This window comes from Antennarius striatus, chromosome 21 (assembly GCF_040054535.1).
Source record: "Antennarius striatus isolate MH-2024 chromosome 21, ASM4005453v1, whole genome shotgun sequence".
Lineage (NCBI taxonomy): Eukaryota > Metazoa > Chordata > Actinopteri > Lophiiformes > Antennariidae > Antennarius > Antennarius striatus.
In genome coordinates this window covers 16,343,766-16,472,500 of record NC_090796.1, presented here as the reverse complement: position 1 = coordinate 16,472,500, position 128,735 = coordinate 16,343,766, and the positions used below count along the sequence as shown (strand labels likewise).

Below are 128,735 nucleotides of genomic sequence, written 5' to 3'. Positions count from 1 at the left end.
CTCTCTGCCTCCGGTTCTTGAACCAGTTCCCAACCTGCGTCGGTGTGAGTCCGGTGGCGTGCGCCAGCTCCCGCTTCTTCCCGGGATTCGGGTAGGGGTCCTGCAGGTACCACTCTCTGAGCAGCCCCCGGGTGCGCTCTTTGAAGCAGTGCGTCTTCTGCTCTCCATCCCAGATGGTCCTCGGTAACGGGAACTTCTTCCTCACCCGGTACTTGTCCACCGGTCCGAGGGGCCGTCCCCGGAGCTTCTCCGCCTCCCGGTAGTGGGCCTCCAGCCACATCGCTTGTAGTTTCCCGTGGGAGGCGCGCGTAAATCGGTGCGTCTCCAGGATGTGATAGAGCTCGCTGAACCCCCCCGTGTGGAATGCCACCACTGCGCGTGCCCGCCACACGGATTCGTGCTCGGTGACGGAGTCACGGCTGTTCGCGGCCACCGGGAGGGACCAGAGGAACCGCGCCAGCCGTTCCACGTCTCCGGTCTCCTCCAGAGTCTCGCACACGCTGGCGATCTGCGCCGCGGAGAAACACAACCCAGGGAGAGACAGCAGGTGGGGGGGACACGCAGACTGAAGATCCTCCGGGGACCTGGAGCGGGTGAGGATGGCGGCTCCATCCGCGAAGTGGGGCAGGAGGATTCGGGAGGCGGACAGGAAGTCGAGCGGCGGCCTGAACACCATCTGGATGTCGGACACGGAGCGGGACTCGGGGTGAGTCTGACAGAAAACGGCTGAAGTGGGACTCTTTAGCTCACCTGGGAGTCAGGGAGGGACCCAGAACTGGCTCCTGATTGGACACCTAAGGAGCTGATGCGGGGTTGTCATGGCAGCCCTGTCAATCAAACGCAGAGGATTAATCTGTCAGAGACCCAGTCCGACTTGAACTTCCTTTCTAGGAGACCAAAAAGGGACTCAGTGGTTCTGCAGGTTTGGAGCGATGATAGGAAATTATGGATCAGACTAATAATAGATTATTATTTAATCCAAAATAATATAACAATAACAAATAATGAAAAAAGTCTGATTCTGTGTCAATCAGGAGCAAACAGTTTATTCCTATTATATATTATCCATCAGACTCATCTCCTTCCTCCGAGCTGATCATCATGTGACTGAACGCCACCCCCCCCAGACCTGAAAGCGTATGTTTCTCTAAGTGGTCTCCATCACTCTAATCACTTTCCTATTCTGTAATATCCATAAGTTGACAGATAAGCCTGGCTTCAGCTCCATTCTATTTATTCCCTTGGATTAGCATTAGCCTGGCTGCTAACATTAGTCTAATAGCAGCGTATTCAATCAGCATTAACACGTTCTGGGACATATGTTAGTGGTCAGAGCCCCGTCAGGTCACACACACACACACACACACACACACACACACACACACACACACACACACACACACACACACACACACACACACACACACACACACCCCTCTGGAACCTCAGGCCCCCATGATGCAGATGTGTTGGCCGTGAAAAAGGGGGTCACCCGGCTTAAACGGGGTTAATGCCAATTAACCACCCCCCCCCCCAGCAGACAGATGTCCCTGCAGGCCGGTGCGATGCTCTGGGTTCAAGCCCTCATGGTCAGCTGGCATTTCTTTATAAAACACAACAACAACAACAACAACAACAACGTTGCCAAGACAACGACGTATCCTCGGATGAAAAGGGACGGATGCACAAAACACACTCCAGGAGGAACACACTGTGTGTGGTAATGATGGGGGGGGGTTAATTAAGTTAATTCAGTTATACCTCCATTCAGCGACAGGAGAAGTGGGGTGGTGGTGGTTGGGGGGGGGCAGCTAAAAGCAGGTGGATGACACCTCCAGGGTGGAGGACAGGGAGCCGCCGCCTCAGCGTCTCCTGATCCCCCCCGTAAACAAAAGGCCCAGCTCCTAATTAACCTCTCCACTGACCTCCACAACTTAACACTGACCTCCTAAGCCCTGAAATTTTAACCCCACTCACCCCCGTCTCATTGGAAGCCCCCCCCCCCAAAAAAAGCCCACATAAAGCCTCCTCTTCGTTAAGCCACTAATCACTTCCTGAGTCTTTGTTGTGCTTTTGTGCTCCTGCAGGGCTGCAGGAGAGTTAGTGCACAATGGTGCCAAGAAACAGGAAAGAGATGGAGGTGGGGGGGGGTGTGAAAGACTGAGAATGATGGAAATTAATAGTGCATTCATGCGGTGTCGGAGTAATTGGACAAAATACACCGACGTCGCCTCCAGACGGAACAACTCGGACACAGATTCGGTGTCCTGACGTCAAGAAAGTAAAAGTGTTTATCAGGGAAGTTTATCCAGTCAGATCGATGGAGGGACGTCTCCATCAGGGGCAGTTAGATGTTTGACGTGAGGGGGTGTCAGGATTTTAGGAGAAAAAGTGAAAGATAGGAAGGAAAAAGTTGACTTTTTCCTGTTAAGTTCACGACTGAGAACTTTAATATTCTGAAGAGACGTCAAACGAATCAGGAATCAGGTTATTATTGGAGAAATCATCTAGAAGCACGGTTGGTGTGAGTGTGTGTGTATGTGTGTGTGTGTGTGTGTGGTCACCGTGTGACCACATCTTGACCTCCTAACTGAAACCTGAGCAGGGCAGGTAGACCGACGCTGTCCCCTGATTGGTTTGTAACCCGACCCCTGGAGAGGTGAAGGAGAAATCATGTTAACACACACACGCTCACAAAGAGTGGAGAGGAATACACACACACACACACACACACACACACGCCGATGTGAGGATGTGCGTCGGGTCCCAACTCTCCAAATGATGTCATCAAAATCTGTTCATGACTTTATGAGAAATCCTGCAAAAAAGACAAAAAGCTAACCTGCTAATGTTAGCCTGGTGACGGTGGTGGATGGAAAGCCAAGAAGTGAAATGAAGCTGTAGTTTGAGTGAAAAGGGAAGAAGCGCGGAAGGGGGAGGGGTAGTGGGGTCGGATCAGAGGTTGGGGGGGGTCTTGTCTGGTGTGGTTGGGGGTAATCTGGTCTAATCTGCTGCATGTTAACCTATCTGAGCAGCTAGAGCCGGATTATCCCTCTAACAATGGCCACACGCTCATCTGCTAAATTACTCCACTCAAAATCATATGCTGAGACACGGAAACACGCAGACACACACATCCCGGGCCCGCCATCGGTAGATTATATTCCAGTGTGTGTGTGTGTGTGTGTGTGTGTGTGTGTGTGTGTGTTCCTTCTTCACATTCACATTCCTTCCTGCCAGTTTTGGAGTCACCGGGGTCGTTACTTTCCCTCCCCAAGGTCACAGCTGGAAGCAGGGAAAATCCTTTTATTTTTATTTTATTTTATTTATTCTTAAAAACAAGAGTGGGTGGAAGGAGAAGAATAAAAGCAGATTTTTATTTATTTTTTTTAAATTGAGAAAAACATTTGAAGCGAGGAGAAACGATGCGTCCTCCTGCCTGCTTACAGATTCTGTTGCTTTTTCTTTTGGGTGCGTTTTTTTTTTTTTTTTTTCCACGCATCGGGGTCACCCGGGTCACCTGACCTTGTGATGGAGAGCACACAACAACGATGAAAACCTTCGCTGCCCTTCCAGGAGAGTGAGGAATCAACACAATTCCACGCGCAGAGGCGATAAATACGAACCCGTTATAGAAGCGTGGAAACGCGGGGCGGGTTCAATGTCATTACGTGGCCTGTAAATTGAGGTGTTTTTTTTTTTTTTTTTTAAGCAGTCGCTGCTTTTGAAGCGCCTCAAGGTTAGAAAATGTTGACTGAGAAGCTTACGAGAGTTTGCACTTTACTCAAGAAAGAGAATAAAATGTGGTGAGAGGAAAGAATTCTCAGCCAAAGCAACATTCACGTATTCAGAATAAAGATTTCACGTGTTTTTGTGGTTGGGGAACGCATCTTCTGTGTGACGTGAGGCGCCCGGGCTCGAAAACTCTCAAAACTCCCCTAGGGGTCATTAAAAGATGACCTGACACCCAGAAACTTTATGTATTTGTGTTATTGTTCCTCCAATTTTAATTTCAACAATTGTCCCCAAACGCATCACCGCTGCTTCACTCCGACCCGGAATAAAACCCAAACCGGGCGTGTTTCTTGGCCTAATCTTGTTTTGTTTTATGTCTGCAAAAACAAATTTTAGTGAGAGAGATTAGGGATTGTAGGGGGGTGAGTGGTGGAGTGGAGTTGGGGGGGGGGGGCATTCTACCAGGTCAGTGTCTATTGTTTTCTAGTATCAGGCTTAAAGTGGATTCGGTGGGTGAATCGGTGAGGATGTGCTCCATCATCATCATCATCATCATCATCATCATCATCATCATCATCATCAAATTAAATTCTCCCCTTTACCCCAACACACACGCGCGTGGCCACACACGGTTCATTCACAGACACATGCTCTGCAATCCCATAATCCCACTCCAGATTGAGAACACCTTTAAAATACGATGTGATTATTATTAGGGATTATGATCAAATTATGACAGAGTGACAGATTAGACGTGTGTCTGTGTGTGTGCGTGTGTGTGTGTGTGTGTGTGTGTGTGTGTGTGTGTGTGTGTGTGTCAGGGCGACACATTCAATCATTTATCAGAATGGTTTTTTTTTCAGTGTAAGGCTCTTAGATTTTGTCTGACATTCATACTGAAGCAGGATTGAGAAAAAAGAACAAAGAGACGTTTTTATTCTTCTATATACAGTATACTTAATTAATTCAATATAATGTTATAATTCATTTTATTAATATTCTCTTCATAAAGACGACGTCTCCTAATCCATTCAACCGTTGGACACTTTTTCCTGGAGGTGAGGACGATCCGTACCCAGAGGGTGAGCCCTACAGACCTGTGATGCTCTTGAACGCACCACCAAGAATGGCAGGAACAGATTCTCTCCAACCCAATGAGACGCACAGATGGAATGTCTTCTTGAGGGGACCTCTCACAACTCCGTTTGTCCTTGTCGAGGACAAAAAAAGCAAAGAAAAAAAACTCTACTTGTACATTTATGTGGTTAAATAGATTACATTCCGACACTGAAATTCCTGCAGGCGGGGGTTTCTGAGCAGAAACGGGTCTCAGTTTGCAGATTGGACGAGTTCAGTCAGAACTAAATGGTCGAGAAGGATCAAGTGGTGCCAAAAGCGCAGGACGCATGGTTTAAGAGAGGGTTTTTATAAAAGATGCACGCATGGAGGGTCTAAAATAAAATTAAAAAAATAAAAAAATACCAAAATCTAAAATACTAAATAAACTAAACTGAACTAAATAATAGTTTCCGCTAAACTGCAGCGTTTTGAAACCAAAATCTTGTGCCAACACGATTAGCGCAGGTATGATAGGTCCTGTCTTTACAGGTAAGGAAACAATAGGCACGGCCACGCCCCCTCCGGCACGGCCACGCCCCCACCGGCCTGAGAAAACATCTCATTAACCAACGGCCTCACCTCCGTGGGGGCAAACCGGTTCACGTTCACATTCCATTTACCTGGAGGAGTGGGCCGTCATCAGGTGTGATGACGTCATCCAGAAGGCGTGGCTACCCGTTGATGGAGGTGGTTTTTTTAATGGGACAGAACCAGAGGAAGACTTTCAGATCCCTCAAACGTGTAACTCATTTCTACCAGCAGGTGGCGCCTGATGACAAAAATGATTAATTAGCATGCAGATGTCTTCAGGACAGGAAACGGAAGTAAAACTACTTCCTGTTTTAAAACATCAGCATTTTCTGAAAGGCAATGATTCCTTTTTCTTTCTTAAATGCCTTTTCAAACAAAACACTTCAACACAGAGGATAAAAATTCAAAATTTAGGGGGCTCTATTGAGTCAAACAACACACTCCTGGAACCAGCTGACATAGCGATACTGTTCCGTTTTCTTACATTAAAATATATTTTCTCTGTTAAACGTTATAAATAAAACAAGCCCCGCCTCCACCCCTGACCACAGATTGTGATTCTGACATTGGTCCGGATCGATTGGTTTCCCCCCTCCGTTGTGAGAGCGTCTGAGATGCTTGAAGCACACAGTAACCAGCGGGTCCTTGGCAGGTATTTTATTTCATATATAGACGCTTTCTGTAATCAAATGTGAGTGCAATCAAACAACAGCAATACAAACATGACCGATGCAGTCTGAGAACCAGGAACAGGGTTAAAACGGGGCGTTCACTCACTCTACACAGCGAGCAGCTAGAGGAACCTCATGGACAACATTAAAAAAAAAAATCCACTGTCAGGACAGTTCCTTTGGGGTGGGGGCGGCGGCGTTGGGTGGAGAGGGGGCGTCCTGTCCCAACCCTCCTTCTTAGAGGAGATCCAGCCAGTGATGCAACACCCCTAATCCCCCCAACCAATCCCTCGTCCCTCCGCCAACCTCCCAATCGTCTCGTCGTCTCCATGAGTCCCAACTTGCTCTTGGCTCTTCAGTGAACTGGATAACCTCCCACCCCCCACCCCCACCCCAGCACGATTATCATCCTCATCATCCTAATAGTATCAAAAAAAAAAAAAAAAAATTCTCCACTTCTCACGCCGCAGGAGCCAATCAGAGGTTGCCTCGGTGTCGAGTCGGTCTCAGTCCATCCGGGTCGACTTAGAAAAACCACGTCTGTACAACCAAAAGTCCTCATGCGGTGCCCTGCGAGGATGGCATTAACACACACGTGCAAAGGTGGAAGTGGAGGTTGGTAGGAAGAGAGGGGGGTGTTTGTGTCTGAGTGTGTGTGTGTGTGTGTGTGTTAGAGAATGTGTGTGTGTGTGTGTGTCTTTTAAGAGGGGAGAAGCAAAATGTGTTAGGCAACCATCAGAACCAGGAGCACAAAAATAAAAGTCCAAGAGAAGAAGTACACAGAGTCTTTAACCGCCGTCCGTCTTCTCTGGGCGCTCCACACACACACACACACACACACACACACAAACACACACTCACACACACACCCACACACAGATTGTAGGTCCTCATGTCATGGTGAAGTCAGATGTTCAATGTCAACATTCAACAAAAGAAACAACAACAAAAAAAACACCTCAATGGTAAAAATCTTCTCTACCATCACAATTCAGTTCGTAAAATCTGGACATTTGTGAAAAGAAATTCTGTTTTTCCTCCAGGTTTAAAGCGGTACACGTGTGTGTGTGTGTGTGTGTGTGTGTGTGATGTCGTCCCGTTGCCGCAAACGTACACACGCACAACCGACAGATACACACTCACACACTCCAACACACACCACATGTCCTCTTTGAGTGGAGAGAAAAAGACACGGCGCAAATGGAGACGCTCCTCCTCCTTCGGGGCCTGGGGGGGTGGGGTGGCACCGATCGCCGGGAGAGGAGATGAGGGGGTGGGAGGGGGCGGCGGTGGTGTGGGGGGGGGAGGTCATCGCCACGGCTACCAGGGGTCCTCCAGCTCACCGGCGATCTGAGGGAGGAAACAGGAGAGGAGATGGAGGGAGATGTGCGTTAGCGTTCTGTGGCGGTTCATCAACACGTGTGACTTTTTGGGGTCTTTCAGCTTTTTGTTTTGACGCCATGAATGAATTTGACTCGTTCTGGTTTCAAAGAGACACACACACACACACTTTTACAACTCAAATGGTTTTTATTTGTTCATTGGTCATTTTTAACTGCGCGGGTCCCATCAAACCCGACGGAATCGCACACAAACACAACTCACACACACACACACACACACACACACACACAACTCGCATCCAGACGGCGTTCAGCATCACCCCCACCCCCCCTGGTTAAGTGCCTCCTAGTGCGGCGTATCCATTACCGGAGTCTAAGTTAGTGGGCGTGAACTGGACTCACAATCACCTGCGTCTGTAGAACTCTGGGTTCAGTCTGTTCGGATCAAACTTTCACAATAAGAGACTTTAACCTCTGAGGAATTAAATATTCTACAAACCATCTTTTATCGAGCTGAAACCCCCCCCCTCCTCCCCCCGCTTCATCAGCAGGTCAACTTTTCTACATCTACTACTCCTAACCTCACCTTGACGCAGCAAAAACATTCAGGATTCAACCGTTTTTACAAGCGGGGTGTTTTATTGTGAAAGGTGACCTGTGTCTCTTCACCTGTGTCTCAGTCTGACTGAGATCAGGTCTGGTCTGCGCTACTTTAGTAGCTTTGTGATGCTAACAGCTCGTAACATTCATAATCCAAATGAGGGTTGTGCAAACAGAGGCTAACAGCAGCTAGTGGCTAACGCCTGGAATGTCGCCCGGAAAGAAAAACGCCCCCCGGCACCCCGTTTCATTTTTGGACCCTTTTCATCAAAACCATGATTTTTTTTGTTCTCTGGGTTGTCATTTTATTTTATTTTATTTTTTAAAAAGTGTTTTCTATCCCCCCTGTGGGGTCACATGGTAACGCTACGTTTACTGACACGTTTACATCCACCGGAAAAGCAACGACCAAAAAACGAGGCAGCACGTGAACGTGAGTAACGACAAGACTTTAATGACACCCGCCGACACCCGGAACCCGTCTGGACATCACCCAGCATCAAAAACACACATTCAGTAGCAGTCTCAGACACACACACACACACACACACACACACACACACACACACACACACACACACACGTATGCGCAAACGTGTGTGTTCTGAGTGTTTTGGAGGCGTCGGCTTGGAGGCGGCTGCGGGTCTGAGGGTCTCCTCTCCTCTTCTCGGTCAGTTAATCCACTGTAAGCAGGAGATGGAGTGAAGCTGGGGGGGTGAAGCTGAGGGAGGTGAAGCAGGGGGGGGTGCAGCTTGGTGAAGGGAGGGAGGGGGGGTATCAGCTTGAAGCCCACAGTGGTAAATGTCTCCAGCCACGTTTATGAGTCAGGCATAATGAGTCATTAGTGGAGCACCAGTCTGATCAGGGTGGAAAAGTAGATGGGGATCCAAGCTGGAGGTCAGAGGTCAAACACACAGGAGTCTCAGAGCGAGGGGGGGGGCGGCAGGGAAACAGAACTTGAACAGAAGAAGCAGCCGTGATTCCATCACTGATGATGACGAGGCCGAGGCGTCCGTTCAAATCGGGCGATGAAGGGAAGAGGAGGAGGTCGCAGCACGTCTGGGTTCAGATGGATGGGGGGGGGTCAGCTTTAGTCGGAGGGGGGTTCGGACTCGGGGGCATCTTTTCTGGCCTCCGGCTCGGCGGTGGCGGGTGAGGGCGGGGGCGACGGGGGAGAGGGAGGGGAGGCGGGCTGCTCCTGGCTGCCGTCGTCGTGGCTCCACTGGCCCGCCCCCTCCGCGGCGCCCTCCCCCTGCAGGTGGTAGGCGGCCAGGGACTCCTCCAGCACCGTGCGGTACTGCCCCCGGTGGTGAAGGCGGAACTGCCGCAGCGCCTCCAGCAGGTGAGCCGCCGTGGTGCCACCTCCCTCCTCACTCTCCTCCTCTCCCCCCGCGCAGGCCTGAGGTGACACGCCAGGGGTCAGACTCCGCAGGCACGCTCCACGGTCACACACACACACAGATATAAACCACACACACACACACAGATATAAACCACACACACACACAGATATAAACCACACACACACACACACACAAACACAAGTGTGACCATGGCAGAGACATTCTGGCACCACCGATAGACCCATGCAAACGCAACCCCCCCCGACCCCCGTGACCAACAACTCTTTGTGATATTCGCTGTGTGGTGTAACAGTGAGGGAGGGGGGGAGAGGGTAAGGGAAGGGGGGGGGGCATCAGCACCTATACAGCCCAGATTAAAACTGGCGACACACACAAACAAACACACACACACACACACACACACACACACACACACGCACACACACACACACACACACACACACACGCACACACACACACACACACACAGACACACACACTTTTGTTTCAACTAAATCCAATAGAAAAAATATGAAATTTATTTCCTGTTTTTTAATTTTATTTCAAGAGGTCGCATCAAGTTTTTACTCCCACCGTCTCTACAGGAAACCATTCGACCTATGACCTGCGCTGCATCCACCCAGCAGGGGGCGCTCTCCACATTTTGGCTTCACTTCAGAGATGCTCATCTTCCTCATTTATTTAAATATTCTCTTTGGAGTGAATCTTCATGAATTTTACTCCTACTATAAATGTAAATAATTATAATTTGAGTATTTTTTCTCATTTCACTGACTAAAATAGTGTTTTATGGACGTTAAGTCGGCGATAAACACAAAATTAAAACGACATTTGACGCTTTCAACAGGGGAAGGCCTCTCTGTGGTCTATCCTCCACACACTCACCCATTTCTCACCCTCATTCTCACCCACGTACAAAAAGAGTGTCCTGGTCTGGGCCGGGGTGTGTTCATGAGGTCATGTTGAGGGGAAAGGGAGGGATGTGGAGGGGTGGGGAACGCTGGAAAGGTGAGGTGGGGTGGGGGTTTAGAGAGTGTCCGACTCACCCCTTCTTCTTCTCTGTGAGGGTTCAGCCTGTTGTACACCGCCTCGATCACGCTCCGTCTGCAAGAACACAACCGGCGCTTAGAGGAGAACAACCCCCCCCTGGCTTAATTCACCGCGTTCTCCGATCGTTCTGCACAAAATGCGTATTGATTAACATTTTAATGGAGCTATAAAAGTAGCCCGATCGATATTAGAGCATCCGCTATCCGTGCATAAAGAGGCTGCGGAATCTTTTGGGGGGGGGGGGCGCGTACGTTAATGTGTTTTAAGGAGTGTTATACACTCGACTTTGTAAGCGTGCCGAGTGCGGCAGCCGTCGTCGTGGCGACGTGCCCTGCTCGGCGATTAGCTTTGGAGAAACGCCAATTAGAGAACGTCTCTACAGAAGGAACATCTGCATCATCATCATCATCATCATTATCATCATCATCATCATCATACGGATCATTTAAGGTTTGGGGGTTTTTTTAAAGCAAAGCAGAACGAGTCGGGTAAGAGATCGATCATTCAGGATCCTGGCGGCCCGACGCTTCGTGTTAGCGTTTCCGTTAGTGTGTGTGGCGTGCGGTCGAGCCGGGATGTGGATTTACTTGCTGGCCAGGCCTCCTCCGGGTGGAAGGATGGGGATGTTCTCTGTGGCGATGCTCCTCAGGACAGACACCAGGTCGGGGACGCCGGCCTCCCCAGAGTTCCCCAGGAGCTCTGCACGCCAACACAAAGAGGATGTCATGTTTGTGAAAGTGGGGGTGGTGGTGGTGGGGGGGTTATAATGCATCGCAGCCACATGTCAGCATTAAATCACCACCGTCTCCTGCAGAGGCTCAGAAATCAGACACGATTGCGTAGCCTCCGCAGACAGATTTCAAATATTTGTTCTACCTAAAGAATGTCTATTCTGCCCTTGTGTCCACAGACATTGAACGCACCACGAGACCATGTGGTGCCTGACAGTTCTGCTAAAGGCCTGCAGGAATTTAGAGGAATATTCTCCTCCAGCCGCTGACTATTCAAGTACCCGCTACGCAAATTTATTTAACTCATAAAAAAAAAGAATAAAGAAGTGTAGAAACGGTGCGTTCACTGACCCTCGACACGGGTCTCCAGGTATTTATCCAATTCCTCCTCTTTCTTCACGGCCTCCTCGGAGATCTTGGGCGCGCCGGGGAAACACACCATCACCACGCTCATGTTGTCTCTGCTCCCCTGCAGGTAGGGGGACAGGAAATGAGGGAGCAAATAGAGAGGGACACACCTGAGCTATCTGGTGTGTGTGTGTGTGTGTGTGTGTGTGTGTGTGTGTGTGCGTGCGTGTGTGTGCGCGTCTTCAGATGTGCGCCTCTGAGCTCGGGGATCCACAGCGAGGACTTTTGATGTGGAACACTAAACAGAACAGAACGTTTGTTTACAAGGTCACCTTTACGGTAACCGGCTGTTGCTTGTGCCGTTGCTATAGCGACAAAACGAGACCAGACGAGCAAACGGAAAGTAAAACGCCCTCTTTCTGCCTCTTCTTCTGTCGGTATTCTCTGAAACCTCGACGCGAGTCTTTAACCTGTCATCACGTCAGTCAGCGACGAGCAAAAGCCACCGATCACCGAAAGAAACAGTAAATCTGTCAATTGATCGGATTTCAGTGGTGAAATCGTTCCTGACAAACCTCTTTAACTTTTATGGACTTCCTTCGTTCGCCACAGCCTGAACGGCGTGTTAAACGGTATTTATGGTGCACACCGCCTCAGAAACGATAAGAGTCAGCCTTTAAACCGGTGGATCGTCACCTTGTCATTACCTTGTAAAAGTCGTTGCGGTCGGACCGACTCGCCGTCGGTGTCGTTACGTTACCAAGAGCAGCAGCAGGAGAGGACATTTATGTTGGCTGTTATTTGAGATTACCCGACCAGTAAAGTAATAATAACCGGGCTGCTGTGCACTTAGTGGATCTTGGAGTGCAAAGAATAAGAATACAGGCTGGCGTGGACGTACAACCAGGGGTTAAACCATACAGCTAGCAGCAGTTAGCATCTCAAAGAAGAGCAGCACCAGGAAAGTAGAGGGCAAAGGACGGTCCCTCCATGCAGATCATACTTATAGCACGTGTCATGTTTAGGTCACATGGTACGCCTATTCTCTGCTAGCTTGCTACACAAAGTCACTCAAATTGGGGGTTGGGGGGGCAAAAACACAGATGTGTTGCAGCATTTACGCTCGCGACTTCACCTCATCGCGGATTTTTAGTAGGTAGTCACGTGATACCGTACATGCATCCTATTGGCTGACGGCATCCAGAAGTGCGCTACGTTCCGAGAGTCTCAGACTTCCGTGAGACGCAAAAGTGTTTTAAACAGTCTATCAGTGTTTTAAAGGTAATACAGATAGAAGGTGGTCTAATATCAGTATGGGGGGGGGGGTTCATAAACGTTTAAATTACCGTAAATAATAAGATAGTTTGTCGCTCTATCGCGGAATTCGTCAATCGCGTGTGGTTCCTGGAACGCATTAACCGCGAGGAACGAGGGGTCACTGTAATGATTACTGTGGATGAAAACTTAGCTGTTTTTCACCTAAAGATTGTAAGTGTGTGTGTGTGTGTGTGTGTGTGTGTGTGTGTGTGGCTCACCTTATGCAGACAGGTGTCCACCACTGAGTTGCAGACCTTCTCCAGGTCGTCACACACCAGCAGCCGGGAGTGGACAAAGTCACACAGCTCCTCGTTGGACATGACGTCCCAGATCCCGTCGCACGCCAGCACCACAAACTCGTCTCCCTCGGGGGAGCGCTCCAACACGCACACCTCGGGCTCGGGGCTCACCAGCTGCTCAGTGGGGCCCTTACCGTCCACGCATTTGTAGTCGTAGTCCCCCAGGGCCCGGGACACGGCCAGGGAGCCATTGACCCTCTGGATCATGACCGAGCCGCCCGCGTTCTGGATGCGCTCCTTCTCGCGGGGGTTGCAGGGCTTGTGGTCTTGGGTGGAGAAGCCCACTTTGGTGTCTCGACTCAGCACGGCCCGCGAGTCGCCGCAGTTGATGAAGTAGAGGTGGGTGGGGCTGATCAGCACGCACACGGCCGTGGAGCCGCTGCGGTCCAGGCCCTGCCGCAGGTCGGAGAAGCTGCGCATGTACTCGTCAATGTTCAGGAAGCCCGAGCGGATGCCGTCTTTCACGCCCTCCACGGAGCCGGGCCCCGTGGTGAAGTCGGCCCCCCCGGATAGGATGTGCTCCAGCAGGTGGCCGGAGCAGTAGTTGGCCACGCGGGAGCCGGCGTGGCCGTCGTAGACAGCAAAGAAGGACCAGTCGGCCAGTCCGTGGGGGAGGCCGACCACAGCGGTGTGGGCGTCCTCCATCTCCACCCTCCAGCCCTGCATGGAGCTCAGGCCGTAGCGCAGCCCGTTGCCCTCGCCGTGGGCACTATGCTTCTCAGTCTTCGGCTTGTCCAGGAATGCACCCATTGCTGCCTACAGCTGGGGGAGGAGAGGGAGTCGGAGAGGAATAAATAATAAATATATACAGACGTACAGACCAGCAGGTTCGTTTGTCTCCGTAAAAGACACATAAAGTCCATCCTGGCTGTCATTTTCCCAAACGCATCCTTGGCTTTGTGAGGATCACCAGTTTTTGGTGTCAGTAGTTCAGTAGGGGGGGGGGGGTTAATGACTCAATGGACGCCAACAACAAAGACAGTGAAGGAAGCACCACAGTTCAGGATTACGCTGCGGCTGCAGAGCTGTGAGCACACAAAGCCTCTTTCACCGCAAACACACAGCAACTAATACTGTTAGTTATGATGATGACCGCTGTGACATCACCGATCAGCTGGGGTCCCCCCCCAAATGCTCAACTACCCACATCTGAAAGCAGATAAAACATCTTTGAGGGTTTGGGGGGGTTTTTTGGGCCTTGATTGAGACGTCCATTAATGTCCGATCTCACCATCACACACTTTCTCTGCTCAGGAACCACAACTAAAAAGTTGATACAGACGCTCAATCAGCACATAAGCAGCGTCTTTACTGCGTTAGTGAGGAATATGAAGGGAAGCAGCTTGAGTGTGACGTTGGCTCAGGTTCTACAAACCAGTAGAAACTCGATCTGTGAGTGTGACGGCCTATGACATGTCAAAAACTGCATCAGCATCTAACGATGAGGGACCTGTCTGATGACGATGGTCAAAGTTAGTCTGAGCTACAGACGCCGCTAACCTGTGATCACATGCTACAAGCTAATGCTGCTAATGTTCATCTAATCATTCATGACGCTCTGAGATCATTTGAGATTATTCAGAAATTATAATCTAAAGAAATGGGAAAAAAACGCTTCTTTAATATAAATTGTCACCTCAGCCTGAGGGGTGGGGCCTCTGCACTTCATCCAATAAGGAATGAGAATGCTGTCTAATAACCTTTGACCTGCATTCAATTCCAATTTGAACTTTAATGACTATAAACTACACCTGGAGACGGGGGCAACACCTCTAGCCAACTTCAAACGCTCGACCTCCTGACGCCTCGTCTCAGGAACGTCTGACCTGCTCTCTACTTTCCCATCATGCCGATCAACTCTGACCTGGATGTCAACAACCTCCAGTGGCGTGGAGCGACCTACAGAACGTACCGTTTGGCTGCTGCGGTCCCGGTGAGATTCTGAAACCGATCGATGCGGACGATCGGTCGACATATCGATCCCTTGGGTCGGCTTTCCTACCCACGTGAGCGCCCCCCCCCCCCCAAAAATGGTCGATGCGTGCAAAAGAGCGACCACAGCTGGTTTCAGAGGAACATACGTGTGTGTGTGTGTGTTTGGATGCGTTCTGCGCATGCGCGCGGCGTTGTAGTCTATGCGCGTAAAGAAAGAATCTCTATAAATACATCGAGCCGGTTTGGATTTCATGTCCAGGGTGGGGCAGCGGCCGCACCATTCACACTTCTGCTTCGCCGCTACACGATTGTATCGCAACAATTCTTCCTGTCTGGATCTGACGGACGGGATTTTTGTTTTTTTTTGTCACAAACAGGTCGCATGTATGTTCGTGTATGGTAAAGAGAGCCGCTTGAAATACGTGTGTGTGTGTGTGAGAAAAAGAGAAATCTGTTATGCTCACCAGCCGTGATTCTCTCTAAAAATAAAACAAACACTGCCATCGCCTAGCAACCACCCACCCTGCAGGGCAAACATCCAGGCTAAGCTTCATTCAGTGACATCCCTCTCTCTCTCTCTCTCACTTGCGCTAAAAGACACACACACACACACACACACACACACACACACAGACACTCAGAGAGACGAAGGGGGAGTTACATCATCCGTCCATTAAAGCAGTCGCAGAACCCTGAGAAGAGACGCGCCGACTGCAGGAACGGTGAGAATTCTACAAAACAAAACAAAAAACCCGCTAGAAGACGTCTCCATTGAGACATCAGACCGAAACCAGAAGTCTCAACCACTTAACCCTCTCAAAACTGCTCGTCACCCGTGCAGCAACCACAGGTCGAAACCGACACCCCCCCCTTCATGCTAAGACACACGTGTCTGCTAAAAAATCTGCTGGCAGCGGAGAGGGAAGTGGAAGGTTTGGTGGATTACATAACGCTGCAGAGAAGCGTCGATAGCGGCCGACGTTGTCCTGGAAGTGGGGTGAGAGGACGCCGCTACCGGCGCCCGGTTGTGTGTGACCCTCTATGTGTTACAGGCCAAAACCCCCCACCCACCCACCCACCTGCCTGGCTCTAAGGATGATGTCATAACTGGGGCAGCCAACGTCTGACGTGTTATTTCACTGCAAACATCCAGACGATTCCCTCCTTTCTCCAAAAAAACCCAACAACTTCCGAACTGTTTCCCGCCCACGTCCTGATGTTCCTCCGGCGTTACCAATCGGTTTGGTGTTTCCTTTGTCAACGTCTGAAGCAGCGCTTCAGAACCCTGTGCCATTAAGAACCATTATATGGGGGGGGTTACAACAACCGTCAGCGTGACGGCTGATCGTTAGCAGCATTAGCATTAGCTGATCTACTTATCTTTCATCCTGAGAATGTCAGGACGCTGAGAACAAACCGATCAGTGTCTACGATTAAAGAACGGAACAAAAAAACCTTCAGACATCAGGCAGCAAAACCGACCTGCTGCCCCCCCCCCCCGGCTCTTTATCGATTCTTTAATCACTAATCCGTCTTGATGGAACACGAGACAACTTGTGCAACCCCTCCCCAGGATGCTGGAGCGCTATCTGGGTGTAGTTCTCTATATATCTCCTCCGTAGGTTCCCCTACTGGTGCACGGGCCTGGGGGTGTCGTCCAGAAGATGACTTCAACCACCGACGGATTGTGCACGAAAATTTCGTTCATGTTCTTCACTTTAACAGACTATTCCTTTAGAGACCCCCACCTTCACCCCCAAAGACGGGGGCGCCTGTAGACGGAGATGAAGTCAAACATCTCAGTGTTCAATAAATCTGTCCGGTTCCCCTGAAGCCAGGGGGGCCCGTGAGAGCAGAAACACACAAATCAGCTGCCAGATTCCTCCACGGGGCCCAAGTAGCTGGACGGATCCATTGTGATTGGCTGGAAGGACGTCGAGCCTTCCGCGTGGAAAAAAAGGCTAACAAGACCACAGTGTCGGTGGGAATGATGGAGCGCTGATGAAATGGTCAGTGTGGTGACTGGTGCTGGTTACGAAGGGTAATTAAGCTTCGTGGGCGTTGTGACTGATCCCACAATCAGAACTCTGGAAACGAACCTGAGGCTGCGGTTCGTGATCAATACGTGATCAATACACTTTCTCTGAGAAAAGAGCAATCCAATGAATGAAACCTATAGGCAGGTCCGGTCAGCCTGATGGGTCCTTGTAAACACATCACCTGACAATCAGCCACCAATGCCCCGGGTTGACCTTTAAACCCCTGTGCTTATTAACCATGTTAAAACCATGTTATAAATGTACATAAAGCCTTTCTACTGCTGACTGGATGCTTAAACGTAAACCAGGAGGGTGAAAGGTCACAACAAAATGAGGTATCAGCTGATTCTGTACATCAGCTTCACACAATGAACTAGATACAGTGAATGAGACGTCGAATCAAACGTGTTTCAGCTCCGTTTGGTCTAATTTCACAGTTTTTGAAATATTTAACTAGTTTAAATGCACAGACATACTGTTAACTTCATTTTATTAAGGGGGTGCACCGTTCAAATCACTCAGTTAAAAAAAAAAAAAACTAAAACAGAAGTAAAACACCCTGACGAATCCGCTGATGTAACTAGAGTGACGACACAAAAACCAACGAGGAACGGACGTGACGGCGAGGGATCAGCTGACCGCACGAACGAAACCAGCTGACGTACACGACACTAGCGTGTGACGTCGTCTTTCTGGTCATGTGATCCACCTGCAGGACCCGTAAACCAACCAGAAGCAGGCTTGACAACCACAACAGAAACCAGAGCAGGAAACCCCGAATCAGGACGATGGCTTCTGTCAGGTTTCCCCGAGCAACAGGAACGATCTCTGAGCTGTGACGTCCATTCACAGAACTGTTCCTGGTGTGTGTGTTTTATGTTAACGGTTAGAGCATCCTCCCTCTCTCGGTGCGCCGTGCTTTACTCTAAGAACAAAAGCAGCACAGATCCAGCATACACTACTTGAAACACACTTTATTGACCCCCCCCCATTTCTTCTTCCTTTTATGCACTAATCTGCTGCAGAGTGCTTCCAAGGTCGGCCGTACAACCCCCAAATCAAACCAGTCAATGGAAATCGCTGCAGTTCCACTCGCTCTAATGCTTTTCTTTTTTGCTCTGACTGTCAATAAGATTTTTTCTTTATGAAGATGAATAATCTAAATGTTAAAGCTCACGGATGAAACGCGACTCTTGACAGATTTGACTGATTTCAAAGCGTAGCTAATGGGAGCGCTGGTAACTCTGTGCTGGAGAGCACAAAGCGGAGGCCAAACCTCCACGCCAGGGATGGGCATGTTTACTCCAGCAATTGATTATCATTTAATGAGTACTCAAATATGTAAAAGACTTAAAATAGCCACGTCCAGCTCTTACAAGCATAACCTAGTACAAAGTCATAGGCAGTACGTTGTGAAGGCATTGGTAAAAAAACTATCGTACAAATGATTCTTCATTTGGTCGATGATGCTGTGTAAAATAATCCAATTGCAATGTCTGAGAGCTAAACCTGGACCGTAGAATCAGTTTCATTTTAAAATCAGGTCACATGCTTGATGTTTTAATGATCGAACATTTTGTCCAGACAATTAAAAAAAATAAATCTGGGTAAAAATGTTTCTCAAAGGCCAAAATAAATCCTCGAAATTTCATCTAAGAATGTCCAACTAAAAGACATTCAAAACTTTCAAATGGAATTTTTTTTCTTGAAACAAGTAAATTTCTTTTCGATCGATCGATTCTATAAATCATGGATTGAGGCTCTGCATGATAAAGAAACCCAATCAAGTTCATTGATAATCATTAATTTACACACAACCACTCAAATATCGATGTTCTTCTGTGTTCAGAGGTAGAAAGATTGTTCATAACAGATCCAAAAAACAATATCAACCTTAAACTTTACAATTTTGTAATGTTTTTACAAAGACAGACACTTTTCATTAACAAATGAGTGATTTTCGTACTCCAGACAATAGCGAATGTCGCTTGAACGTCCACCAGGTCAGCACTGCACCAGAAAAATGAGAGCAGTACTGATTGGACGCTAACGTGACGCCAGTGACCCACAGCGCCAACAAAACCCTCGTCACAGTCACGACACGAGAAACCACTGATCGCACTGGTGACGCGCCGCAGCTCCAGTCACGCGTCTGTGTGTGATCGGAATCTCGAACGCTAACGGCGTTCGTTTCTGAACCGGCACAAATCCCATCCCATTACAGAGGACCAATATGCGCGTTTGCATTGTCACATGAGCTCCTTCAGTTCATTCACAGCACAGCAAAGGCCTTGGAGATGTGTCCGTACGCTAAATTAAGCTTGTTGACTGTCTTAATCTCCCACTGACACTGCGTTTCATCTCCTCCCCTGCCCTCACACGATGACTGCTGACTCAGATGAGATTTGCCAGCCATTGAACTCTTCCTGTATCTGGCTGAGAGCCAGACTACAAATGATGTCATATACTGGTCGGCTGTACACCTTATCTCGATCTGATATAGTGGGGAAGGCAAGACGGGTGGCTGCTGGACTGAATTTCAACTCTGCACGAGACAGAAGAGACGATAAAATGTGAATTTATCATAAACCATCAGACAAACTGCAAACATTTCTTTAAAATATACGAAGAGGATAGGATGACACGCGAACACGCGGAGTCAGCGTTTCACAACTGATCGCTTACACAACTTTAAAACATTGACTCACAGAAGCACAGATTCAAAGCTGGCTTTTGTTTCTATATCGCTGATATTTTTATGGAACGGTCGTCAAGCGACAGCTGAGGGTTCCTATGACATATCTAAAGCAAAGGTAGGCGTTACTAACCAAACCCATGTTTACGGTCAAAGAAAACCCTGTTCATGTTAAACATCCATTATAAACAGCCTATGGAGCTGCCCCTCCCTAAAAAAAGGTGCTGAGTTTGCGCTAGCCATTCACCACTTCGCCATAGGCTACAAGGTTCTTAGCCTTCTTATTTTTAGGGGAAAAAAGGCTAAAACCTACAACTTTTTTGGACTCAAGAAAATCCCCTAGTGATAAGATAACAAACTTTTTCTCTCGCTAGGCGGCGCTCATCTTCTTCGTCTTCTTATTCTTCGTCTTCTTATTCTTCGTCTTCTTATTCTTCTTCGTCGGCGCGCATGCCAGCGGAAATAGCCGAAGTGACCTGAACGCTCCCGATCATTAAATATGCACTCGAGTCATGACCTCCTCTCATCCAATGAAAAAACAAGGATTCTATTTTTACAAGCTAAACCCGTGAATTGGTGTACGACAAGGCGAGGACGATCGAAAGAAAATGAGAATAGTGTTTTACAGTAGATTTTGCGTTAAAACTCTAATTGAACGACAAATGGTGAATGCTGAGAGAGGGTAGGAGTGGTGACAGACCGATCAGAAGGTAAATGAAAGATACTATCAATACTTTTTTGTAGTCTTAGACTTTTGATCCCTATGACCGGAAGGAATAACCAGCGATGCATGTAAATGTGTATTCACCTCGCTTGCTATAATAGCAAGTAAAACTTACAAGTAAACATAGAATCAATACCAAGAATCAAATTTATTAAAATCAATGTGTCTAAGTCAAAGTTAAAATGTATTCTAGTCCAAGTAAAACTTACAAGTAAACATTGAGTAATATTTTGTATGACTGTATCTTCACAAAGTGAATGGAAGTTTTCAATTGTTGAATCTCACATTCATACCTGCATAAAGTAGGATAGAAATGAAGATGGTTCAGCTTGAACTGTTGACTTTAGTGTATTTTTGTAGGTGAACTGAACAGAAGATTTTGCCCTCAGAATGCAGGAAAACAACCCCATTTTCTAAAGAATTTGTGTGGTTTTGTGTGGTTTTACACCCCCCAACAATTGAAAACTTGCATTCACTATGTGAAGATACAGTCATACAAAATATTACCCAATGTTTACTTGTAAGTTTTACTTGCTATTATAGCAAGCCGCTGTCTTGGACACAGAATGTGGCTTTTTGTGGCTTACTCAATTCGTTTACACTGAGCCACAGTGGCTTAGTCATACTAGCTCCTGGTGCAAGCCCAGGTCAGCAATGTAATGTATAGGAAACAGGACACAAACGCATCGCTGCACAAAAGCTGGCTTTATCGTCTCACTAATCAACGAAGGCTGAAGTACAAACTTCAACAAATCAAACGATTTACATGTATAGAATTTATAATCTCGGGACATTTTGACCATCTATGGATGAATCTACAACAATGATCATAAATGAACTTCTAAACAGAACATTTATAAAAATTCCTAACATTTATAAAATTGAGCTGGTAATAATTTATTACAGTAGGAATACTGTATATGTTGAGTTGCAGTATTTTACTCACAACTCAACATTTACGAGCAATTTCCTACGACTGGATTATTTGAGCTGATGGTGCAGAGAGGAGATGTGAACATGCATGTCCTCTGGAAACCAGGAAAAATAATGCAAGCAACCAAGAAGTGACACAAACTGAGGAGATTCTGATCAATCTATCAAAGAAGAACAACACACACCAGGAACGGGACGTTTTCGGCCTCTCTGTGACCCGCAGTCCCTTGTCATCCACACGCGGCTTCTTTAACACAGCTAAATGTTATCCTTGAAGGCTAAAAGTGAACCAACATTATCATCTAAAGATGTACAAATTGATGAAAGAAAGGTAACACACCATCATCTATATGGAAGTGGATTAGATATCACAAATGTGGAAAAAATGTACATTACAGGGATCTGATGTAGCTGATGTCATCAGTCGGTAAAGAGCAGATGGAAACACATAAAAACTTTTTCCATTACCTGAGATGACTGATGTCATTCAAAATATTCTTTTATTAAGACAATACTCGATAATAAATCATGTTAAATATTTGTGAATGCATTTCTAAACCCTATTTTTGAGTGGAACTAATCTTCAGACGACTGATATGGTTTATTTTGTGATCAATCATGGTGTTTATTAATATGGAGCATTTTTGATTCTATTCCTGCTCCTATTATTCATTATTTGAACAGTTTTGAAGCTCCATAATACATTCTGAACACTGCATTAAAAGACAATCCTACATCTTAAAACTAGTTCTACCAGTTAATATCACATATTGTCGACAAATAATCATCTGAGAACAATGGCTGAGCTGTTTAAATACTGTTGTTGCTGTAGTGACACAGGACTAGTTATAAACGCCTTACCAGCTGCTAGTATTAAATGTAATGCCTCCTGATTCATTACAGGGACTCGAACCTAGACATTAGACGTCAAACCTGCGGGTTGGAGTTCTTTTTTACCCCAAGGTCACTGTGGACTCCAACAATTAGCCGATCAGATGCATTTTGGTTCAAACACGTCAACTGTGAACATATTTATCGCCACATAACTGCTTATTAATAAGAGCTAAAACAGTTTGTGGCTGTGCTACATAACGTTAACACGTTATAAACACCGACAGAGGTGAGCTAACGTCATAACGCTAACTATTATCACCCCACGTAGTCCACAAAGTCCGCGAAACTGTCATTAGCAAGTTGTGGCTAGATTAGCTCACTTGGGACCCGGCTATGCCATGGAGGCCAATGGGTCGTTTGAATGCTAAAATTAGGTTTACTATCTATTTGCTTCATTCAAAAACCGGCCTGGCTATGCTCGCTGGTGGACAAACGACTCCCAAACAAATGTCAAACGTTGGATCGGGTTATAATCTGGCGCCGATCCGCTTTTTGTACGCCGATGCGATTGCATAACACAATTTACGTTACACGAAGCAACTGCCTGCTTTTTTGGAGAGGCGTTCGGTGTTAAATACCGATCCAATGACCACATGCTCCATTCCACTTAACAGCAGTACCCCCCCCCACCACCCCCTTACGGAAAGGCCTTGTTTGCTGGTGTGTTGATGTGTGCTAACGCTAGCTGGGCTAGCTAACGTTCCCCTAACAGCTAGCTAACAGCTTGTCAAACCCATGCTAATGACGTTAGCGCACATGCTAGCATGCTACTTACGTTTTCCTGCCGCTGCAAATGCAGATCCAATCTTGATGAGCTGCCGGTTTCTGCTCTTTAGTGAAGATGTGTCGCTAACCTGGCTCTCTACGGCGCTAACGTTAGCTAGCTAGCTATCTTAGGTTTCCTTATTTGACAAAAATAATCGAGATTGGCCTCAGAAGAGCGGCGATAATTCCTTTCTCGGTGGTTCCCTGCTTGGACAGCGTTGATTTTTACGCATGTTGGACGCCAAGTTCTGTCTCTCACATTAAATGAACTATTCCGATCGTTTCGAAACAAATATGGTCACTGAAAATTTGTTATATTATACAACACTGACAAATCTAGCACTTTCTCCTATTGAAAGGCCAGAGCTATCCTTCGACTTTGGGTGCTGAACAAGAGGAGGTGTTATTTTTGGCATATGCTCGATGATTGGTTATAATGTCCCGGGAAAACGCTCACTGATTGGATGCTTTGTCTGTCTATCAGCTCTGCCCCTGTCCAAAGCTGCGTTCCCATTGGTCTATTCTCGAAACTCTGTGATGCGGTAGAGCTGTAGAAAGCGCTCCTAATAAGTTTTGGCGTACGCCGATACTCGCCTCTACGAGCGGAGTTAGACGTAGAATTCAAACGTTCTCTGTTCTGACTGACCGCAAAGTGTTCGAAAAGTTTTAAAGTTTGAAAATTTAAAATAAATTAAACGTTGCACAGTTAAAATATCTCGATATCCTCGTTTTTTATATGTTTAGAAGTTAACACATACAACAACACGGGTGTCCTGGAGATCATAACGAATTGAACTGCTGCCAGTGATAAAACAAGATTAATTTTACAATTTGTCTTGACATTACGTTATAGTAATCGGACCTATTATGCTTGCATCACTCGCTGTCGTATTTATTGTATGTGATCGTTTACATGTTCCAAAATTAAATCACGCATAATGGCACAATCCCTCTCTGGGGAACCAATCAGTGACACTGTGATGACAAGGATGTTGAAAAACTGGAGGATCAACTTTACTGTCACGATCCAACTCAGTGCGGTTAGTAGGTAAAATGCAACCACAGCCAGGATCTAATCACAAACCAATTTAAATCAAAATGTGAATGGAAAAAATAGAATTAAAGTTTTCAGTCTGACTGAAAGTCACCTTTGTTTTAGCTTTAGATTGTCACCTTGCAGCTCTTTCTCTATTTATTCATGTGACTGACTCGATCTAATCTTAGGTTTAATTCAACCCAAAAAAAAGTCTCCTTTCTTGTGGAATCTTTTTTTTTAAATCCTTATCAGAAATCACACTTATCTTCTGTCTTTATGCATGTAAGATGAGCTTTGGGAATGATTATTGTTACTCCCTTCTACTCTACATTTTTAAAGAGGAACTATGATTTAAGCACAGAATCCAGTTAGGAGGTAGAGTTGAAGAGATTGAGGAAGGAGGCGTGTGGAGCTCAGTCCAGCCACAACACACACATCAGCAGTCAGCACAGCCGGACACAACAACCAAGGCCTGATTAGCAAAATGCACAAAGAGGAACTCTCCTATAGAAATGTCTGCATGTTAGGAGAAACATGAGAGTTCATAGGAGGCTGACAGTTTGTTCAGGTTAACAAAGACTGTTCCATTTTTTTAGAGTGGATGAAATTCGTTTGGTTTACAGTAGACAACTATTTTTTTTTTTTTTGTGGAAAGATATTTGACTGAAACGGATGATTTACATAAATTTCCAGCTTAACATGTGACTCTGTAAAAACTTGGATGGATGTGGAAGAAGCTGAATCGCACTGAGAATGTTCCAAAGTTTAAAAACACAGTAATGTTTGGACTGAATTTCTGGCAAAAAATGATAAAAACTGTGATGAATAGTCTGATGTTTGAACATTTTTTGTATGTTTTTTAGGAGGAAATGCTCACTGGAAAAAGAATAATTCTGAAATCATGAAATTAGGACATAAACCCCTCTGTAGCATGTGGTCGACGTGTTGGATAGTTTTATTTATATTAAATTATGTCGGCCCTGGAATTAAAATAGAATGACATTTGATTCATATAGAGAGAACAAATCTGGGTGGAGAGATTAAAGCATAAACATGAGTGTAAGTGTATAAAGATGTTTAGTTCCATGGTTTATCAGTGGAGTGGATTTACGGTGCGTGTGTGTGTGTGTGTGTGTGTGTGTGTGTGTGTGTGTGTGTGTGTGTGTGTGTGTGTGTGTGTGCATGTGTGTGTGCATGTGTGTGTAAATCAGGGCTTAACTGTTGTCGTTTTGTGTTTCTCCTTCGGGATTAGACTTGAGTCTCATTAATGAAAAACTCATCAGATGTCAGTACGGTTCCCTGAGGAACCAACCAGGGTTATGAGACGCAGGTCAGATTAAGATCTGATAGATGGAGCGAGGGAGAGCAGGAGAAACGGCAGCAGAGTGGTGTTTAATTTTCCAAGATTGAGGATTACCAGTGGCAGAGTTTGATCATTCTGGTCTGATCAGGATGCTCAATCACAGCTTATCCCAAATATTAAACTCTGTCTTTTGTCCCCTTTTCCCTCAATCCCTAACACACACACGCACACACACACACACACACACACACACACACACACACACACACACACACACACACACACACACACACACACACACACACTACTCCTCATTGAGTAAAGTGGCCCGCTGAGCCGACTGTCAGGGTGGCGTGTGTGATTGTTCAGCCACCTGGTCACCTCAGGGTTTGGGTGAGGAGGGAGGGGGTGAATCTGGGGAGTATATGGAGGCACTGTGGGGTGGGGTGTCGTGAGGGAATTTTTTTTTGGGGGGGGGGGGGGGGTGAGAGGCTTTAGCGTCTTATAGAAGCAGCAGAGGAGAGTAAATTAAAAAAACTATTACGTCTAAGCCGGAGGGTCGAGAACAAGTGACACACTCTCCAAAACCTGATCCCTCATGTTTACATAGATCTGGATGAGCTTAAGAACACACACACACACACACACACACACACACACACACACACACACACACACACACACACACACACACACACACACACACACACACAGACACACAGACACACAGACACACAGACACACAGACACACACACACACACACACACACAGACACACAGACACACACACACACACACACACACACACACACACACACACACACACACACACACACACACACAGACACACACACACACACACACACACACACACACACAGACACACACACACACACACACACACACACACACACACACACACACACACACACACACACACACTGCACTAGAATCTGAAGGAATACAGCACTGATTGAAAATATTCACTTCTGTCAGGTAAAAGTTAGAGTTCATGACAGTTGATCAAATTAATTTCCAGCTGTTATCCCCTGTGATCAATATATGTTATCACATCGTGATCAATATCTATTATCATCTCGTGATCAATAGCTGTTATAATCTTGTGATCAATATCTGTTATCATCTCGTGATCAATAGCTGTTATCACCTTGTGATCAATAACTGTTATCACCTTGTGATCAATAGCTTGGCATCATCTGTGAACCACGTTTCAGAGAAATGATGATGAGGAGTATTGTTTGTGACACCTGGTGAACAGTGTCTTCAGTGTTTGCGGGCTCACAGCTGATGCTGCTGGAGTCCACCAGTGGTCCTGATCCCATTATCATTACTGCAGCGCCCCCCAGTGGTCGATCACCGACAGCACCGGTGGAGGGTGAGGAAACGGTTTCAATCAACGGTTTGACTGCCGTTTCTCTGCAGAAAAAGCAACATTTAAGTCTAGATTTAGCTGCAGCCATTAATTTATACAGAAAAATGAGGCAGTGTGTGATCTAGTAAAACTTACTAAGTGATTGGATGAGCATTTTTTTTTCTTCAGGTACGTAAACGCACCTATTTCCATTGTAATGGTGTCGCCCTCTAGTGGTGAAAAGATGGTCTCACATGACAGAAGTCCCACCTGGAACGCACCTGAGAGGAGATTGTCATGCTAACTGACGTCACAGCAATTCCGATCAGCCAACGGCCGTTTTAATCGATTCATCGATCTATATTATAATTCGTTGGTTCGCAACGTAACAAAGAATCAAAGCACACACAAAAAACGGAAGTCCATATATAGAATGTATTCAGTACTGTCGGCTGTTTGAATGGAGGTGATGGAACAAATTACAAATACAGTAGAATTAAATGAGAAAATGATAAAATGACTAAAAAAAAGCGGATAAATCATGTGAGATTTGGGGAATCTGCGTCAGATAACTGTATAATGTTATATTCTCTTTAATTAAAAATCTGCCTGAAATTGATTTAATTATTGAAATAAATTAATCATGTAAATAACGCCTAGTATGAATATAACCGACAGTAAAGTATTAATATTATTAGTTTGAGTATCAAATATATTTTCTTCTTACTTTATTCAAGTGCTTTTGAGTTAAAATGAAGTAGAAACCTTTTGTTCTTAAATGTACTTGACGTCGAAGGTTAAAATGATGTAATAATATCAAAAAGTGGTGGTTTAACTACGATGACGTCACTTACAGCAGGCGTTAACGAGCCACCAGGTAGAGAACTCGGTGCCTGCTGACTGTGTGTTGGTTAACAGGTACATGTTAGCGCGTTTAAAAACTCTGCTCCAGGTGAGGCTCGAACTCACAACCTCGGCATTGCTCTGCTGGTTACTGCTTATAAGTACCGCGCGCTAACCGATTGCGCCACTGGAGCTTCGACAGGTAACGCGCAGAAATTGCCTTTAAGAAAATACGCACGCGTCCAACTACCGACTTCTGTTTTACCGGCTTTGATCGACGTATCATGGGAGCTCGCGCACAGTCTCGAGCCGCTGCTGAAACCCCCCCCCCCCCCCGGTCCACGCAAAGCCGCTTCCTGTGCTGCGTTCACGTCCCTCTGTTAAAACTCAGACTGACCGGGGATTTCAAGGGGTGAAGTGGTGTCTGCGTTTTAAAGTCACTTAAACAAACGCGTTATTATTATTATTTTCCTAATTATAGATATCTTTTTAAACGAATATGTAGATTTCAATAATCATGAAGAGATTTTGGACCATTTTTTAATTCAAATAGTGTAATTTTGGGAACCCCTGCTTTATTTTACACCTGCTAAAAACCTTTCCCACTTCCCCCCTCTGGTGGGCGCTACAGAGTTCCTCTATTGAAGTCATAATGATTTATCAGTTACCCTGCAGAGTTCATTACACTTTAATTAAAGCCTGCACAGTGTATAGAATACACACACGTATATACAGATTACAACTCATATAGGAGAATGAAGTGCACATAACTAATTTATTGTACTGTTTCTTTTTATTCCTATTTGAAAGTCTTGAGTCCAATCCGTTTGACGTCATATTTCTGTCTCTATCACATCTGGCAAGACGACACCCCCCCCCCCATCACGAAGAAACACCTTTCACCTCTCCTGTGGGAGGAACTGACGACCCACGCTTTATCACCCAACCTTGTTAAATATGTCGCAGAATGGGATCGAATCCCCGCAGAATCATGTGCAAAGCAGGGAATTCAATCCGAGGTGATAAGATGAACATGTTAAAGCTTTATTTTTCTTTTTTTAATCCAGTCCCGTGTGGCTATTGCTTCCAAAAAAAAAAAAAATCCAATTCCAATATGTCAAGCTGAATATTACCTTTCACACATGAAGGAATAAAAGAGAAGCAGCTGAGAGGGAAATGAGAAGGCAGCCTGGACATTATAGGAGCTGCACATGATGATCTATGTTCTGGAGTCCTCGTTCCTCATCTCTGCCAATCGGGGGGGAAAAAACTGAGAAGGTATTTAAGAGCATCCCCGAACAGACCAGGGTGTTCCATCCTCCCATCCATCCATCGTGGAGACGGAGAAGGGAGCTGGAAGAGAATAAAACCATGAAATGACTCACCCAAACCGGACCCCTCCGGTATTGTGTTGTTCTTTTTTTATATTTTATTTTTTTCCTCAACATATTCATAATTCAACACATGACGTACAGGAAACACTAACATAAACATTCTGAATGAAAGAGAAGAAATCATGTGACCCAGTCAGTCAGCGGAGACTCTCGCCTCAAAGACATGCGGCGGCGATGCCAGGATTAAAACACAGAATCGAACGCACCCGAAGGCTGGATGGGCCTCACCTGGAGCCTCCTGGAGGCAGCGCCCTCTGGTGGCCACGTCATGCAAGCACAGCGAGGATTCAGGTGACCCTAAGGTTTAAAAGCCCAGTTCACCCCCAACAAATCATAGTCAGGGCCTGTTTTTTTAAAAGTTTGCATTTTAGTCACCTGAAGTACCATTGTCATGAAAAAAAAGGGCCAAAATACTTTTTTTTTTTACAATTTTACATGAAATTGTTGATCCGTCGACAGCCCTGATGTCATCATGGGCTCATTAAATGTTTTTGGAGCTTCACCACTGAAGAAGATGGAGATTTTTTGAAAATATGAGGAGTAAACAATTGTAAAATAACTCCATTTAGCTTTGGTGAACAATCCGTGTCTCTAGAAGCCAGGAGAAACTGAATTGATTGAGAAAAGATTTGATCAATGCCTATTTATGGAAGTGAAATCCTTACAGGAGCTGCATGGAAACATTTCATGTCTATTTTCCATCCTTTTTTGTAGTTTAACTAAAATGACTGATCTGACTATTTTTAATAGACATGACAGGAGTAGTGAATAAGTCTTATTTCTTGAGTGAACTGTTCCTTTAAAGACTAAATGCAATGACGGCCGCTGGTGAACTTGCTCCTCTGTTGTTGTTAGTGTTGTTTTTTTTGCCTCAAAATGTTCCAAGTGCATCACAGCCTTGAGGTAAATATGACAGATCCATGCCCTTTAAGTGCTTTAGCACCCACGCTATAGGGCCATGTAGGTACAGTCGGCCATAGAAATAGGATGAGTAGATTTACAGCGTCGTCATGAGATATACACTATATTACACACCGGCTCACAAGGGAGGCTTCTCCTGTTTTGCTGCTTCTTTGCCATTTTTCTATTTTCCTGCAGGTTTGTCATCAATAACTGACAGTTTATTGAGAAGACTTGTAGAAAGTTGTAAAATAACGCCTCCTGGATGTTATTCTACTGCATCAGCGCTGCCTCATCGATTTTAAAATAAAATAAAAAAAGAGTGTAAAACTGCAGGTAGAACACAATTTAACCCAGATGCTGCCGGTTCAGTATCGCATAGTGCATTTTCCTTTTTTTTTTAACGTCAGCATTGGGACATTTGCCTCGTATCCAAGTACCCCCCCACCCACCCACCCCATTCATACCCCCCACCACCACCCATCAAAGTAACGTCATACAAACTGATAAAACTTCACGAGTCACTTAAACACAAAAATCACACAAAGTTCTGTCGTTATCTCCGTCCATAAAAGCCAAAAACAGGACATGTCAACATCCAGTCACATGTTGTTGGCTTGATCTCACTCACACACGCACACACACACACACACACACACACACACACACACACACACACACACACACACACACACACACACACTCGGCCACATGCTCCCAAATACAGTATGTACACATTAAATGTTCCCAGGGGATTAAAGCCTGGCAGCACTTCCTGCCAGGCCAGGTGTTCTATTGCATCATTTCCTGTTAAGTCGATAAAACGATAAAAGCGACGTCTGGAGGGTTGAAGGAGAGAAAAGGGGGGTGATCATTTGTTAGTGTATGTGCAGTGTGTATGTGTGTGTGTGTGTGGGGGTGGGTGGGGGGTGGGGGGTCCAATTAGTCGTGGATGACGATGGGGCCCCTCATCCTCAGGCTGGGGTGAGGGTGCGGAGGTGCGAGGACCAGCCCCTGCGGCGGGCCCTGGGAGACCCTGCGCAGGGTGATCTGCTCACAGGGCTGTCGGCAGGCGTGCCTCAGCTGGGAGCGGGACAGCAGCCGCCGGGCCCTCCTGGGGGGGGACGGGGAGACGAGACAGGACATAAGTGCAGAAGAAGACACAAGAAGGCCAAACAAGCAAAACCAGTCCTGAATCTTTAAATTTGCATCTAAAATTGGGGGATAGACAGGGATGAGAGAGAATTTCCTACATTTCCCAGACTGCTTTGCAAAATTCTCATGCATCTTCCTTGATTTGCACTTTATTCTGTGACTTTTGGGGTTTTCTGCTCATCTAACGCTAAAATCTGAGCTCCCTGTCATTAAATGACGTCATTGGCCACCTGGGGGGGGGGGGGCAGCATCACGTGATCAACAAAATCTAAAGTCTGGGTTCACATCCAGTCATCCTGCAGAGTTTTTTTTGCTTTTAAACTCTGGGGACATTTTTTTTATAAAATTTGGCAAAAGTTGAAATGCTTGTAAAATTTCTTGGGTGGGGGGCAGATTGTGACACAGACGCAGGATCTTCTTGACTTTGCGTCTGCGTTTGTAGCTGCTGCAGTGATCTTGGCAGGAGAAACGCTTCCAGTTTGTCATGTGTTCTATTATTCAGGAGCAGTTTAACAACGAGATGTTTCCTCGCTGCGGCGGGAATCACTCAGAGGAGGAGTGTGACTTTCACCAGACGTGAAATAGACTGTCAGACACACGTCTGTAATGCAGGAGGAGACATGGTATATCTGCCTGCAGAGCAGCTCCGGCTGGTGGTGGTGGGGGGGGTTTAATATCCACATGCAGTGGGTTTTGTGCTGCGACAAGAAGCCCCCTTTTAACAGCCCACAGCAGCCATCAGCACTAAAACCAAGACTAGGGGCCCTATTCTGGACCGTGGGGGCACTAATGGTGTTCACATGGAGACAAATGCAAAATGTAAAACCACAACGTTTAGGGGGATTGATCACGAGTTCCTCTCTCTGCTGTCAATGCAGGGCCTTCTCTCCATTCTCTTCCAGGATGTTTTTTTTTTTTTTTCCTGAGACCACAAAACACATCAGTCCCCTCCGGATCGACGCTGCTGATAGGATGGAGACAACACTTATCAGTACATCATGTTCCCGTTCATGCTACAGTCATGCCTCCACATCCCCGGCCCTGATTATTATTATTAATATTATTATTTAAAGCATAATGTTGGAAGCAGAAGATGAAACGGAATAGAACAGATTTGGCTCTGGTGGGGTTTTTATTTTATTTTATTTTTTTTATCTGGAGCTCTGCTGATTGTCTGATCAGCTGTTGGTGGAGAGGAGGTGAACAAACACGGGGAGCCCAGCTCAAACACATCAAGCTGTCTCATTTACATTTCATTTTCCCCACATGCAGCTTCACAAAAGTCCTCCCTCCACCTCCGAGTCCTTCTCCCGTTGCTCTGCCCGAACCAAATTTCCCACAATGCAGTAGTTCAGCCCATTTAACTTTGACAAAAAATTTTTTTAACTAAGTTAACGTCCTAACTTGTGTCTGATGTTATTTTTCTTTATTGATTGATAGTTTGATCCTTGATTGATGGAGTTCTGTGAGTTTAATAACCTGACAAATTAAAAGGATTTATGTTAGAACAGAGAAACAAACAAACATGTTTTTTCTGTCCAACTGTAATGTTTGGAACTAGAATAAGTAATTAATTTGGAATTATTTAACATTAATGAGTAGTTACATTTATTAATTACATTTAGTTACATTTATTAGTTACATTTAGTTACATTTATTAGTTACATTTAGTTACATTTATTAGTTACATTTAGTTACATTTATTAGTTACATGTGGCCCTTTCAGGACAGCCGTTATGCTGATGTGGCCCCTGGTGAAAATGAGTTTGATGCCCCTGCTCTAGCTGATGTCGCCCCCCCCCCCCATCCTACAGCATCTTCATTCATCTGCCCTCTGCTGATCTCCCTCTCCTCTCTGCTCTGTGATGCATAGGACTCTTCATCATGCAGTGAAAGGGGGGGGGGGAGAGAAAGGGAGAACGTTAAACTTCCCATCATTCCTCATTAGCAGCAGCAGATGCATGAATGTCTTTCATTCAAGGGGGGGGGGGGTGGTGACTGTCTCTGCAGAGGTTGATTGACAACTTAATAAAGCTGAACACCGTCCCTGGTAAACAAAACAACCACGGTGATCCTGGGGGGTGGGATCGTGCTCCAGAGGGGTGCAGCTATGGTTAACGCGGTAATGAAATCACCCCTGGGGGGCCCAGACGAGCCCCGGCTCCTGGCTCCCCGGCTCCTGACGGACCCATCTGCACCAGTTATCTGCTCTAATTTTAGCCCCCGACAGTGGAGGGGTGGCTGTGAGGAGGGGGGAGGCCGTGGCTCATGCAGACACAGGCCTAATGGGGGAACATCTTCCTCTCTCACATACGTGTAAACACGGATCGATCACGTGCACACGGCACCGGTGAATCATGCGTGTGCCGGCGAGGAGCTGATTTTGTAGGTGCAAAACAGGATGCATGTTTGTTCAACACTTAATTCTATTATCTGGGGGAGGAAATGGGAAGTGGAGACACAGACTGTGGACGATTCTCATTCTCCTCTGGGGGGGGGGTCATTCTTGTATGACAATTTAATGATTTCAAGGGAAAAAAAAGCAAAAACATGACCGTTCTGCATCAAGATGCTGAATATCAGAAGATTAGAAGCAATTTAATGTCTTTTCCCTGGCCCACCCCCCACCCTACAAAATTTTTCTGCTTCAATTCTTCCATAAATAGGAAGAAAAAAAATCTGAATTTCATTAAAAGCTACTTTAAAATTTCCAGAATGTAATGGATTCTCTCCATGTTTGGTGTGAGAGGATCGGATTCCCTTCAAATACACACTCACACACACAGTCAGCCAATCAGAGGTCAGAAAAGGGTCACCTTTGCTTACCTGGTCTCCCGGGTGACGAGGAAGAAGCTGTCATCAGGGGCGTCGATCCAGTTGGGACGTCTCTTGCGGATCATCACCCCGCCCCGGGTGTTTCCGCTGCCGCTGTTGCGTCCGTTATGCTGCAAAAATAAAATAAAATAAAATAAACATAATTTTAAAAAAAATTAAATTTCATATCAGACATGTTCGTGTTCCAACAAGCAGGTGAGGAGAAGAGCGACACCTACCAGGAGGGGCCCCCCTGTCGTACCTGGGTTCTCTGCAAAACAGGAAGCAGCACAGGAAGGAATCTGTTACTGGTCCCAGTTAGAAATGGTTCAAACATGCTTAATGACCCCCCCCCCGCCATGACCCGTCTAACAGTTTCATGGCTGATCATCTCCAGATGCACTAATTCCATTTTAAATCAAACACAAGGATTAAAAAGACATCAGATATCAGCAGATTGGTCCCCCAAGGTTCCTCCAATCATTCACATTTTTTTCCCTGCTTGAAGGCGAGATTATATTGCTGAAAAACAGACCATAATAACATTTGTGGAATTAACTCAGTTATGCTTTTTTTTAAATAAAAAACGCTCCCCTCCCCCCCTCCGGCGTGTGCACCTGAGCGTCTGTCTGGCTCGGCCCTGCTGTGGTGATGGTAGCTGCGCTTTCCCAGCATGCCGTGGGGGCCGTGCGGGAGCGAGGAGAGGAGGCGGCGAGGGGGAGGCGTTTGCAGGCCCGGGGTGCGGTGGGAGCGGGGGGCGTGGGCGGCCGGGCGGGACTCTGAAAGAGACACCAGAGCGTGACGGAGATCCGTTCTGAATCGTCTCCGCCGGCCTCCAGAAGAACCCAGGAACTCACCGAGGAACTGCACAACGCTGGTCAGGGTGCTCCTCTGGGCCGCTCTGGTTTTGGGGAGGCGGTTCCCTTGCCCTTCCGACACCCTTAACATGTCTAAACCAAACACACACACACACACACACACACACACACACACACACACACACACATTTTACAAACCAGTGTATCTCAGATTGCGTGTTCCCTCCATCTGCTGAGATCATGATGAATCAAGAACGCTAAACGCTGATTACATCCGGTGAAGCGGTGATGTTGCAGATAGAAAGATGAGACGAAAAGCAAAGGGGATGGAAATGAGATGATGGCCTTGACCTTGAGAAAAGGTGAAGGTCAAATTTCAACGTTTGTACTTTTTTTTGCACATATCTCAGGAACTGTATAAGGTACAAAGACGAAACAAAAGGCGTTATATTCAGGGAGGCAGGGGGATGGAAATAAGATCACAAACTTGACCGTCTAATTTTTATACCATTTTAGGTACACATCTCTGAAACCTGAGGAGATGTAATCACAAAACAACATTTTCAGGAGGCCAGAGGCATAAAAATGTGATGACCTTCACCTTTACTTGGTAGTACGATATAGAATTCATTGCTGCGACCATTATGAAAGTAGGTCAGGGTAAAATGTTGAATTCAGGGGTCGCAGGATGTTGCAGTCTCTGACTGACTTGAGTTATGCTGAAGCACGCAGGCAGAATCTAGACGTGTAAAATCAGTCCTCAATGTTGGTTAAAGATAATGTGAGCAAAGATGGGAGGTGAAGTTATCATCATGTTCAGGCGCTAATGGGATGGAATGTACCAAAAAAATGAAGAAGAAAAAATATAGAGGAGGTCCACATGCTCAGATGGACAGGAAATAATCATGACACATTAAAATGCGATGGTGTTATGACAACAGGCACTGGTAGGGGAGGGTGGCGGTTGCGTCCATGCTGGGGTGGGTGGGTGGGTTTGGGAAGGGGGGGGGGTCCTCTGTGCTTCGTCTGGGTGTGGTGGAGTGGATGGACAGATAACACAGGACACATGAAGCACAAGGACTCAGAAGAGATGCTTTCAGGTGTGACTTTATTGGAGGTCGACGCCCACATTCACACAGCGATGAAAGGAAAGACCCAAAAAAGAGGTAGAAGATGAGAAATATTGCAACAAGTTATTAGGAGATGGAGGGTGAGGAGGCCGTAGGGTAGGATGAAGGCTGGGGTGGTGGTGGTGGTGGTGGTGGCGGGCGGTTCTGAAAGGCAAACCCCATCCGTGGGATTTTAGAGGTGAACGTGATGGGTTGGGATGAATATTGCATGATCTGAACACGGGGGGGAGACGAGACGAGAGGACGTGGTCCAGGCTGATGACTCCTCATGGAGGGGGGGGGGGGCTCAGTATGGGAGGTGGTGGTGGTGGGGGGGTTCTAGCAGCAAAGAAGTCAAGAGCAGCTCATTATTCTGGGAGAATAAGATCCTCACTTCAGCCTCCCCCCTCCCTGAATCGTTCTACAGGTCATTATCAACCCAAATAAGGTTCTTCTCGTCTAATGCACTTCCAAAATCCCACATGAAGAACAAAAGGGGGGGGGGGGTCCGAGACTGTCAGCTAAAACAGGTGATGGGAGTTTGGCGGCGCCACGCCCGTGCAAAACAGAGCGTCTTAATAAAATACATTTCCTCTACATCTAATGTCAGCAAATATAAAGCTCAGGCAGGAGGACAGGCACCCCCCCACCCCCACCCCCCGGGTCCCATTACAGGCTGCTCCTTACTGTAATGACAGGAGTAGAAGGAGCCGTCACGCGTGTGCCGGCCAGCAGCTACCCATGAGTCTTTGAGGGTCGTTTGAGAGAACAACAATAACAGAGCAAATAAAAAAAATAAATAAAAAACACAAATGAAAAGATGATCGAACTCATAGTTATGAGGACAGGCAGTCTTTATTGGAAACAGGAGGTGGGAGAATACAAAAACAAAAATAATAATAATAACAGTAATAATAAAAACAGAAAGAAAGACAGACGGGGGACAGAGGCGGGGGCTGATGGCGGGGCGGTCGAGGTGAGGAGGAGTGATGAGTGTGTTCGTGTGTGTCTGTGTGTGTGGTGTTTGTCTGTGTGTGTGTGTGTCCATGTGGCAGAAGTTAGGAGGAATTGAAAGAGCTCTTACACTCTGCCTTAACGGCCCCAAAGTTAATGGGGACAAAGGGCCGGCGCGCCGCGCGGCGCAACCTGATGACATCACGACACATGAGCCGGGCGAGCTTGGTGATGCGGGTGGCCTGCAACAGGAAGGCCTGTTTGGTCTTCATGGAGGATTTAGGGCTGCCGCTGTTTCGCATCGGCACCATGTGGTTGGACTGGCGGGGGCCGTGACTCCTGGAGCGGGGCTCCTGAGGTGGGGGGGGGGGAGGAGAAAAGGAGACCGAATAAACAGCTGATTTAAATCATACGACAGAAGAGAAACTCTTAACGGTTTAAGCACTTAGCATCAACTTACAAACATTACAGTTAGACAGAAAAAACATGTTTGTTTGTTTCTCTGTTCTAACATAAATCCTTTTAATCTGTTGTTAAACCCACAGAACTCCATCAATCAAGGATCAAACTATCAATCAATAAAGAAAAATAACATCAAACACAAGTTAGGATGTTAACTTTGTTCAAAGTTAAAATGGGCTGAATTACTGCATTGTGGGAAATGTAGTTATGGTCAAAGCACAATTTTGACCTACAGTATTTACACTGACCTTTCATGCTCTCGTGGGCCACATTAAATGATGTGGAGGGGCCACATTTGGCCCCCGGGCCATGAGTTTGACACATGTGTTCTATGATTTGGTTTTTAAAGAGCTGTTTTGTATTTTTGAGGTGAGAGATTCCTGAACATCTTATTTTCAATGAAAACCTGATCAAACCTGATCAAATCTACCAGGACCAGGACTCTAAACGTGAATGTTTCCTGGCTGAACTTACGTTGCTTGCTGGACTGGGCGAAGTCCTCTCCTCTGGGCCTTCTGCTCGGCTCGGCATCTTCAAGCCGCCGTACTTCTTCCAGTACATCCAGCAGGAAACACACAGGCGACACTGCATGTTGGGAGGCCCCCATGAGTACCACTGGGCCGACTGCATGGCTGTTGATGCACAAAACACAATCACAAAGCTTAGACGACGTGTTCTAGCATGAAAACCTGATCAGATGCAGCAGAAACCATCGGCAGACAAAAACGTGACAATATGGAATGTATCCTCATTACGGAGTGACGAGAGCCTGATGCTTCTATTCGTCAGGAAGACTGGTGATAAATTGTGAAGCATCTTGATTAGAACCGGTAAAACGGAGGAGAAGCCGAGTCGTTCTCCCAGGAGCCATCAGGCAGCCTCTCGCTGCGGATTCAGACTAAAATAAGCGATAAAACAGACGTTATCTCTGCTTGTGCCGCTCCGTTTAACAAGCACAAATTCTTCAGGGATGATCAGCGCTCTTATTATGGAGCATTGCTGGCATTGTTGACAATCTGACATTATTTAAATAACTTTGGTTGTTAAAATAAAAGCTGTGGAACGCCGTAAATGACCAATATTTTGAAGTAAAATTCGCCAAACCACAATCCTAAACTTAGGTAATTTATGAACTTTCTAAATCGTGCGTCGTTACGCCTCATTTAACAGTAATAGTCACAGATCCTGACACTTTTCCACCAGTCTCTTTTTTGTCGTTTGTTAACTGCTTGCTCTATTAGCATATTAAGCTCAAACATTCGCCTTCAGGATCCAACTGAAAGGGAAACTTTGATAGTTTGGAGAATGGCTGCCAAGATAAATAAACAGCGGGTTAATGGAAGCGTCAAAAAGAAACCCAACGCCGCACGTCCCGCCTCCTCGCTTCCATCTGACCCCGTGGATCGGTTTAGTGTCTGCAACACACACACAAAAACTCACTATAGCAGCTCTCGCAGGCTCTCCCCCCGCCTGCTGTGTGATAGGCCCCGGGGCCCGCTCCGTTCACCGTTGCCATCTTGCCGTTAGTCATAGAGATCTGGTTGGGGTTGGGCTTGTTGCTGTCAGGGAACAAAAAAAAAAAAAAGGGGGGGGGTTGAACTTCTGAGAGACATTTAAGGGATTTAAGAGCGACTGCGGCTCTGCTGCACGCGGTTTTTTAAATTAAGACATTAATTTTACATTAAACAACGATCATCTCGCAGCCCCCCCAGTCGAAATACCAAAACCAATAAACGTGGAATGAAATGACTTACTATGTGGGGATATAAACCTGCTTCAGTTTGCTCTCCGCCTCTGCCGCCTTCAGTCTCTTCTGCTCAGAAGAAAAAAAAAGCAGAGCGGATTAATTAATAACAGGGGGGAAAATCATCCGACAGAACGCCTGACGCTGGAGGATTAGGAGCGAATGTGTCGATGCATTTCAAATATGTGTTTATTTGACACCTTCCAGTGACTAAACTACACTGATGGATTAGGTGAAAATAATTCAGCGTGAAAAGGGACGACTTCCATGTCAAATATTTGACTAATTCTCGACTCGTTTTGCCTGTTAGACGGGGTCCCGCATCCACGATTCATTTCAGTTCAGTGGTTCCTTAAATGGGGGGGGGGGAGACTCCATCGCTTCACACAGTCAGGCTTCAAGGTTTTTTGTCTACTAAGCTTGTAAAAACTTCCTGAAGACAGAAGTAGATGCAAAAAAATACCCCGGGACGTGTGGTAGATGCAAAAAAAATCGAGGGTGATTAACCGGCGGAGAAGAAATGATGAAGCCAAGAACTGAAGTTTGAGTCACACTAAAAAACTTCACATTTATCAGCTTCCGCTACATGATTTTGATTCGTTCTTTTTTGGAGACGATCCTCACGAGTCCCTCCAGCTTTATGCAAATGCGTCTCAATGAATCACTGGAACGGCGGCGCGGTGGCCAATAAATCAGAACAGAGGACGCAGAGCAGAACAACAGAACGGATGAACCGGTCTCACCTGTTGCACGTATCTGTCTGTGGTCTTCCACATGTAGTAGTACTCTATGATACTGGTCAAAGACTTCCATGGCAGCTTCACATGACGGATGAATGGATGGGGAGGGGGGTGGGGGGGACAGGGAGAGCAAATTACTGTTATTAATATCTCATGTTCTTTCCATCTGGGTGTGAAAGTCTTCATGCATATTCATGAGCGAGAGGCATCGTGACCAAAGGAGCTGAAAGCTACCAGCTTACTTTGGAAGCGAGCCTCGGACGACAACATTCAGCATCGCACACACACACACACACACACATTCACACATTCAGTACGTATTCATGAGCACCTGGTGCCGCTGTATATCGCCACATCCTGTCGCTTAACGTAAAAAAAAGAGGGAGACGCAGGAAAGGGAAAAGTTCAATGAGGATCTCATAGTCGGCCCCTGCAGGTTTTGAGAGGCGCTTGTGAAACTCGGATTACTTTGTCCTTCACAGAGCAGCGAGTGAAGACGACTTTAATTCAGGCAGAGGTAAAAAATGGATTTCTTTTGTTTCCACTGAGGAGAAAGAAGCATAAAACATCCATAGAAACGTATTAAACCCCTGCCGCAGGAGGATCCGTCGCTGTCCAGCTCTATGCTACGCCAGTTTTTAACGGATGTACATAAGTTGAATGAACAGAAAAATACTGCAGGAGTGATTTGACGAGGCCGACACCAGCGGCAGCTTTCCATCAGGAGTCGAACGACTCCCAGGAACATGCACTCCTCGTAAAAACGCCCAACTAAAAAAAAAAAGAAAGAAGATCATCTCAGGCACCTGAGGGGAAGCATTTTGATATTTCTATGGACCTACAAACGGTGATTTTTTCCCTCTTGAAACGACGGGTAGAAGCTTGAGTAAAGTGTTACGTTACTCTTCAAACAGGATATTCAATTTGTCAACGGAAAAACGGAAAAATGCGGCCTGTTTTTCCTGTTCTCCTCGCCTCCTCTTCTGACATTATTATTATTATTCTGGGACGTTTTTGACACGTTTGACGCTCGAGGAGCCTCCTCTGTCATCTTTCTTCCATCTGCTCCGACTTCACCTGAACGACACTCTGACGTCTGTTTTGAAAAAGATCGCCGTGGCGGCAGCGCCACTTACAAAGTCTTGTCGGATGTCGTTGAAGTCCTTCCCGTATTTCTCTAGCGCCTCCTCAAACATGGCGGCTTCGGAGGCGCTCCACTCTTCCATCTCGTCCCTGCAGAGGACGGGGCCGCCTGCTGGGACCAGTACGCTCAGCGCGCTGGAGAGGTCGTAATTGTGGCGGTGCAGCGTGTCCATCGCATGGAACTGGAACCAATCGACACAGACAGGCTGATTAATCTGTCATTTACGTAACGATGACCCTCCGAGCGCGCCTCCAACTCACCAGCGTGATATCTCGCGACGCGGCGGCTGCGCTCATGTGTAAGCTCGGCTGTCTGACCGAACTGCTGCAGTCCAACGCTCGAGCGAAGGTCCCGACCGCCCTGAAACAATCCCACACCGCCACGGCGAGCAGATCTCAGTCACGTGTCGTAGCGGCGGGTTCGCAACAACCCGCAGGAGGTCGGAGGTCAAAGGTCTTACCGTGCCACCACTAGGAATTGGTCTATCTGTTTGTTGGTGAGTGGACACTCTGGATCCCACAGTTTCTCCTCTAACTTTGACTGGTCCCTGTCGTCTGCTTCACCTGCAGGACACACAACAGTCACACACGTTGAATAACCATCGCCTCGCCTCCAGGAGGTCATATGGTGGGAAAAACAAACAGCCTGACCGTTTTATAAAGGTGAAAAGACTTTTATGTTTGACGTCTTCTGTTTGTTGATTTCCACAGATATTAAATGATCCATGTCAACATGACGCGTCGGCCCAGACTGGAATTCTGTCCCAGAAGCCATATATACTCATTTTTATTACGGTGCTAGAGTTTAACGTCTGCTTGTAATTTGTTACCATCTGTCTGCAGACTCCAAATCATTTTCCCGGACAGGAAAGAGAACGAGTCCAACACGGCAATCATTTTAAAGCACGACTGATTTCTAAACTCCTCAGTTTCAGAGGCTTTCAGTCAGAATGCTGCATTTTAGATTTCAGAACCATCCGAAACAGCTTCAGGCTGCGTGTGCGGCGCCGACTCACCCTCTTGGAGCATTTCAGGTACGTCTGCCTGAAAGCGAGGTCCCACCCGGATCTCTCCTTTGTCAGCCAGGAGGGTCTTCTGTGTTGGGTCGTACACCAGCGAGTAGAAGAAGGTATCCTGGAGGAAAGAAAACACCATCAGCTGCTGGAATCGGATGTTTTATGTGATCCACGTTTGGAAGCTTTAGATATCAGCAGGAATTCCTGGTATGGGATGAAGGATGAAAGTTGCAGAACATTCTGCTGGTCAACCAAACATCTTGTCTGAGTCCAAAATACAAGCGTCTAAGTGTTGGTCTTTTAAACCAGTGGTCAACAACCTTTTTTTGCACCATGAACCGGTTTAACGCCTTTAAGCAAATACAGCAAAATAAAACGATACGACCGGCATAAAAACGGTTTTATTCCAAAATATAATAAACGTGACTCCAGTTTGTATCAACTTTATTAGCAGCGTTCTCGTAACGTCACACAAAAGTTTGTTTCTTGTTGGTTCTGCTAGCTTGGGAGTTTTAGTTTAGCGCTAATGTATTCAGTGTTAGCGGCCGGAGCGGCCCCTTTAAGAAGGTAGTCATGTGACCGAGGCAAGCATCTCCACAAGCGTCAAGAGTGAGTCATAGACAGATGTGGAGGAGAGAATCCACTCATTTAAAACAAAACATTGATCAAGAATTAGATCAGAAACAGAAATAATGGAAGTTCTGGATTCTTTCTGTGTGACCCGGTACCGACTGACCCACAGACCGGTACCGGTCTGCAGCCATGGGATTGGGGACCACTGGTTTAAAGCAGTTTAAACATATCTATACACAATGATTACTTTCCGCACTAAAAGGCGCACCTAAAAGCCTTTTTCTCAAAAACCGACGGTGCGCCTTATAATCCAGCGCTCCTTATATATGAAAAGAGTTTGAAAATAGGCCATTTGTTGAAGGTGCAACTTATATTCCAGTGTGCCTTATAGTGCGAAAAGTATTGTACAGCTTTCCTAATGATAATTAACTTTACAGCTTGTCAGGAAGTGCTGAATGGACAGAAGTGTGGCAATCATACTGGCGTTAAAATTGCACATTTTTTCTATTTATAGACTCAAATGTGAGGAAATGAGGAAACATCTGGGCGATTAATCGACAACAACGGTGATCTTTCGCCGCAGACGTTTCTATTTCTCGTGATGAAGCGCGTTATGATCGGCTGTAAAACATGACGAGTGGCTTCCTGTGACTCACCTCTTTGTCAAGGTATGAAAGAACGGCTTCAGTCTCATTCAATAACGCCACGCTGCACTTCCCCCTGACACGGAGAGACAAACGCCATTTAAAACAAGACACAGGAAGTGTGCAACGCTCAGCGTGTCGGTCTTTTCACGGCTGGAAGGGCGTGCGTTCAGGGGCACTGCCTGCACCGGTACCTGATGTGTGTCGCAGGTAAACTCTCGTACTGCCTGGACAGGAAGAGCTCTCTGTGGCGAAGCTGGTGTTTCTGTTTTTCTGTTAGCTCTGTCTCTGTCGGGCTCTCCTTCTCCTCTTCCAGCTCCTCTGCAAAAACCAACACAGGATACGATCGTTACAAGTAAACCGCCGGAGAACAAAAGCCGGCGTGTCGCAGCTTCGTTCATTTAGATTCCCCCACATAAAGATGTTTTACCACATCAGGCCGCTACTGACTCCGTGAGGCTCTGTAACCGTAAGCTATCACCGCCATCTCAAAGACATGCGGGTTTTACGCTCAAGGCATTACGAATAATGTCGTTTTAAGAACATCCATAAATACTAGATTAGCTTGCTACAGCAGCGTCAGCACATCATGCTAAACATCACATGAAGGTTTAAATCATGCAGGAAAGAGAGAATAAAGGGTGTACTCTTGGCACAGACCAGCGATTCCAGGAGTTTTAATCATGAGTAAAAGTTCTACTTCTAGGGCTGTCGCTTCAACTCGATTTGCTCCTGAAGATGAAGAGAGCAACTCCAGCTCTCTGGCACGGAGAGAGGAACTCGCTCCATCACCTGCTGCCTGTTCCTCTCCTTAAATCTTTCCTGTAGCACACTTTTTTAGCAGCAAAAAGAAAGTTTGAAAACAGGAAGTAAAACTCAGAGACTTTAATGATGCATCCGATGAACTCTGGTGGTTGCAGGAGAAGAGAATCTCCATCACTGCAGATGTTTTTATCAGACAGCACTCCAGTAACCAAAATAATTCCAAACTCGTTCCGATGAAAACCCCACAGATGCAACAAATGGGAAAAATGAGGATCGCTTTTCCGAAGTCATTCATGACGTTGCAAAACCGATAAAATGAATGGTGAATCCCATTCTTGCAAGGTAGGAATGATAAAAGAGGAAGCAGACGAGAATCTATGGTGTGATCAAACCTGAAACCCCATGTTGTGTTGTTGGGGGGGCGGGTGGCAGATACTCTAAAATGCTAATAAACAAAACTAAGCCTGTCTGCACGGCTTGATAACAACCGAGGGCAGGTTGGAGCCAGTGTGTCTTTGGGATTTGGACCTGAACCCTTTCGGGTTTATCCCTCGGCTGCCATGATTCATCAGTACGACAGACAACAGTGTCGCTTTCGTACTTGAAGAGAACACAACAATATTCATACTGCTCTTATTACAGGTGCCTCAGCTCCGACAACTCATCTGGAAACATGAGGTTTAAGTTCTGTGACATGACGGCAATCCGTCGTTCCCCCCCTGAACTGATTGGAGACGTCAATAGTTGAACTTCTTCTGTCTCATCACATCTCATTGTTGTTTCTTTATCTTCTGCCGACCGGCTGGCGCCGCTCTGAACGGATGCATATGAGCTTAAAGGTGCTTTATGTTCACACAGTAAAGGCAAATAGACAAAACTGGTTTCCCACAAAAGCTCTGACCACATAGAGAACAAAGCCGCACAAATTCATTCATGTATTTCCTGCAAAATCTCTAAACCGCCGCCAACTTCTTAATCACCATCATCAGAGTGGTAAATTCACTTTGGAGTAGGTTCAAGTTATTGTAATTGAGAGAATAATGTGATTTAAACATGTGAACAGCTCTTGAGCTATTTATGAGGCCGAAGAGAGCGAAGGTAAAGACTATAATATAGAAAGCACTTGCTGCACAGCTTGAGGTCAGCCTGCCTGACAAGAAACATGACGGCTGAAAATACACCGTAGACTCAACTGACAACCGTACAATTATATACCGGTGCTATTACGCCCTTTATTATCCTTTATTATACGTTTTATAGAAATCATGATCTAAACCAATCTTCAAACCTCCCAAAAAAAAAGCCCATAAATTTATTCAAGGGTTCCTGATTTAATCGAAACATCCTGTATAGTCAGAGCCTGTTTCCGGTACTTGGTACCGGCGCTGTTGTGGTATGAAGTAGTTATTCTCTAACAATGCCGGTTGTCTCACAACAAAGACGTTAAACCTCTGAGGATCTCGCACCACTTCCGCGCATCAATTAACTGCTACATCTTCTGTTTTCGTCGGTTGCTGTTAACAAGCCCTGAAGGCAAATATAAAATAAAGCCGTGTAAAGAAAAGAGGTTTCCAACTGCTTGCTTTCGCTCATCAGTATGAAAGCGAATAGCGTGGAGTGGACTCAGTTTGTGAATCAAAAGTCCAGCAAATGTTCTGTGTTTATTCACCCTGAAAGTGACTGAACTTTCTCGCTCACGATAGAGCGAAACAAAAGAGTCACGAGTGTGAAATGTGTGACATGAATTAATACTCACTTGCGTGCTTGTCTGCGAGCTGGATGAGGCTGTGGGAGATGTCTCTCCTTCTGTAGAAACAAACCACCTTGGCCTCAACATTCCCGCTGGCCGTCTGAAAGAGGACAGGGATCGGAGTGAATGAGAGAGAGAACGGGGTGGTGGGGACACACCTCCCTGCACAACCCTCTAATTTCCCAGGAGACCCGGCTGCTTTGTGAGCTCGTCAACCTACGCTGCTATGACAGGCTGACCAGGGCAGCAACAGCGCTTTTGAACAAATGATTGATTGATTGTCTCGCTGTATAATTAGGCCGACAGTCTTAAAGACTTAGCTACTATTAAATGCGAGAAAATGGATGTGAAGGGATGAAGTTTGGGGAAAACTGCTTCCAACATCGAGGCCTTTGCAGTCGGGTTGTTAAAAAAAACAGATTTTCAACGTCAGCGTTCATCTGAAGGACAAAAACAAAATACCAGGACCACTTTAAAAGACGTTCTGGAACACCATGTAACCCATCCGTGAGTTATCACCCCTGAAAACAAGTCATCTGGATGGATAAACTATTCTCTGTCAGGCAGCATCTATTGCAGGACTGCTGTGTTACATTACATCATTCTGCCTGGGGTGCTGACATTTCCTATACTGCATTAATTACTTGTTTTTTTGTAAGGGTCCATGATATATTTTTAGCTGACTAATTATTTGTGAACAAAGGGAACATTTCAGGCAGTGTTTATCAGGCGATAATGAAATTATAGCCGATAATTTGAAGCCTCTGTGGATGTTATTTAACAGTTTTAGAGAAAGATGATTAAAATGCTCAATATTTGGACCACATTTGAGTCCTGTTCCAATCTGATTCATCAGGTTGCTACTGACCGGATCCGACATCTTCCAAAACACACCATCTAATACAGACATTCATCACAGCATCTCAGAGCAAACTCAACTCGGGGAGGGAGCAAGAACTTTTGTGCTTGTGAATTTTTTAATAAAAACATATAACATAGTTCTGCCAGTTTTTTTCACCGATACACTCCTGGGAAATTAATAAACAGCAGCAACTTGACAACAATCAATAAATATAATCAGCAGAGAGACATGAGTCTACGTTTCATTTCAGGGATGATTGATCTTTCAGGGATTCTGCAGGGTTCTACAAAACCGATGGTAAAACTAATGGGAAATTTGGGAGATCCGTTTCCGAAATGTTCGCTGTGGGATGTTTCTGAAATGAAAAAAAAAAAAAGGAATTCATCTTTAAGGCCTGAATTTAAAACCCACACAGCCCACACATTTGAGCTATCGTCTAATTCATCTTCAGAAAAACGAAGGCTGGCGCATACTTTGATTCAGTGCCTTAATGATAACCTTTAAGAGATGAATAAAAACTATTTTGCAGATTTCTACATCATCAGACTGGGACTAACGTTAGCAGGAACAAGCCAGACCGGCGGTCCAGCACACGCTGCAGCATTAAACAAACTACATGGACTCGACGTTGAAGGAAACACGCCTGAGCTCGGTCTGTTTAACCTCAGGAACCATGAGCCCATTCAGCGCTGTAAACAGACATCTCTCTGCTGGAGCCAACGGCTCCGCAAAGAGGCTCCTCTGCACAGCAGGAGACGCATTCAGGGTCTGACATGTCTTCATTTACAGCCTTCCAACATGCTTTACCTTTATATTTTCGAAGGCGTGTCCTGATCTGCTTCTAGTTTTGCTTGAACAGGCTTCTCTGGTAAATTAACCATGGGCCAAGATAATTTGTTTATATCCATTATCATGTTATAACTGTTAATATTATTTTACTATAATGCATGATAATTACAGGACAATTACAATACTACGTCTCATCTATCAGTATGACGCATGTCCCATTCATGGGTATTACAGATGTTGAGTGCTGATGTTTGCAGCTCGTAGGTGCATCTGTTTGGTGCAATGAGCTTCAGCACCACAGGGGCAACTCCAGGGCTCCACGGGGCATCACACCAGAATGCTGACTTTGCTTTAGAAAGCCAGGTCACGCTGTTTGGAAACAGGCAGTCTCCCTTAATACAAATATTAATCAGTAATGCCAGTTTTAAACCGCCCTTTATAATTCACACCACATCCCTTTTGCCCTGACTGTCATTCTAGAAAACACCCCAGGAATATTTAGTCGATACATAAAAGGAGGCAAAGAATTCATATAAACTGGGAGATAATGCGGTCCTTTACATGTCGTTCGATTTAAATCCTAGCATCCTGAAAAAGCTTATTGTCCCAGACTTTACTTATAACTACAGTTACCAGAGGGCAGCTCATAACAGAAAGGATTAAACCTCAACTGCAGCCCAACCACCACCACCAAATTGCACAAACACACCCATGCCTGGGTACCTGTCTTTCCTCCGGGCCTAAAAACATTTTTAGGGCAACTGCCATTCGTCCAAACCCACCAAAAATGCTGCAGCGTTCATTACAAAGATTTACCGAGTCTGCATTCACACCGCAGCAGGCTGTCCTTTGACACCAACAGCAGTTTGGTGACCACTGAACACCTGTCCCACCCCAAACGACAAACACTGTTTGTCACAAAATATCTGCACGCAAACACACACACACACACACAATTACAAAGTGGGGGTTGGGGCATAAGCTGAGAGGAATCCATGCTATTCACCCTCAGGCCTAAAAAAGGAAAACACACATAAAATGACACGCAAAAGCTTCATTACCTTGTTGAGTTCTTCTATCCGGCGGATCAGGTAAGGGTTACTGGAGGAGTTTTCAAAGAACACATAATCTGCAAGAGAAAAAACATCCAACACAAAAGCTCAGTCACAAGTTAGCACCTTTTCCAAACCTGAATGTCAGAGGCGCTAATTTAACTCCATCACGCTGACTATTGAGGGTCCAACTTTGAAACAGACGACACGGGTTCGCCCAACCGGTTTACAGCCATGAACTGTTTATGGCGAACACCATAAAAACGCAATCTGGTTCAACAACACCAACCGAAAATGACTGACAACCAGTTTGATTACCTTTCAAAACCTAAAATATCTGGCATTTGTTTGTTTTTATTGCACCTAATAGGGTGACATTAGGGTGTGCAGACAAGTAGAAAAACAGGAAATAAGTCTGTCTCATTTATTTAATACACCACCGTCTGAGTAATGGTCACTGATAGAATGAGGCCAGCATGTATATGTGGAAAACTATTAATATCAGAAGGATGAGATCAAATCAATTATGTGAGGTTTTCATAAGGGATGTGGTATTTTGTTAATTTACTGTTGTCCACTGAAATATGTTGTTGCATTCCTCACATACTGCCATCTTTAAATTCTTAGTGTTGCAGAAAAAAAAATGTTATGACAGATTTACTCCAACCACAATGGACTCTACTGTATTAGTAAATTAAGTTAAGTCTGTTTGGGTCAAATAAAGGCTGTTTAAGGCTGCTTGTTGCAGCTGAGGTGACCATATGGACAGAATGCTAACAAAAAGGATGCCAGCTTGACCAGATGTTGGTCATATAACCTGAATTAAGATGCAGATGGTTTTGTAATGTTTGATCCAACCTGACGCAAAAAAAATAAATAAATCGATTTTTAATTTAAATGGTGAATTCCATTGAGGGGGGGGGTTGCTAACAAGCTAGCAAGCAAAAAAAAGAAGAAGAAAAAAGACAAATAATTTTTCTTGCTAGCTCTGGTTGTGGTCAGAGTAAACAAACAGCTTGTTTACTTTGCTTATGGTCCAAATCTGACGTTATATAAAAAAAAATAATTAAAGATAGGTAGAATAAATAATGTGATAAACGAGTGCCGCAGCAGCGATAATGGTGATGAAGGCAGCCATCGGTGCTAACGTTAGCTAAATAAGGACTCCTGCTAATGGCTGCATGCCAGGGGAGGCAAATACAAAGGCAGCCTCAGACAGCCCGTGGTAATATTTTAACAACCTTCCAAACACATGTCTGCTTCAGAGGAACAACGGCGTTTCAGTCTCCCGTGTCCCTACTCCAACACCCCGAAAGCCCACTCCCGACAAAAGGCGCTAACAACTGGAAAATGTTTACATTGGGAGCTAGCTGGGTTAGCATGCTGGCGGCTAGCTGCTGTGGCCGCGATAGACGCGAGGCCTGACCCATTTTGAACGCCAAATATTTAGGCATTCTCACCTTCCTCCTCCGATTTAACGCTTCTCCCTTCAGGTGACACAGCTGGGTGTCCCCGTTACACCACAACCGATCACGTTAACGACACACAACGTGTTAGAAACGCAAAAACCGAAAAGGGGTTCTGCTACATGAAAAGATCCACATTGACATACATACCTCCGACCCGGTACATGTTGGCCGCCATTTCTGCCCTCCCGGAGTGTGTTAACCATAAACTACGTGGAATGAAATAAATTAATTAAAACAATAAAACTCCCCAAAAAAAAAAAAAGTAAAAAAAAAAAAGGGGGATAAGGTGCGAGAAATTATGATCGTCGAAACAGCGGATCCGATCCTGAACGGGAGGGTTTTTTTTTTTTTTTGTTTTTTTTTAGGGCTTTATACCCCCCCCTCCTCCTGCAAGGATTCACTGTTCCCTTTACAATACAGTGAACTCACGGCAGCCAAAAGCAGTCGGATCAACCCGAAAATCCACCGACTGGTGACGTAGGAGGGGAGGGGGCGGGGTGGAGAAGGGGGAGGAGGGGAGGGGTGGACGCACGCGCACAACACTCACTCGCGCGCGCTCACACCGTGACATGTTTAGAATGTTTTGAATATTTATATACAATTATATGTATATAAATGTTAATAATTATTTATCAATCGTCAAATTATCAATTTTAAATATATATGTAATGTAAAAGCAAACTATTGATTATGATGAATTTATATTTCTATTTAAAATAAGTAAACTTGTTTAAAACTGTTAAATTGTTTTAAATGTGCGTCTCTACAGTTCTCAATAGCGGTTTAAAAACTTTTAACATTAAAAACTTGTGAGTGTATTGCAAATACACTGCAGAAGTTACATCATGGAAACATTTTTTAAAAAATACATAAAAAGGTACGAATTAATTATATTAAAATAAATGTATGAAATTGCATTTAATAGATTTTTAAAAATGCATCACTGTAAAAATATTAGCCTATTCTTTATTCACTTTCATTGATAAACTTTATTTGATCAAGAACAAATACATAATAAAGAAATAACATCTTACAGGTTTTTTTTTTAGAAGTAGCATTTAAAACAGTCATTAGTCTGTCTTCATCAGAATTGATTACAGGATCGATCACACATCAGGCCCATCCTCCAGACGTCTTCCCGTGAGATAGCGACTCACTCCTGGGTCTGAGCTGAGTGGAGCCGCTCCTGGATCTATGGAGGATGTTCCTGTCACACATGGGTAGAGGCGCCTCCAACATACCGCTGGTGCAGTCCTGGTCATGATGCCCCAGCCGGTGCATTCCTGTCAAAACCATTTTCAACACATCATCAGTGCCTTTTTTATACAGATGAATTTTATAATTCAACGAGAGACTGGCCATTTGGGATTTTTTGGATAAAAACAATGGAGCGTTTCTCTAAAACTGTCCTTCTAGACTCCAGACTTGTGGTAAAATTCAGTCAAGTGTTGATAATTATCACCAAGCCCACTCTAAATATAGATAAACAACTGATATTAAATTACAGACAAGGTTTTCTCTAGGTGAGAAAAGTGTTATATTTAAAATGTAACGTAATCTCACTCAAATCCTTTAGTAATAATATTCCATTGATTTTACAAGAGCATCTTTGTGTTGGAAGGAAGATAAAAAACCCCAAGATAGCCTCTGAGACAACATATACAGGTGGAAAGTATTTACTTTGGAGATGGACGTGTGTATGCATGTGGGAACCATGATTTTTTTTTTCTGTGCATGTGTCCATGGGCGCGCATGTGACATCATTGATGGGATTGGCTCCGTTTGGCTGGGGTGGAGAGTCTCCAGCACAGGCTGGAGAGAAGAAGAGGAGTGAGGGACAGAGTTTCCATTAGTCACGGAGCTGAGGCGCAGGGCCACCTCCACTCAGAAGCAGCCGAGCCCCGGGGACAGGAGGGGAGACATCGTGGCCCCCCAAAAAAGTGCCCAAAACTCCTGTTATGGAAGAAGGAACGGACATTGAAGAGGAGTTTTAGTTGGGTTACAGGTTGACAACATGAAGTTCGGGAAGAGTATCTGCGTGCTCAACGTGGGGGGAACCCGTTACGCCTTCACCCGTGAGGTGATCAGGGATTTCCCTCTCCGGCGCGTCAGCCGCCTGCATGCCTGCGCAACGGAGAAAGAGGTTCTTGAACTGTGCGACGACTACGACCGGGACCTGAATGAGTTTTTCTTCGACCGCCACGCACAGGCTTTCGTGTTCATCATGCTCTACGTGCGCTCTGGGAAACTGCGCTTTGTCCCTGGAGTGTGTGAGCTGTCCTTCTACACGGAGATGCTCTACTGGGGTCTGGAGAGCGCACACTTGGACTCCTGCTGCCAGAAACGCCTGGACGACAGGATGTCCGAGATTGGACTGGACAGCCTGTCCGATGAAGACGTTAGACTTTCCGGGGATGAGCCCCAGAACACTGGAGAACCGGTGCCACGGATTGCGCTCACCGGTCGCGCTAAATGGTTGGAGAAGATCCGCCAGGCGTTTGAGGAACCCAACTCTTCCCTCTTTGCGCAGCTTTTGGCATCCGTGTCCGTGATGTTCGTGATTCTTTCTATGATCATGCTTTGTGCCAGCACACTACCGGATTGGGATACAGCCAAGAGGAATGCCGTGGAGGAGCACAGGTGGGTCCACAAGTTCCGAAAAAAGAGGACGCTTTTGAGGATTTTTTCTGAAAATACGCAAGTGGATCCCTGCAAATCTATAATTTGATGCATGAAAGTCTCTTGTGACTTAGTGTCATGTGATCAGTGTGTGTTTCTGCTCTCAAACACACTCTTGGAGACAAGTTCCAAGCCATGAATTAAACATTAAGGACCCCCCCCCACACACACGCACACACACACACACACACACATCTGACAAGATCCAGATGAAACCAATCAATAACTAATCCATATTATCTGCAAAAAGCTTGGATTTAATTATAACTCAGAAAGCCATATTTGCCAGGTCGTCCTCTCAGGTCTCTTCCTCCTCCTCATTATTCATTTGAACATCTTTATTGACCTGGTTAGTTTACAAGGAGGACAAACATGCCAGATAATGGTAGATTCATAATGTGACAGCAGGTATAATGAGCCTGGGGTGTGTGTGGGTGTGTGTGTATACACTGGTGGCTCATATTTTATAGTGTAAGCAAATAAAAAAAAGGGATGAAACCACTTACAGGAATCCCTCTCTATCTGTGTCAGCCGTAGATATTTTGGACTCTGGGTTTTAGGGCAGATAGAAGACAAACACACCTCCTTCCACATAATTTTTTCCTCTCCTGGAGAGCCTCTAAGCCTTTCTCTATATAAGGTTAGGTTGTGTTCACGGTTCTGGATCAGTTGCAGCAGTTAGGTAATCAAGCGTATTTTATTCTCAGGGTCAAAAGGATTCCAATTTAGTTCCATTCCAGTTGATGATACAATTCAGCCGGTCTGTAATTTGGTTTGGGCTAATTGTGCTGATGTAGTTATCCTTTAGGCTCTTTGGTATTTGCTTCATCAAATTCAAACGCAACGTCACTCTAATTCAGTTTGCTTGCCTATGCTGTGCTAATCAATGTGGTAAATGTGTGCTTGCTTGTGTCACACACTCTCTTGGAGGGGTTGGAAATCCCTCCCTCTGTGCAGTTTCCAGGCAATTTTCTAGTGTTCTGTGCCGTACTGTTTACATGTCTCCACCCTGGTTTGCGTCAGATGCCTTTCATATTTCCCATCATGTCTACCATCCTGTGATTTGCTTCCTTCTTCCTCACATTCACTGATTGTCAAACAGCATCTTATATCATCCATATCTCTGAAGCTCTCCTGCCATTTCCTGTTTACACTCTGTCCCACTCATTTTTCTCCCTTTCTCCCCAGGATTGTGGAGGCCGTGTGCATCGGCTGGTTCACAGCGGAGTGCATCGTTCGCTTTCTTGTGGCCAGAAACAAGTGGGACTTCCTCCGCCGGCCGCTGAACATCATCGATGTGATCGCCATCACCCCTTACTATGTCACGATAGCGCTGGCCCGCGCCGGGATTCCAGGAGCCGGGCTTGGGGTTGCCGGGGTGATACTGCGGGTGCTGAGGATGCTGCGGGTGTTCTGGCTCATGAAGCTGGCGAGACACTTCCTGGGCTTGCAGACGCTGGGGCTGACGCTCACGCGCTGCTACCGGGAAATGGTCATGCTGATGGTTTTCGTCTGCGTTGCCATGGCGATATACAGCGCGCTGGCCCAGCTGCTTGAGCACGGCCTGGATTTGGGGATGCAAAACCCGGATTATGCCAGCATCCCGGCGGCCGCCTGGTGGGTCATCATTTCCATGACGACGGTGGGGTACGGGGATGTGTATCCCGTGACAATCGGGGGACGGGTGCTGGGGGGGATGTGTGTGGTGAGCGGTATTGTTCTCTTAGCGCTGCCCATCACATTCATTTACCACAGTTTTGTTCAGTGTTACCATGAACTCAAGCTCCGGTCTGCCAGATACGCCCGCAGCCTGTCGTCAGAGGTGCTGCAATGAGAACGCGATTATACCAAAACCCAGACGAACTACCCACACCAGACACAAACTCAAGACACCAGAGGACCTGCTGATCACATTTTTGTAATGATAATGAACTTTGTGTATTGCTCTGTTTCCGGTCTGAGCTGCAAATGTTTCTTTTTGGGTTTATTTGGCCTCTCTGGGTCATGCCTCCTCTGTAGAACACACAATTCATTCAAGAAACCTTTAAAAAAAAAAAATCCAAATTCCATGTAAGACACATTCAGCATCCAAATTGGTTCAATTAAAGTAAGTGATTTTTAAAAAAGATGGATTTATTTATATCTAATTGATGAAAATGTTGAGATAAGCCATATATTGTGATGTAAAGATATTCATGGATTCGTCCCTTTATCTAAAACCTGCTCCAAAATGGGATTATTTTATCTGCCCTAAATAGTATCAAGGTAATCCCTCAAGTCTGTGTGAGTGAGAAAAATGTTTAAAAAGGCCTTCTTGAACTGTCTCAGAAATGAAAAAGCATCTCTAAATAGAAACCTCGCTACAGGTTTGTGCACAAAGGAGACGTTGAAAACTTCTTCAGCTACTAAGGAAACCTGAATCCAACCTAGATCCATTCCCATAATGAGACAATTCTATTCTGCACTTGTAGTTTTTGTGCAATCCGGAAAATCAGACTAACAAAGAAAGCCAACGCTGCAGACGTATAGAGGAGGAGGAGAACCAGAGGACCTGCTGACCACATCGTCTGGTAACGATCCACCTCGGGTCCCGCCCTGCTTCCTGTCTGAGAGCCGCACCTGATTTTGTTTGGCCTTCTCTTGTTCAGGCTTGTATTCAAACGCGTGCTCCCCTTTGGACAGAAGAAAAGAAATCCACAAATCATTATTTATTAAACACACACGCGCGCAATCAATCCAGTTTTGACAGAGGCTGGTGTTTACACTGTATTCCCATGGTTACACCAAGGTTGCTTTTTTTGTAATCTGTGTAAGGTGCCCTGTGTATATGTGTGTGTGTGTGTGTGTGTGTGTGTGTGTGTGTGTGTGTGTGTGTGTGTGTGTGTGTGTATTACCATCATCTTTCACTTTGTCCAAGCTTTTGCTCCCAGATGGTCCAAGTTACACAAGATCAGTGTGTGACCTAGATGCATTCTGCTAAACCTGTGAAAAATAGAAAAGGTGTGAAAAAAAGTGGGGGCTGGTCTTAGCTATGGATGGGGAGGTTTAAGCCAAGTATAATGAAATATGAAGACGGGTCAGGGAGGAACCACAAGGTCGCAGACAAATAAAAGGACGTCAGATGTGGCAGGAAAGATGGAGTGTGAAATCGAGGGTGAAAGATTACACAGAAATGATGGAGACAGTGGAATCTGGAGCACAAAGAATGTCGAGACGGGGTGTGTGTGTGTGTGCGTGTGCGTGTGTGTGTGCGCGCTGCTTTCCCATTTGAATGTAAGGCATTTTGTATTTGTGCGTCTCCAAGGCAACCCCGCTCTCTCTCATGTCAATCATGACGGCGCCTGATTTGTGTGCGTAACGCGTCGTGCGCGCTCCTCCTAATGAGCGTTTTTGTGAGGGGACCAAAGGGAAATTAACGTCAAGGGAACGGTTGAAATACTATTATTAAAAAAACCCCAAATGTAAATAATAAAAAAAAAACACACACACGCACGCAAATTTAAAAAAAATAAATAAAAAAAAGCACAGCAGAGGCTGTCACAGATGATGGTTCTGGCATCCATGATTGAGACATGTTAACCCTACCCAGGCTTTGCCAAGACGATATGATTTATTGAAGAGACACATGATCCAAACAAACACCTCTCCCACACAACAGTCTTTTCCTGCATCTCATCTCCTCTTCCTCCTGTTGCCATCAAACCGTCCTCACCCGCATATAGACGCATACATCCTGATCTTATGTTTTAAAGAAACAATTAACGAGCCTCCGCCACCCGTTTTCTCCATCATCCATTTACAGTCGTTCATCTTTTCTTTTTCTTTTTCTTTTTTTTTGCTGCTTCGTGTGAGTTTGTACATAACGTATAATATCCTTGTTTCGTCATCGATGTGCTTTTAAAGTAGCTTTAGAGTCACGTTGGATGAAGGATAGTTCTTATTTTATTCCCTTCCCTACGGCGCGCTATATTTCCAGCCCATTCTTTATAGTTAATAGCCCCATGAATTTTACCCAGACCTGATTGAAAACCATCAATCAAAACTTTTTTTTTCATGATAGATTATTGTAATAAATGTACTCAATGTATGAGCTTTCATAATAAAACTACAGGCTGTCTTTAAATGTGGTGAATTTCACAGTTTTTCACTCTATTTAAATGTTGAAAATGAACTTTGATTTCACCCCCCGCCTGTGTGGGTGAATTGGTGACTCCACATTGACCCCATATAGGTGTGATTGGTGTCTCTTTCTATCTGGCCAATGTGATGACATGGTGATTTGTCCAAGGTGACCCCATCTCACGCCCACGGTCACCTGGGTAAGGGGTTACAGAGAACGAGCGGATGAATGATTGATGCCTCATGTGTGACCCAGAGAGGTGCTAAGTGGAAGGAGCAATTTATGGGAGGAAGGGTTTGATAATTCTAATGTGATAACAGACTTAACACCTCCAAGGGTCCTGGCAGTGGAACATAATGTTCACTGTGAGGAACACCCAATCCCGCTGGCAAGGGCACTGATCAGATTCACACTGGAGCGCAGCCGAGTTCATGAGGTGCTGCTGGAAGGGGGAATTACAAACTGCTGCTCTTCACTAAGGGCTCCAGACATTAATACATGATGCACACGAACAATAAACTCTGACAGATTGGCCTTCCAAGGCCAGATCAGCTGTCAGATTGTAAATATACCCATTAGAAATGCAGCAGGGAGATTAATTAAAAGATAAACTTCAGTAAAATGTTTCTCAGAACAGCTTCCCTGGCCTTTTTAAAGTCAATTAAATGATTTCATATTATTAGTAATATGTAATTAGTCTTTTTAACAGTCACATTTTATAAAACACCTTTAGTCGCTATGAATAAATTAACTTTTAGCGCGATTGTTTTTACAGGAATGTATTATTATTGAATATATACAGTATATAAATACTTCATGAGTGTAAATGCATTGTGTTTGAGTAGACGTTCCTCTTAACCTCATTCATAATGATTGAATTAACATATAATTTGCATTTAAAGTTGCATTAATTCTATTTAAACAGAGGAACTTATTTTCATGTCTATTGCCATTAATTCAACAGTTTAAATTAGCAGTTACTTACCCCCTGACTGTACACAGTGACTCCAACATTTTCATAATGGCATTTTTATAACTAATTTTGCACATTTTTCTGTATTTGGTGTTTTGTTGATGCCCTGTCTGACACATTATTCTGAAACCTGTATTTGTGTGTTTGCATGTTCTCCGCGTGCGTGATCGTTCCCCCCTGCATCTTCCCACAGCCCAAAAGCGTAAAATAGATGTCAAACTGCTGACTGAATTCCCCGTAGGCCTTTTATGAGCATGAGCCTCTTCTATGCGTGAACAGAATGGTGCAGCCATAGGCGAGGGTATTATGCTCTTGTCCAATGTCAGCGACCATGACCCTGGGCAGAACGAGCACTTATATATGGACAAAGGATGGATGGCATTCATTCGAAACAAACTGCCTGCATGGAAGCATCTGTCTGGTCACGCTGTGTCAGTTCAAGCACTCAAACCAAAAAATAAAGCACAAACGTACCTCTGTAGTAGAGAAAACAGTATGATATATCCCCTGGGGTGTACTCCAGTTGACAAAATGTGTTAACGGCCCCCCCAGGGTGACCTTTAAGTGAACAACACACACTGGGCCTGAGAACTGTGATGCAATCTCATAAAAGCTACCCTACATGCAACCGAATGACTTGTCTTGTGTAAATAATCAAACATGTATGTGTTTTATGCATCATAAATATACTGTATGTTGTAACTGTCTCTGCATTGGTGCACTAGTGCCCAGCCACTAACAGCAGATTTTTTCTTCGGCCTCTGACCCTCAGACACCGCTGAGACACTCAAATCATTCCCCGCTAGTGGGAGATCAATATTTTGAAGAATGTCCACTTTACATGTTCTATTTGTGCTGATTGGGGCCAGGATGAGAGATTTCTCTGAAAAGCAGAAAACATCATCCTCACGGCATCACTGACAGAAATGTCAGAGGATTAACGAGTCGCTGGGATTTATCTCCTGGGCTCAAGGAAATCCATTCTGTAGATATTAGTTCATTACAGAAAGGACAAAAGCAGTGAGCAGAACATTATGGCTTTTCAAATAACACTAGTGCTATTTATACCAAGGACCTTCTACATTCACAAATGAGGATGGTACATACGTTGTCTGGTAAAGCATGGGAGCACATGTATGTTAGTTTCATAGCTGTTAAGAGAGGGACAAATGAAAGCTGCTAACATACTGATATAATATAATGTAGGAATGCAGGACATGGTTTGACCTTTAAAGGTTGTTAATTTATGCAGGCTGAAAATAAGACACATCTATGTGTCGGGAAGATGTGTTTAAGAAGTTAAACATCCTTTTTTTTCGACAAGTATGAATGTATGAATTCATCAGAGGTTTCATGTCCAATCAGGATGGAAGTATTTTCTTAAATCACTAACTTTCTAACTGATGGATGATTTTGAGGCTGAATTCAGCCTGAGGGTAAAACCAGCCAACACACTTTGTGCTAAAAAAATGACTGATACCTTTACTGCATGTAATTTAGGAAACATTTTTCGGCGATAAATTAATTAGAGCAATTATAATTAGATCCTAAAAAGGTACTCGAGTCTCGCATCAATAAATAATGTAACAGACATGAACTTTACCCATTGTTAACTATTTGTTCTATCATGAATATTACATCTTTGTCCATTTTATGGTCTTAATGTAGGCAATTTCTTCCATAACAACAAACCTTCTAGAGATAATGACTCTATAAATTTGTGTCCAAGGACACAGATGCCCTCGCTACTGGAAAGAAGCCCATTTGTGTTGATGAGGACAGACTTTAAATTTTTACCAACACAAGAGTAATGTTAGGAAAATAGCCTGAGTTCGAATGTGACTAAAATTGTGGGATGCACATCTTCATAGTGTTTGTGACACTTCATCAAATTGTTTCCTGCAGTGTCTTGAGATGTAGATAAACCATAACTTCATGATAAAATGAGGAGGATCCAGAGTCCTGTGTCACGTGACATAGTTTCCTCATTACATGTGTTTTATTTATTTCTTAATTTTTTTATTTATTTCTTTATTTGTTTGTTTGTTTGTTTTTAAATAACCAATATTTTCAGATACGAATTCCAATACTGAACATTTTCACGTGAAGGCCTCCGGCAGTCAGCTGGAATTTTGAACAGGCGCGACGCGAGCCAGCTCGCTGTTACGTCACTTCCCCTCGACGGTCACACCGTGAAGACCTTCAACCGGGAGCTCTCGGTGTGTAAGAAGAGTGTCCGCGTCCTTCAGCAGTAAAATGTACTACAGGTTCAGCGGTTTCACGCAGAAGCTGACGGGATCCGGTCTGTCGGCCGCCTACACCCCCCAGGTGAGACGAGGAGGCGGCGGGGAGTCGACTTGGTAGCCGCCGGCGGTGACCTTCGTACGGCCGTTGAACCACGGGCCATCCCCATGTGTGTCCGGAGGCTGCCCGGGGGGGGGGGGGTTATGTCGCGTTTTAGCGTCTAAACGCAGCTCAAAGCGTCGTTTTTATTTCAATTGTAGCTCAATTCACAGTCGTTGCTCAGTTCCGCGACGTGTTTTCACTGTACGTGTAGGGATAAAATAACAACATCCATTTAAATTGGTAGTTAATTACCCAGTTGCATCGTCTGAAGTCACCCCTTAGATGAAGTGAAGTCATTTAACAGGCTGATAGCCCATAAGGACGCGCTGACCTTTCTCTGTAAATGTAATTACCGTTTTTTCCCATCACTGCCTTATCGCGCAACCTTTACCTAACCTTTATTCTGACCCACCCATATAAAATCTGCCAGATGTGTCCCAGCTTTACATCATGATTCTATTATCAAGCTGTCGTCTCTCTCTGGGGTAAAGAGGTAAATAACTCGAGCTGTTACTTGCCCCCATGTTTGAGCAGGTTCTTGTGATCGCTCATGTTGAGATGGATTTTTTTGGAATGAAGAGATAAATTGTAAAAGCTATCAGTGGTTTTGATTCTTGCGTTACAACAACCGGTTGTTTGTTTTTCAGGGGTTGAGGCCGAGCGTGCCAGGAGAGGCTCCATCCATGATCTTTGGAACCCCCACCAAAGTGTTGTCGGAGGCCACGACGGGATACATGGAGTCCAACAGAGTTCCAGAATTGCAGAGGTTGTTCCAGGTATGAAGTGGTGTCGGAAACCGCTTTGACAGTTGACCTATTTACAGGAAACCCGTGTGACAAACTTCAGCCACACTTCTCCTGTTGCTTTTCATGTCTTTTTTGCATGCGGCACACCTACAAGCTATTTAAAGTCAAATAATAGGTTGTGTGGAGCGTTTTTATTGTTGTGATATTGACATACTCTTTTAAAAGGACTTTATTCAGAAAGGTTTTCACAGTGAATCAGCTTTTATTGATTTGAGAACAGTTTTCCTAATGAGACCTCTGATGGGTCAAACGTTTATCTGAGTCTGAAATTAAAATAATGATATTTCTTTCTGCGTAGAAACTGGCCTTTCTAAGCTGTGTTTTTTGGGAACATTTTAACTCAAATAAATTTTAGGACACTTGGTATCAGCCTGAAAAGTTTTTGGAGAAAATTGATCATAAAATTTAGTTTTAGACACTCTGCCTCAATTCTCAATGCTCTTCTCAATTCTTTTTTCCCTACTTCCTGATCTCTCAGAAGTCAGACGGGGTCCCCATCCATCTGAAACGTGGCGTTCCCGACAGGCTGCTGTACCGCACCACCATGGCCCTCACAGTAGGAGGTGTTGTCTACTGTCTGGTGGCTCTTTACATGGCCTCCCAGCCCAGCAATCGGTGACCAACACAAAGTGTTTGTATAACGTCCACCCACCTGTGTCCGTCTCAGTCTGCCCTCCCCACGCCACCTCTTTGGACTCTCACATGAGAATCATTCACTGTTAGAATGTCGCACCACTTGTAACATGATGTCTGTTTTGTCAAAAAGATGTGTAATTTAATAAATTTTAAGGGGAAATAAAAGGTAAAAGATGAATTACTAGTTTTTTTGTTTGTCTTCAGTTGTTTATCTGTTATATTGACTTAGAGCTATAGATTGAAAGGATCCTTTCTGAATAGAATTTAGCAGCTTTTGAAGGATTTTGTTTTCTAAGTGCACAAACCCTTCTGTTTCTGTTGAAGGTTAAAAGTCTTGTGACCAAGTTCGTACACACAAAGCATTTGCCCTGGGGTTTTTTACAAATGGTATGTTCTAGAATTGAACTGTAAATTCTAATGGAGGGTTTTATGGAAGTCGACATGCTAACCCAAGTTAAACAGGCAAATGCACACAAACCAGCATTTCTTGTTCTCACTTTTGTTTCCCAGCTTTGCGACTACATGTCAAAGTGGAGTCGATACCTATTTAGCTGGGTGGGCCTGGCCCCCACCCTCTGTACCAGGCCTGGTTTTCAGGTCGTAAACTCATGTCCTCATTACTAAATCGAGCCCATGCTGTCTGAATTGGACGTGCACTGAGTTCCTCCAAATGTTCCCGGTCTCTTGGGAAGGTTCCTACTGTGAAAACGTGGTTCTTTGCCAATCGAGTGACAGATGCAACGGCATCATGCATGAAACTATCGATGGGGCGGAGAGCGGCGTCATCTGTCTCAGTAGCCACAAATACCAAAAGGAGCGTAGACGTTTGTTCGTGCTCTCAAAGCATCCAGGCTTGTAGTAGTGTGGCGGTAAGCATGTTTGTGTGAAAGAGCAAGCATAATGGAGACACCCTGTCTGGAACATAGCTGCTGCTCACTTGGCTGAAGTACTGTCTCATACAGTATTATCTGTGTGGGCCCTGGTGTGATGTCAGATGCTTCACGCTGACTTTGGAGGGAGGTTGAGGCCCAAATGTTGGCAGCGTCACATCGAGCTGCCGAAGCGCTGAAGATGATCATCATCTGCATCTTTCCTCCCGTGGATATGCTGTTTTTTCTCTTTCTTTATCATACATGCAGCCCAAAGTCGACATACAATGAAGGGCATGTGTCAATGCAAGTCTCCCACTGACGCAGTTGTCATTTTTACGCCCACGCTGTGCAAGTAGCAAATGTCCACCCATCTGTGCGCCCATAGGCGTGTTGCTGGTAGGATGAGGTGTGGTCAGGCCCATTAAAGCAGCAGGAAGAGATTCTGCTGAGGACCAATGAAAATCGGTTGAGATATTGGGATGTAAAGTTTGTTTTATTCAAGTTTGCTTCATTCAACCAAGCTAAAGACTGCAGCTGCACATAAAGGACACAGGAAACAGAATGAAACTTCTTATTTCTTCTTTTCTTTTCAACTTCTGAGATATTTTTCCAATTGTACTGTAGAAAAGTCCCTTCATCACAAAATCAATACCTGACGCCCTGAGGAATACCCTATGATGAATAATTACTAATAGCAGAAATGATTAATTTGACTTCTGGAGATGTAATTATTCAAAGCTGGAGTGTGTTTGTACAAAATATTCATTATGGGTGTCACATAAACAGAGTCAGTATCAGTTTTATTGTCTAATTATGCATGCATTAAAAAAAAAGTGTAAAACACTGCAGATGGATTGTGTGTTATTAAAAGGCTTCTTTACAGACCAGAATTTATCATATGTGGCAAATAAATAATAAGAAAAACATGTTGCTTGCCTTAAATGATGAAAACTGCTGATTTAATAGACTGAGCTCAACCATGAGCTTCTTCTACCACAAACCTCAATCGAGGTGTACCTGTGTTTCCAGTGGCTGTAATTGATTGTTGCCTTGGAGACGAGCCTCAGGGACTTAATTGTCTGGTCTTTACTTGAACACAACTTTTCTAGCCTGCATGAAATAATAGTTCAGGCTCCGCGAAGCGTTTGAATCCAGTGTTTGCTCACCTTGTTTGGTTTTAAGCTCCATTAATTTAAAGCAGTTTGTACTTTGGGATGTTCTGTAGTGAAACCTGCATTGGAAGACTGGGGGCAAGGCCTTTTTAAGGGGGCCACGAGTGGTGAAGGAATTTAGCATTTAATAACAGTTTGGTGAATTAAAACTTCAGAACGTCACTCCACAAGGTCTTTTCTTAGAACCGGAGGGTGGACAACTCAAGACCCATTCAAACCAAGAAGGTTCCAGCCAATCATCTATGATGTGGAGCTTGATCGACACTTACCCTGTATGCGTCATCTAATTGCTCGCAATCAAAAAGTCCTTTTCCTTTCCGGCGTGCTGTTTCTGCCTCAGCTGTCTCCTGGCGACCACCAGACCAGCGCCGTCGTCTCCTCATCCTGCTGCTGGAGTGGAAACCAGGAGATCAAAGGCTGTAAATATACACCCCCCCCCCCGTGATAAAGCAGTATTTTCATTGGAATTCCACACCACACACACTCTCCTCTCACAGTTCTGACTGATTTAGAGGTTTGTATTCCACATGGCCGAGCCTCGGAATGTATTTGTGTGGAGGAATGATGGATGAAAAACAAGCAGAGACGTCTTTGTGTGTCCTCTGGACTCCAGTCCCTCACTTTTTATGATGCCTGGGCTGATTTGCTCAGCTGAACCACCAATCTGAGCGATTTCCCTCCTGGACTGACCCGGCTGAACATCAGAAAGATGTTTCCTCGTGCCAGCGATTGAACTTGGTCCACAGATGCTCCCCGATGGCCTCGTGTGTCAGTGACCATTATATTTATTCAGTGACAGCTCAGGGAGTCCAGGGCCTCAGATTGGAAACCACTATGTGACCTTTATAATGAGTTTATTCCCTTGAATGAAGGAAAACCATAAATGTACGTACGTGCATTCCCTCCCTTTACAAACACTTCTCTAATTTTTTCACCCTCTATCCTCGCGCTGAAGATTTTCTGAGAGACGCATAATCAGTTTGTTCACACATCAATTTGTGCTGGTTTGTTAATCAGCCTTATACCCACTTTGTATTGAAGAATACTTGAGTATCCGCTTGATTTCACCCCCCCATCCCTCTTGCGTCATGACAACCCACATGAGCGTCCCTCTGTAACAACAGATCCTTTTGTTGTCCTGCTCAGAGCTGTCAGAGGAGACGGAGGGAGCTCAGCAATAACATGTTTACGACTGTAACACACCACTCCAACTGTTAATGAGGCACTCAGTGGATGAGCTGGAAGACAGGAAATGGGTCAAAAGAGAGAAGAAGAGGAAGTAAGTAAGGTGTGAGTGAGAGATGAGAGCAAAGAGGAAGGTTGCTAAAAAAAGGATGGGTGTGATTTATCAGAGCGGATTGAAAATATCTTCTGCGGATGACGTCAGCGATGGCAGATGCAATCACTACCAACAGAGAATCTCTAGACAACTAATTAATTGCTATTATTCAAAATTATTCTAATTGCATATTTTTTTTAAAAATATCAGAATCAAAATATTCCATGAGTCTTAGCATCTAAAATGTTCTTTCTGGATTCAAACTCAACGTTTTAAATCATTGTCTAAACCCAGCAGTCTTATAATAATAAACTCTCTTTTTGTGTTAGCTGTTATCTACAGCCACAGTAACGTGAATCCAGCTTTAAAATTAAATGCAGTTAAATTAAATGTTAAATATCCAGCTGTTAGAGAGAAGCTAAAAATGCTACATAGGAAGAGGAAGAAACAGGCGCTGCATTGTGGCCAGATTTATATGATAGATTTATAATAAATTGTTTCATTTTTAATAAATTTAAAATGTGTAAATATATATATATATATATATATTTTTTTTTAAATATATATTTATAATAAATTATTTCAGCAGAGGAGGGATGAAATAGACAGCCTGACTCCACTAGCTTGGCTAATAAGCAGCTTTTGGTGATGACATCCTCTAATCAATTAGTTTCATATCACATTTCTGAGCCCATGTGTCCAACAGGCTGGTTTGAGCTGGTTTGTGCAGGTAGTTTGACTTTTTTCACTCACACCTTTTGTCAGATTTTTTATTATACTCTGGGCTGGAGGTGTCAGGGGGTTAATCAGAACTAGCTTCCTGCTACAGCTGGAAAAGGAGTTAATAACTGTGAAACTGAGCCTTACATTTAATTTGCAGGCTGTAAAACCGAGATGATGTAGAAGCAGGGCCGAGATGAGCCGGAGCCGAGGAATCATGCTGTTCACTACTCCTTTGATTCGATGCTGCTCTTGGAACGCACTGATTGATTAATGCAGGATTAATTTTAATCACACAGAGCATGAGGACGCATCTGTATTCACCGTGTACGACTCCCGCTTTTTTCTCCCCCTTCTGGATGAACAACGCAGAAACATAAAAGCAAAAAAAAACAAAAAAACAAAAAAAACTGCCTCGCAGGAAATACTAGTGGGAGAGGAGTGGTGGGGTGTGACAAATTACCTCTCCTCACAAAGCCTCGTGACAATAGCACAGCCTGACAACAATAATGAATAAATAAAATGTCCCGGGATTGGATATGGAGAGCAATTTGTGAAGCAGTAGCTTTTGTGAGCAAATGGCCTTTTGCTTTTTGTCGCAGAGGAGACGACCACAAGCGGCTTTGAGAGCACGAACAAAGAGACTCCATCCACGATTCAGCCAACAAAGAGCGTGAACAGCACTTATGAGAACACCTCAAGGGACAAAAGAATATGCTCAAAACCCCCCCCTCTTGCCGCCCCCCCCCCACCTCCATCACACGCTCAGTTGATCTTAGGCCTCTTGAAAACACACATTCACACATCTTGAGATCAGTTTGATGACACCTTTTCATCTGAACTGAGGAGAGTAATAGAAATATTTAGTCAGTGATGGAAGAGATGGAGGCAAGAAAACACCTGTGAGGTAAATCTGTGAAGGTTCCTCTAAAACAGGGGTGTCAAACTCATTTTCAGCGTAAAGGGGCAGGTGTAACTTATAAATGCAACTAAACGCAACTTCATGTAATGTAAAATAAATACTACTACTTAATGTTCCTGCATTGTGGGAAATATAGTTTTTGGTCAAAGCATACTTTTGATCTATTTATTTTTAGACACTGACCATTTATTCTCTTGCGGGCCACATTTGGCCCCCGGGCCTTGAGTTTGACACGTGATCAAATAGCTTCACAAATACTCTCCCTTCCTTAGTTTATTTAAAAAAGACAAACATTCCTTCTCTTCTCATTTCAGCTGTTTTTCCTCCACTTTTTTCCTGCCAACCTCACCCAAGAGTTCAAACACAAATTGTTCACCAATCAGCAAAGATGACACATAAATACTCAGGTTGCATTACAAGTCTCCAAGCTCCCTGCAAACAACATCCCTCAGTTTGCTTCAGAATTTACCTTTGGTGTTGTAAGATTCATTGTGGTTACTCACTGTGCACCAGGTTAGGGATGTGGGTGGCAGGAAAGGAGGAAAATTAATGTCTTTGAAACGGAAGTGAATCAATATGGATGCCCGGGGATGTAAAAAGGTGGAATGAAAATGAGAGCTGGGGAGAAAGGGTGTTGAAATAGATTCGGAGGGAGATTAATGGTTGTTTAAAAAGGAACCAAATTCATCAGGAGTCAGCTTCAGGTGCAAGACTGTGTGTGTGTGTGTGTGTGTGTGTGTGTGTGTGTGTGTGTGTGTGTGTGTGTGTGTGTGGGCAGGTACTCGTTGCAGAAACTATACACTTCTTTAGCTTTCAAACTCATGACCCTTTTTCAATGAATGGCCACACAACCACAGCGCTGATGACTTTGTATTAGTTCTCAAATGACTGTGAGGCTTTTCTAATTTCAACCTGGATTTGCTCAGACGTGATCCAACAGCGCCACCTACAGGCCTGATCATTTACAAACACATCACTGATGTTGGAACAAATTTTAATAATAAATTCCTTAACTGTCAATCCAAAATCCACAAAAAAAGAAGCAATGATTTATTCAGGTAAAAATATCTGCAGGATAATATACAGCCTCCAAAATAATGTACAAAATCAAGTATCGTAAGTCTGTTCTTAAAAAAAAACAAGAAGCGAACAAACCAAACAATTCCTATAAATAATGACTTCACAAGGAATACAGTCACACAAAGACACGTCTGTCCATCACTTGCACTTGTATGTGAGCTGCTTGCGATGGTAGTGAATCCATACCGGAGCAGCAACAAGCCCGGTCAAGAAACCAATCATAGCACCCAAGCTGCAGGAGATGGGCCAGACCTGTGAGAAGCAAGACGAGACCGTTTCCTCACAGCCACAGACATGTCAGGAAAACGCAGCATCCTGTCAAACCTCGAAATGTAAGAGTGGTTGAAGTTAAAAGATATGAGAGATCTGACCTGCCAGGGCCTGTCCCAGTCCAGAGGTATAGGAAAGGCTCCCACCCAGGCCCCCACGACTGTGCAGGCCACTGTAATCTGTAGACAGGTGTCCCACACAGACATCGCCCTGGAAACAGAGACAAAACAAAGCATGTGAAACACAACCCAGAAGGATGGGGGCATCAGAAAGAGATTCTAGGCTCACCCGTGTCGACTGAACACTCGGATCCAAGACTGGACGTTGGGGCCGAGGATGCAGAGACACCTCAGGGTGGTTAGAGATGTCAGCAGAAAAGCCAGAGAGAATGTCTCCACGGCAGAGCTGACAAAAAAAAAAAAAAAAAGATTTTAAAAAGATTTTGTGTCTTTGTCACATAAATGACATTTCTGGGGTCTTTTATCTGCCAAGGTGAGCAGCAGGTGTCAGAACCGGTGACAGCAGCATCCCAGGATCCAAGATAGACATCATGAACCAACCAGTACAGGAGACCAGGGCCACCAGATACCTACTCAATCAGTGGAGCTCCATAGAGAACCACCACCGTGTGGAAGAACAAGCAGGAGAGGAAGAAGTACAGGCAGGATCGGGACAACCTAGACAGCTGTAGAAAAAAAACAAAACAGAAAAGAGAATTATGATTTCAAGGCCTGAAATTATGATTTCAGGGCCTGTACACACTACTATATATATATATGCATGTGTATTACTAAGGATAGAGTGTGCTATTCATTTCCCATTGGAGATGATTAGAGTATAAAATTAAAAAAATTAAAAAATATTTTTTAAAAAAGATTTAAAAAAAAGAACCATCAGAGGAACAATAACAGATATTTTACCAATATTTCTAAGGAACATTGATATAAGTCAATAATATCGTTTATTCTAACAGCAGCACGCTTTTGCTACCATAAACACAACAGTTACGCTGGAGGTCAGGACCTTGTATCCCAGTGAGTGTTTCTTGGTGGGCGTTGAGATGCCAAGCAGCCAGAAGACGGCGACACTGACCGCGATGACCGCCCCGGACACCGAGTAGATCCACGACAGGTGAGCGCCGTACACGGAGAAGCCCGGGACGAACACCGCAGGTAGGACGGTGGCCATAAACACCGAGGAAGCGATGATGGCGTGGGTGGACGCCATGGCCCTGATCTCACGGTCCCACATTTTCAAATACTGTCTTAATCTACGATATGAACTCGAAAAAGATGACAAAATAATAATTAAACGCTTCAAAATGTTAATTTAACAGCGCAAATGGATGGCAGATTAAGTCCATTGGTGAAATTATCAATACTTCTTCCGCAATCGCCATGAAATGACAGGAATTTCCGGTTTAACTTCACAATAAAATATTTTTTTAACTCCACCCTGATAAAGTAAATGAGCGCACAGGAAACAGTTTTATTTTGTAGGTATATTTACAAACCTTTGACGTAAGTGGGTGGGCTTCACAGTACGTATTTAAACTGACGGTAGTTTCAGCCAATGATATTAGACGATAATTTTTTTGACCAATCAGCCCGTTGTGGGGCGATAACTAAAAGACGAAGACCGGAAGTTTACAAGCAGTATCCGATCAAGCTAAGAGCTCGCTTAGCAATATTTGTGACGAACCACTAAAAATAACCGATTTAAACACAACAAAGATGGTTTGTGAAAAATGTAAGCGTCATATTGTTGAAAAACATTAGAAAATACATCTTAAATCTAACTATTTGCGGTTATTTTAACGTTAGTCGCCTATATACTTAGGGTAGTGCTAGTAGCCAGTAGCTAGCTAGTAGTTTTGTACTGTTTGTTTCTTTGATAATGTATGTGTTTTTGTTTTCAGGTGAGAAGAAACTCGGTAAAGTGATCACACCTGATACCTGGAAGGATGGAGCACGGAACACAACAGGTGAACTAACGCCACGGATTCGGATAAGACCACTTCGACTGTGTCAGTGTCAGTATTTACTTTGCCGCAGTTGAACTAATTTGTTTGACCACATTAGCATTTTGAATTTAATATCATAACGTAGGTCACTGGCATTAAATCAGCAAATTAAGGTCATTTTTACTACCAATGTGTGTGTCCTAAATTCGTGGCCTGCTTTTATACACATCATAAATAGAATGATGATACTCTATGAGTGAGATGAGGATATTTTATTATTTTCTTTTCGATTCTCTCCTACAGAGGGTGGTGGACGCAAGCTGAATGAAAACAAACTCCTGACCTCAAAGAAAGCCAGGTGACTATCTGTCTAAAGCTGGATATCAAATCAGATTCAATTGTTTGTGATGGAATGTCACCATCACAAAGGAAGTCACACAACAGATTTTTTTTTTTTGACGGACGGACTTGGTCTGTGATGTGTTTCCCTCTCAGGTTTGACCCCTACAGCAAGACAGGGTTTGCTACCTGCAGGATCTGCAAGAGCTCCGTCCATCAGTCGGGGTCTCACTACTGTCAGGGCTGTGCCTACAAGAAAGGTATGAAGGGGAGTCTGAATTATGGCTAAAAATTCAGGCTAAAAATTATTGGATAAAACTTCTGTCAGTTTTGGCAGCGGCCCAATCTGCATCACTTTATCTCTAGTTCCTCTACTTTCTGTCTTATACTTTCAAGTCTGTCCTGTAGAATGGTTTTCTTATCCTTGAAGACCACAGTAGCTTCGCCTTGGTCATTTCTGCTTGTGTGATCTAATCCGTAAACACTTTCACTGCTAGAGTTTAGCGATGATGTCAACTCAGTGTAAGGACAAACTATTCCTAGCTTACCTTTGCCAGCAGAGTAGTTTCTCAAAATGAGCCATGCTTTCTGATCATCATCCACTTGTTGTCGCTTTACATACAATAAAATATATTAATACAATAACTGGTTTAGTTCCGTAGCTCCATTCCTCTCTCCTTCCACTGACCGGTCAAGAATTCTGTTCTCTAATCCTTACAATCATAGATGCCCTAAGACAACGAGAGTTTGCTGTTGTGCACATATGATCATGTGCAAAGATGTGCTGATGACACTGCTCCTCTCTTTGCAGGGATTTGTGCGATGTGTGGAAAGAAAGTGCTGGACACCAAGAACTACAAACAGACGTCTGTGTGACGGCGCTTTTGTGATCAGAGAAAAGAGAGCTCAATCATGTCCAAACACAACCCCAGTTCCTCATCACAAAATCTCACGATATGTTTTGTATTTTAAATCCTGTACTTTTTTGTGTGTAATATATAAACTGTTCCTTTTTTGATTGAATTAAAGCATTGCGTACGACAGCACCCACCTGAGGGTTTAATCGTGTCGGTTTTATCTTGTTAAACACAACTTGCCCATATTCGTCCTGCATCCCTGAAATAATTGACTTACTTGTACATTATCGTGTTTGCTGTGACGTACGTTCTGCCCTCCCTCACAGTTTGTTTAAAGGCTGGCTCCTTTAATATCGTGAGGCCTCTCAGGCCCTCGGGCCTCAAACTGCGTGTGGACACCGGTGTTTGTACCAGTGATGATACACCGGTACAAACACAGAAGTTCGTCAAAATACGAGCTATTTGAGATACGAACTGACCACGTGAGACCGGATCTTGTTCTCGTTCTGTGCGTATGCTGTGACTTATGTTTCTTTTTATACTTTATCATTGTTTATTTAATTAATGTGTAATTAAATGTGCACAGGCAAAGCCTTCGTGTTTATTAGTTGATAAAAAATGTGGGGTTTTTTTTATCATTTAGAGTGGTTTAGAGCTTTTTTATAAGGTTGGAACAGAATGAGCAAATTTTGAATGAGCAAATGTTTGACTTTCGAAGTCAACCAAGGAACGGCTTACACTCGTATCTCAAGGTTCTACTGTAATATTCAGAAGGTGATCTTTGGAGGCTGATTGGTGTGATGTTCAGGCCAGTTTTGTGATCGGTTTATCTAAAATAAAGAAAAATACATTTAATTTGTTTACAACACAAACAATCCTGGATGGTCCAATGTGTGTTGTGATTTGTTGTAATGCGTTCAGGTGCTTCACTGGAAGACTTCAGTTTATCCCTGTTACATATGGTAGTTACTACATCAAAACCAAAGGTACATAACAAGAACTCCTGTTACATGAACACAACTGTGGTGTTCATCATTTTAGTCACACAATAAGAAGTGTATCTCCCAACTGCTTTGATTTCAACAGCTGTCTTCCTCCTAACGGACTGGTACAACCTGTTTCTGGGGTGCAGCAGACAGATATGTCCTTCCTGATTCTCTCGTTGAATTTGTCCGCACCATCCGACACACATGTGGATTCATTACCAATGAAAGTTTTATAGACTCTGACAGTTGCAGGAGGAGATATCTACCCCAAAGTCTCAATCTGTCCCATACTTTGGTCTGTATCCAACTTCCTGTGAGGCTTAATTGTCCTTTGTGTAAAATATCTGGTAAAATGTTAGCATCTTAGCATAATCTCAAAGCACTACCATGCATGAGAACGCATACTTGCTCACACAGTCGGCTTCGATTACGTTTCAATGGTGTTTCCGTCTTTTTCCAAAGTGAATGAAACAACCTGGAGTCACAACTGTTGTTATATCTCATTTTACTTTTATTTAAGTGTAGAATCTTTAAATCATATACATTTGTCATAGATGAAATTGAAAAAAATCCATGTAGCACCTTATTTATTCTTCTTTTTCGAATAACAGGTATAATATGTCTATCATCAAAATATAATACATTACAAAGAGGCATAATCTGGAAAATTTGCAAAGGCATCAAAGAGTGTTCTATAGGAAAAGAAAATCTTCCCTGATCTTACGTCAACACTGAAGCCAAGTTTCAGATTTTAAAACAATTTTGAAGTGCAAATTAAAATATCATCGAAAGGCACCCAGAATGTGTGTCATAAAGTTCTAATTATGTTCACAGTGATTTTAGAATGCTATCTGCAGCAGGACTGAGATATCCAGCCTGGACATGTGACTCGAACCCCACACCTAATGAAGGTTGTGATACTTCCTGCCTTCGGGTCACATGGGAGGCCGGGTTTGGAGTCTGGAGCGGTCGGACAGGAAGTCCGTTAGGCTCGCTGGGACAGCGTCAGGAACTCCTCCCGAGTTTTAGGGTCACTGAGGTAGGCTCCCAGCATGGCGCTCGTCACCGTACGGCTGTTGATCTTCTGAACGCCCCGCATGACCATACACATGTGTCTGCAAAGACACACACACACACACACACACACACACACACAACAAGAAAAAATAAAAAGATGTCAAGGAAAAACGTCCTTTCATTAGTCATCTCAAACAGTTGAGTATTTAACAACACAATAAATGCAGCGTCTTTTAAATTTAGTTTTTACGACATACTCAAGGGCTCTCAGCGTTAACGTGTCACATAATGGAAAAGGAAATAAAAATGTATGTAAATAAACACTTTTTTCATCGAATTTCATCCATGACTCAGATTAAAATTAAAAAGTAAACAGTTACAGTTCCACAAATGGTTGTTTTGCTAACAGGACTGTACAAACAGCACATATTCATTCTAAATGAATCTATCATCCATCCACCCATCCATCCATCCATCCATCCATCCATCCACCCGGTACTATTTAACAATTTTAGTAGAAAGGAAATAAACAAAACACGATTGCTTCCCTTTTTTTAACAGTAATCGAGCAGCTTTAAGTGTGTGTGTGTGTGTGTGTGTGTGTGTGTGTGTGTGTGTGTGTGTGTGTGTGTGTGTGTGTGTGTGTGTGTGTGTGTCCACTTACACTGCTTCAACAACCACAGCCACGCCTAACGGCTGCAGAGTGTCAGCTATTCCATTGGCGATCTGTTTGGTCAGACGCTCTTGAACTGAAAGGAACAAAATTCTGGGATTTAATTTCAGGAAAGTTCTTTTTATTTTTTATCTTTTATTCAGAAAGAGCACATTCAAATGACAATGTCACATTCTGATACATTTAGCCTCAAGCACACACATATACAATGACATTATCATATAAACCGTCACAAATCTCCTGAGAATGCGTTGTTGTTGCTCTTTCAAGGGTTTTTAATTTAAATTATAAAAAATAAAAATTATATACTGGTTTGATCCCCGAAGGGAAATTAAGACAGCACACTCTAGTTAGTGATTTAAACGTATGCATACATACATATTAGTGTGTACGGGCCCCTGTGGCACACACATACATAAATGGGGCCTGTAGGCATGCAAGGGGAGGGAGAGTGGCGGGCAGCTCCTTCTTGGTACGCCCCAAATGAGCGATTTGTAAAGGGGGCGCCTTTATTATCATTATTGATTATTTTAACACCTTATGTGAATGTTAGTGTGAATTATTTACAAAAAGAACATGGGAAGCTGTCATGTTTGTAACAAAAAAAAAAGAAAACTAATAAAATTATTTCAGGAAAGTTTTGTGGAAACAAACAGCACATCATCTCTTTGCTCTCTTACCTTGAAGCCTTCGACTGAAGATCTCTACAATCCTGCAGGAACCAGAACACAAGCTAATCAGAGGGACGACCTGGACTGATTGACCTGTTCCTGTGTCGAAATTATCCATCCCATCACGCCTAGACCTGAACTCCCTCCATCAGTCACGGAGGATTCAGCAGCAGAACGTTGGTCTGCGTGTGTTTTTTCTGCGGCTGTGATAATAACGGCTATTCCCACAGGTCCGAAGGGATTTTCTCCTCACTGGAGACCGGATGGAGTTTAGATTTCTATCTGTGGGTTCTCTTGATGAGGGGACCGGACCTAAGCCTCCAGGTCAATGCACTGAGATAACAGAAGAACGCAGCCACCCTGTACTAACACCAGCAGCGGAGGCAGAAGGGGGCTGACTGCAATCCTACAATAATGTAATATAGTGACAGGGTGGTGGGGGAGTGTGTTACCTTGCCAGTTTGCTCAGGCCCAGCACTTTCTTGTTGGGAATGTACCCAATATGGACCTGGAGACGGAGACAACAGCCAGCAGCGACAGCAGCGGTAAGTAAATATGATGCAGATTATTATTAATGAGTTCAAATGTACACGAGATGTACACACACACACACACACACACACACACACACACACACAAACAAACACACGCGCACACCAAATTCAGCTCATTTATTTTCTTACCCTGCCAAAAAAAGGCACCAGGTGATGCTCGCACAGTGAAAACATGTCAATGTCCTTCACAATCACCATCTCATCATGGTCTTCATCAAATATGGCATTATTCATGATGTCTGTGGGCACGGAGAAATAAACCAGTTTGTTTTGTTTTTTTACTGATAAAATCCATTCCTCTCTAATGACAGTTGTTGCATCTTTTGACATCGACGGTGGATGCGTGAATAATTTGTTCTAGGTCAGAATTTTTTTTTAGTTTCTTTGAGTCATTCTCACGGATAGTCCATGTTTACTGACTGTGGGAGAAAGCCAGAGCAGCCAGCATGCAGGGATTCGAACCCGGGACCTGATACTATGAGCTGAAGTGAGATCCATTAATTATCCTTCAATCCAAAACATTTCACCTCACAAACTGTTACTTTAAATGGCACCAACAACTTCCTGGTGGATTATTTCTGGATTATTTCGGGACGTGGGTCGGTTTCAGGGGGACATGACGTCACACTCACCGTCAACGTTTTCGTGGTAACCCTTGGTGAGGAACTGCATGGCCTTGGCCGCGCGTAAAGGCGTGCGCAGGAGCCCCTGTCGGTCCACGTCCTCGCCCAGCTCGCGGAGAATGCAGGTGTAGGCGGCCTCGAGCGCAGGTAGACGCGTCACGTCCTCCTCCTCTTTGCGGGACGTCTCGTGTTTGCGGTGAATGGCGGACTTCTTGGAGATGAGGTCACTGAAGCCATTGGTGGAGTGGAATTCATCCACGGCGTCGTTGACTTGGTGGCTGTTCATGTCGAGATGAATCTGGAGTTTATTTGAATCACCTGGAGTGGAATCCAATTTCTGATCCACGAACTCAAGCGCGTTTATAAACCCTTCATCCACCAACTCGAGCGCACCGGCTTCCCATTGGTTGAAGCGCAATTACGATTGCTCTTACGTCATCACACCGCCCCTTCCCTGTCGGGGCATACGAGTTTGTTTTTTTTTTAAGTTTTTAAAAAAAAATTTTTTTTTTTACATCCCATCACTTGACGCTCAATTCATTAGTTGTGATATCAGTGAAACCAGGAAAAAAAAAAAAGTCACGAATTAAAACTCGTGACTTCACGTGTTGATCGTACAACACTGCTCATTAAAACCCGTCTCAGTTTGAGGACAGTGGGATTCTTTCGCATTCTGACGAATTTGTATGCCCCTATAGCGCCCTTTTACGCATCAATGTCTCTGACAAAGAAGAAAAGACCAGATTAAATCACTGAGCGGTTAGCAATTGAGGCTCCATCATGGGATTAAGTTTTGCTTCAGTGTGTTGAAAAATGAAGAATGCAATTTTCAACATCCTCATCTTATTTCTTGGACTTGTTTTGTCATCAGATGAAGGCAAGTCTAATTGATAACTGACAGACATTTCAGTATTTTCCGCACTATAAGGAGCACCTAAAAGCCTTTAATTTTCTAAAAAACCAACAGTGCACATGATCCAGTGTGCCTTATATGTTTTATAACCGCTTTAAAATAGGCCATTCATTGAAGGTGTGCCTTATAAAGAAACACTGCATTGAACAAGCTGCAACAACTAAAACAGCAATAATAATAATTTTGTGGGAAAAATACTATGTTCTTTGTGACACCCTGTCATTGCTTCTAAAACCATATAATAACCATTGTCTAACCTGTTAGACGTTTTATGACGCACACTAAATTCTTTACTTTCACTTAAGATGGACATCCACATGTTCTTGTCATTAATGATTCGCTGTTGGATTATCAGTAATCTAGATGTTTAACTCTTTTCTCTGAAACAGCAAATCATTTGTCCAGAATCGGGTTCAGATGGGGTTCAAGCCCGTCGTTGGTGTCAGAGGTCACAATGCCACACTCCCATAAGTGGGGCAGGAATTGTCCTATAGTTCGTTGTCTTCTCTCAACCAACCTGCTACTTGTGTGAAAAATTACAAAACAGAATCTTGGATTTCCACGTTTTTATTTTCATTTATTGCTGATGTCCTCCTTATTTAGTCAAAAGAAATTTTCCATGACATAATCATTGATATTTTAATCATACACAGGATTACGACGTGCCCGCAGCCTATCTTCAATCCAATTTATTTATATAGCACAATTTAAATAAACACAAGGTTTCCAAAGTGCTGCACAGTAACTAGATAGAAACAATCAACCAGTCAAGATCGATTACGGGAGTTTCAGAAGTGCTACCATAAATCATGACTTAAGTCTTTTTTTTGATTAAAATTTAGGAAATTCAGAGACATCCAGGTTTGAATGTCACATAAAGAATCAAGGAGCGGCTTTAGACTGTAGAAGTCAGACTTCATAAGGGGGATATACAGTATATCTGTCTTCTTTAAAACTGTTCTATGAGGGCTGTTCTATTACTCCTACACTAATTAACAAATGAAGCTGTGGCAGAAGAATGCGATTGTACTGTAGAAAGTCAAATCATTTTTGGACTGAATTACTCAGTAATAAACCAATAATAATAATAATAATAATAATAATAATAATAATAATAACGTGATTCCAGTTAATAGAACCAGGATGTCATAGAGCCTTATTAGATAATATGATTACAGGATTAGTACATTTGGTGCAGTCACAGAGGAGGATCCTGGACAGGTAGCTTCCTGGGACTTTTGTGTCACCTTACTTATTAAAACATTTAAATAGTTTGTCACCTGACATATCTCTCAAAGGATAAACATCTTGAATGCGCGAGAGTTGAACCTCCCCCCAGAGAAAATGTTTTATTTACCATGATTATTACAGTACTATCATTATTATTTAACCTTTATTCAACCAGATGCAAAAAAAAATTATAGCAGGATCTCTTTCACAAAGATGACCTAATCAGGACGTCAGAAGAATGTCACAAGAATGGTTCCACAGACCTTCAGGTGAAAACACACCGAGGAGCAGGAGAAGTAAATCAACAACCTGCTCCACCTGACCCCACCTGTCTGCTCCACCTGACCCCACCTGTCTGCTCCACCTGGCCCCACTTCTCTGCCGTTGTGTTACTCTGTGCACAGTATTTTCCGCACCATAAGGCGCACTGGACTTTAAGGCGCACCTACAATGAATGGCCTATTTTAAAACGGTTTTCACATATAAGGCGCACTGGATTATAAGGTGCACTGCTGGTTTTTGAGAGAATTAAAGGCTTTTAGGTGTGCCTTACAGTCTGGAAAACACTGAAATTCATTTTTTTTGTCGTTTTTCTTCCTATTTTTCCTGAATCTCTTCCTGTTCGTCGCCTGTATTTGAACCCAAATCCTCCTCAGAGTTATTTTCCTTTTGACTTTTCCTTCTCAGTGGATTTATAATGTGAATTCGTGTTCTGGACTTATTGTTTGATTTCTGTTGTTCAAGTTTTTCCTCATTTGTCTGAATTTGGGATCTGTATTTTTAGCTGAATTTGATCACTGAGGTTTTTGATCAGAAGGTGAAAACAACAAAAACACATGCTGGTAAAGTGTACTTTTTCTTTTTGGTTAACCAACTTTAACTAAAGTCGTCACCTTTGTCTTTTTGGTGGTTTGTTTGTCTGTTAATTTTACGACAACAGAATTTTTGACATGATTCTCATGAAACTCGATGTGACCGTTGGTGGTTTATTTGAAGAAGTCATTCAACACACAATCCACACCTGTGTTAGAAGATTTTCTGGAACAAACATCTTTTAAAACTTACAACCTGGGCCAAGCTAAATTAACACTTAGAGAAGGTATATTTTGGAGTATTTTGCTCAAATATTTGATCAACAATATTTTGAATCTTGTTGTGCTGCTGCCTTTCAAAAGTACAGTACGTAATAGATTAACAGAATTAAATTAGAGTATTAATAAAATTATAACTAAAATTTTTATAATCAGATTATTATGGCGGCTCTGGATGCTCATGCTCAGTTTTGACAATATGGCACAGAGATGCTACAGCGAGCGTTTCGATATGTTAGTTGAAGTTTAATCCCATCAAATTTATAACACAAAACCATAAGGACACACATTTAACACACACCATCAGGAGAATATCAGATGCTCACAGGGCAGGCAGATCGTGGACCAAAGGAGAACAAGAGCTTTGTTATGTCCACAAAATATAAATTAAAACTATTTAAAATTGCATTTGTGTTGCTCAGACATGAACCTGCCTATCTAAGTCATCAGACATTTAATGATGGTCATTACAAAGGACATGACAAATGCTGAACTGATGCTAATTTGATGTGTGTGTGTCGGAATGCCACCCCTATTTCAGTTGGTGTTACTATTCTACCCGCCTTTAGATTTACCCCAACATTTCCCCCCTAACTCTGGAACGTTTGTCCTGAGCCGTTCTCTGAAACGTAATCTGATTTTCACAAACACAGCACATGTCTGGATCTCGAGGGTTATCAGAAATGACATTATTCATGCACTTTCTTGGAAATAATGGAAGCACATATTCTCGAAGAAGGTGTGTGCAGTATGTGTGGGTGCGATAAATAATCTCACGTGCCAGCATTTCACTGATTCTGTCAAGGTTGTCGTTTTCCTCCGTGTCCAACACATAGAATTGATTTTATCGACATTCTTAATATTCTTCTACCAAGTAAAATATTTGTGTTTTTTCTGTGTTTTTTCTTGTGGTAGATGAAGGTGAGTCATAAAGGTCAGGCTTTTCTTTGTGTGATCATGCAAAATGTTTGAAAATGTCGTGTTTCTGAACTCAGGTTCAGGAGCACATCTGTCTATCTGTCTGTGTGTCTGTCTATCTGTCTATCTATCTCTGTCTGTCTGTCTGTGTGTCTATCTATCTATCTATCTGTCTATCTCTGTCTGTCTGTCTGTCTGTCTGTCTGTCTGTCTGTCTGTCTATCTGTCTATCTATCTGTCTATCTCTGTCTGTCTGTCTGTCTAGTTACTTTCGGAATTTTTCACGGAACAATGGAAAAGACCACAAAACGCATCTCCTTACTCAAACATGGAAAGCACAACCCGTAGTCATTGTTTATCACATAATGTTCTAACCACAAAAGTACACGTCACACACCACACGTAGATAACTGATTCATGCCAGGCTGAGTCAGGCTGATGGTGAACTCATCCTTTAATTGGTTCACCGTCGGCCATCCCTAGATTGGGGTACACCAACACCCACCGGGGCCTTTAACCCGGGACTCTCCCAATTTCCCTTCCTGATCAACTTTTTCACAATATAAAACACTGAAGTCTTTTTATTTATTAACTTATTTGAACTGGTGCCTAATTGTAAGTAATTAAGCAACATTTACACAGACACTTGATAAACCAGGCAGGCTATCTGGCAGAAAACTCGAAAAGGTTTCTGCTTACCTTACCTTACCAGTCAGATACCACCTGGTTCTGAATGTCTCCTCTCTCGAGTCACCGGTTTGCTAGAGTTTATTCTGAGTAAAACTGTCTTCGGTTCTTTGAGCTCGGTTGAGAGGTGTATCATCAATGATGACACGAGTTGTAGTACAAGCACGGTTTACTGAAGAAGTTCAGCAGTTTACAAAGTTGGTGAGGATACAGCGTTGGACTCTTCAACAGACGCAGCTACGAACTTCTGGAGAAGAGTCCCTGTTATGATGTGTGAACTCATTAATCTTTATTTACATTTATATTATAATATTGGAGGAAGCTCTCATTAGCTGCTTTATTTATGTTTTAGTTTTATGACAGTAACGAACTTATAAGAGCGGACAAGGCAGTTACTGCTCTGAGAAATACAAAGAGAGGGATCTGTGATGAGCTGATAATCGCCATGGTAATGAGGGGACTTCCAGAGCCATACAAGCCTTTCGTCATTCACGTAACACAGAGCAGTGAAGACATGACATTTATACAATTTAAAAGTAAACTAAGAAGTTATGAAGAGACAAAGAAGATTCAACGGACCAAGCTAGTGAAATCAGAGACGAACATGAGAAAGATGAGCACACCTGTATATTCAAGGTCAGTCAAAAGATCCTCCGAAAAAACATCAAAGAAAAAGGACTGATGGTACACAGTGGGGCCACATCACACATCATAACAGAACAAGACAGATTCACAAGATTCGACAAGTCTTCTGACCAAGGAGACATTACATGGAGCTTGCGGATGGAACCAGAAGGAACAACGTGGTATTAAAAAGAGGAGACACAGAAGTGCTCCTTCAGGACATCAATGGAAAACCTGTTTTGGTGACCTTAAAGAAAGCCTTATACATCCCATCATATCCTCAGGGTTTCATCTCCGTGAAGGCAACCACAGCTGATGGAGCAAGTGTGATATTCAAAAAAGGGCAAAACAGATTCATCACCAAAGAAGGGACAGTGTGCAGCATAAAAGAGCTGGAGAGACTCTACAATATAAGGACGGTAAATAACCAAAAACAGTATAATGACATGTTATCCAGGGATAAAGTAAACTTGACTTGTGATACAAAAACATGGCATGAGATTTTGGGGCACTGCAATTATAAAATACCTATGCACCGAGGTGTTGCAGGTGAGCTGACTGCAGGGACTTTGACGAACATTATGGCTGTGCGGTCAGGCACACTGAAACACTCCAGATTCTGTTTGTTGTACTTTATTATTGCAGCAGATGAATCAATAGGGCTGACAGCAATGAAAACTGGTTTTTATCTAAACAGAACAGAAACTAAGGATAAGCATACATGAAAAGGTAACACAAATATCTCTATTTAACCGAACAACACAAGGCATATGTCTATCAACCTAAAGATACCAGCTAAACAAATCATTCAAACATGGATACAAAAGGAACTCACAGAGGCACGCAGACAAACATTTCTGTCAGGTGTGGTCGAGATGTGCTGCAAACAAATAAAAAAAAGGCGCACACACACCTGTTGTCTATCCAATTTATAAACCGTCCCACATCAAGCTCCTCCCACTTGCCGATCCATCAGCTACTCCTCCAAACCTGGTCTTCACAACAGCTGCCCCTCAAATATGAATATCATATTTGACTCCAGTGAGGAGCATCAGGGAGGGGTCTAAGGGTCAGTGTCTTTCCATCAGGGCTTTGTAGGAGACGTTGGACCCGTCCAATGGGCTTCCGCTTCCGTGGCATCATCTGCGGTTGGTTAAGAGTTGTGGAAGTTATGCATCCAGCCGCCCCATGAGAAGATTGGGGGTCATTGGATCAGGATCAGAGCCATGCCGGGATCTGGGTACAGAGCCTGGCTGGGCATGGAGATGGGCAGGCTGGAGTGCGGTTGCAGAGACAGGGGACCAGGCTGGGGTGCGGTGGGGAAGACAGGGGATCAGGCTGGGGTCCGGTGGCGGAGCCAAGGCGCAGGCTGGGGTCCGGATGCGGAGACAGGGACCAGGCTGGGGTGCAGACACAGGCTTAGACTCGGGTGTGGAGACAGGATTAAACTCGGGTGTGGAGACAGGCGCAGGCTGTGCCCAGACTTGGGCAGTTTTAATCTGAGGTAGGGGGGTTGCGTGTCGGTTGATACCATCTCCTGTGATACGTGTTGTCTTAGAGGTAGGCTGATCCAGAGTTTCAAGGTCCTGCTTGGATCTAGTAGCAGGTTTGCTGCTCTGAAAGGGAAGGACGTCAACTTGCCACAGCTTCTCCACATTGTTGCGGAGCTCGGACTGGACTGAGCGGCTCTCAAGAAACAGGGTTTGGACTACATTTACAGATTCTGTCTCAGCAGCAGTAGAGTCTTCAGGGGTCAGGGGAAGCACAGTTGGACCTTGAAGAGCACAGCCAAGGCGGGTGTGTACAGCAGCGGGGCCCTCACCAGGACCAAGATGCACCCTCTCAATGGGGCAGAGAAGATGGGGATGGTCCGACCCAATAAGCAGGACAGGCTGAACCTGGTTGAATGGCTGGTTGAATGGTAGGCCTTGCAGGTGTCTGATGACGGAAAGCCTCTGACGGAAAGCCTCTGTAGCTGTGGTACCTCACAACGGGAGGGGGGCACATGCAGAGATGCATTACCCAAAGAGGAAATAGGAGGTGCAGCCTCAACTAATCCCAATGGTATATTAGCTTGGGATTTAGGGATGGAGGTGCTTGGTACTGCAGGATGCGTCAGGTTAAGTGAAGGTGTTACATTGGAGGCAGCAAGATATTCTAGGTGGGGGGCAGACTGGTTTAAACTCTGAATATGTAAAGGGCCCCAGGTGTGAGTGCAAGTCGGAGGTTCAGAAGTCTGGATGAGAGAGTGGGACCCGGATGGTTGTGGTGGAGGCTCTGGTGTAGGCAAAAAGGATTTAGTTGGTGGAGGGAGAGATGAGCGGCTTGGAGCAGGAGGAGACTGCAACCCATCGTGGGGATGTGTGGCTTGCAACTCATGTTGCTCCAAACAATGGCAAAGTTCCTCCACTAAAGACTGACCAACTTGACAAGAGCGATCATGCTCATGAGTAGGATGGTTTATGGGCGCTGGAGAAGCATCAGTACGGATCTCAGCTGAGGTAGTATTTAAGGGAGAGTCTATGGAATTCTGCGAGTTAGTTAAAACTTGTACTGAGGCTGTAAGCTGAATCATCATACCACAAAGTTTCTCAGCATCATTTTGTATGTTAGCAAACTACCTTTGAGGAGGGTGAGCGGTTGTGAAGTGGCTCTCCTTTGGTAGCTCTCCTTTGGTAACGAGCTGGAGCTGCTTCAGCTACTCCTTGGCCTTATGGATCTGCAGGTGGTTGGCTAGGCAGGGATGTTGCATGACTAACCAGTATCCTGTGTGCTATAGTCAGCTAAATGAGACGGGGGTTGAGGTTGTGTCCTTGATGATCTTGGTGTTTTATCCATAGCATTTGTCGGATCCGGCTCGAAGGACCATATAAAATACTTGTGTACGGAGATGTTGCAGGTGAGCTGACTGCAGGGACTTTGACGAACATTATGGCTGTGCGGTCGGGCACATGGAAACACTGAAGATTCCTTCTGTTGAAATTTATTATTGCTTTGGGGGTAGCAGATGAATCAATAGGGCTGACAGCAATGGAGGCTGGTGTTTATCTAAGCAGAACAGAAACTAAGAATGAGGATACATGAAAAGGTAACACAAATATCTCTGTTTAACCAAACAACAACACGAGGCATATGTCTATCAACCTAAAGATACCAGCTAAACAAATCATTAAAGAATCACTGTGTGGTACGGCGCCTGCACCGTTTCCTGCGGTAAGACCCTGCAGCGCATCGTGAGAGCAGCTGAAAAGATCACTGGTGTCTCTCTCCCTTCCCTTACAGACATTTATAACACCCGCCTCAAATTCAGACACAAAACCCAGGTATAGCCAAGCCACTCGCTATCCTAGACGAGAAATAGTTGCTCCAAAATACCTAGATGATTATCAAACAGACCTTAATGATAATGACGACAGTCACGCAACTGTTGATTATTGTTGCAGGGCTGTGTGTGGAGTCTCCCAGACTTATAGTGAAGCAGTGAAGTCACATGAGGCACCTGGATGGAAATGTGTCATGAGGGAAGAAACTGACTCATTTAAACAGAACGACAATTTTGAACTGACAACTTTACCCAAAGGGAGAAAAGCAGTAGGAGGAAAATGGATATATTCCCTGAAAGAAAATGCCGACATAGGACAAATATTTAAACCAAGATATATAGCTAAGGGTCACAGTCAAACAGAGGGCATAGACTATCATGAAACATTCCCACCAACAGCCAGCATGACGTCAGTGCGAGCACTAATGCAGATAGCTGTACAAAACAACTGTGTTATCCATCAGATGGATGTTAAGACAGCATATTTACATGCTCCAGTAGATGAAGAGATCTACATGGAACAGCCAGGAGGGTTTGAAAAGATGTCTAAGAAAGGAGAGAAACTGGTGTGCAGACTAAAGAAATCACTTTATGGGCTAAAACAATCAGGAGGAAACTGGTATAGACTCCTAAATGACCATTTCGAGCAGGACAACTTTGTGAGGAATCTTTCTGACCACTGTGTGTCCAGAAAACAAACTGAAGATGATACAATGATCGTAATCATTTGGGTGGATGACTTGATTGTTGCAGCAAGCAGCAATCAAAATTTCGTCAAAATTTCACATGAAAGATCAGGGAAGCACATCATACTTTTTAGGCATACATTTTGAGCAAGGGAAGGATGAGATCAAAATGAGTCAGAAAAAGTATATTCTAAAGATGCTTGAAAGATTTGGGATGTCAGAGTGTAAAGCCAGATCTACTCTATGTAAGCAAAAATTAGGGAGCATCCTTGTAACTGAAAAAAGTGACCAAAACGAATCTGCCAACCCCAAAGAGTATCGAGAGATTGTAGGCAGCCTGATTTATACCATGACTTGCACCAGACCTGATATTAGTTGGATTGTAAGCTAACTATCACAAAGTCTGGCAAACCCAAAAATAGAAAACTTAGTGGCTGCAAAGCATGTGCTGAGGTATTTGAAAGGCACACATGACTATGAACTGATTTTCAAGAAAAGTAATGAGGATTTGAACCTGATAGCTTTCAGTGATTCAGACTGGGCATCATCTGTGGAAGACAGGCGTAGTACTACAGGCTACTATTTCAGTTTAACCAAACAAGGTCCTGCAATTTCTTGGAACTCAAAGAAACAACAGACAGTGGCCTTGTCAACATGTGAGGCTGAATATATGACCTAGCCACCACTGCCCAAAAGAACATGTACCTGACTCAACTATTAAATGGTATGGATGATAGGGTGTACAGTTGTACAATGATCTATGGAGACAATCAAGGGACCATTGCACTGAGTAAAAATCCTATGAACAGACAGAGATCCAAACATATTGATGTGAAATATCACTTAATTCGTGAAGCACTCAGTGATGGTAAAATAGGCCTTGTCCACTGTCCATCGGAGGAGATGATTGCAGACATTATGACAAAACCCACAACAAAGTTCAAGATAGATAAATTTAAAAAGTGGTTCTTTGGGAATCAAAAGGGGACAGTTATTTTTATGTTTAATTTAAAACAGTTTTGATGATGAGATCAAGAGGGGGTGTTAAGATGTGTGATCTCATTAATCTTACATATATATTATAATATTGGAGGAAGCCCTCATTAGCTGCTTTATTTATGTTTTGGTTTTACGACAGTAACGGACTTAATGTTTCCATTTGTTTGTTTATGTCAGATGGGATATGTGACATTTTGGCGGGTGTTGCTCTAGGTGATGTGTCATTAATTGATGTGTTGTACCGCTGCTGTGAGTTTCTGCCGCTACGGCTGCCAAGACTCCCCAAATAAAAGTTACAGATGTTTACCACCTCATAACTATGGGTGAAAAGGAATATGGAAATCAAAACACAACAGTCCTGAATGTTTATTGTTCGACTCTCCTACAGGAATGAGTTCACCATTAGCCTGACTCAGCCGAACGTGAATCAGGTGTGCTGTCTGTGATGTGTCCTTTTGTGTTTAGAACATTATGTGGTAGACAAGGACCTAGGTGTTGTGCTAGGTTCTTGTCTACCACAAAAAGGACACATCACAGACAGCACAACTGTCTGTGATGTGTGCTGACAGACAGTTGTGCTGTCTGCACACATCAGCTTTGTGTAAACAGATGTGTTTTGTGGTCATTTCTATTGTTTAATGGAAATTCCCAATGACAAGATCGGGTCAGAAATGACCCGCCTGTTACACCTTGACAATTGTTCAGACATCAATGGAGCAAAGCAAAGTTTCCTCCAAAATGTCTGACACACCAGTATGTTTGATTATCCTAATATCTGTAACCAACTCTATATTTGCCCCTTGACTCCCATAAATGACATTTTCTTGACGACTCAAAGCTTGAATATGACCTGTGTTTCTACATTAATCGAGCATAAATTGACAAATCAAAATTGAGTATAAAAACTGAGTATGGCACTAATTTCCCTTCGGGGATTAATCTAGCATATAAAATAAAATAAAATAAAATAAAATAAAATAAAATAAAATAAAATAAAATTAAATTAAATTAAATTAAATTAAATTAAATTAAATTAAATTAAATTAAATTAAATTAAAAAATAAACGACAAAAACTTACAAATCAAATTGCAGGTACAGTATCGCTTTTTGTTTGTATCATCCAAAATAAAAACATTTACAGACTTAATTTCGTCATTTACAACATTCAACGACTGACAAATTTCACTAGAAACGGATTTGAAGCTGTGCACGCTTCTTATTGGTTGCTAATCAAAACGGAATTGCTCTTGACGTCACTTCCTGCTTGTCTCCAGCGGTGGCGGGAGATACCAACATGGCGGTGCAGCCGAAGCAGAACTTGTCTATGGACAGTACGTCCGAACAAGGCTTCCTCAGCTTCATCTTCTCCATGCCGGAGAAGCCGGACACCACGTTCCGGGTGTTCGACCGTAACGACTACTACACCGTTCACGGAAAAGACGCCATATTCGCGGCGAAAGAAGTTTTCAAGACCAACGGTGTCATCAAATACTTGGGATCAGGTAGCTGGCTAGCTTAGCATCCCGTTAGCACACCGGTGACAGGCTGGTAGCTCTGTAGCTAGCTCGTGAATTTGCGTATTAATTAGTAAATATCTCAATAATAATCCGAGTTTTTACGTGTTGGAAAGCTAATAAACTAATTAAATTAATACATTTAGCTTTATTGACTTCAATTAGTTGCGCTCCTGCTTGGTGGGAAATAAAACCGCGCAGTTTATTATTATTATTGATGTGAACGTGTTTGGGTGTTTCTGCTCTGCAGGAAGTCGCAGGTTGGAGAGTGTGGTTCTCAGTAAGATGAACTTTGAGGCGTTTGTCAGAGATTTACTGCTGGTGAGGCAGTACCGAGTGGAAGTGTACAAGAACCACAGCAAAAGCAGCAAGGAGCACGACTGGAAGGTGGAGTTCAAGGTAACGTGTGATCATCCACGAGTGTCTGTGTGTGTGTTATGTGATCCATTTAAATGTGTGTCATTATGAGATCTTTATCTGTTCTATATGGCGTCTTATTGCATGGGAAAACTTTTTTTTATTGTCATTTGACTAAACAGCCACAGTCTCATGATGGTCCGGCTCATAACATTCCATGAAATCCAACCAGTGGGATTTGGACTGGCATTGTCATGCAAGAAAAGCTTCTCACTCGTGCTTCTTTTCTTTAAGATCTCCATCAGTGTTCTTAATTTTTTATTAAAGGAAACATGATCTCACATGCGATCCAGATGACAGCCTGGATTTATTATTGCAAGACATTTAAATATGTCCAGTTCATAACATTTTGATTCATCGTCCTGAGAAGATGAGAATTTCTCAGATTATAATGTCATCAGAATAGGTTAATTGTTCCAGTAATTCCACATCCTGACAGAATGAGACCAAAAACCAGTCACATTTCCTTACTTACGTAAAATTTGCGTCATTTCATTCCCTTATAAAACTTTAATTTTTAATCAATAAATCGTCAGTGTCATTATTTTTCGCAGGCATCTCCAGGAAACCTGTCTCAGTTTGAGGAGATTCTGTTCGGCAGCGGAACAGAATTGGAAGGTTGCGCCGGAGTGGTCGCCGTGCGCTGTGCTACGGGAGCTGACGGGCAGCGCGTGGTCGGCGTCGGATATGTGGATGCGGCCCAGAGGATGATGGGAGTGTGTGAATTCCCAGACAATGAGATCTTCTCCAACCTAGAGTCACTGCTCGTCCAAATCAGCCCCAAAGAGTGTCTCCTGGCCCAGGGCGAAGGCAACGCCGACGGCGGGAAGCTGAGGGAGGTAAATGACGTCACATGTTCGTGTGATGCCTTCAAGGGTGGTCATGGAAATCAGAGAAAGGGATGAAATGCCCACATCTGAAAGTGTTTCTCATCATAGGTCATTCTTTCAGACAATCGTTGTTGAACGGATGTAAATTTGATTAAAGTCGCCTGTTAAGGATCAAGGTTGCATGGGGAAAAAATCCGTTGCCAACCAGAACGTCTTAGAATGCAAACGTCAGCTGAGTCGTAAAAGTCTCGTACATCTTCTCAACTGGTTTAGTTTCAGTTAAGGTGTTTAAAGCAGGGAAGCACTTCCTGCATTTGTCGCGTTACCCAGAACCACGTCAGCATTTAACGGTTTGTTTCTCACGTCTCTCTACGAGAACTGGTAAAAAAACAAAAAACACCCATCCAGGAATGCGTGTGAATCGAGGATGGCCCTGTGTATGTCGTGACGTTTTTGTGATGTGACGACTTGCTGACTGTTGTGTGTCGGCGCAGGTGGTGCAGCGTGGCGGCGTGCTGGTGTCCGACAGGAAGAGAGCAGAGTTCAGCAGCAAGGACGTGGTCCAGGATCTCAACCGGCTCCTGAGGGCCAAGAGAGGAGACGCCGTGGCGAGCAACACGCTGCCTGAACTGGATCATCATGTGAGCAACACGCAGATGCTTTTAAGATTTTAAGACCGTTCCCTTGAGACGAGGATCCAGCTGTCACAAGATGCCTTCCAGGACCACACAGAAAACCCATTTAAACCCAGTCTTCGTGTCCAAATTCCTTGAATATAATATTATTTTTTATGACCCACAGACGTTAATCTTTCAAAGGAGTTACCACGCTAAACCATTTTCATGTGTAGACCTTAGAGATGAGGCCAGAAAGCTAATATTCCATCGCTGCCGGTTAGGATGCTGATTGATTGGAGAAGATTCTTTTAGAGAAATGATGCATTATGGGGGATGTGTGTGTGTGGTTTTGACTTGTAGGTGGCGATGTCCTGCCTGGCTGCGGTCGTGCGTTTCCTGGAGCTTCTCTCCGACGAGTCCAACTTCAGCGCCTTCAGTCTGACCCGGCTGGACCTGGGTCAGTACATGAGGCTGGACAACGCCGCCGTGAGGGCGCTCAACCTGTTCCAGGTCAGCCAGGGGTCGGATCGCCGGAATCACAGGATTCCCAAATCACAGAAAACATACAAAAACTGTTTGTGCGAGACGTTTTTCGTCTAGTCTGGCTTTTTGTTGTAGTTGTTGTTATTTATCTGTTTCCTTGTAGACGAGACGATCGTACTTGTTTCGTGTATAGATGCTTGTCCGCCTCGATCTTAAAAAAAAATTGTTTTTTTTGTCGGTTGGTCTAAAAAAAATTTTCTCAGTCGGTTTGAAGAAATTTTATTTTTCGACCAGTCAAGTCAGTCGGTTGGTTGGTCAGTCGGTCTAAATAATTTTTTTCGACAGGATGGTCGGTCTAAATTTTTTAGATTATTTTTATAATTTCTTCTTCTTCTTCTTATAGGTCAGGATAAATCTAGGCTTTTACTGCCTTATCTTTAAATCCCCACTTATCATGTTTCCAAACGGTGGGAATATTTATGAATTATTAGCTGTTGACTGACATCAGTAATAAGTCGCTGATGCGATCTGAATAGCGAGATGACACGTCACGGGTCGGCGTCCCGGAGTGAGAGAACACCGCTGACGCATTTGGCAGCATTGTGGAATGTCACATGGTTCCATTTGAGAACTGAGAATTGTTCAATTGTTCTAGTGGTCTTTATTTCCCAGCTGCGCGCTGCGTTATTAATGAGCCACACCACATCCAATAATCTGATCAGGGTGATGAAGGGTTGTTGTGTGTGTGTTGTCTTTCTCCAGGGATCGGCGGATGACACCAGCGGATCTCATTCGCTGGCCGGCTTGTTGAACAAGTGCCGCACGCCACAGGGTCAGCGTCTGGTCAACCGGTGGATCAAGCAGCCGCTCATGGACCGAACCAAGATAGAGGAGAGGTAACGCCAGTCGGAGGCGGAAAAATCAGGATTCCTACCATTTCCAGGTTTTAGTGAAGAATAGAAATGTTTGTGTTTCCCCAACTGTAATGTTCTTGACGGGACGGCGTGAAGATTCAGACAAAGAGCTGCCTCCACTTCCATCCAGACTGGACGTTTAGGAACAGATGAGTTAAAAAGAAAGGGCGTTAAAAACGTTAATGCAGGTGTAGTTCGAGTCGCTAAGGACGGGAAATCATCAATGTTTCCATGGAAATAAGCAAAACCCCACAAACGCTGTTGAATTTGAAATAAAACTATAATTAAAAAAACCATTTCAATCCTAAATATCAGAGTAATTCATACTCATAATTACACAGGAAGCTGGTGTGAGATGTTTGAAGCCGGTTTGCTCCTGATTTTAAATGCAAAAATGAAATAATGTGCACGAAAAAGAAACGCTTCAAACAATTTATTTGTATAATAAGAATCTGTTTGTTTTAAAGTAAGTAAGCTCTGAAAAATCTGCAAATTTGAGTCGTTTATCTCATTGGCTCACAGCTCTTTGTATCAACTGATCTCTTCCGACATTTATTGTTTTATCTTTCTGTTCTTGGGTCAGTCCCATGATCCATCCTCTGTTCCGTAACTGGATCAGTCGTCATGACGATGAAGTCCACAATCAGAAGCCTGATTTTCTCAGACCGTTGACGTCCGTCGGCGTCTCGTCTGCAGGCTGGACCTGGTGGAGAGCTTCGTGTGCGACTCGGAGCTCCGGCAGACGTGTCGTGACGACCTCCTGCGGCGCTTCCCTGACCTCCACCGCCTGGCCAAGAAGTTCCACCGCCACACAGCGACGCTGCAGGACTGCTACCGCGTCTACCAGGCCGTGAGCCACGTCCCCGCCCTCGTCGCCGCCCTGGAGCGCCACTCAGGTACGCACCGGCCGGATGCTTCCTGTCAGGCCGCCTCCTCGCTCGTGATTCCATCACGAGACGTCCAGAACAGAGCGATTCCAGACCGAACAGATCGATTTTAGACGGCAGAACGAATCGTCCCGCGAGGTCTGTGACGCCCAAACATTTGTTACACGGTCCGATCGGATGTTCTTTCAATCTCTGTGTCGGCACGTTGTTCTCGTTGACGCGTTTGGACACCAGGGGGCGGTGTTCAGACACGTCTGTGAGCAGCAGGAGGAATTCCAAACCTTTCACAGGTAATTCCAATTTCCAGTGTGCCGTCGTTCCTCACGGTTAACCACACGCGATTAACGAATTCCCCGCTGCAGCGACCAAATATCATTATTTACAGTAAATTAAATGTTCATGAACCCCCCCCATACTGATATTAAACCACCTTCTATCTGTATTACCTTTAAAACACTCTGATAGACTGTTTAAAACACTTTTTTTGTGTGTGTGTGTGCGCAGGGAGCCACCAGGTCCTGTTGGACTCTGTTTTCATCTCTCCGCTCTCCGACCTGCAGACCGACTTCGTGAAGTACCAGGAGATGATGGAAACCACTCTGGACATGAACCAGGTGAGTTCAGGAACTACTCGGTCCACATGACCTCATCCCTCTTCTCTGATTGGTGCTCACGTTTTTGGTTTTTTTCTCTGCACGTCTTGCAGATCGAGCACCACGAGTTCCTGGTGAAGGCGTCGTTCGATCCGGTGCTGAGCGAGCTGAGAGAGAAGATGGACGCGCTGGAAACCAGGATGCAGGCCGTGCTGAACGGCGCCGCCAGAGAACTAGGTCCGTCCACACACACACACACACACACACCTGATTGGTTGGAACACCTGGTCCGTGACGCTTCGATGTCGGCTGCAGGTCTGGACGCCGGTAAGACGGTGAAGCTGGAGTCGAACGCGGCGCTGGGATTCTACCTGAGAGTCACCTGCAAGGAGGAGAAGAGTCTGAGGAACAACAAGAGCTTCACCACGCTGGACGTCCAGAAGAACGGCGTGCGCTTCACAAATAGGTGGGGGGGGGGCGCGCGACGGAGGGGGCGGGGCTTGATCATCATGTCAGCTGACTCACGCAACGTTTTCCCACGTCTGCAGCAAGCTGAGCTCGGCGAACGAGGAGTACGGCCAGAGCAGGGAGGAGTACGAGGAGGCCCAGAATGCAATTGTGAAGGAGATCATCAACATCGCATCAGGTGAGGGGTGTGGTCACATGACGCTCGCCGCGTAGATTTAAATCAGACGTCAGGGTCAGACTTAAGATGTTGGGGGTTTTTTTCTCCAGGTTACGTGGATCCCCTCCAGACGCTGAGCGACGTCATCGCCCAGCTGGACTCGGTGGTGAGCTTCGCCGTGGCGTCTGTCTCCGCCCCCGTGCCGTTCGTGCGGCCCCGCCTCCTGGCGGACGGCTGCAGGCGGATGGAGCTGCAGCAGGCTCGACATCCGTGCATGGAGACGGACGCAGACACCGCCTTCATCCCCAACGACGTCGCCTTCGTCCAGGGAGAGAAGAGCTTCTACATCATCACAGGTGCGCCGACATTTCCTGTCCTAAGCCCCGCCCCCTGCTTCACCATTCGTCGATGGAATGAGTTTTCCCTCTCCTCCCCCAACTGTAGGACCAAACATGGGCGGGAAGTCGACCTTCATCCGGCAGGTGGGCGTGATCGCCCTCATGGCTCAGATCGGATGCTTTGTGCCGTGCGACAAGGCGGAGCTTAGCGTGATCGACAGCATCCTGGCCCGGGTGGGGGCTGGAGACAGCCAGGTGAAGGGGGTGTCCACCTTCATGTCGGAGATGCTGGAGACGGCCGCCATCCTGCGGTAAGAAACGCGATAAGCGAGCTCACTTCACGCTGAGAGGCGGCGCCGGATCGTTTCTTCATCATCTACCCCCCCCCCCCGCAGCTCGGCCACGGAGAAGTCGCTCATCATCATCGACGAGCTGGGGAGGGGCACGTCCACCTACGACGGCTTCGGCCTGGCCTGGGCCATCAGCGAACACATCGCCTCTGAGATCGGCTGCTTCTGTCTGTTCGCCACACACTTCCACGAGCTGACGGCTCTGGCGGCGCAGCAGCCCGCCGTGCACAACCTACACGTGACGGCGCTCACGTCACACGACACGCTCACCATGCTGTACCGGGTCAGACCAGGTCCGCACACACACACACACACACACACAGAATCCACTGACCAATGATGCGGCTCCAGACTGACCCCGCCCCTTCCCGTGTGCATCCAGGCGTGTGCGATCAGAGCTTCGGGATCCACGTTGCCGAGCTAGCGCGCTTTCCTCCGGACGTGGTCGCCATGGCGAAAGAGAAGGCGGAGGAGCTGGAGGAGTTCCAGGAATCCTTGGGGGACAAGGAGGAAGAGGCGGAGCCTCAGGCCAAGAGGTGCAGAACCGACAAACAGGTGACGCTGAATTTTCCAACATTCTATGTGGCCTCAAACGCCACCTGAGGTGTAACCAGGAAGTGACTGTAAGGGAAACAAAGTTTGAGTCCATGAGTTTTCTGGTGCGTCGACACAAACAGGATGTACACAAACAAACAAACAACCTGGGGTGACTCTGGTTTTATGCCGTGGTCACTTTTAATGAATCTGATGAATAATTGATTTTTAGTGTGCATGTTCTGTACAAAATAACAAATGTGTGATCCAATTTGGTTTTGGAATGAAACATTAAATTCCTCAAAACAATATAATTAATTTCCTAGAATTTTAGTTCCTCAGTTGAATTTAATTTGTTTCGTTTCCGATTGATAGTCTATTAATCTAGTCAAACACAACTGTTTGCCGATCCGCCGCCTCTGATTGGTGTAACTTTTTGTCCGTCAGGTGGGGGAGGGCCTGATTCAGGACTTCCTGGACGAGGTGAAGTCACTTCCTGTTGCCTCCATGAGCGATGAGGAGGTGAAGGCGGCGCTCAGGAGGATGAAGCAGGAGCTCGTCTCCAAGAACAACGCGTACATCGGCGAGATCCTGGAACGCTGCTTGCCAGCCAAAACATGAACTAAAGATCAAAGGTCACGCCCTCCATCTTCACTAAACTTTTATGTTTTTCAATAAAGAATTATTTGTGGTCGTTTTTGTCAGTGAAAGGACTGAAAATTGAAGACATAACTTTTTGAAAAAGAAAACTAGTCAACAAAAATAATTGGTTCTGATAAGTTGTTCTTAAGTTCAATTATTAGCAAGTCGTTATTTGAATCTATAGTTGTAATTTTATGTCATTTAAATGTCATTAATACTCTAAATTCTAAAGTACTATCCCTTAAGACCGACCAGAAGCAGTTAGAGGACATAAAAACAAAAAATACTGGGGTACTGTAACGTAACTTCAGCGTCTCGACCTCTGCATCAGGTAATGCTTCCAAGTAGAAACCTAACCCGAAACATTGGGTCCATCATCATTTAGTTCCCACAGCGACCTGACAGCATAGAATAACACATAATAAAATAAAAAAGAGGTCCATTAGGTTCATGTTAAGTTATTCTCTATTCATTTTACTGGACTCTAAAAAAACACAAGAAAACCATTAAGTCACATAATATAATTTACAATAAGGATAAAAGCATATAATCACATTAAAATGATCCATTGTCTCCTGTTAAGTCACTCATGATTCAAGTGCTCGTTTTGAATTCTGATTGTTTTAGGGTAACGTTTTGCTCCTTACAATTAAATCCTTAAAGAGGAGAATAAAACATTTCTAACTCTCCAAGTTTTTAAGTTCAACAATCAGATCCTCAAGTCAACTTTAATCATAGGCCCTGAATGACTCCAGTGGTGCAGTGAAGTTGGGTTGTGACTGACAGCAGGGTTAAATATCCAGAGGATGTGGATCCGTACTGGTTTATATTGAAGATACTTTAGCATGTAGCATGTTAGCATTTGACTTTAGAGAGCAGTAAGAGAAAGGAGGTGTAGGAGGTTGGTGGCTCGCTGGCGCAGTGGGCTGCACCCTCACCAGAACACAGCATGCAGACAACCTGGGTTCAAACCCCAGCCGGGACAAACCACAACCAGGATGGATCCTTTTACCACCAGTGATCCAAGGTCAAGTACCCAAGACAAACAGGATGACACAAGCAGGACAAAGTCCACCAGGACCCAAACCAGCCCCAGAACCCACCAGGAAGCCACAGGAACCCACCCCCACAGAGCCCCCAAGGCAGAGCCAGACACCCCAAGAGCCAAGCAACAAACCACCAGGTGGCCCCAGACCCAAACAAGCCAGATCCCCCCAGGACCACCCCCAACAGAAAAGCACCCAAAGTGAGATGCCCAACACCCCCAAAGCACCAGGTGTGATGAGCAGCAGAAACCAGAACATGCCCACAAACACACCTGCCCACACCCCCCAAACACACACACTGAGGACCCCCCCCAAGCCTCTCACCTGAACATGAAGTACTTGAATACCAAGTAAAGTAACTCAGAGACACCACAGATCTAATAAAGTTTTATTTTCTTAGAAATGGCCAGTTTCCTGTTTCCTTTTTTGTCTTTCTAAGAAAGTATACCCCTTTTGAACTCCTAGCATCTACATAATGGTTATTGAATACTTCACAATATATTAAGTCTAGATGTTATGGTACATGCATACGATTCAGGCTGCATGAGGAGCCACAGTCACCACGATACATGGGGTGGGGGGGGGTAAGGATGGTGTTGGTGGTGGGGGGGCAGGGGGACTGCAGATTGACTCCATGGTTCCAGCTCACAGGGGCTCTGGTGCCTCCTGTTCAACCCTCTCCACAGAACACTGACTGCATCAACTTATAAACATATACACACACACACACAATTCACTGTACAACACATTTACACACACACACACACACACACACACACTCACACACACCTTTATACAACTGTGGAGCCCCTCCACCCGCTGTTTAACGAACTGGAGAGGGTTTTAGTGTTACGAGATTCTCTTTCACAGAAAGAACTTCACCGCTGGGACCCTGGAGTTTCTGCAGTTTGCCTCTGTTTGGAGGTGGGAGAGGGGGGTGGGGGTGTTCAGGAGTGGGGAGGGGAGGAGGGGGGGGGGACACTAACCAAAGAAAAAAATAATAATTATAATAATATATAATAAAATAAAAGACATTCAAATACAGTCAGCTTTTTGCTCGAAAAATACAAAACTACATGAGAAAGCATCGAAATAAAATCCATTGATCAGAACATATCTTTTTTCTTTTTAAAAAAAAAACAAAAACAAAACAAAAAGAAAAAAACCCAAGTGCTCCATCACACACAATCTTCTTTATCCACACACAACAGAGCAACATCCGCCCGTCTGTTGCCTAGTTACAGCTGCCCGAGCAGCCAATAGGGGGTGGCAGCTGCAAGGAAGCAGGAAGTCTCTTTTGAGTTCTTGTGAAGAAGTGGGCCGGGAGCCGAGGACGAACAGCAGGGGGCGGTGGGGGGTAATAGGGTGAGGTAGGGGGGGGGGAGCTTCGCCCCTCTGCAGCGCCCTTCACTTCCTGTCTTCTTTGTCTCCAGACTGCAATGAGAACTACTCCGTGAGGAATCTCTTCTGGCTGTTCCGTTCCACCCCCACTCTGCCGCCCCCTGGTGGAGACCGCCTGCACTGCCGCTGGCAGAACACCGCTTCCTCTGCAGCCTTTCAGCGCCCCGTCCGAGAGCGCCGCACTCGCAGAGTCTCTCTGGGTCCTTAGGGCTGCATGTGGATACGTGTGTGTGTTATTGTGTGTGTGTGTGTGTGTGTGTGTATGTGCGTGTGTGTGTGTCGGTCTGCGTTGGATGTGATGCGTCTGGATTCTTTTAGTGAGTGGAACTCGACCAGAAGCCTTCAGTTATGCTGCAGCGTGTTGGACTCGATGGGCGGCGCCGAGTCGTAAAGAGTGTCCGTGTCGTGTGTCGGCTCTCCGGCCAGCGTGCACGGGTTGGACAACGTTCCTGCGCCGCAGTCACAGAAAAACCTGGAGGGAGGGGGGCAGAGAAGACATCAGAGGTGAAAAACCAGAGTCCCTTCAAATGAGTGAAATGAATGAGGAGCCAAACCGTTCCCACCGATCGTGCCGTATAAACTCTACGTCGTGTCCTTGGTGGCATTTCTTGATGCAGTTCACACAGATGGCGTTCCGGTCTGTGGTGTTACAGGTGTGACATCTGGACACCAGAACACAAAAAACAAACACACACACACACGATGAGGAAAAACGAAAGACGGTTCCTCTGTCGCTTCCGTTTCAGTCTGAAGCGGTTACCTGTAGAAGTCGTGCATGGGGTAACTGGTGTAGCTGGAGATCTTGTAGAGACACTGTCCTCTGCTCACCGCCTTCTCGATGGCGTCCTGGTTATTCAGAATCTTATTATCTGAATAAATAAAACAGGTGAGAGTAAGCAGCCGGCAGAGACGTGGCAGCAGGACTGGAGGGAGTCAGGAAACACCCACAGACGCTACCTTTCATGGTGACGTTGACCCCCGAGGCCAGAAACAAGCCTCCGAAGCGATTGTTGAAGATCTGGTTGCCCTCCAGCGTGGCCGTGGCGTGGTTAGTGATTTCAATCCCTGGAGGGGAGATTCCATTCAGAACCACAAGAAGACAAGAGGAGGTGTGTGTGTGTGTGTGTGTGTGTGTGTGTGTGTGTGTGTGTGTGAAGAGAGATTGAGAGGCAACACCCTACCGGCTGCGAAGCCATCAAAAATGCGGTTCTTGCGGAGGATGGGGTGACTGTTGGTGCTGATCAACACGCCTGCTTGAGCGTTCCTGAAGATGTCGTTCTCCTCCAGCAGACCTGAGGGGGGGGGGGGGGGTTCGTACATTAGACACACCGCAGCGTGGGGGGGGGGTGGTGTTCGAACCGAGCGTCTGAATTACCTCGACCCCCGTTGAAGATGCAGATGCCGCCGTCTCGGCCGTCGTGGATCTTGTTTCGTCTGAGCGTGGGGTTGCTGTCCGTCTTGATCCACACCCCCGCCATGGCGTTGTCGAAGATCTCGTTGTCCTCGATGAAGCCCAGGCCTGTCGTTGTAGACGACAGGTGTTAAAAGGAGCCGCTTTCAAAAGGTCCCTCAGAGGCTACCGTAGTTTAGATGAACGAGGGCATTTATCAGCGGTGAGGTGTCGTGTTGTCGCGCTGAAAAGCCGCTTCGCCAAACCGGTTTTATCAAACCGCCGCAGACGGGAAAGGTTACCTAAAACCGCTTTACTAATCACACAATCACTATAATTACTGATAATTGATCAATCATAATTAATTTCTTTTTGTACATGACACCACAATCAGGTTACAAAACATTTTTCCAGCTTGAGGTGAGGAACTCGTTTCTCTGATTATTCTGACAGCACTTGAATGCACCTGAGTTGTAGACCAGGATGCCTCCGTTTTGACCCCCCCAGATCTTGTTGCGCCTGATCTTTGGGTTGCTCCCCGTCCTGCGGAGAAGCGACGACATCATCAGTCAGAAAGAGAGAATTTAACCCCCCCATGAAAGACTCAGAGGAACAGCTGTTACCTGATCTGCACCCCGGAGTACATGTGATTGTAGATGTCGTTGTCTTCCAACACGCCGTGTCCGTTGTCATAGAAATACACCCCCACCTGAGTAAAAAAAAAAAAAAAAGGTTGTTATGAGAGTGTTCGACCCGGGACAGGGTCACGGGGTCAGGGGATGCCGTCGGTCGCTCACCTGTTTGCCGCTGTGGATGCGGTTCTTGCGGAGGACCGGGGTGCTGCCGGTGGTCACCCACACCCCCGCCAGCGTGTTGCTGTAGACCTCGTTCTCCTCGATCACCCCCTGTCCTTTCTCGTGCTGCAGGACGAACACGCGTCAGGGGGTTTCTGGTTGTCGTTTACGCCGCGCGCGTGAAGATCAGGACGCGTTTCTTACCACGTAGATGCCCCCGTGCTGCCCATCGTGGATCTTGTTGTGCCGTACGATGGGGCAGCTGTTGGTTCGGATCTGGATCCCCGCCAGGGCGTTCCCGTAGATGTCGTTACTCTCTATCAAGCCCCGCCCATCTCCGAATATGTAAACCCCTCCTTGGTTACCGTTGAATATCGCGTTTCCCCTGGACAGAGGAAAGGAAAGAAGATGTAGTTGCTGCCCCCCCCTACCTCCTAAATGTTTAGCAGAAAGTGCAGCGCGGCGTCCTCACCGTATCGTCGGGTCACTGTTGGACGTGATCCACACGCCGGCAAAGTTGTTGGCGTAGATTTTGTTCTCTATAAACTGCCCCCGCCCCTTCTCGTGGACGTAGATGCCCCCCGTTTGCCCGTGATGGATCTCGCATCGCACCACCGTGGGGTTGGCGTAGGCCTTCACCTCGAAGCCCGCGATGCGGTTCCTGTGGATGTTGCAGTTCTCGAAGTAGCCCTGAATCACAGGAGAGGGGGCGTTAAGACGTCTGCGAGGCGTCCGCTCGGCAGTGGCGGCGGCGCTTACCATCCCGTGATCAAAGGTGAACACGCCCACGTCCCTCCCGTGGTGGATGTGGTTGCGCCTGATGATAGGGTTGCCGTGGTTTTTCACCCATATTCCCGCCAGAGCGTTGTTGCTGATTTCGTTGTCTTCGTAAATTCCCTGAAAACGGAGACGTGGCGTCAGACAGGAACGCCTCGATGACACGATCCAACAGGAGGTGGGACAGTTTCTTACCTGCGCGTGATCCGTGATGTACAGCCCCACATTCTCACAGTCGCTGATGTTGCAGTGCTTGATGGTCGGACACGCCCCCTGGCCGCTCACGCACACGGCTGATCCGACTGGACAGACGACAACAGGAGCGTCACATGACGCACCAACGTTTCCAATAACAAATCCCTTCCATCCTGCAAACATCTTACTCCCGAGTCTTGGTTACCGTGGCGATGGGTGAGAGTGTACCTGTGCACGTGGAGCGGATGATGCAGTGGTCGATGTTGGGGCTGCAGTTGACGGTGATCTCCAAACAGTGGTGGGCGTTGTGGTGCTGCGCCGATTTATCGTCGGGATTAAACTGAGGAGAGACAAGGGGGCGGGGTTAGACAGAAGGGGGTGGAGTCGGACAGAAGCGCTTTTTCTCACACGTTTCCCCTCTCCTCGTGCCTCCTCCTCATCCTCACAAACGAGACTCGGCTCATTTTAAACTTCCAAAATTGTTTTTCTCTTTCCTTTCAGCTAGCCTTCCCTTCCTGCCACTGGCCCACCTGTCAGATCCAGCTTGAACCCTGGTTCAGTTTGATCTGAAAGGAGGCCATCATGGCTAAAAGACCGGATCGCTTTGATCCGGATCAACCTGGAAAGTCAGACAGTTCAGACAAAACCGTCACGTCCTCTAATCATCAGCGCCGTTACAAAGCTCTGATTTATTGTTGGACTCATTTGTCATTCCTGCTCACACCCTGTCCTCCCTCAGAACACAAACCAACGACTGTCCGTTTGGGAAATAATAAAAAAACCTCATCTATGAATAAATAATGACTTAGAGACCCACCTGGACTTCCCCACTGAGGCCACAGGGCCAGAACCACGTGATGGGACTATAAAACACTTTTAATAAGCGTCCATCCGTTGGTTGAAGTTTGAAGTGAAGTGAGTTTACCTTGATCGTCATGTATCCCACGTAGGCGTCCTCAGAGCCCTCCATGAACACAAACGTGGAGTCTCTGGTGTTCTCTATCACCACCTTGTCTGCTACTTTACCGGGAGCTGGGGGAGACGGCGGAGGAAACTCATTAACACACTCATACTTATGCACTTAAACACCCCCAGTTTATCTGGTCTGAAGGCGGGTATCGATTGCATGCTGCATGAGTATCAAGGTAACGTCTGAAGCGCTTCTCAGTGGCGGCTCTACGTTTACCTGCCCCAATCATGGTGATGGGAGACTCTATGTAAATCCACTCGTCTGTGTAGATGCCAGAGTGGACGAAGATTAGACCGTCAAAGTGGGCCTCCTGCACTCCACCCAGCGCGTCCTCGATGGTGTCGTAATACTGCAGGAGGAAGGAACAATCACTTTCACACCCCCTACAGATCGCCAGGCATTTACATTAGCTGTGCTTTGCATAAAATCAGCCACACTCCTGGTGGAACAACCCCGGTAGGGCTTCTCCTGCTCCTTACATATTAGTTCTGACTTACCAGCATATTCTCTCTGCCTTTGTATCGGCCGGGGTTGCTGTAGAAATGCTCAGCAAAGCCTGGTTTTACATGAGCTCCTTTGTACTGCAACACATGTGGGAAAAAAAAAAACCAAGGTCAAAATACATCGCTGGACGTCACGCGAGACTTTAACAGTTATAGCAAAGAAACGTTTGATTTGAATCAGCGTTTTTTTTAGGTGGTGGATGAGGATCAATATGATAAAATAAAGATAAATATTAAAAATATAAACAGGCTGTGTTTGACTGCTCAAGAGGAAAACAACGGTCGGTGGTGTTTTTGTCTCAACAGGTAAAAATAGCCGACAAGTTTCATGTTGAAGTGCTCAACAACGGGCAGCTTAGCATCAAAGGGGGAAAGTAAGGACACATGTACTCAGATGTCAGATACTGTATTTACTTAACAAGGTCCTTACCATGAATAATTTAAATGCATGTACACATAGAGACGTAGTGGTTAAATAAAGGTCTGCTGCTGTATGCATGTGGTATGAACACTCAGCTGGGAAACCATAAAGTCAACATGATGACCCTCTGGTATTCATACATGTAGAAAACCACCAGCACAAAGCAGAGACAACATGTTCAGGCTCAGTGTCGCCACATCAAACCCAACAAAGCAGCGTTCTGTCATTTGTCCATCACAGATTAAAGCCTCCGACAGCAAACCGAGCTCCAGTCCAACGCAAACACTGATCGGTACAAAAGACAAACTATTAACACTTCGTGACCACTTGGAAATTTTGCTGCTGCTTTACAAGGAAAGCAAACACGCGTCTCCTGTTGGCCTGAGGATCTAATTTAGTTTCAGTAAAGAAGTGGACTGGCATAATTAGATAATGAGATTAACTCCAGAGTAAGGAACCTTACACCGAGCCTGGGAACAACACTGTGATGACAGGTACACAAATCAATACGATCAATCAATATGAAAAGCACCAGGAGACTGAACTTGTCTTTGACAATAATAACGGACAGCCTTTGATAGATTCTGATCAGACGCTCTGCTGCCAGAAAATGACATGAGTACACAAGAGGAGCACGTTTCAAATATTTAACAGCGGTTGATTTTCATGTAACTGCTTCTGAATGCTTTTTTTGTAAATACACTTGACTTTCCAGGAGATCTGAATACTCCTGAAAGCGCCTTCTATTCATGACAAAAACTAAAACACACACACAACTACGAGGACACACTCACCAGCTGTTGGAAGCTCTCCTTCCAGGGGTTTGGGTGCTCATGCTCCTCTGGGCTGACCTGGAAGAACCTGCCCGGCTCAGGGTGCATCATGGGACGCGTGTACTCGAAAACCTCCATGTATAGACGCTTCCTATAAGATAAAAATCAAAAGAAAATCTTTTCAGCTTTCTGTCTTCCGCTGACAATCAAACCATGATGAGGCAGGTTTTGGTCAAGCACTGACCATAGGATGGGGTCATTGGCTAGCTGGCTGAATCTCTTGCAAACACAAGCTGCCTGACAGAGGTCCTGTTCCAGTAAGTAGGAGAAGATCTTCAAAACAACTTCATCTGGAAGTTTCTGCTGCAGATATTGCTCTGCTGGGGCTGCTAAAGACACATACACACGCACACAATCAAGATGCGAGCTTTAGGATAAAAAGATTTCACCTTAAACATCAGAATTACCGAGTCACGCTATTGAACAGAAAACAAAAACAACATGATTCATCAGCACGGACACAAAATAAGAAAAATTTTTAGGAACAAAAGTAAGCTAACGCTCTCTACGCCCCAACTGCAGATATTTAACACACACCTGGCAGGTCGTGGCTCTTACCGGACACTCGTGCCCGCTTTGCTCGATGGCCAAAAGTCTCTGTGGATGATGTGGACGCTCCCTGTAAAAAACAAAACAAAAAAAAACCACGATGTGAAGCTCATGCCAAAATTAAAATGTTATGTAATCAACTGGGAGATGTACTACTCCAGGAAGAAAGGATCAATATGGGTCCTCTATTATTCACACGTTCATTCACCTATAGGTGAAAACACACAAATGTTCCGGTCTCACCTCCATCGGGCCCTTGCTGGGGCAGGCAGAGGCGGTTGCAGAGGCAGCAGCGGTTCTCTTAGGAAGCAGGGTCTTGCGTCTGAGCTGGTAGGGACTGTTCTGAGCTCCTGGACCGGACTCCTCGATGCCCATCTCGGCTGCAGCTGCTGCAGGAGCCTCCTCATCTGCACAGACAGGAAAACTGATTTTCCACACGGGCACTCCAATTCAAAGTATTCTAAACGCTGCAGTCTGGGATTAAAGCTAATCATCTTCAATATTTGCAGCAAACACCACTTGACAGTCTGAACCAGTCATGCCACAATAGTGTGCATTCAGCTCACATGCAGTATTCTCACTGCGTAGGCTAACAGACAGGGAAAGAGTTGGGAAGGCAGACAAAGGTTAGTGATTGATAATGGCAGATGCAACCCCCCCTGCACCAACATTACCAGTCTGCCATGTCTAGTCACTGCCTGCTAATATCGGACAGTGTGTGTTTATATGAAGGTCATTAATGAGAAGAATCAGGCTGGTCTTTTGTGCTGCTGTCAAACCCACGGCCGCAGGCAGAAGCCGATCAGACGTGCGGCTAATGGCTAAACTCAACTGCGTAGCTGGCAAATCCGCGGTGTAAACAAATCGAGCTACGGCTAGCAATTACCGGGAACAAGGAAGCGAGGGGAAGGCTTCAAATCGGCTCGCTAAGTTAGCTTTTCACTCTCGAAAAACACACAATGCGAATCCCTCCAGCTAACACAGCTGATTAATGTGGCCTCTGGACGCTGGGGCAGCTCTGCTAGCTTTGCCCCCCGTTCGCTGCTAATGTTTTTGTTAACGTTACACCCCAAAAATGGCAGTCCAAAGACACCGCAGATTTACACCCTCACAATCGGTAGTGACAGCTGGGAATGCGGTGGCTGAGCGGACAGACAGATCGCGACTACGCCGAGTGAATTCAACCCCGTTCCACCCAGCTGGTGTTGCCCGAATAACAGCTATTTATTGTTGCCCGTGTCGGTACATACGCATTAGGTCAGGCGAAGACAACCCTCTGCTGCCATGTAACCTGCTATGCTAGCTAGCTGCGTTAGCTAGCCTCAATCACTCAAGCCAAACAAAGCGCGGCCTGGCCTAAGCCACAGAGCGAGAAGCCTCGGTTTTTCCTAATGACGTCGCCGCGTCTAGGTGCAGACAACTGGGCAGGAGCGGAAAAGAAGGATACGCTAAAATTGTTCTAGCCTGTCACCGCTCCGTATCAAATCACTAGCTGGCCGAGGCCTAGCTTACCTCCATCCCCGTTGTTCCGTTCGGGCTGCACCGGGCGCGGCCTCGACACTCGCCTGGGTCTCCTGTTGGTGGCTCTGACGGAGTTCATCTGGGGTGTTGGTTGGTAAAAAATAGACAGCTACCCTCGGCCCGGCCGCTTCCAAACTTAGCCCTCGACCCGAACTACCGCCTGGACAACCTTTTGCGAGCTACCCCCGCACAATTGCGATGAAAACCCGTTGGTATTTGGGTGTAATCGCTTATTTTCTCCGCGGTGTTACAGCTCCCCCCGTGTCGCTACTCGTTGCCAGCTCCGTCTCGGTCTGTAGCAGGAGGAGCCATTAACCCACACGGGGAACAATCGCGAGAAAAAAGTGCAAAGTGTCATCTCGACCAATCAGATATCGTCTTTGATCATCTCGTTGTAGACTGACCAATCAGAAACGTCGTATTAAAACACATAACAAACCTTTCTGTTGGTGTTCGGGATCGGTCAAGCGGCGATCTGATTAATGTGTGGGCAAACCGAGCGAATCCACTCACCGGAATTAAGAACCGGCAGTAGCACCGGAACCGTTTGACCGGTCCGGTAACACCGATCTACTCCTCGGTGTTTTTGTAAGCGTGTCAAACCGACAAAGCCCGTGACAATGTTAATAATGTGACTAATTATCAAAGCAAAGCACAACTGAATTTAACTGAATGATGGTTGCAGTAAAATAATAATAACAACAACAACAATAACAACAACAACAACAACAACAATAATAACAATAATAACAATAATAATTATAACGTTATTATAGTTATAATAATTATATAGCTTTTTCAACTTTAAATGAAAACCTACGTATTAAAGTGAGAAACAATTGAATTGAGATTGAGGTACTTAAGCTGAGGCATGCCCACCAGTTACTGGGAAACAAAACGTGAAATTTAAAGAAATAATGTTAATGAAATTTCTATAATTCTTATAATACTTATAAAATGTTTTGTCACATTCAATTTTTCCATCCAGTAACAAATTCAAGATTTAAAACGCTTAGTTTTATTTTAGCTCATCTGACAAGTTGAAATCCAAATTGAACGACTGTGCTTGTTAAACGACTATCTGTGAATGGGAAGCACTTGACTCGCATTCTGTCTATAGATATTGGGTGGAATATGACTTTATTCTCAGAAAGTGATGAATTAAATGTTATCGAACCAGCAGATGGCATTGTTTGGTCATAAATGATGACGATGTGTTCCACGCTGACACTCATTAGTGGTAAGTAAATAAACTTTCATATCGGGTTCAGTTTTTTTTTTTTTTTTAACTACTTTTTTCATCAGTGATGTTTTACTGTTTTGTGGATGAGGAAACTTTTCACAACAGCATGAGGCTGATTAGATGATGATTACAGTTTTACTTCTGATGAAACCTTTCCTTTTAATAGATCGATATCATTATTTCCATCAAGATACACTTGATCCTCATAGAAAATACAAATAAAATCACCATTTGAAACCTTTATAAAATCTGTCTGACACATGGCAGTGAAGTACAATGGAAGTCTAGTGAAATAAATTCATATTTTAGCACGATTTCGCGTAAATGTCTGCCTTTACATGCCATCATCCTGTTGGGAGGGTGACGCAGAAGCTATGAGATCATAATAAACGCCGCGCCACCAGCGCCCCCTGGTGGAGGAAGCAGACGCGAGCACCTCCAGCGTTGCCATGGGAGGCAGAGTATATCCATATCAATTAGATTGACTCGGATTCCTTTATGCAGCTGCAGCCTTGAAACCCTGGGCTGCTGGAGTGTGTGTGTCCCTTATCTGGCTTCATATCCATCCTCCTGTAATAAGCAAAGAGCAGCTGTGTAGCGACCCCCCCCCTCCTCACAGATGCACCCACCCACCCTGGCATCCAGAACAGAGGTTGACGGGGGTCACTCTGTCCTTGAGAACTTTGAATGCTCTGAAGGACGACATTCGCAGATAAACACGACTCAATTCGGTTCGTGTGCGAGCTTCACCTTTAAAGACCCAAGATAAGTAAAAAAACACAAACGACACAAAAAACGTTATAAAAAAAGGATGTATTTGTACAAAACACACACACACACACACACGTATCTACATAAACTCAACACTTTTTTTTCTCACGGTCATAAGTACATTATAGAGATAATCACACGTCTTTCATTCAGGAAACGAGGATGTGGAGGAACGAGCTTCAAGCAGACGAAGCGTATGAGGAGATTATTAATCAGCCGGTCCCTGTGGTGCGCTTCTTAATGAATATCACTCAATCATGACAGCGAATGTAAGAGCGAATGCTGATTTTCTCGATGTGCATAAATATATATGCTCAACCTAAAATAAGCGCAGACTGCTTCTTAATCTGGGGACACCAGGTGGATGACATGTCTTTGTACAAGATGATATATGAAAGTTAAAAAAAATGAAATAAAAAAATTAAGTTTTCTCCTTTTTTTTTGCTGCTTTCCTACTTTTATTTGCGAGCTGTGATGATGCAGTCAACTCCACCCATCTGCAATCACCTTAAAACAATTATCTAGGGCAGCTACTTGACCCAGATTTAGTTGGAGCTGGTTGCGGGTTGTTGTTTAAAAGGATACTGTATGTACAGAGCATCCCTCAGTATGCAGAGAGAGATGCTCCTGCAGAGTCTGTCAAAGTCTCCAAACAGGAATCTTCTTTGTTTTTGCATGAGACGTGTGAGGATAGAGATAAACCCTCCTGCTAAAAAAAAAGAAAAAAGTCTGCATCTGCTCTCAGAGGACTCCATCAGTCTTTCTTCCCGTCTTGACTCAGATTATTGGCCACGGAGTGGAGCATCACGTGGCTGCTTTTGGGCGAGGTCCACGCCGGATGCTGGCAGGAGGAGCTCTCGGTGCGGTAGATGTGCGCCCTTTTCTTGAAGAGGCCGAAGCGAGCGAGGAGGAGGAAGAAGTCGCGCCTGAAGGTGCGGGTGAAGAAGGCGTAGAGGAAAGGGTTGGAGCAGGAGTTGATGGGGTAGAAGAGGACCAGCAGGAGTTTGGCGTCGGAGACGGTGATGAGAGGGAGCTTGATGGCGGCCGAGACGGCGAAGAAGGAGATGGGAGCCATGCAGATGAAGTCGGTGAAGATGAGGACGGCCATGCGTTTGGCCACGCGGGTGTCGGCGCGCGCCGGCGCCGACGACGGGTTGCGGACGGTCAGGTAGATGCTGAGGTAGCAGCCGCACACGCACACGAAGGCCAGGATGTTGAGGAGGAGGAGGGAGACCACGTAGACCTGAGACACCAGCGACTCCACGTCCATGGGGAGGCAGATGCTCACCTGCATCACACACACACACACACACACACACACACTTCAAGATGCACGGTTTCACTGCATCGCGGATTTTTAGTAGGTAGTCACATGATACCGTACGCGCATTCTATTGGCTGACAGCATCTGGGAGTGCGCTGCGTTCCGAGACTTTTCTTTAGAAGGATGCAACTTATATTTTTTTGGCGTCCACGTCAAGCGCCTGAGCAAATTCAAAAAACAACATCTCACCGCCAGCCGTCGAGAAGGATGGAATGGAGAATGGAGCCCCCACCTTGCCGTAGCTGCTGACCCCCAGCGTGGGCAGCAAAGCGCAGAGGGAGGAGAAGATCCATCCCGCCGTCATGACGACGCAGGCGTGTCTCAGGCGAACTTTACGGTCCAGCCTCAGAGCGTGTGTGATGGTGTGCCAGCGCTCCAGGGTGATCGCCGTGAGCGTGAACACCGACAGCTCGCTGGCAAACACCTGCGACACACACACACACACACACACACACACACACACACACACACACCTCCATTAATATTAATGCGGTTGTTTATCCGGGGCCATCGTGTTCTCTGCTGACGTGCCGTGAAGAAACCCGCAGCGCTGCAGCCCAAACCCGTCTGCCAGTCGATGGCGTGGTTGTAATATCGGCCGCGGGTGAGAATATCCACCGTTGCTATGACAACCAGGTAGATGCCCATGCAGAGGTCGGAAAAGGCCAAGTGGCACATGAGGAAGCGAGGAACCGTCAGTTTGGAGCGGCTGCCTGAAGAAAACCAATCGATACCAAAAGGTTTTAAATAGCAAGAATTTAAAAAGAAAAAAAGACTAAAATAACAAATTATTTAAATTTACATGTCTAAAACAGGGGGGGGGTCAAACTCATTTTCACCAAGGGCCACATCAGCATAATTGCTGTCCCCAAAGGGCCAGATGTAACTAGTAAATGTAACTAAATGTAACTTAAATGTAATTTAAATTAAAATAAATGTAACTAATCCTTAATGTTAAATAACATCAAATTTATTACTTATTCAAGTTACAAACATGAGTTACACAAAAAGCTTGTTTCTCTGTTCTAACATAAATCCTTTTAATTCATCAGGTTATTAAACCCTCAGAACTCCATCAATCAAGGATCAAACTATCAATCAATAAAGAAAAACTCAAGTTAGGACGTTAACTTTGTTCAAAACGTTTTTGTTAAAATGGGTTCGATTACTGCATTGTGGGAAATGTAGTTTTTGGTCAAAGCACACTTTTGACTTATTTTAGACACTCTGACCTTTTATGCTCTCGCGAGTCACATAAAATGATGTGGAGGGCCACATTTGGCCCCCGGGGCCTTTGATTTTTGGTACATGTGTTCTAAAAGAAGGGATGAGGCATTCCGTACCCAACAGGACCAGCAGCACCGTCACGTTCCCCAGCAGGGCGAGGACGGACACGACCCAGATGAGGACCCGCAGGGCGACGGGGGTCATGATGTCCTCGCAGGGGTTGAAGTCGTCCCAGATGGGGGTGCAGGTGATGGAGGTGGAGTTGGAGCAGTAGTCCTTGTAGAAGTGGCGGTTACTCTGAGCCAGGGGGTGGGAGCACAGGGGGCTCCACCTCGATCTAGCAGACGACAAAAACACGGTTGGCGAGGAACGCACCCGGTTCTCGAAAATCCAAAAGACGCGATTATTTGTTGGGTCCCACTTGTTCCGGGGGACGTTGTGGAAGGCGCAGCAGTGTGATGGGTACGTCAGGTTGGCTTCGCGCAGCCTGGTGAAGAGCTGGGGGGGCGGCAGCTCCTTCAGGTGGAAGGCCGACTCGGCGATGAGCGTCTTGAGGCCGCCGAGGACGTCGTTGGGGAGGGAGCTGAGGGCCGTGTGGGAGACGTCGCTGCCAGGAGTAAAAAGACAGATTTACAGACGTCTGACGGGATGATGGAGTGTTTTTGGGATTTTTTTTTCTTTTTTTTTCTTGGAATAACAAATTAAAATTCTTGTCTAGAGAAAATATTTGATTCCCAAGTGAGAAAAACATGAAAGAAATGACAGCTGAAAGAAAAACATGCTCTTTTTTTTGTTTGTTTTTTTGCACCTCTTTGTTTGGGGAGTCTTCAGATAAAAAAAAACTTCTCTCTCGCTCCCGGGGTTATTTTTACCTCCTATCTGGCATGTCTATTTCTACCCCCCCCCCTGCTTTCTCTCTCCTACATGCAAGAATTGACGATGAGGAGGATGAATCATGATGTTAATGCTTACAGCGCCACCAACTCACTGGAACCAGCAAAGGCGTTGGGATGGATGTGAGTCAGCTGCTGGTTGCCTTTTAGCAACCTGAAGGGAAGGGGAATTAAAACGTGTGATCCATTTGTTTCGCCGCCGATGTCTTCTGTTTATCATTGTGTAACGGCGCGTGACTCACAATCTGTGCATCTTTGTTCCGTTGAAGGCGTCGCTCGCCACCTCCTTGATGCCATTTCTGTTGAGCCGTCTGTCATCAGAGAGAGAAGCCAAGCTGTTGGTCACGTGCTCGCCGAAATGGAACGCTCCCAACAGCCAACCTACCTCAGCAAACTACTATTATGTTCTTTAAACCTGCAGGAATCCACATGAATAAACGGCGCTCGTTACGTAACATCTCGATTTTTTCCCGTTTTTTAAAAACGGACATATTTGGTAGCTGCAGGATGCAGTTTTCGGAAAAAACACAAATCCGTTTGTAAAATATTAATACTACTTTTAGCCCGTTAGCTTAGCTTAGCAAAGAAAAAGCGGACTCAATCCAGACGTAGAGAAGTATGTTTTCCAGCATCAAAACTGCAAAAGTTTTTTCGCTTTTAATGCAAAGTTTTTGCTTTTTCATGCAAAAACTTTGCAAAGATGTTCGCCGCCTGGGGGGGGGGAGGCGGAGCTTGTGTTTCTAAGGAGACGCGGCTTACATCTCGAAGATGGTTTGAGTGCAGAGGCCTCTGAAAGCGTTGGCGGGGACTCGGTCAATGTGGATGTTCTCTTTCAGGTCGCTGAGCACGGATCACACACAAACATGGGAAGAAACACGGGAGTTGAAACGGATGCAGGCGTGAAGTGTGCTTCAAATGGTTGGGAGGGTGTCAGGTGGGGACCTACAACAGGAAGCCGGGGGCCGCGGAGTGGATCATGGTGAAGTCTGGAAAGACTGTCAGTCCCGTGTTGGAGATGGTTCTGGGGGGGGACCAGATTAAACACCAAATGTTACTCCGTTCACACCGAAAGCACGGGCGATAAAAATCAGACAATGTTGCATTCAGTGTGTCGCAGGAATTTAACACGTTTCCAAACGAGACGCTCACAAGCTGGACGATAAACCAGGAAAAAATTAAAGAACTCCTTGTTCCACCAAAGAAAAAAAAAAAAAAGAAGCTTTTTTTTCTGGCATGAAAAAGAACACGCTGAACAGCACCGATGAAATATTTAACAGCCTGTAAAACACAACTTATCCACTCCTAAAATATTCATATATTCAATTTATGCAAGCGGTTCTGAGGGACTGGTATATGATGTGCTGAAAGAACTTGTCCTTTGTAAATGTCGTATCTTCTAATCTGGGTTTTCTTAAAACATTTTTAATGCGTTTATTGAATGCTGCTTTTTAAAAAAAATTGAATTATAGAATTTACAATTCTGGATTCAAGCAAGTTTATTTCACTCATTTAAAAGTGATCAGAGCAAAATGAGGAAGTTCAGAGTTTGAATCTCATCCAGTCGGTTCTGCAGCTTTTTGCTTTTCAGTGTGGCTTTGGTTTTGGTTGTGAAATATTTCATTTCGGTGATGTTATGCATAAAAAAAAAAAAAATTCAACGTGGATCCAACAGACATTTTTTGAGATATTAAAAAAAGTTGAAAAATATGCTAAAACAGATTTTTTTTTTTGGATATCAAGCAGTATTTTGGAACCAGACATTGACATTTGTTTCAAAAATAACATTTAAAAAAAAAAAAAATCTTATCAGTGAGTCTGAAAACATGTTTTTTCAACAAATCACATTTTTATTCAAACCTTTTCTGGATATTAAAATGATTTTTCTTTCACCTCAAACCGTTGTGCCTCAGCGCCCCAGTTCTCTATAAATGAGGACAAACTTTACAGTAACAGTCCTGATAATGTCAATTGGGGGGGGGGGGGGCGTCAGGTTCTTATGCTGAAGCTGTTTCAGACGTTCTTTTCTCTGACCAATAAATAAATATGGCTGAAGTGATGGTTGCTTTTTTAATGAGACGAAACCATTCTTCCAGGGGATTTGAGCTAATTAAAAAAAGATGCTTGTGGTCGTGTGTGTGTGTGTGTGTGTGTGTGTGTGTTGGGGCGTCAGAAGTAGGCCTGTCACCCATGACCTACATAAAACTCACAATAACTTTGAGAAAGAGAAAAGTTTCCCCCTCCTCACACATCTCAGATTACTCACAGATATCTGAGCTTCGGAATGTTCTTGAAGGCATCGCGGTGGATTTGAGTCAAATGCTTGGACTTTGTTATAATTCTGCAAAGAAAACACACGACGGTCTGGAATCACGAGTGGAAAACCAACGACTTTACATCCCTTCTGCCTTCTATACTCACAACTCGAAGAGTTCGGGCAGATCGGAGAGAGCGGAGGATTCGATGGTCTCCAACGCGGCGTTCCCGCTGATGATGCTGCAGGAGAAAAAAAAACAAAACAAGTTTATAAATTCATTCATTCATTCATTCATTCTCTGAAATATTTAGTCTCCGCCGTCCCGCGCGGCGTTCTCCTCAGGTGTTTGGGTGATCGGCTTTCTCAAGTTTGCGGCTCTTCTTGTTCCGTAACAAAGACTAAACACATAATAGGGTGGAATAAAAGCCCCCACCACCACTACCCCCGTCATCGGGATACTCACATGCTGGTGAGGCGGGGGGGGCCGGCGAAGGCGAAGCTGCAGATGGTTTTCAGCAGGTCGTTCTCGGATACGGTGCTGAGGTTGGAGGAAAATGATGGAGAAACATGTCCGTGCACAGACAGGAAGTCACAGACAGGAAGTCACAGACAGGAAGTCACAGACAGGAAGTGAGGATAGATATTGTATGCAAATGAGCATCGGGAGCTCGATCAGGTGCAACAACTAACAAACCCCCATCACTGTGGAGTCATTTTAATAAAAATCCAGAATGGGTGACAATTAATTTTTGCAGCTTTGTTTTATTTTAATGCGACTTCCTGCGTGAAACCAGGAGGAACCAATCAAACGACGAGTTCTAAACTCCTGGTCGTGATTGGACGATCCCCGTTTTGGGTTGTTTGGTCTCATCGGGTTCATTACGTTCCCAAACGGCGGTCGCTACTCACATTTTTCTGAGGTGCTGCAGGCCGCTGAGGCCCCCCCGGGGGATCGCGCTGATCTGCGTCCGCTTGACGTACCTGTTGGATGAGAAAAAAAAAGTGGATGAAATTAGAAAGAAAAATCCTCACAAGGTCACCGGAGAACGCCTGACACCCCCCCCCCCAGCCTGAGCCCGTGCGGCGTGTGGTCGTCGTCGTCGCTGCATACTTGGACCCATCTCCGGCGTTCCTGAACCTTGACCCCTGGAGACCGTGGAGCGTTAACGGATGAGAACACACACATCGTCGCCTGGAGGTCTCAGAACCGGTTCGACCCCCCCACCCCCACCCCCCACCACCCCTCCCGTTTTCCGGCCTTGAGATTCCTTCCGAACGGATCGACGAACTAAAAACAAGTCAGATTTTAACGCGTGGCGACCCCCCCCCCCCATTAAATTGTCAACCATCAATCCTATTTCCCAAGATGCAGATGGTCACATCCTTCTTAGAATAGAATAGGTGGATTTTTTTTTTTTTTTGGAGGGGGGTGAAGCGATCCAGAACATTCTGAATCTGGATGTAACATGTCTGCTGGTTTTTTTTAGCATATTTTGTGCTTTTGCAGCCAAAAATAGAATCACAACAAAACCCTCATGAATGCTACCCTCCCCCCATGCTTCCCACACCCCCCAGGATGTCTTCACCGTCACTGCTTCACGTTTTACCTCTTCCAAGTGTGACAGAAATATGGAAGCACATAATAAATCCTCTTTAGCACCTCTTTAGTGACTGGAATGAATTTTAAAAAAGCAGCGGCGGAGAGAGGTGTGTAGTGACATCACACACTCACAGCAGGTTCAGAACGTTGTTTTTGTCCATCGTACTCACAGACATCGTGTGTCCACGGAGACGTTGGAGGGAATCTGTGTGACCCTGGAGCTCAGACGCTCGCAGATTTGCGATCCGTATTTCGGAAAGTCCACATCCAGTCCGGGTCTGCTGTCCGTCTCCGAGCCGGGCTTGAAGGCTCCTGCTGTCTTCATCATGACAATCATTAACACGATGAGACTCATCATCATCATCATCATCATCATCCTCAGGTTTCACACCTGTTTCTTGAGTTGAGGGTTGTTGTTTTTTTTTTTAACACCAAAGTGGAACCGCCACGTCTGACGTGGAGGTTTTCCCGTCCCCAGAGAGGAAGCGTGGGGCGCTCTGGCTGCTGTCGGCCATGCACTGCTGAACGATTGGGGGCGTGTGAACGGCTTTATGGGAGTATGAGGATGTAGGAGGTCTGACTGGGCGGGTCATGTTTTTGTTTGTGTGTGAACGCGGTCCAGTCCCAAAATCTGGTTCCTTCTACACTCCACCTCCATCCTTGAGATCCTTTCCTGTCAAATCAGATCACACAGAGCAAGTATTCACGCTTTAAACAACACGCGTGACCTCTCCCAGAGGTCATACGCGATCACAGCACTGTGAAATAAATGTAAACAGCAAAGCATCATGGGAAGCTGACATACAGGTGCTCTCAGTAAAATCGATGTTGTTCTTTTGACACATTTGACTGGAGATAAAGCAACAAGGCGTGTTTTTATTCTCCAAAAGGTGTCAAAACGTCAGGAGATGGCGACTAGAAATATTTCAGTGATGAATAATTCATCACATTATGACTAATTTATTACTGTTATGATCATACAGTCCATTTACCGCAGCAGTAATACAGTAAATGGGCTGTAATCATACAGGAGTCACAACAAAAGTGTCAGGTTAACAACCATAAAGTAGTTTAATGTCCAAAATGAGACCAGCATTAAATTTAACTTACAAGAAAACAGTGAGAATTAAAAAATTTATTAATATAAAATATAATAAGAAACATTACATATAGAATTTAAATGTCCAGTTTGTCTTAAGGGGTTAAACGTTATAGATTTAACACTCGTTCGCGTTCACGGTTTGCGCACGTTTCGTCTCTTTTTGAGTTTTGTTATTTATGAGCTGTCCGGGCCACCGTAGTGTCTCCTGTCTCATTTTTATCTTGAAAGGTGAAGACACTTTATGTTGGACACAACATTCACCGCTTTTACACGCGAAAGGACGGCCAGCCTGCCAGGGCGCGTCTTTACGCATCCGCATCCACGCCTGTGTGCGCGCAGACACACACACACACACACACACACACACACACACACACTGACACACACATTATGTAACAATGTTTTGTCATGTTCTACTTCATACCTTTCTCTCCCCCCGTGTTAGTCTCCGTGGAGCTGATATGTTACTTTACGCGCCGCGCTGTGGGAACTTCATCCAAACAAACAAATCTGAACGCTTTATTCCAAAGCAGGGAGAAAAGCGCGGCCTTGAGCTCCCGACATTTCACCACGGGCACGCGCATGCGCGCTCTCACCTTCTCCCTCTCCCACAGGTTTGCTTCCACACAACACAGGAAAGAACGAGAGAACGGAGCGCCTGATGAATGCAGGTGCGCAGAGGAGTGGAAATAACGGAGCGAGGAAGAAGATGATGTTTGCGTGCGCGGGCGCGTACGCGCGTCACCGATGCGTGATATGAATTTGCAGATTAAACTGTTACCGATTGTTCCGCACCTGTGCATGGGGGGGGTGTGTGTGTGTGTGTGTGTGGAGGGAAATATCGACCGGTTCGGAGGCAACTCGAGGAGATAATAAATGCAGAAGATGACAAGTCAGCACGGGATAGTTCACGAACAGGAGGGGAGTGATTTAAGAGGCCCTGCTGCTTTTCATTTGTTAATTCTAGTTTCATCAGAGTATATAGATCAATACTCATCAATAACCTGCCTCGTGTGTTGGATATCCAGGAGATACAGCTACACAACTGAGAGAAAGGAGCAGTGTGGACCCGACTGGCTTTATGAGAACAGACTTACCTTGAATGAAGATGAATAGGCCGAGAATTTGACAATCAAGGCCAGAACTAATACTAATAATACCGATCAGCTATCAGTGAGAAGGCCCGGATGTTGGACAGGTTAATAATGAGCAGCAGTGGAGCGGGTTCATCTTGTATCACCCCTCCTCCCGCCTCCGGGGTTCTTCTGCTCCCAGTAGGTTTCATTTGGAGTCCAGAAGAAGAACCGGGCCGGTCTGGTCTGGCAGGTAATCAATAGAGGTTTTTCTCCTGGAATATTAATTCCAGTAAAATAAACGTCAAACTCACAAATAAACAGCGTGAAAGCCCGACAGGCAGGTGAACAAGGGAATAGGGAGCTGCGTAAAAGCCTGCGCGTCCTCATGTGGCCCAGCTGGTGCGCGCTGGTCATCACCCCCCGGTTTGTTTGTTTTTTACGCGTTAAACTTTTATTTTGTGGTTCTGGATGAATCTTCCAGCTCCTGCGGGTCTGTAAACGCACCCTAACAGGAGGCACAGCGGGGCTGTTGCTTGTTTTCCACAGCCGAGGCGTTATCTGCGCGCTGGATGGCCGCGGTCGTGTCAAGGCCAGCGCGTCTGCAGATGGCTGCAGCCGAACACAAGCCTTTTGTTGAGACTGTTAGGAGTCAAGAGGAGGAGAAGCGGAGCGGGGACGCGCAGGAGGTCGAAAACAGCAGCTCCTCTCTCACCTGAGGACGCCGCGCCCTCGCCGCACCTGTTCCGTCTGGAGGAATTACGCGTGAGGGGAGCCGTAGTTCCTGATTAAAGCAATATTTACCCAACCGAACCGGTTCCGACGGTTCTTCAGAGGTTTCTGAGCTCAGGAGAAAACCACCAATTAAATACGGTTTATCGAACCAATAGGAAGACCCACGTGACTCCAGATCCAAGGCGGAGGCCCAACGAGTCACGTGACGAGGGTTGAACTTTGACATTTTAGCAGCATATTGGATTTTTTATCAGTTTTCTATTGTTTAAGTATTAATGAGATGATCTAATGGTTGGAGTTGGAACAAAAAACCGACACACACACACACACACACACACACACACACACACACACACACACACACACAAAGGATCTCTTGGGTAATATTTTATTTACTCGTTAATCTTCAAAACTATTTTTCATAATAAATTTCCACTTTATGTTCATCAAAGAACCGTAACAATAAAAATAAAAGTAAATACTGTAGAAAAATTGTACATATAGAAAATAAACATGGTTAATGAACACCTAGATGGAGAATCCGATTGGTCGAAGACACCTCCTTTGTTTCCGATGGCAACACAACGATGAGGGAAAAAGAAAGCGATAGATGGAGGAAGAAGAGAGGAAGGTGTTAAACAAGAGGAAAAGAAGAGGAGGAGGAGGTTAGAAGGCCAGTTAAGGATGGAGAGAACACGGGAATATGTTAACTTTATTTTGAAATTCTTCTCACAGTCCGTTTCCTGTCGTTTTTCCCCGCCCTGCTCGCGTTTGCATGCATCTGAATGGCTGGAAGAACTGGAGGGGCGTGTTTCTATCATGGCACGTTTTGTATGGATGCATCGGCTGCAGAGGGCTCAGACACTGCAACAGTCCCCCCCCACACACACAACCCCCCCCGACACGACCACACCGCCGTCCCGCGTCGGTCACGCCATGAGCGACCAATAGCGTGGCCAAGAAAAAGGGGGGGGGGGCGCCGAGAGGACAGCCAATGAAATCAGGTGTGGCCTACTGTAACCCCCATCCGTCCCAAACAAACCTACCACCTGTGGACCCCCCCCCCACGCCACCACTCAGCACGGCTCAGACTCAACGCATGCAGCACGCTCCAGATGGCGGCGGCGGCGGCGGGTCAACTGGCAAACCCCCCCCCCACCCGCCGCCAACTGAAAAGCCGTTTTGAAGCCATGGCGGTACGGTGTAACCTCTGGAGAGTCAACGCGGTAGAAATCACACGGAGTAAGATAATTCACGTGCAATAAGACACCCCCTCCCCCCTCCCTTCCCCAAAATGTTCTTCATCATCATCATCATCATCATCATCATCATCGTTTTAGCATCGCCAGATCAGTTCTCATGACGGTTTGTCTTTTAGTTTTTCCTCGTAAAGTCTTCAGTCCCAAGAAGATATGGTGGGTCCTTTGCATTGCAGGTGTGTGTGTGTGTGTGTGTGTGTGTGTGTGTGTGTGTGTGTGTGTGTGTGTGTGTGTGTGTGTGTGTGTGTGTGTGTGTGTGACACACAGCTGTGCAGGACTGGTGTCAGTAGGTAGCATCTGAAGCGTCCAGGGGAGAAGCAACCTCTCACTTTTTTCTTCTGCTGACTCGTCTTTCGGCTGATGTACTGGCGCTGTAAACACATTGGCTCCGCCCACTCCCGCTCGTAACTCACCGTCTCTGCGGCGACACCCTGATTTTATGCCTCCCCCCCCCACATCATCTCATTCAGGGGGGGTAGGTGTGCTTGTTTCCTCGGCGTCCTCGGTGCTTTCGGACGAAGGCCGAGACACTTGGTGCTTGTCTCTAAATCATCTTTCGTCCCGCCGCTCCACATGTGCTTCGCTTGGTGGGGGGGGTGGGGGGGGGACTGGTCCCAAAAAGTGGTTCTGAACTGGTGCTTTCTTTGAAATCATCTGGAATGGTGTGTGTGTGTGTGTGTGTGTGTGTGTGTTCATATCATAAAGCGAGCCCCGCCCTCTCGATGAGGCTCATTGGTAAATACTGTACAGTTCAGGGGTCACGCCCTTCCAGTCTGCGTTTGTGTGTGTGTGTGTGTGTGTGTTTGTGCTTGCCAGCGTGTGTGTGTGTGTGTGTGTGTGTGATTATTGGAGTAAACATTAACATCAGCATGTCTATGTCGGCGTGTATGTGTGATTTTTTTTTAATTATATATCTATTTATGTACAGATACCGTTATATATAAAGGCGTTTGCGTACGTGTCTGCGCCGCTCAGACGTAGTACTCCTTGTCTTTGTTCTTCTTGTTCTTGGAGATCTTGGCGATGCCCAGCGGCTTGTCCTTGGCGCTGCCGTTGGGCTGCGTGGCCGAGTTGCTGATGTAGTTGCGGCTCTCGTCCACGTGGTACGAGCCTTCGTCGCGGTTGCGGTACTTGTACATGGCGTAGAGGAGGATGAGGATGCAGAGGGCGGCGGCCGCCACGATGCCCACCACCATCCCCGTGGTGCTGCTGCTCTCGCGCACCACCTCCGACGGACCCGGGAACACCTTCACCTCTGGGAGGGGGGGGCGCGCTGCGACATAAAGAACATTATATAGCTCATCGCATACATTATTAATCTGCATTACGTGTCAAGGTGATGAGTGGGGAGCCGGGGGTGGGTGGGGGGGGGTGAATTATTTGACATGCATTTATTCTACAAGCTGCAGCCAAAAGCTGTTTCATTATCACATTATGTGTAAACAGATTATGTTACAGCGTGTTGGGAGGGGGGGGGGGGCGCACAGGTGAGCATTATATCAGCTTTTATTACATGCATCCGACACCGCGTGACACACGCAGGGTGCAGGATGGTGATGTATGGAAGCTGAATGGAGATGGGGGGGGGGGGACGAGGGAGGAAGTGGAGTCCCAGAATGGAAAAAATAAATAAATAAATAAAATTCCTGGTGGGAAAGTGGAGGTGCGTTCCTCACCTGAGCTGGGGTCACAGGGGTCAATGTCTTCGTCGTCGCTGGGACACTCAGCCGACGCCACCAGCAGGTCGTCTGCAGACTGACAGGTGGAAACACACACACACACACGGATGAAGTCATTCACACGTACCAAAGAACAAACAGTGTGTGTGTGTGTGTGTGTGTGTGTGTGAGAGAGCACACATCATCCCTCCCATTCTCTAACACTCCTCTCCCCCAGAATGAAGGCTAGAGCCGAGGAAGAGGAGGAGGAGGAAGCGTGTCGATAACCCGCTTCTATCTGCCGCTAACCTGCAGCTCCTCTCTGCTGCGCTCCCTCGTCTGGGAGAAGAAAAAAAAAAAAAACAACCCTCAAGATCCCCCGCTCCTCTTGTTGCCATGGCAACTCTAAGTTCAGGCCGTTAGAAATGATAGGGAGTAAAAAAAAAAAAAAAGAAGTAAAAGGAGTGTGTGCGCCCTCAGAAGGGTCGGAAAAGGGGGAGGATGGAGAGGATTTTTTTTTTTTTAGTGAGGGGGTAATTTGGGAGTAAAAAGACAAAGAAGATGACAGAAGAGGAGGAAGAGGAGGAGGAGGAAGAGGAGGACTTCAAAGTGCCGCGGTCTTCACTTAACACCGCACTAATGGGGCGCCGCATATTCATGAAATACTGTTAAACATCGCTCGCCTCGGAGCGATCACAGACGTGTGTGTGTGTGTGTGTGTGTGTGTGTGTGTGTTTAATCACACGGGGCGTTCGGTGCCAGCGTTAAATTAAAATTGGATTGTGATGCATTGCAGTGGATGTTTTTAAAGAATAAAAGGGGCAGCGGCGGAGCCATACAAAAAAAAAAAAAAGAGAGACGGATTACAACCAGAACAGAATCAAAGGTGCTGGAGGGGGGGGGGGGGTCGTTTCCTGAAATCTTCTTTTCAAACCAGGTTTAACCGATTATAACGTAAAATAAATAAATAAAAGAGATTCTTTGAGTTTTAGACTCTCTATCGACGCCTTTCCCATCAGCTCTGCCCACTGAGCTGTCTGATGTTTAGCCTCTGGAATCCAACCGCTCAATAACCCCCACCCCCCCCCAGGATCCAAATAGCACCAGAACCAATCAGTCAGGAGGCAACACATCACCCCTGACTGTCAGCGATCAATAACCAGCCACCACGCTTTGACTATTGATCCCAAACACACCGACATGCCCTCTGTAGGAACCCGCTTCACATCCAGCTAAAACAAAAGCAGGGCCCCTTCCTCTCAGCTGATCGCCTAATTCGACTATTGATTGAACTATTGATCGATCAGAGCATGCTGACACAACGACGGACAAGAAAACGCACAGAGACGAGGAGGAGATGAGGAAAAAGGAAAACATGAGACGTCTACCTGAGCAGCCGAGCAGTGCCACCGGCCGTCCATGCCTCCCTGACTGCCTAGTTCACACATAGCTGCGTCCTCACACACACACACACACACACACACACACTCACACACACACGCGCACACACACACCTCCGGAAGGAAGATTCAACAGCTTGTCTGCTATACTTTCACAACTGAAAATCAAACACACACGTCCGCACGCCAGCGCCGCACAAGCAGACAAACATGCTCCGCCGGTTGATCGCCGCTCAAGACGCGTCGGAGGCATCCAGCGAATCAGGACGGAGTTGGCAGGAGGATGAATAGATCCTGACGGCGGGGGGGGGGGGGAGAGAAAACGCCAGCCCTACTACTGCAGATGGAGAGATAGAGTCGAACACCCGCCTGCATTAGCAGCCTATCGCTGGAGCTCAACCACAGAGAGGGAGGGGAGGCGAGGGAGGGGTAAATATGGAAAAGAGAGAGAGGATAAAGGAAAAGAAGAGCGAGCGAGGGAGGAGATAGCGGGCGGGGGGGGGGGCAGGAGGAAAAAGATGGGGAGATGAGGAGAAGGGAGGACAAACGGAGAGGGATGTTGTGAAAGAGTCTGGGTCAGGTGGTTCCTGGGAGCCAATCAGGCGTCAGCACTGAGTCTCGGGTTTCTTCGATCAGTCTTCACATCAGAAACACACACACACACACACACACACACACACACACACACACACACACACACACACACACACACACACACACACACACTCCTTTCTCCTCCTGCATTATTAATCTCCCCCCACATATGAAAAATGATTAAAGTGTGGACTCCAGGAGGGGGTGCATCACATGTTTCTGGTGCTGGGAGGTACAGTAGGGGTACACGCGTGATGAAGAACACGCGGTCGGCTTCAACACGGACCCAAAACACAGGCAGGAAATCGATTCCTGAGCGCCGCCTCGCTGCCCCTCCTCTGATGCAACCGGCAGCAACTCCTGCCTATTGTTCTCAATTCACCTGAAAATGTGTGTGTGTGTGTGTGTGTGTGTGTGTGTGTGTGTGTGTGTGTGTGTGTGTGTGCATTCTGGGCTCCTTCTCTTCACCAGGAGGCCAGGTTTGGTTGCCAAGCAACGCTCAAAAAGCCTCAGTAGAGATTTTTTTTTTGGTTTTCAGCAAGGATGGGGAGGACGGGCATCTTCTGCTCTTATTACAGTTTGTCAGCAAGTCGGGAACCAAATACGACGAAAAAGCGAGGAAGGAAGCGGAGATGTTGCGCTCACGATCATCTGCACGTTCCTCTTTAACCACACTAATACCCCGCGGGGGTATTTAACTTATGCACACACACACACACACACACTGCAGCACGGTGAGCAGACACTGGATCTGACCTACTTCTCCGCCGGCATCGGCGTAAGAATAGATTGTTTTAAAAAAAGGTGGGGGGGGGGATCAACAGGAAGGAAAGGGGGCGAGGGTGTGAAGAAGAGCGAAAGCGGCGCCACCACCCCCGTCCCGCTCCGGTATCCATTATTGATGCTCAAGGCTTAGCTCGGCGTTCTATTATTTATGCCTGAAACAGCTGGCGGTTGATACACAGAGGAGCCATTCTCTCTATGGGAGTCTGGATGGGAGAGGGGGGCGCGCAGGAGGCGGGTAGTGGGGCTCACTATCGCCATGGCAACTTGTATCATCGGGGAAAGGAATATAAATAAATAAATAAATAAAAAATCTTCCAGTGCGGCAGGCAGGCAGAGTTTTATAATAGAGAAGAGCTGCAGCACACAGACGCCCACAAAGAGTCGGGTTGTGAACAATAGAGCCGCCGCCGCCGCCGCCGCCGCCGATGCCGCTCCCGATAACGCTCCTCCTGCAGCGGCATCTGCTTAAAAAAACAAAACCGCTTCAATAACCTTTATGTGTTAAGATTACGGAGTCCCATCGGCGTCGTTTTACTAGATGCATATTATGGAAAAACTATTACAGCATCCATTAACGCAAACGTTCCCCTTCCTGCCATTTAATGGGTGGAGATGAGTTAGTCAAGAGTCTGCTGGAGTACGTTCACACGGAGAAATAACGTGGATGTGGGTATGTGAGGATTGTAAAGGAGTGGTTAAACTCATTCAGTCACTCTGCTGCTGCAAAACCGGACCAGGCGGGGGGGGGGGGTCAAAGGCCAGGTGAAGACTGTAAGAATGAATTATGGTGATTTCAACCCGATTTCAAAGATGGAGATTAAGATTTCAAAAGTTTTGCAGTTAAAGTCCGAAAAAAAAAAAAACGCCACACAAATCTATTCGTTCCATCTTCGGGATGAACGGACGCACGGGTGCTCGTCCATCCCTCCGCTAAATTCACGAAGAAACAAGGCAGTCAGACACTGCAACATCCCGCGACACCCCCGACTTCAACATTTGACCCTGACCTACACATTTTTGTGCCCCTGGCTTCCTGAAAGTGTTTGTTTTGTGACTGTATCTCATCAGGTTTCAAAATGTGTACCAAAAAAGGTATGAAAATGAAAATTTGACCTTGACCTAGTTTTTCAGGGTCAAGGTTGTGATGTAATTTTCATCCCCTTGCCTCCCTGAATATAACGCCTTTTTTGTTTCCTGAGATATGCGCAAAAAAAATGTACAAAAGTTGAAATTTGACCTCGACCCTGTTTTTCTCAAGGTCAAGGTCATCGCCTTTCTTTCCTCTCTCCATCTCCAACGGTTGTGAAGATGTAACCAATAAAGAGGCGTTTTAATCACACAGCGACGCTGCCCACCTGCTGCGTGGAGCCCTGCTTCCTGTTGGTGGCGGTGGTGGTGGTGATGTCACTGATGGAAGGGGCGGAGTCGGAGCGGTTGCCCCCGGCCGCGGCGCTGGACTGCGGCGTGATGGAGGAGGACGGCATGTCGCCGACCAATCGCGCGCTGCCCTCCACCCTGATGTGGGGGTGGCCCTCGGCGGCCATGTTGAGGATGCGGAGGCCGTTGTAGTAGAGCCCCGACAGCTGACCCTGGAACATACCCGCGCTCCGCTCGCCGCCGCCAACGCGCACCGTCGTCTGGCTGTTGAAGATGGTCAGCTGACGACCTACGTGGACACACACACACACACATCCCAAACACACACACACAGAAACACACCAGGGAGGAATTTGCACACACACGCCAACGGTCACACACACACACACACAGGAGAGTGTCTGAGTGTCACGCCCCCGAGCCGTGGTCAGAGAATGGGATAGATCAAGCATGGGCGAAGCCGTGGAGAAACCGTGGAGAGAGAGAGAGAGAGAGAGGAAGAGGAGGATGAAGAGGAGGAGGATGAGTGGGCAAAAGAACAGAAGGAGGAAGAGGAGGCAGCAGATGAGAGGAGTCAGAAAAGGCCCCGAGAAGACGGGGGCCGACAGATGGCGGGCTGCGTTGATGGCGGTGCGACACGACGTTGTGTTTGAAAGGAGCAGACAGACAGACAGGCAAGACAGAGAGACAGGTTCTACGAGCTGCTCTAACAGCTCTATGAAGCATGCACAGGTCATAAGCTCTAGCACTGTCACTGTTAAAGGGACTAGAGGCTAATTTAAGGAGCTCTGCTGAAGTTTAAAGAGGAAAAACTTTTACTTTTTTTTTTCTTTTTTCAAAATAAAAGCATCGCTCTATTAAGTCATTTCAAAATTTACATAATTCTTACGTATCACAATATGTACGTGTATTTTAATTTGATGACAAAATTACATATATTCTTTAATAAATGCTTTATAGTTTACAACTTGATGATAAACAGCATTATTAACAAAGCATCTTTTATCAGTACTTCTGGTCTACTTTCTGATTTATTCACATTTAAATCTCTCCATCGTCCCTTTAACCTGATATTATCATATACACACTAACAAGATACGTTCACAGGCACTACAGTTTACACATTATTACACACTAGAGCTGATCAACTTTTAAAATACTTAGTTATGGATTTAGATTTTTAGATGTTAGTTGATGGTGCACAATAAAGTAAACTGTCTTCAAATTGTATTTTTTAAAGCTGAAAGTTTTAAGGAATTTTAATCAGGGTTTTTACCTTTGTCGAGTAGCCAATCGTCAACTACTCGACCGAGCCGATAGGGGATTCGCTGTCTGGCGATGGCCAGGCGCTCGTTATCAATGTTGCCTTTAAATTTAGAGATGAAAACACAAGTAGTAATTACGCACATCCAAACTGGTACAGGAGCTGGATACAAAAAGAACAGCAATGAAAAGAAAGTAATGGTCTGCTCATTGTTAGCATGCCACTGCGTTGAGATAAGGTTGATGCGCTGACAGAAGAGGAATCGACTATGTTTCCAGTGAGCAGACTCTTACTCTCTGTTCATTGGGTTTAATTTAAAGAGACATTTCAGGGGTTAACATCTGAAAGAGCACAGGGAAATAAAGTTACAGCTGCCACATCCTGTTCTAGATGACTGCGTTTAGAGTTACATACAGGAAGAACCCTCACACACACCTCAACAACCACTAGCATTTAGCATTTTAGCTATCTGGATTGCGTTAAAGACTGCAAGCTAAGGGTTACCACTTTAAATATATATATAAAAAAAACCAAAACAACATGTAAAAACAAAGACTATGTTCAAAACAAACAAAAAAAACACTTTTACACTTTTTTCCTTATTTTAGTTCAACATTTAACTCAAAATATATATACGTATATATATATATATATATATATAACATGTTTTTTAAATTATTGTTTGTCCAAAAATGCACCAACTGTTATTATTTTCTTTTATGGTGAGGAAAAAACCACCGATTGAATATTTTCATAAAATTACCTTTAACACTATTTAACAGGCCTGACATGACATAGCTGGGCTATATATGCTAGCTATTGTAAAAGCGAACTCAATTTTTATGGTTTAAAAAGTCATACCAGATCAACACATATTTCATTTCCAACACAATAACATGAAACAAGGCTGCCGGTTGTATTCCTCGACCTCAGACATTGATAGGAAATAAACAGGGAGGGGCTCCGTTTGGACTAAACTCTGTCCCGGGACAGGCAGTGCTGTGGTGGCTCAGTGGGTGGGGCTTATGTGGGCGGGGCAGTGCCTACCTGAGGGGTAGCGCTCTATGACAGGCAGGTCGTCCAGTTGGAGGGTGGCATTGCCTCCGCTGCGCGTGAAGCGAATTATATGGTACTTCCCGTCGTTGACGAACTTGGAGCTCTCCTCGATGTTGATGTCGTCCGTGCCGACGTTGAACACCACTCGGATGTTACCTTTGTCCTGGGGGAGGGCGGAGACGATGGGGGAGGGGGTGGGGTCATGTAAAAAACATTTATTTCATGTTCACGCCAGTGGTGTTTGGAGGTGGACTTACGATCTGCAGCTGGAGGTAGTCTCCCAGGCCGGACGCGCTGTCCACCCGCAGCAGGATGGCGTGTTTCTGCTGGGTGCTGAAGCCCAAGGCCAGACGGTCCGCCCTGGTGCTGGGACGCTCGTTCGGGGGCCACGTGTAGACCACCACCCCCCCATCGCGGCCAAAGATGTAGGTGGTCCCAGCTGCTCCAGAAAGATAAGCAACAACATCAGAACCTCCATCCAGAGCGTCCTTTTATTATTTTTCTGGGGTGAATTTTTAAAATTAATCAGTGCAAAATGTTTTTAACACACTAAACAGGCCTCTTTTTTATTTTATTTTAAAACCATACTATTTCTAAATTAACTAATACTTTATCTGTCAGGGAATTCATGGAATTACATTTTGAGAAAATACCATTGCAACTTCAATTATATGCATTTATAAAATAAGTCATGTGATCTGCTGGTTTAGAGCACTTTAAAGACACACACGCTGTTTTAATTTGTTTGGGAGGAACAAAGGTGCATTAAAAACTCATAAAAACAGTAAATGTCAACAGTTACTCATGTTTTCTTGTTCCTGAAGATGAATCAGTTTCCACCAAAACGCTTCTCAATGTGCCAAATCAGTCAACATATGACAGCGCCCCCAGGTGGTGGATCTGAAGAAATGCACATATAAAACATTGTAAAGACTCACCGTCGTTGCAGAGCGGCCCGGCGTAGGAAGTCATGCTGCAGTCGCAGGTGAAGCCCTCCCACTGCTGCAAACACACGCCCTGATTGGAGCAGGAATCCTCTTGACATGTGGTGCTGGGACCTGCAGCGAGAGACGCGGGGGCAAAAAATTAGATGAACGTAAATCAACACCCATTCTTTTGATTTCGTCTGGAGCCCCGTGTGTGTGTGTGTGTGTGTGTGTGTGTTTGGAACCTGATTACGGTTAGACCGCATTTCCTTGAAGCGTTTTTTTTTAAAATAGCATTGATGATGTCGTGATTAGTAGGATTAGTCGGAATAACTCAGATGTTTCGTGGGCAAAGGCTCACGTTTGCTTAACTTAAGTGAAACTGGAGTGGAATCTGTGCTACAAGGTGAGAAGAGTCAGATGTGGAGCGCATGCAGATGGCGAGGCTGGATGAGTCGGGCAAGGACAGGAGGAGGAGTTAAACATAAGAGGTCAGAGTTATGTTTAATGTCTCGGTGTCAATACTCTCTCTTCGGCAGTCTGTCACCGTTCCCACCCGGCCTCGTGCGGAATCCACACCGGAGGAGAATGTCAAAGCTCTAAAATTAGTTCTCCTTCGCTGCTCCTCCAACTCGAGGCGAGGAGGAACGGCTGTGAAATGATTCACAAACCGAGTATTGAGGTTTAAGTTGGGAGTCAGTAGGAGTGGAGGTGGTGGTGGGGGGTGGGGGTGGGGGGTGGGTTAGACGGCATGCTGCTTAGCAACCCGGGTGGTGGAGCTGAACTCAAGTCAAGCGGTGGTGATGTCACGACTGTGATGATGTCACCATGGCGGCTAAGGAGAGGACAGGTCACCTCTTGACCTCTGACTCTGGATCACTGGGATCCACACAAGACTAGACACCACTGGGTAGATTCAATACACGCTACACACACACACACACACGCACGCATTTCCTCCCTCCTCACACACACACACACACACACACACACACACACACACACACACACACACACACACACACGTCTCACATGCTCACACAAAGCGATATACCTTGCAAGTCAGCTTTCATCAATGTAACTTTTGTCGGCCAAAACAAAACAAAAAGCAAGACAAGCAAATTAAAGTTAGATGGTTAGTCAACGCACACGGATGCCTGTGAGCCGCTGAGAGCGGAGACAATGCAAAGAAAGACAAAAAAAATAAATAAATAAAAAGG

At 45.4% G+C, this 128,735-nt stretch overlaps 12 protein-coding genes and 1 non-coding gene across 26 annotated transcripts in view; 4 read left to right on the top strand and 9 right to left on the bottom strand.

Moving 5' to 3' along the window:
• six3b (SIX homeobox 3b) overlaps positions 1 to 688 on the bottom strand; it is a 2,180-nt gene extending 1,492 nt beyond the window's left edge. Inside the window, exon 1 of the mRNA XM_068305750.1 lies at positions 1 to 688. This exon is cut by the window's left edge and continues 25 nt beyond it. Coding sequence (XP_068161851.1) covers positions 1 to 676 — 676 coding nt within the window. The 5' untranslated portion in view covers positions 677 to 688.
• Positions 689 to 7,329: 6,641 nt separating this feature from the next.
• On the bottom strand, positions 7,330 to 23,474 carry ppm1bb (protein phosphatase, Mg2+/Mn2+ dependent, 1Bb). 2 transcript variants are annotated; one of them, XM_068305429.1, is made up of 6 exons: positions 23,104 to 23,474; positions 13,028 to 13,870; positions 11,496 to 11,613; positions 11,001 to 11,112; positions 10,410 to 10,467; positions 7,330 to 7,406 (listed from the first exon to the last, which is right to left on the bottom strand). In XM_068305429.1, exons 2-6 carry the CDS (start codon positions 13,856 to 13,858, stop codon positions 7,377 to 7,379), a joined length of 1,149 nt encoding a protein of 382 aa, XP_068161530.1. In that variant the 5' UTR covers positions 13,859 to 13,870; positions 23,104 to 23,474; the 3' UTR covers positions 7,330 to 7,376. The 2 variants fall into 2 exon arrangements, with proteins under 2 accessions (XP_068161530.1, XP_068161529.1); XM_068305428.1 differs by lacking the exon at positions 7,330 to 7,406 and adding an exon at positions 7,418 to 9,398.
• A 4,274-nt stretch (positions 23,475 to 27,748) lies between these two features.
• trnai-uau (transfer RNA isoleucine (anticodon UAU)) lies at positions 27,749 to 27,841 on the bottom strand. Its single transcript is given in 2 exon segments — positions 27,749 to 27,784; positions 27,804 to 27,841. It is a non-coding gene; the product is annotated as a tRNA-Ile (tRNA).
• A 3,042-nt stretch (positions 27,842 to 30,883) lies between these two features.
• Positions 30,884 to 50,478, bottom strand: mta3 (metastasis associated 1 family, member 3). Its single transcript, XM_068305633.1, has 19 exons — positions 49,948 to 50,478; positions 48,341 to 48,408; positions 45,635 to 45,728; positions 43,308 to 43,434; positions 43,126 to 43,189; positions 41,897 to 42,014; positions 41,342 to 41,444; positions 41,142 to 41,241; positions 40,874 to 41,062; positions 39,741 to 39,815; positions 39,008 to 39,066; positions 38,694 to 38,812; positions 37,728 to 37,885; positions 36,922 to 37,144; positions 34,768 to 34,860; positions 34,528 to 34,689; positions 34,150 to 34,181; positions 33,923 to 34,041; positions 30,884 to 31,055 (listed from the first exon to the last, which is right to left on the bottom strand). The coding sequence occupies exons 1-19, from the start codon at positions 49,973 to 49,975 to the stop codon at positions 30,884 to 30,886; spliced, it is 2,103 nt and encodes a 700-aa protein (XP_068161734.1). The 5' UTR covers positions 49,976 to 50,478.
• A 1,166-nt stretch (positions 50,479 to 51,644) lies between these two features.
• kcng3 (potassium voltage-gated channel, subfamily G, member 3) lies at positions 51,645 to 54,571 on the top strand. Its single transcript, XM_068305727.1, has 2 exons — positions 51,645 to 52,440; positions 53,668 to 54,571. Exons 1-2 carry the CDS (start codon positions 51,815 to 51,817, stop codon positions 54,311 to 54,313), a joined length of 1,272 nt encoding a protein of 423 aa, XP_068161828.1. The 5' UTR covers positions 51,645 to 51,814; the 3' UTR covers positions 54,314 to 54,571.
• Positions 54,572 to 59,760: 5,189 nt separating this feature from the next.
• cox7a2l (cytochrome c oxidase subunit 7A2 like) lies at positions 59,761 to 61,541 on the top strand. The gene is made up of 3 exons (XM_068305627.1): positions 59,761 to 59,900; positions 60,566 to 60,694; positions 61,203 to 61,541. Exons 1-3 carry the CDS (start codon positions 59,829 to 59,831, stop codon positions 61,341 to 61,343), a joined length of 342 nt encoding a protein of 113 aa, XP_068161728.1. The 5' UTR covers positions 59,761 to 59,828; the 3' UTR covers positions 61,344 to 61,541.
• A 5,624-nt stretch (positions 61,542 to 67,165) lies between these two features.
• Positions 67,166 to 69,079, bottom strand: pigf (phosphatidylinositol glycan anchor biosynthesis, class F). The gene is made up of 5 exons (XM_068305782.1): positions 68,699 to 69,079; positions 68,269 to 68,360; positions 67,964 to 68,080; positions 67,777 to 67,885; positions 67,166 to 67,657 (listed from the first exon to the last, which is right to left on the bottom strand). The coding sequence occupies exons 1-5, from the start codon at positions 68,924 to 68,926 to the stop codon at positions 67,544 to 67,546; spliced, it is 660 nt and encodes a 219-aa protein (XP_068161883.1). The 5' UTR covers positions 68,927 to 69,079; the 3' UTR covers positions 67,166 to 67,543.
• A 235-nt stretch (positions 69,080 to 69,314) lies between these two features.
• Positions 69,315 to 71,023, top strand: cript (cysteine-rich PDZ-binding protein). Its single transcript, XM_068305648.1, has 5 exons — positions 69,315 to 69,424; positions 69,594 to 69,659; positions 69,942 to 69,996; positions 70,134 to 70,237; positions 70,789 to 71,023. The coding sequence occupies exons 1-5, from the start codon at positions 69,409 to 69,411 to the stop codon at positions 70,851 to 70,853; spliced, it is 306 nt and encodes a 101-aa protein (XP_068161749.1). The 5' UTR covers positions 69,315 to 69,408; the 3' UTR covers positions 70,854 to 71,023.
• A 1,285-nt stretch (positions 71,024 to 72,308) lies between these two features.
• gch2 (GTP cyclohydrolase 2) lies at positions 72,309 to 75,747 on the bottom strand. Its single transcript, XM_068305634.1, has 6 exons — positions 75,368 to 75,747; positions 74,865 to 74,974; positions 74,634 to 74,689; positions 74,191 to 74,222; positions 73,502 to 73,586; positions 72,309 to 72,935 (listed from the first exon to the last, which is right to left on the bottom strand). Exons 1-6 carry the CDS (start codon positions 75,642 to 75,644, stop codon positions 72,806 to 72,808), a joined length of 690 nt encoding a protein of 229 aa, XP_068161735.1. The 5' UTR covers positions 75,645 to 75,747; the 3' UTR covers positions 72,309 to 72,805.
• An 11,365-nt stretch (positions 75,748 to 87,112) lies between these two features.
• Positions 87,113 to 95,842, top strand: msh2 (mutS homolog 2 (E. coli)). The gene is made up of 16 exons (XM_068304763.1): positions 87,113 to 87,331; positions 87,594 to 87,742; positions 88,315 to 88,599; positions 89,085 to 89,231; positions 89,568 to 89,717; positions 90,453 to 90,586; positions 91,301 to 91,500; positions 91,996 to 92,105; positions 92,198 to 92,321; positions 92,400 to 92,550; positions 92,633 to 92,730; positions 92,820 to 93,065; positions 93,154 to 93,358; positions 93,443 to 93,690; positions 93,780 to 93,952; positions 94,379 to 95,842. The coding sequence occupies exons 1-16, from the start codon at positions 87,124 to 87,126 to the stop codon at positions 94,550 to 94,552; spliced, it is 2,802 nt and encodes a 933-aa protein (XP_068160864.1). The 5' UTR covers positions 87,113 to 87,123; the 3' UTR covers positions 94,553 to 95,842.
• Positions 95,843 to 95,991: 149 nt separating this feature from the next.
• Positions 95,992 to 105,280, bottom strand: fbxo11b (F-box protein 11b). Of its 6 annotated transcripts, none has more exons than XM_068304768.1 (22): positions 104,965 to 105,280; positions 103,696 to 103,859; positions 103,441 to 103,522; positions 103,088 to 103,232; positions 102,865 to 102,994; positions 101,644 to 101,727; positions 101,363 to 101,495; positions 101,102 to 101,208; positions 100,405 to 100,516; positions 100,177 to 100,283; positions 99,964 to 100,101; positions 99,677 to 99,894; positions 99,409 to 99,589; positions 99,208 to 99,330; positions 99,034 to 99,119; positions 98,877 to 98,953; positions 98,396 to 98,539; positions 98,202 to 98,312; positions 97,978 to 98,085; positions 97,781 to 97,889; positions 97,584 to 97,682; positions 95,992 to 97,492 (listed from the first exon to the last, which is right to left on the bottom strand). In XM_068304768.1, the coding sequence occupies exons 1-22, from the start codon at positions 105,050 to 105,052 to the stop codon at positions 97,363 to 97,365; spliced, it is 2,676 nt and encodes an 891-aa protein (XP_068160869.1). In that variant the 5' UTR covers positions 105,053 to 105,280; the 3' UTR covers positions 95,992 to 97,362. The 6 variants fall into 6 exon arrangements, with proteins under 6 accessions (XP_068160869.1, XP_068160871.1, XP_068160865.1 ...); XM_068304770.1 differs by having other exon boundaries at positions 103,088 to 103,229; XM_068304764.1 differs by having other exon boundaries at positions 99,677 to 100,101.
• A 1,757-nt stretch (positions 105,281 to 107,037) lies between these two features.
• fshr (follicle stimulating hormone receptor) lies at positions 107,038 to 114,960 on the bottom strand. Of its 3 annotated transcripts, XM_068304772.1 has the most exons (15): positions 114,456 to 114,960; positions 113,595 to 113,666; positions 113,149 to 113,223; positions 112,850 to 112,924; positions 112,695 to 112,769; positions 111,378 to 111,452; positions 111,191 to 111,271; positions 110,817 to 110,846; positions 110,674 to 110,742; positions 110,511 to 110,585; positions 109,960 to 110,145; positions 109,655 to 109,875; positions 108,843 to 109,024; positions 108,544 to 108,735; positions 107,038 to 108,275 (listed from the first exon to the last, which is right to left on the bottom strand). In XM_068304772.1, exons 1-15 carry the CDS (start codon positions 114,659 to 114,661, stop codon positions 107,742 to 107,744), a joined length of 2,148 nt encoding a protein of 715 aa, XP_068160873.1. In that variant the 5' UTR covers positions 114,662 to 114,960; the 3' UTR covers positions 107,038 to 107,741. The 3 variants fall into 3 exon arrangements, with proteins under 3 accessions (XP_068160873.1, XP_068160874.1, XP_068160872.1); XM_068304773.1 differs by lacking the exon at positions 110,817 to 110,846; XM_068304771.1 differs by lacking the exon at positions 110,817 to 110,846 and having other exon boundaries at positions 109,655 to 110,145.
• Positions 114,961 to 117,576: 2,616 nt separating this feature from the next.
• The window catches only part of nrxn1a (neurexin 1a), a 45,086-nt gene continuing 33,927 nt past the window's right edge, over positions 117,577 to 128,735 (bottom strand). For 3 of the 6 annotated variants that reach the window (XM_068304756.1, XM_068304760.1, XM_068304757.1), the window contains 8 exons: positions 128,570 to 128,596; positions 127,528 to 127,647; positions 126,847 to 127,028; positions 126,581 to 126,752; positions 125,546 to 125,635; positions 124,248 to 124,558; positions 120,131 to 120,209; positions 117,577 to 119,727 (listed from right to left, as the gene is read on the bottom strand). In XM_068304756.1, the coding sequence (XP_068160857.1) occupies positions 119,426 to 119,727; positions 120,131 to 120,209; positions 124,248 to 124,558; positions 125,546 to 125,635; positions 126,581 to 126,752; positions 126,847 to 127,028; positions 127,528 to 127,647; positions 128,570 to 128,596 (1,283 nt within the window). In that variant the 3' untranslated portion in view covers positions 117,577 to 119,425. The remainder of the gene's footprint in view (positions 119,728 to 120,130; positions 120,210 to 124,247; positions 124,559 to 125,545; positions 125,636 to 126,580; positions 126,753 to 126,846; positions 127,029 to 127,527; positions 127,648 to 128,569; positions 128,597 to 128,735) is intronic. The other 3 variants (XM_068304758.1, XM_068304761.1, XM_068304762.1) reach the window with 1 other exon arrangement.

Bases quoted from the DNA above. Each gene is read 5' to 3' on its own strand.
- gch2 (XM_068305634.1), bottom strand. From the start codon at position 75,644: ATGAACAGCCACCAAGTCAACGACGCCGTGGATGAATTCCACTCCACC. The intron at 74,975-75,367 runs GTGAGTGTGACG...CCGTGCCCACAG, and splicing joins TTACCACGAAAACGTTGACG to ACATCATGAATAATGCCATA. The intron at 74,690-74,864 runs GTAAGAAAATAA...CTCCGTCTCCAG, and splicing joins TGGTGCCTTTTTTTGGCAGG to GTCCATATTGGGTACATTCC.
- mta3 (XM_068305633.1), bottom strand. From the start codon at position 49,975: ATGGCGGCCAACATGTACCGGGTCGGAG. The intron at 48,409-49,947 runs GTATGTATGTCA...TTTCTCTTGCAG, and splicing joins CAACATGTACCGGGTCGGAG to ATTATGTGTTCTTTGAAAAC. The intron at 42,015-43,125 runs GTGAGTCACAGG...TCTTTCCTCCAG, and splicing joins TTTCATACCTTGACAAAGAG to GATACCTTCTTCTACTCGCT.
- fshr (XM_068304771.1), bottom strand. From the start codon at position 114,661: ATGATGATGATGATGATGATGATGAGTCTCATCGTGTTAATGATTGTC. The intron at 110,586-110,673 runs GTGAGTCACGCG...CCTTCCCTTCAG, and splicing joins GGAACAAAGATGCACAGATT to GTTGCTAAAAGGCAACCAGC. The intron at 110,146-110,510 runs GTAAGCATTAAC...TACTCCTGGCAG, and splicing joins TCCAGTGAGTTGGTGGCGCT to CGACGTCTCCCACACGGCCC.
- cox7a2l (XM_068305627.1), top strand. From the start codon at position 59,829: ATGTACTACAGGTTCAGCGGTTTCACGCAGAAGCTGACGGGATCCGGT. The intron at 59,901-60,565 runs GTGAGACGAGGA...TTTGTTTTTCAG, and splicing joins CGGCCGCCTACACCCCCCAG to GGGTTGAGGCCGAGCGTGCC. The intron at 60,695-61,202 runs GTATGAAGTGGT...CTGATCTCTCAG, and splicing joins AATTGCAGAGGTTGTTCCAG to AAGTCAGACGGGGTCCCCAT.
- ppm1bb (XM_068305428.1), bottom strand. From the start codon at position 13,858: ATGGGTGCATTCCTGGACAAGCCGAAGACTGAGAAGCATAGTGCCCAC. The intron at 11,614-13,027 runs GTGAGCCACACA...CCCTACCTGCAG, and splicing joins TGGACACCTGTCTGCATAAG to GGGAGCAGAGACAACATGAG. The intron at 9,399-10,409 runs GTGAGTCGGACA...GTGTCACCTCAG, and splicing joins CTCACAGAGAAGAAGAAGGG to GCCTGCGCGGGGGGAGAGGA.
- pigf (XM_068305782.1), bottom strand. From the start codon at position 68,926: ATGTGGGACCGTGAGATCAGGGCCATGGCGTCCACCCACGCCATCATC. The intron at 68,081-68,268 runs GTAGGTATCTGG...TTTTTTTGTCAG, and splicing joins TATGGAGCTCCACTGATTGA to CTCTGCCGTGGAGACATTCT. The intron at 67,886-67,963 runs GTGAGCCTAGAA...CTCTGTTTCCAG, and splicing joins CGAGTGTTCAGTCGACACGG to GGCGATGTCTGTGTGGGACA.
- fbxo11b (XM_068304764.1), bottom strand. From the start codon at position 105,052: ATGAACTCCGTCAGAGCCACCAACAGGAGACCCAGGCGAGTGTCGAGG. The intron at 100,517-101,101 runs GTAAACTCACTT...GTCTCTCCTCAG, and splicing joins TGGGATACATGACGATCAAG to TTTAATCCCGACGATAAATC. The intron at 98,313-98,395 runs GTAATTCAGACG...CCCCCCCCTCAG, and splicing joins CATCTTCAACGGGGGTCGAG to GTCTGCTGGAGGAGAACGAC.
- msh2 (XM_068304763.1), top strand. From the start codon at position 87,124: ATGGCGGTGCAGCCGAAGCAGAACTTGTCTATGGACAGTACGTCCGAA. The intron at 87,743-88,314 runs GTAACGTGTGAT...TATTTTTCGCAG, and splicing joins ACTGGAAGGTGGAGTTCAAG to GCATCTCCAGGAAACCTGTC. The intron at 90,587-91,300 runs GTAACGCCAGTC...TCTCGTCTGCAG, and splicing joins CGAACCAAGATAGAGGAGAG to GCTGGACCTGGTGGAGAGCT.
- cript (XM_068305648.1), top strand. The intron at 69,997-70,133 runs GTGACTATCTGT...TTTCCCTCTCAG, and splicing joins CTGACCTCAAAGAAAGCCAG to GTTTGACCCCTACAGCAAGA. The intron at 70,238-70,788 runs GTATGAAGGGGA...CTCTCTTTGCAG, and splicing joins GGGCTGTGCCTACAAGAAAG to GGATTTGTGCGATGTGTGGA.
- kcng3 (XM_068305727.1), top strand. From the start codon at position 51,815: ATGAAGTTCGGGAAGAGTATCTGCGTGCTCAACGTGGGGGGAACCCGT. The intron at 52,441-53,667 runs GTGGGTCCACAA...CTTTCTCCCCAG, and splicing joins AATGCCGTGGAGGAGCACAG to GATTGTGGAGGCCGTGTGCA.